Source organism: Callospermophilus lateralis, unplaced genomic scaffold (genome assembly GCF_048772815.1).
Source record: "Callospermophilus lateralis isolate mCalLat2 unplaced genomic scaffold, mCalLat2.hap1 Scaffold_312, whole genome shotgun sequence".
In the NCBI taxonomy this organism is placed as follows: Eukaryota; Metazoa; Chordata; class Mammalia; order Rodentia; family Sciuridae; genus Callospermophilus; species Callospermophilus lateralis.
This window is the reverse complement of record NW_027513736.1, coordinates 788,101-916,369: the sequence shown is the minus strand read 5'-3', so window position 1 is coordinate 916,369 and position 128,269 is coordinate 788,101. Positions and strand designations below refer to the sequence as shown.

Below are 128,269 nucleotides of genomic sequence, written 5' to 3'. Positions count from 1 at the left end.
GAAGGAGGAGGAACCGGCGGCGGCGGCCGGACCCCGGCGGCGGCGGCCGGACCCCGGCGGCGGCGGCCGGACCCCGGCGGCGGCCACCTGAGGAGGAGGAGGAACGAAGCGGCGGCAGGAACGAGGAAGGCGGCCGCCGGAGGAGGAGGAGGAACGAGGTGGCAGCCGCAGCCGCCGGAGGAGGACGAACGAGGCGGCGGCCGGAACCAGGCGGCGCCTACCTGAGAAGGAGGAGGAACGAGGCGGCGGCAGGAACCAGAACCAGGCGGCGGCCACCTGAGGAGGAGGAGGAACGAGGCGGCAGCAGAAACCAACCAGGCGGCGGCAGGAACGAGGCGACCACCTGAGGAGGAGGAAGGCGGCGGCGGCCGGAACCAGGCGGCGGCAGGAACCAACCAGGCGGCGGCAGGAACGAGGCGACTGTCTGAGGAGGAGGAACGCGGCAGCGGTGGCAGGAAGGCGGCGGCCTCCTGAGGAGGAGGAACCAGGCGTCGGCAGGAACCAAGCGGCGGCCACCTGAGGAGGAGGAGGAACGAGGTGGCGCCAGGAACCAACCAGGCGGACTTTGCCGGCGCCGACCCCCGCGCCCCCGTTGCCTTATCTCCTGGCAAGAAGGAAGCAGCCGCTTCCACCACCCACAGGAGCCCAGACCTGCTGCCTACCTCGAGGTGGAACGAAGCTGCTGCTGCCGCTGCCGACCTTGCAGATTCCAGCCTCCTGCCTGACCTCGCCGGGTGAGTAGTTTTGCTTGTGTATAACTACCCCACAATAGACTTTTGTCATTTAAGAGGGCTGCAGGAAATCTTTGCCTGTTATATTTAGGAATACAATGACAAGGAAAGTGTTACTTAGAATTTTTATTTTATGTTTATGAAAGTGTGCTTTTTTTCCATGTAAGTTTTTATTAAAATTTTATTAAAACATTTTTATTAAAAATAAAATCTTTAGGTAGCTCATTAAAGTTATTACCACACTTTGAGTTCATTTCACATTGTAACAGGGTATATCAGGACTAAAATATTATATAATAAATCTTAATAACAGAGTAGTAAGATGTTTTTTTAAAGTTTTGAATAGTTTCTCTTTAATTCCTGACTAAAACAATGGCTATATTATCTACATCAACATAGAAAAATAAAAAAAAAAATGATTCTAACTTTAACCCTTACTCTAATTTTTTTCTTGAGCTGAAACAAGAAATTACAAGACTTTCTCATACACCTAGTAGTGGAAGTCACTAAATTAGACACAGGTGATAAAATAAACAAACGTTCACACTTTTAACTTTGATAAAAGGGATTAACAAATGAAAATCTGAGAAGGTTTCACCTGTTGTAGAGCCATAATATTACTTTTATCAGCATCAAGCGGGGCATTTTTAAGTTTTTCCTTCAGATTATGTAACATTTGCTGATATTCAATTATTTCATCATCTTTAGAAGACAATATTAACTAGAAATAAACAAAATATCTGTGACACAAAAGACAAACTATTCCTCACTTACGGTTAACACCATTAGCACATTTAAAAAAACATAGGAAATACAAATCTTTGAACAAGAAAGTATGACCTTAATTCTCTTTAATGTGAAGTTGAAATAAAAAAGATTTAAAAATGCACACTGTAATTTTTACATTTTCAGAATTCAAATTTTAAAAACTCAACTCATAATTCCTTCCTAAATCAGAACTTATATGTTCTTCCACATTATTACATAAGTTTTATACAACTTATCTATGAAATTAGCATTAAAATGCCACTGAGAAGAATAAAGTATCATAAAAGTGGTTTTTTTTCTTAGAGGGATTGAATATCATAAAAATGTTTACGCTAAATCAATCTATACCTTTTATACATACCCAATAAAAAAGTAAGATTTTTTAAAAGAACTGAACAAGCTACTTCTAAATTTCTTGTAAAAGTTGCTCATAAAAGTCTAAAAACAAAAAAACAATGAGAACAGCATTTACTTATACATGAAATAATTAAACAATAATTTTAGATAACAGGTGAAATTAATTTCATAAAAGAGAGTCCAAACAAATCTAAAAGTCAACAGGAGTTTTTGTATGGTAAAAAATGGAACTATATTTCAGTATGAAATGAAATATTCAAAAAATGATGTTTCAGTAATAGGTCTGTGGAATCCATATTACAATCTTTATACCAAAATGAATTATATATGCTTCAAAGACTTAAATTCGAACAAGGAAACCAAAAGACACTAGGAAAAAAAAAAGAAAAGAAATTCGAAAACAAGTACTTAGAAGCCTTTCTAATTATGACACAAAGGTCAAAAACCATTAGAAAAATCATAAATTTAACTAATTAATATTCAAAGAAATACCATTTCATTGAATAATTGTCACCACCTCAATAACATACTTGAGTAGTCTGTATATTCTAATCTTGCACCAAAGAAAGTTTAGTAATAAATTATTTCTAAGTAATACCAGCACATTTTTTGAAAGAAGCTTCACATATTGTTGCATCCCATTTTTTTTTTACAAAAATAATTTGGCATAAAGTCTGTGAAAATATGCAGCAAAATATTGTACTTCATATTTAAAAAAATACTTAAGCCAATACATAAGCAACAAACTGGAGAAATATACCAGCAACAAATATCACAATTACATATGGCAATTTATTTTACCAACCATACATGTATATTTAAAAAATAAAATACATACAAGGATATTTATTAAAACACTGTTATTAACAGTAAAAATTGGAAACCACTTAAATGTTACACACAAAGGAATCAATTATAAATACACATATGACAAAGAAAATTTAAACAGCCATTAAAAACAACAAAGCAATACTATATATACTGAGATAAAATAATTATTTAAAGATGTAAGTCAAAAAATTATGTTACACATATTATCATATGATTTCCCCACCAAAAAATTTAATTTCATAAAAAAACAAACTAGTTTTTCCAAGAATTGGTCAATTATAGCTCACAGATAAAATCTGATATGCCACTTGTTTTTGTAAAAAAGGTTTCACTGGAAAACAGTCTTATTCATTGATTTGTGTCTTGTCTATGGTGGTTTTCACATGTTAACAGCAGTGTTCAGTTACAAACAGACTAGATGGACTTAAATATTTACTCTCTAGACCCTTACATAAAATTTAGTGACCCCTAATTGATTTTTCAGGCCTCACTTCCATTGCCACTGTTTTCATTTAAAATACTTAATTATATGAGTTTCCTAGATGATAACCAATTCCCATTGCCAACAACATTTACATGATCCCTATTAAAAGCAATGACTCAAGAAGAGAGTTTTTAAAATAAGAATTACTCATTCAGCCATCTCATGTTTTTCAAATATATAACTATCAAAAATCCAGCTTCTGACATGGAAAGGCTGCAGAATTGGTTGAGATTGAAGGGTGGTAAGGAGAAAGAGGTGAATTTTGAAAAGGCTTCCCAAGTGATTCTGATAGATCTCTTCTCCTACTCTTAATCCCACTGATTAACCCTGACTTGAAAGCACTCACTCAATAACAAATGAGCAAAGACTACAAAGCTTTTCTGAGACTTATAACACCATCAATTAAAAAATAAATAAGTAAAAAACTTGAAAATTTTATTAACTTATAAGTCCTTTATACAAAAATAAAACTTAAATTTAAAACCTAAAATAGAAAATGAAAATGCTATTATATAAGTTGAGAAAAGCACCTTCCATTCTTCTACTTTTGCATTGACAGCTACCATGATTGGATCATCTTCTTCATTTTTTTGCTTTCAGAAGATCTGTAAGTTCCTTCACCTAAAAGGTAATAATTATTTCAAGAAATGGTACTAATTGTTGTAACATAAATATATTTATTACATATGAATATTTACATATACTCAGATGTACCACATTACATAATCTATTACTAGAGTAGCCCGTAACATATGATGGTTTCTGTATCTTTATACAGGTTGAGCAATACTAATCCAAAATTCTGAAATTTAAAAGGCTCCAAAATTATACACTTTTTGGCAATGATGGAATGCCACAACTGGAAAATTCATGCTGAACCTCATGTGATATATGTCAATTGAAAGGCAAGTACACTAAAAATATTGCCTAACATTTTTGGGGTATGAAACATAAATAAACTTAATATTTATATGTGGATCTTGTCTCCAAGGTTTCTCTTTACACATATACATATATTTCAAAATCTGAAAAAATTCAAAATCTGAAACACTTCTGTTAACAACCATTTCAGATAAGGAATACTCAACCTATAGTTGCACAATTTTCTTTAATTACTAGAGAATTGTATTTTTTAAACATTATTCTACTTTTTTTAATAAGTTTATGCCCATATAAATAGTAAACAATGTATTGATTTCTAATACATTTATATATATTTATATTATATTCATTTTAAGATCTAAAGCTAAATGATATGACTTTCAAAAGTATCAAGGGAAAATTACCTATTAAGGTCTAAAATGCATAAACAGGACTTCCATCTATATGTTTATTAAAATGTCACTTACATATTCCTAGATGGCAAGAATTACAAGATGTTTGTGAGGGAAATTCAAAACACATATGGACAAGAATATCATGAGGACAACATATTACAATATTAAGAAGAGAGACAAAATTCACATCCTAGAAAGTTAAAGTGCTTCCAATAAACAGTAATGAAACAACATGAAGTTTTAAATAAACTATCTTGACAATAATTCTTACTTGAAGTCTATAATGATCATTTTCTTTTTTTAACTGGTCCATTATATTATCAGTCTGATGAACAATAGCTTTCATTCTGTTATATTCATCGGTCATCTTTTCCATTTCCTGTACAGACTCTTCTAGGTTTTTTCTCATTTCTTGATTCTGAACTTCAATTTTCTCATTAGCTTCTGTTAAAGTCTAAAAAAGTTTATGATTTTATTATGAGTTTATGATTATGATTTTATTTTTATTTTTTGGCAGTACTGGGGATCGAACCTAGGATCTTGCACATGCTGAGTAAGTGCTCTACCACTGAGCTAAACCCCCTGCCCTAAGAGACACTATAATTTTCAAAAAAGTTTTAAATAAAGTCAAACTTAATCTAAGTTAAAATTAAATGGAGACATTAATAACGCACTGCACAAAAGAAAATTCTTTATGTACCTTTAGGATAAATTGACATTAATCAATTAAATTACATTAAACATCAAGAATATTGTACACAGGATTTCAATTGTTCCCAAAATAGAAGATAGGCTTATACAAAAAGAATGAATGAAGAATTGGAACTTCAAAGATGCAATTTATTTCATGATTTATAAGTACATGATGGCCAATTTATAATGAAGAATTACATGGAGGGCTAAATACTAGATTTCATTATAGTGAAACTAAAGTTTATAAGAATAATTGCTTTAAATTGACTTTATTCATTTTACCTGAATTTCATCCAGATATTGGACAAGTTCATAGTTCTTTTTAGACAACTGTGATCGATAGTCACTGTCTTCTCCTCTTCTTGATAAAAGTGATTCTTTTTGTGAATCTATTTGTTTCTGGTAGTCAATAAAATCCTGACGAAGCTGTTCATTCTGAAGGTAGATCAAAAACAACAGTCCTTTAAGAAATTATCCGAAACAACAAAACTATATCCTCTAAATATTGCTCTCAGAACATATCTTTAAATTTCCAAGGTTTTACCACCCTTAAAGCCTCACCTTTTTCTTTAGACGTTTGTTCTCCAGAAAAGGACAGAAAAAAGGTAATTAGGAATGAGAAAGGCAATATATAATTAAAAATAATAGACAGAAATTAAAGAAAGCAAAAATAAAGAAACTTTAGGAGATTTGAGTACATTATTTTGGATAATCAAAGAAAGTAAGAATATTAACTATCAAATGAAATGAAATATTTTGATTATGCTACTACATTAAGAATAAGCAATATACAAACATTATTTGGCTCCGAAGAACCAAATAATAATTAGAATTTACAAAACTTTGTGAGAACAAAAATTATTAAAAAATGCTGAATAAAATAAGAGCAATAAGAACAGAAATCCACTCCTATATTCAATTAGCAAATTAGCAAAGAATGGATTATTGAATAGAAAGCAGGATTTTCAACACAGATCTAAGAGATGAAAGACCTGACATTTTGATTTATCTTCTAGTTCCTTGACACAAAATGGTATCATAAGATCAACCAATTTAAAAGCATAAGTTACTTGGAAGATTCCATTTCTGTTTACAATATAAATTTATGTAAACTTTTTTTTAACAAGTATCTTTATTGAACCATCACAACTAAAATTTTTTACCAACCTCTCTTCTTAATTTGCTGTTTTCATTTTCTGCCTCCTCATTTCGAAGAGCCAACTAAAATGGTAAAAAAAAATAAATATGATAAAATTCAACAGCAATTTAATACAAAAACAAGTTTTTTTGGTTTGTCAATCTAAATTCTAAATCCTTTCAAATAAAGTAAAAAAAACAATTAACTATAAGGACTTCAAATCAACCTAACACAAATAAGACAAAAATCTATTCAAACTAAGGATTAGAAAGGACAAGGAAGACTCAGGTTAAAAGATTTTTAAAAAACCCATGCAAACTTAAAAACTAACCAGAACAAACAAAAAAATATAAATTAGTAAATAAATTAAAAATTTTAAACAATTATTCTCCTTTTTTCTTCCCCATTCCCAAAAAATCTCTAATAAAATTAGTAGTTTTCTGCCAAAGATCATTATATTTTACTATTCTTCATGTCATTCATAGCTAGAAAACTCTTTGCTTCTAATTACTTAGAAATATATGTCAATGCATTAATAGTTAAATGAAGCAACCTGATATTAGACTGGCCTAGGCTAATATCTCTTGCCCATAGATTTCCAATAAAATGTACACAAGGCATTTAACCTCTTAAAATCAGTTTTTTTCATTTCATATGCTGACATAAAACTAAATAAGATAAAGTCCCTTAATATAATACTCAGTAAATAGAATTTTAAAATAATATGTATATATCTATAGAGTTTTCTTCTTCACATCCAAATGATTTTACTTTTGACTGTTTTGTTTTCTCAAATAAGCAAATATTATTATAATTGCCATGATAATTTTTATCACCTACTCTTCAATAAACAATCTGATACTTTACTTTTCTATTTTCTCCTTCTTGAGAAGACAGAATGATAACGTTGTACAACCACATTTGAAAATCTACAATAAATAATCAAATGCAGTGTGTGAAACTTAATGGAACCTTGGATACTGACAGGTAGGCGGGGGTGCTATGAGAGAGATATTATTGGTCAAAAGAGGAAATTTGATTATGTACTAAATTATAATACAGAATCAATATTAAATTTCCCAAGTATGATAATTATACTGTGGTTATGCAGAATATCCTTTTTAACAGAGACATGCTGAAATGTTTTAAGTGTGAAGTTTCTACAATTAACTCTCATATAGCTCAGTAGAAAAAAAAGGCAGTGAAAGAGAAGTATTTCTGTGTGTATAAAGACAATGAAAGAAAGATAAAGCTAATGTTCAGAGTTATCAACCGGTGAATCTATATGTGGGGACTATGGATGTTTATTGTTTTTCTTACAATCTTCATGAAGGTCTGACATTTTTCAAAATAAAAAATTTAAAGAAAGTTCATAATAAAATGCAAAGTACAATTCAGATCTTAGAAGTTTGCCTGTTATTATTATCCTTTTATTTTCATCTGAAAATTAAGAAATAAACTATTGTATTCTGAATTGGAAAATTTTAACAAGAGAGAAGTCAAGAACTTAATAATAAAGTATTAATGTTACTGATGTTTTTTCCCCCTCAGCCTCTCAAATGTCACACTCTTAATGGGATTTCCTTCAAAGTATCTATTCCTCTTTCATTGCTTTATTAGGCATTTCTGAAATCCATTCTATAATCACTTTTCTGGCTTTGTTAGTATCTGTACTGATGAAAATAAATCCTCATCATCTGCCAAATGTCTTTTATGAATTCCAGATCCACAAGTATCCTTTTTGAATATGAACTCAAACTTAATACATATAAAACTAAAATAATAATCTTGGCCAGGCAAGTGATGTACACTTGCAATCCCACAGAGGGATTACTTGAGAGGCTGAGGCAAGAGAATCAAATGTTACAGGTCAGCCTCAGTGACTTAGTGAGATACTGTCTGAAAACAAAAAAATAAAAAGGGTTTGGGATGTAGTTCATTGGAAAAGTATCCCTAGGGTCAATCTCCAGTAGAAAAAAAATCTCTAAACTCCTTTTGTGTCTCTTCTTAGTAAAAGGAACTATCTACCTACCTATCCAGTAGCCTAACACATAAAAACAGGCAGACTGTCCCATTTATCTGTCTTCTCCCACCATCATTCACCATGTGCAAATACATCTACTTCTCTCAAATATGTCTATGCATCTTAATCCCATCAGCCATTACCTTAATTAAGCCATAATTAGCATCTGCCTGAATTAACACAAATGTCTCCTTACTAGTTTTGGTAGTCTTCAATTTACTCTCCACAAAGCAGAGTAAACTTTAAAAATATAGACCTGATCTTGATATCGTGTTCAAAAATTTTCCTTCGAGTACTTTTAGAAAAGATAAACAAATTCCTTAGGAACTGGCCCTTACTTCTTCAGAGGACTCTTGAGTATTAAAATTAGGAAGGTCGGAAAATACAGTGGACAAAAGCACAGACACTTGAGTAGGACTGTCTAGATTCAAATCCTGGCTTTATCATTTATTGGCTCTGTAACCATGGGCAATTACTTAACCTTTATGTATCTCTTAATTTCTTTATTGGTAACGTGGTAGAAATGACATCATACGAGATAAATTTTCAAATGAAGAATAATGAATTAATGAATAATGCATAATATATATGAATTAACATAATAATTCATAATTAATGAATTGATGTATATAAAGTACATGGCACTGTTTTATCTATATTCAAGCAAAAATGAACAATAGTAGTTCCAGAACATACTACATACCTTATATCTAGATCTCAAAAAATGCTGTATTTTCTACCCCAGAATGCTTATTCCTGTTGCTACATTAATTCCTACTTCAGGTCTCATATCACTTCCCAAATCTCAACACTGAGTGACAAATCCCTCCAGAGAGTATCCCAGAGTATTTTTTTTAACTTTATATATTTCCCTATGGTATTTTTATTATTGATTGTGAAAATCTTTGAGAGTTAGATAATAGAAACTCACTGGACTCGAGTAATTAGCAGTCTTTGCTATGCTGTAAATACTTAATAAAACTGAATGAATGGTTAAGGGCAAAGTAGAAACTGCCAAAGAAACCCAGTGCCTATTAATTTTTCACACAAAACTTCAAGATCAAAGCATCCATTTCATAAATATAATTCTAATGTCCTCAGAAATATGTGCCTCCAAATATAAAGAATTAATCCTCAAAGTCACTAAAGTGCCTGGTGTGTATGTGTATGTATACATATACACACACTTTTTTTTTTTCTTTTGGTACTGGGGATTTAATCCAGGAGCACTTGACCACTGGGCTACATGACCAGACCTATTTATTTGTTTGTTTGTTTATTTATTTTTGAGCCAGTGTCTTGTTAAGTTGCTGAGGCTGGCCTCAAATTTACAGTTATCTTGCCTCGGCTTCTGAAGGCTCTTGGATAACAGGGATGTATTACTGCACCCAGCTTCCATTACATGTTAAAGATACAATGACAAAATGAATAATGATATAAAACCTTAGAGACAATATTATCAATATTTTTAAAAAGCAAAACCAGATGTTCTACAGACATCTTAACTTGAACAGTTAAGATTCATTGAAAAAAACATGCCTTACTTGTTCATTAACTTTCTTCTCTTTTTCCAATTCCTTTTCCATGTCCTCCAATTCCCTATCTTTTTGTTCCAATTGTTTTTCAAGTTGCCGAATTTCATCACGTAAAAATCGAGTGTCCCGTCTACCTGCAGACTGCTGAGCCATCTTAAAGTAATAAACCAAATGCTTAAATTAATTGCATTATATTTGGGTGTTCAAGTCCATCAACAAGGAAATAATTATCCTGATTTACAATTTCCATTATGCTTCAGTACCATACATTTAGAATAACATTACTTAAAGAATAATTTTTTATTGTATTTTTAAAAATTTTTTATTCTAATTTGTTATATATATGAGAGCAGAATGCATTGCAATTCATATTATATATATAGAGCACAATTTTTCATATCTCTGGTTGTATACAAAGTATATTCATACCATTCATGTCTTCATGCATGTACTTAGGGTAATGATATCCATCTCATGCCACCATCTCTTTTACCCCAATTCCCCCTCCTACCTCTTTGCCCTATCTAGAGTTCTTCTAATACTCTCATGCTCTTGCTCCCAACCCCATTGTAAATCAGCCTCCTTATATCAGAGAAAACATTTGGCATTTGTTTTTTTGGGGATTAGCTTACTTCACTTAGCATTATATTCTCCAACTCCATCCATTTACCTGAAAATGCCAGGATTTTATTCTCTTTTATTGCTGAGTAATATACCATTGTGTATATGTACCACATTTTCTTTATCCATTCATCTACTGAAGGGCATCTAGGTTGGTTCCACAGTTTAGTTATTGTGAATTATGCTGCTATAAACATTGATGTGGCTGTGTTCCTACAGTATGCTGTTTTTAAGTCCTTTGGGTATAGACTGAGGAGTGGGATAGCTGAGTCAAATGGCGGTTCCATTCCCAGCTTTCCAAGGAATCTCCATACTGCTTTCCATATTGGTTTTACCAATTTGCACTCCCACCAGCAATGTATGAGTGTGCCTTTTCCCCTTCATCCTCGCCAACACTTATTGTTGTTTAACTTCATAATAGCTGCCATTCTGACAGGAGTAAGATGAAATCTTAAGAGTAGTTTTGATTTGCATTTCTCTAATTGTTGGAGATATTGAACATTTTTTCATATATTTTTGATTGATTGTATATCTCCTTCTGAGAGGTGTCTGTTCAGTTCCTTAGCCCACTTACTGATTGGGCTATTTGTTTTTTTTTTTTTTGGTGTTAGCTTTTTGAGTTCTTTATATTCCCTAGAGATTAGTGCACTATCTGATATGTGAATGGTAAAAATTTGCTCCCAAGATGTAGGCTCTTTATTCACCTCACTGACTGTTTCTTTTGCTGAAAAAAAGTTTTTTATTCTGAATCCATCCCATTAATTCTTTTTTTTTAATCCCATTTATTCTTAATTTTAATTCTTGCTCTACAGGAGTCTTATTAAGAAAGTTGGGGCCTAATCCAACATGATGGCGATACGGGCCTACTTTTTTTTCTAATAGGCGCAGTGTCTCTTATTTAATTCCTAGGTCTTGAGGACCATTTTTTAAAGTCACTAACTTATTTACTCTGTGGTTCATGGGCAGACAACACTTTAAGCACATCCTGAACCACTAAGCCACTGAGAAAGGACTCTTAATTTAATTACTTAGAGTCTGTTACAGCTACTAAAGCACAGGCACCAGACTAAATTACAAAGGCATAGAACGTAGGCAATGAATTATCAAGACATCTTCTAAGCCTTAGAGGTCTGAAACCAGGCTCCGATCCTCCTGCACATCTTAGTGCTCCTGACTTGCCCCCTCTCTCATACCTGGAGTATTTAGATCAGAACTGTTATCTGCACTGTCTAGTTCAGCAGTCTCTACCTACATTTGGCTAGTGAGCATTTGAAATTCAGCTGTGCACAACTAAAGAAATGAATTTTTAATTTTAAGTTTAACAAACATAAATGTAAATACATACAAGTGCTATATCCTAACGTACTGGACAACCAGATTTAGGTTAGCTTTAAAAACCTGCAGTAAACCAAATCTAGTTTGACTGATATTTCTATTAATTTTAGGTCTTGGCCCAAAACATCAAAATCACTGGTTATCTAGCCTGTCCCATTTTTGCATCTTCAACATACACTTTTGCCATCTCTCTCCCATCACCAAATTTTCTTTCTTCCTCTCCCTCAAAAAGTTTTCCACTAAGGTTTCACTCAAGAAAAATTAATATTTTACATCTTCTGTTTCTTTACAGAATCCTCTTTTCCACCTTTTTATCTTCTGTGATTTGCTTCTCTTAGGATATTAATTTCGTTGGAACTCTTCTCACAGGAAGTTGCTCTTTCTTTCAAGAACAGATGTTGGTATTTTCCTAAATTTATTCTATCCTGCAACTAATTTCCATGTTATCATCCCTAACATTCCTCCACCATCCTGTAAAAACTCCAGCTGCTTTAGATGTCACAAGATACTATTCCATCTCTACATACTCACAATAGCAGCAAACCATCAAGTTCCCAGTTGATCCTTAAAATTCACTGGAATTTTATGTATGAGTTAACTCATACTCCCCATCAAAAGCTGACCTAAGCAATTTACATATTCACATAACTTCGACCAGTCTTTTCTTTTTTTTAAACTTGTTTCTTGAATTCAGTCTGCCATACCTACAACAAATCCTTGTCTAAGCAGGAACATTTTCTCAATTATCCCCAACAGACCTGTCCTTTGACCTCAAAGGACTCTATACTATAATCCCTTGAATTTACTTCCCCTTTCCTATCTCTTGTCTTCTCATCTACAATCTCATCTACAATCTCTCAACTTCTAAATAAACCTACAAACATAAGACCTTCTGTGTACATTCACTCTTCCTTCCCTCCTAATACAAAGGAAGAGGGTCTTCCTCCTTTCCAAGTCAGTCCTTTGTACCTTCTCAGAAACCTTAACATATTTAGTTCTTCAACAATATGTTCATATTTTAGCACTTAGCTTTGTCAAAAGTGACTTCTACCATATCCTTTTGTCACTGTTCCTCAAACCTTCACATCCTCCCCTTTATTTCAATTACTAGTAATCTTCTGGAGTATTCTATAAACTAGAAGCTCCATCTAGCTCTTAAGTATATTTATATTATCATAATTGGGTATTTAATTCACAACACATAAGTATTTATTACACTGAACAAACAACTGAGTACAATGTCAACTTCTTGATTTTTCTTAAGAAATAATAATCAAAAAATATTGAAATAATACAGTTAATGACAACTACTCCTTAGGAAATAAAAAAGGACTTACCTCCAGTTCATTTTCCAGTTTCATTACTTTCGTTTTTAATTGATTTTCTATTAAAAAAAAAAGGCAAATGGTTCAACTGGTTAGATTTACCTCAAAACAAATTTTGAAATGCATTTCAATAAAACAATAAGATTATTTAAAAATATTACATTATAACAAGATTATGTAAAAGTAACCATTATATACCATATCCACAAAATAGATCTAGAAATGTCTTCAAAACAAATTTAATTTATTTATTTCCTAGAATATATTAAATTTGATTTTCTACTATTCAACAAATAAATAGAATGGTTAACACAATAAAGTTTTTCTCAAGACACTTACCAAATTTTGCTTGTTCTTCTCCAGCTTTTTCAACTTCTTCCAAAGCTAACTCTACTTCTTGAGCTTTCATCTAAATATTAAAAAAAATAAAGTTACTTGAATATACTTTTATACTAAAATGTGTTAAAAATAAAAATTGTTTTATTTGCTGTTCTAATCCTTAGTGCCTGCAATGGCTGGCACATGGGAACAGTCAATAAATGTTATTTGAATGAATAAATGAATGATTTTCTATCCTAAGGTTATAATGCATAGAGCTGCAACAGTTTGAAGCGTTTTTGATTCTTCTTTTAACCTCAACTCTTAAATGCAAGATTGAAACTTCTTCCTTTGAGATATCTTCACAAATATTTTGTCTATTCAATTGTTTCTATTCTAGTTCACAAATTTATGTCTGAACTCCTTCAAGATGTTATAGCTGTTCAGTTCCAATTCCCTTCATTTTCTCCTATATAACAGCCAATTTTTTTCTTTTCTAAGGCATATTTTTGTATCTTGTCAATTATGATTTAAAAGCCTTCCTTGCCAGTAGCATACAGTACACCTTTAAGACCCTTAATAACCTATCGCAACCTGTCCATACAACATCTGCTTTCTCTACAACCTGCTACAAACTTCCTGCACTTGTTTCCTCAAATAAAAACATATTTCCTATTCTAATATTTACTTATAACCTCCAGCTTTAGAATCCTCTTAGCATCTTACCACTGCCTTTCACTTATCTAAAACTACTCCTCAGTCTTCATCATTTTACCAAATCTTCTGATACAATATAAATCACCATTCCTTCCAACAAATCCCTACAACACTCAATGTCTGCATTTCTCATTTGGACTTCAAGATGTATGTTCTTATGTTATTTTTAAACATTCCTATTCCATTTCCCTAACACATTCTTTTAGGAAATTTAGAGTAAAAAATTCTCTTTTATATAAAATTTTCAATTCACATTTGTTAACTTATTTTTGAGTGTTGCTCTAGACATTACTAAGTAATTTCATAGAGATTACCTTATGTAATAACAGACACTGAAATCTAAGAGTCAAAGTTACTATTAAAATATACTGCATACAAACCTTCATTAATGACTGAGTAATTCTGAAAAGATGGATCACATTTTCTTGATTTTCATTTTTTAGGTCACTTACTTCCACCTAAGCAAACAGAAAAGCAACTATTTTATAACCTTTAAGCAAAATATAAGAACTCTTCCAATTTTAGCATTCAATGATTTCAGAGGCAACTTAAATTTATCACAATTGTCTCTGTATCATTTATTTATTAACCACCTTGGATAAGGAAATCAATAAATTGTCTGCCAATTCTTCTTGACGAGGCAGGTCATCTGGGTCAATTTTTATTATTTCTTTCCAGTTTATATTAGGTGACATCTTGAATTCTTTTACTGTGCTCCACTACCTGTAACAAAACAGGTGCGAATTAGCATCTTCCAGGTAAAAGGCAATATTGTGTTTACGGTATAAATGTAACTCTACAATGCTTTAGCAAAAAGCTATAAGGCCCTTTCATCGTAAAACATACAAGTATGCAAAGCAGCCTTGACCAAAAAGATAGCTTTCCGCACCGGCTAAATGAAACATAACTTCTTTGATAAAGCTAATCTAGGTCAGAACAATCTGAGTCCTCTTCTCCACGACCCCAACACCGAAGCTTGTGAGCACCCGATGGTGTTTGGAAGGATGAAAATGATCCCTGATTCTGAGAAGCAGGAATCGAGGGTTTTAAAAGTGCTCAAATGCGCAAATAAACAACTGAAATGAGTGAAGCTGTGCCACAGAAACGAACTGAGGCAAGAAGGCTGGATTGCAAACCAGAGGATAGAAGGGGCAGGGTGGTGGCCAGGCTATTGCGTGGGATCTCAAGCTAAAGAAGTCGCTTGCAAAGAGACTACCGCTTAAGAGGCTCCACCCACCTAGACCAAGCTTGGCAACCAGGTATAGTTCCTCATCCACCGCACCCACCACGACGGGCCCCGCCGTGGCCCGTAATGGCTCCTTTTCGCCGTCCCACGACGACTTTAGGTCCCGCCAACTGGTCGCGAGCAAGATAATGCGGCGGCGGGGGCTAAGCGACACCAGTCCCCACCCACCCAAGGCCGGAACAAGGCCCCGGATGCCTGGAGAGCCTACATTTTACGATGGTGGATGATGCTTTACGCTTAGTCTTCACGCCCCGCTCCTGGACTCCGGGTTGAGGACGAGGAATTTGACCAGAGTGAGGACTCGAGCTTCCAGAGTGCAGGTCTACCTTGCGACAGTGCATGCTGGGAAGTGAAGTCACTGAGAGGAGAAGATAGGGAGTTCCCGGCGTGCAATGCGGAAGGCTGCGACGGTACTGGGGAGACGAGGGAAAGACCGGGAGGCGCGGTGGCTGAAGTGTGTCCTCGCCGGTGGCCTGAAGGAGATAGAACATGACTGTGTCTTCGATGGCGTCAATCGCTGGGCCGCTCTTCTTGAGATTTCCCTAAGCTGTGCCCTGGTGGATCCGCTCCCAGGTGAGGTCGGGTTGTGGGTCAGTGGCTAGGGAGGAGTTGAGGGCTGCAATCCCGGTTTAGAGAAGCCCCAACCCTTGGGGCTGAAGGGCCTGACCCGGTTCTGGAGAGGTGGGAAGGCACCACCTTCTTTTTAAGCACGTGCAAGGGGCGCTCAGGGTAGTGTCTCCTGTAGAAAACGGGTGGGAAAAGTTTTAGCTTCATTTAATATGGGATTTGCCGTGATGCGTTGAAGTAGGGGCTGCGCAGCGATCATGGTTTAGGGCGAGTGAAGAATTCAGAGGACGCTGCATCCTCGACTCCACCGGTCTTATCCCCCCAGAGTACCTTTGCCTTCAAGGATTGAGGGGCTTCACGGAATGAAGACTGAAAAGGTAGTACGAGTGAAGGTTCTAGAAAGGAAAGGCAGTACTTATTTGGGCCACTGTGGGAGCTGGAAAGAGAAAGGCCCCCAAGATTCACCAGTACTGCTGCTGTCTCTTGGTTTGGTTCTTGAGGATGATAGTGCCTTCTCAGGTGTTTAACAATCTTACTTGTCCAAATTTTGATCATCTTGCTGCTTTCAACTATCTGTAATATAATAAGTAGGCAACTTTTCTTAGGAAGCTGAAGGCATGAAATCTAAGTGGCATTTCTAACTGTGTCGACCAATGTTTTCCCTTTCCATGTTTTTTAAAGCACATTTTTATGCTATAAATGACAGTAAATATTCCTTTCAAAAGTGGATAATAGACTGTCTCTAAACCGCGTGTTTGGGTAAAACAAAAACAGCTCAGGAAAAAATAAAAACATACCAATTTTGTGAAATAAATTTTTAAAATATTTATCAGATTTGTAGGAATTATTATGTATTTACTTTTATGAAAGATTATGTCAAATATATCATTTATTCTTTGAACCAGTCCAGTAAAATTAATATTTACATTGTTCTCACTTTTCATTTAAATGAAGAAGTTGAAGCTTAGAAAGGTTGTTTCTCTGCTGTGACTTAAAAAATGTAATTAAGTACAGATCTTTCTGGCTAGAGGAATGACATACCGAGGCCTCCTCAGACATTCTGGAGAGCAATATTTGTGTACTTGCTCTTTAGACTTGCTGCTTTATTAAATATTACTCTCATTTTTTAACTTTCTTGCTCAAGAAATTGAATTGAATTCTTGAAACTTAAATAAGTATCTTTGTAATTTGGCAGAGATCAAAGTCAATATTTATCGATCACATGTAATGTCATGTATGTATTTACTACTGCATATTTCATATTAGGAATTTGTTATTTTTACAGCAGCACTTTGCTTTTATTTTCATTTATTTTCTTTTTACTCATGTATTAGATTTGTTTGTATTGGTCTTTTCTATCCTGCTTCCCTCACTTTCTCCTTAGTATTTATGTTCTCAACAATTCATATTGCCTGGTCTAATGGTAAGTTTTATTCTTATTTTTTTAGAAATGAGAATAGGTTCAGAGAAATTCAGTAATTTCCTAATAATGAATGAAGCTAAGATTGTAAATCTCAATGGCATTCAACTAAGAGCAAAGTCTTATCTTAAGTTTAATTCTTTAACTCATCCTAATATTTTTGAGTTCGTACACTGCACTACAGGGATACAGCAGTAATTAATTTTTCTGTGGTCTAGGTTCTTATGCTTTGTAATGTGTATCTAACTGTAAATGAGGAAATTTAACTCAGGGACAGTATAGGAAAAGGCTTAAAACTCTCCATTAATTTTCATCACTTTTTCTGCATCAGTTTTTGCCAACAGATATATTTATGTGACAATTTTGTAAATAGCCTTGTTACAGGAACACTTGCCTGGACCTGCCTCTTTTTCCTAGGCTTTTATGAATAGTTTTATCTAGCCAAAATCACTTGACAAGAAAGCCTTGCCTTTTATAATTGCTAACCCGATTCTGTGTTCTAAACAACTTATGTTCCTTAGATGTTACTTCCTTTTTGCTGACTTAACAAAAATATAAATGATCTTTAGAAATTTTGTATACTATTGTATATAGCAAAGGCTTTGTTTTACCTTGTTTTCAGGGAGAGGAATAAGTTTTCAACAAGAAGCTACTTGTCTTCCTTCGGCATGAGTAGACTAGAAAGATTAATAGGGTTCAGTGTGAATAGTCATGGCCCACAGCACATGCCAGAAGAGTTTTTCAAAGTTTAAGATAATAATAAAACACAGTAGACTACTCTTATTGTTAGTGATGGTATAATAATGAAATTTGGGAGAATAACTCAATTTCCAAAAAGAAAAAAATGAACTGGGAGGACTTAATCCTTTGTGTTAAGTATTGCCAAATTCATATAAAATTTTCCTATAGATTCATCTCCCCCCACTATACTATTAGATTTTGACAGAAAATTAGCACCAATATATTGTTGTTGGAAAAATTGTATTTTGAATTTTTTTTATGTATCTCATGAGTGATTATTAATTACAGTTGGATCTTACGACATTTCAGTTTTGTAAGTAATCTTAAATCAGTCATCCATTTAAACTACATGCACTTACAAGTGTTCTTATATGCTAGTTAAAAAACACAAACACAAATTCCTACAACTAAAAGCAGTGGTCAATTACATTGTTATAGTATGGCCTCCAATGAATCATGTACATCTCTCCTCTATCCCCTTTGTAACCTCTTGCCATCACCTCAACCTTTATTTTGCAGATGATTCTTAGGGACTATATTGACTTCACAACTGAGCACATAACATACACTAAGAGGACCACCTCTCTCCCTTTTTCTCCTGTTCCCTTGGGGAATGTTTAAAAACAAGTTACAATTTCTCCCACATTCATTTTGGATTCTTTCCCACTTTGCTTTGCAGTTGTCTTTATCTTTACATATTTACACCTGCCCTTTTTAAAAATATCTTCACTGTCATTTGAGTGTGGGGTCGGACAGGAGATAAGGCAAATGCTTTTTCAATCTCTCCACATTCTTCAAACAAAAGCATCATCAACTTTTTTGTGTGGATTAGTGGTGGTGTACAAGTCCATACCTTGAAACATAGTTAAGCACTTCTGGATTCAAGATGAACCCTATGTAATTTCTCTTTTAGTTGAAAACTGTACTTGCCCAAAGGATACAGCTGACTTCCCTTCTACTTTGTCAAAGAGGATTTTGCATTTTTTTTAAGTCTAGTACATTCTAAGTTCTTACTATCTGATCACAAAAATCCTTTAATTCCTTCTCATGTATTATACATTCTTTGTGTTTATGTATCCTTTTAAAGTTTACATCTGATTTTAAATCAGCACCTACTCTTCCTATACAGGTAGAACTTTTACTGCCGAATGAAGTTTTGATTTTATTTCATATTCTTCCTCTGACCTGGCCAGAACTCCAAAGATATATCTCAAATTTTAGATGGTTTGGCTCTGTGGATGGTGTATTTGTTTCCTATTGCTGCTGTAAAAAAAATTATCAAAAAATGTAAGAGATTATTAAAACTCATTTTATTATTTTGTATTTCTGGAGGTGAGATATTCAAAATGGGTCTCAGTAGACTAAGATTGTGGTATCAATAGGGTTGTTCTCCTTTTACAGGCTCTAATGAAGAATATGGGCTTTTTGTTGTTTCTTTGTTTGTTTTGACTTTTTCACTTTCTAGAACTGGACCGTTCATTGGTTTATGGCCCCTAACCAGAAATCATTTACTCTGAGCTCTGTTTTTTGACTTGTCCATCTCCCTCTTTGACTTGTTAAGGACTCTTGCCATTATATTGGGACCACTCAGATGGATGATCTTTTGAACTTAAAATCCTTAAGTGAGACTTTAACACCTGTAAAGTCTCTTTTGCCACCTAAAAGGTTCACAGGTTCAGAGGATTGGAACATGAATAATTTGGAGTGTCATTATTCTGCCTCCTTCAGGAAGTAACACTAAATTAATGGTAATGACACATCACAGGCCAGATAATCCTATTGTTGTTTGTTTTTTGAGAGTACTTTCCAACTTTATCTTGATTATGAAGCTGATTTTTCCCCAGGTATCATCCAGTTAATATAGTTCTTTCTTCTCTAAACTATTCCTTCGTTGAATCCTTTCTAAGCATTTTATTTTTATTAATCTTTTCTTGTATTTTATGTTCATTTTTAAAAAATTGTCATCTGTGAAACCTATTCGCCAGACTAAAAACTTTTGTTATAATGGGACAAAGAAAAAAGTGATAAAGATCTGTGTCATAATCTCATATGCCCAAAGGGCCAAGCAGATAATATAAGTAAATAAATCTGGGGAAAGACAGGAAGAAATAGTAGGACTGTAGTTAACCAACTACCATGTAACTGACTTAGAACATTCAGGACAAGTATTTTTACAAGATTTTTGCCCAACTAAACTAGGTTGCAGTACCTCTGATTTAGATTGGGTTTTAGATACAAAGTACTAAATTGAAAGTTTCATTGACACTTTGGAAAAACCAATTGCTCATTGTTTTTTCAAGTATTTGTTTTCCCACAAAAATTAGGCACATCTGGAAGATCCATTGCTAGTTGTTTATAATTACCTTACATATATCTGCTTTCCAGGTGTTTTGACCTATGACAATTGATAGAGTTCATTATCCAGTTAGCTAGAAACAGATCAAAGATTAAGTGGTATGATAAAGAACTATACTAGGGGTATGAAAGCACTCTTGAAGAAACATTTAATTTTGCCCTAGGTTAGAAATATAAAGAGATAATCAATTTATGCTTCTTAGAGGTGAAAGGCATTTGAGTTGAGCTTTTCTCTAGAAGGATTAACATGCTTTATTAACACTCCTTACATATTATCCATCTACCAAATTGTGCTTACTTAAAAAATAAAAAGTGTTGCCTGTTTTATTTAATTTTCCCTCTTGTTGTTGTTTCCAGTTTTTGCCCAAAAGTTCTTGTGGAAAAGATGGCTGATATTAATCTCAAAGAAGTAACCTTAATAGTAGGTGTGGTTACTGCATGCTATTGGAACAGCCTCTTCTGTGGTTTTGTTTTTGATGATGTTTCAGCAATATTGGATAATAAAGACCTGCATCCATCTACACCTTTAAAAACTTTATTTCAAAATGATTTCTGGGGAACTCCTATGTCTGAGGTAAGTAAATACTTATTATATGAGACATGATTTGTACTTGTATTAAATTGGGCAGGAAGTTGAAGATGTGATTACAGTGGTATTTGATTCTTTTCTTGGCTGTATACCTTCATTTACTTTTTAAAAATATAATATGTGTATGTGAAAACCAAATGTTTAAGGAGAACATTAAATACAAGTCTGTTTCTGGCTGAGTAGGTCTCTTTTTTTTCTGTCTTGTTAAGTCAGGCAGAAGAGATGATTTGTAATTGTGATATATTTAACCATTTTAAAATATAGTAACTTCAGTATAAATAGATTAGACTATAAGGGTAAAAATAATAAGTACATATGTTGCCGGTTTCACAAAATTATGTCATATCTCATATTTTGATTTTATATTCAGAACTTTAAAATTGTGTTCATTTTCCTGAAGATATTTTACTCTGCCTTTATTATGAAGGTCAGTGTTAGGCTATTCAGGATTAAACCCTTATCCGCTTGGGATCTTACAGATGATCTAATATTAGTTTTATTAAATACCTTGAGAAAAATAAATGAAATTATCTATCTAAAATGCGTATCATTTAGACTTTAAATAAATTGTTATTGAAACATATGTAATACTCTATTTGTTTCTTAGTCATTATTTGTAACCTCTTTTCTCATTCTCCAACTTTGAAAGCTTCTCAAAGGTGGGGCTGGGTACTTCATTACTTTAGTCATAAACATATAATAAATTTTTTATTACATAGGCTGACCTTATTTTCCTCCATCCTTCCTTAAAAATATTTTTGATATTAAGAGGAAAGTATGACCCTATTATGTCATAAATTATTTCTCGAGAATTTGTTTTCCTCTATCCATGCCCTTTATCCCCAAAGACTCTTAAAAATTTGTATCCATCTCCCCAACCTGTGCTGGTATATTTTATGATTTGAGTTGAGATTTTGTGGTTGAGATTTTGAACTGGAAGTTTAGCTGGCCAGATAAAGGAGTTCATAAAAAACTATCGTGTCATGGTGTTGATGCTGTTTTGTGGTTTTATTTTTTCAGCATTGCAAACTGAAAATTTGATTTTGTTCAGAGTGCCCAGAAGTAGGCAGACTATAAGAACTCATTAATATACTCAAACAGAATGATGAACAAACTAGAATAACAGTTTATTTATAATCAAGAATATAGTTTGAGGGCTGGGGATATGGCTCAGTGGTAGAGTGCTTGCTTTGTACGTATGAAACACTGGGTTCGATCCTCAGCACCACATAAAAGTAAATAAATAAAATAGATGTTTCTACAACTAAAAAAATATTTTAAAAAAGAATATAGTTTATTTTATTTATTCCTTTATTTTGATGGACATATTCTCTCCTATCCTGTAGGTAAATGTGACACTACAGAAAATTTTTTCTACAGATTATTGAGTTGTTATATGAGGTTTCACAGTAAGCCTGAAATTAGCACATCCAAATATCTAAAATGATTGATATTAAGTAATGATAGCTTGTAATGCCTGTGTACGTGTGTGTGTTCAGACTTAAAAAGAATTTTTTGCCAGGATACATTTAAAGACATATTTTGGGCTTAGGGCAATCTCTTGAGCCATATGAATACAACTACTACCTTATAAGGGACCTTTGGATCACTGTGGATTATCACTATGGAAGATCATTATGGTTCTTAATGATTGGATTATATCTTTAGTGGGTCCATTGTATGATTATGTAGTAGGATCCGTTTGATAATTCAGTGGATCACAACATTGTATCCTGGAATATGTTCAAAATATTTTAAAAATCATTACCAAGGCTATATGTAGTTACTTAGATATTTTTCAGATTTGGATGTGTACATATACATTGGTATTTTTTATCTTCTTTTGCTTGTACACATGTGTGATCTTTTGGTGATTGTTTTTGTATGGATTTGAGTAGTTTTTCAGTAAGTTATCCAGGATGTTCTATGGTATAGCTACAGCTTGGAACCACTGAGCTAATGAGCCACATACTCTTTTGGCATTTGATCAATAAAGTACCTTATATTAAGATAACTTTTATTATGGTAACCTCTGCAGAACTTTTTTGCCATTCTACGTTGAGGAACAGGGAGCTTATTCATTCATTATATTCATGCTTGTTTCTGCTGTCAACTAAATATCAAAAGTAATTCAGTTTTTCTTTAATATACCTAAATTTAATAATGACCTGATTTGTTCATAGTGGCCTTAGCTATTTTGCATTTTCACAAAACCTGATGTCTAATAAGAAGATTATTATTTGTGATAGTGGAATCTTTAGTAGATTTCTAATGAATTATTTAAATAATTAGTTATATCAATTATAAACCTTTTAGTTGATCATTACCTGTACATCTAATAGAACTAACCAAGCAATTATGTCTCCTGCAATTTAATTTATGTATATCTTTCTGCTTTCTGATTTCTTTCATGTGGCAAATAAGTTTTACATATTTGTCATACTAACACTATAGGTACTTAGAAGGTTTCTGTTGTCTTTTTCTGCTTTCTAGTAAAATTGTTAATTCAGCACAGTACCTTACAATTTTAGATGCCTCAGGTTAAGCTTGAAGTATGTACTGGAATAACTAAGCAACAAAGAATATTCTAAATCATAGAATATGTATGATGTTAAATACATCAATACAGCGATGTTAAAAATGTTCCTAATTTCAAAATAGAGAATGTTTGTTCTTTGTATCTACTGATATTCCTTAGTAAGGAAGCGTAAGGTTGAGTCTATACCTTTGTGACAGAGAAAACAGAATATCAGATGTAGAAAAGAAGCTAAGTGGGCCTAGGGTTGAAGCTCAGTGGTAGAGTGCTTGCCTAGCACATGTGAGGTACTGGGTTCAATCCTCTGCATCACATAAAAATAAATAAATAAAATAAAGGTATTATGTCTATCTACAAATGGAAAAAAAAACACCTTTAATTTAAAAAAAAATAAAAGAAGCTAAATGTAAATATCCTTTACGTAAAACTAAAACCAAGTAAGTAGATAATATATATTTTTGAACTGTGTATTTTATTCTTAAATCTACTTTGATTTTGTCTTTTGATAAAAAGTGGTTTTTGTTGAATGTAACTTCTACCTTATAGAGAAACTAATTACTTGATTTCTTTTCAACAAAAATTCACCACAAAAGTTTTTATTCTTCTATTCCCAAAAAAAACCAGTTTTGCTGTTAATGTTACTCCCTGCATAATATTTGGATAATTTTACTTTAATATGCTCATATCTATCCATTATGGAAGTTTTTCATAAAATAACTTAAGTATCTTTTTGAATTATCATTATTCAAACTTAACTGGTAAACATTCTGATCTTACATTTCCTTTTGAAGATCTGGCAAGCAGTTGTATAACCTTTTGCATTGGTAATAGAAATGCAGGCTTTACAAAGAATCCCATATGACTAATGCCACCATTGTTCTACCTTTTTAAAAAATTTATGTTTTTAACAATCCACAGTCTGATAATCAATATATGAAAGGGAGGAATTCACCTTGTTTTTTGGAGTAAGGACATAGAAAAACAGAATATAAAGCCGTCTTCTATATATGTTTTACAATTTCTCAGCCAAATATGAATATCCTTAATAGTACAAGCAATGATTAGGTTTTGTAACCTGAAGGATCAAAGAACTTTAATAATTAATGGTTGTTTTTCCTTTTAGGAAAGAAGCCACAAGTCTTACCGACCCTTAACCGTATTGACATTTCGCTTAAATTATCTATTCAGTGAACTAAAACTCATGTTGTATCATCTCTTAAATATGATTTTTCATGCTGTGGTCAGTGTGATATTCCTTAAAGTCTGCAAACTTTTTCTGGATAATCAGAGTAGCATGATTGCTGCTCTGCTTTTTGCAGTGCACCCAATACACACAGAAGCAGTAAGTAAAACTGTAAATTGATTTTATTTAACTGTAAATTGATTTTTAAAAATTATTTTATCCTACAAATCCCATATCATGATTATACTATCACATGTTTGCTGGGAGCCATTAGCCAAGTAGGTATGACAATTTCCTTGCCAGCATACCCCCATGTTTCTTTAGTGGAAGGACTCATGGAAATAGGACATTTTGCAGCGACATTGCATGTAAGGTGACCTTGCTCAAGGACCAGGGCGGATCAGTGTTTAGGGTGTTCCTGGGTTTAGGATAATCCGAGTTTAGGGCGTTCCCCATTTAGAATAGGGCGTATCCTGCTGCCTGAGTTCCCCTTGAGTTCTCAGGGGATTCAGAATATATTTGGGAGACAGAAGCCCAAGTGGTGTGGATTTGGGCAGAGAACGTGGATTTCCCCAGAGCGTGTTTGTAGACAGCCGGTGTGAGATCAGGAATAAAGAATTGCTATTTGAATCTACAAAGCTGTGAGTGGCTCGTGATTTGTGCCCAGCCAGACTGTGGCACATGTTCAAGAAAAAAAATTAATCAGGATTTTAATCCAAGTATTTATAGACTGTTAAATTAGTATAGGTCTTAACTCCCTCAAGTACAAAATCTGCAAACTGCATCAACTTTTTACATTTAGAATAGTTTTGGAGCTATAACATTTATTCATTCAAGAATATATGATATGTCTAATCTCTTAACTTGAGTAATGTAGAGGTATAGTTCTTTTTCTTTGCTAATGGTTTTCTATCGATATTGATTTTAAATACAATTTGTCAACTTGTCAATTTTGTATTTTAAAGGTTAGAAAATAGTAAGGCAAATTCAAGGGCTGAGAATACATCAAAGTAGCTGAACAGGCATCCTAACAAATGATGATACTCAGGAGCTTTATATTGCTGTTGCCATGTGTTTCAAAATCATGAGCCATCTTTGCTATTGCCAGTATTATCCATCAGTCCCTTCCTACCAAGAAACACACAAGCTATTATTTCATTTTTCTTGGTTGCTTTAAAATTCCACATTTGCCTCCCAGCAAGAGCTAAGAATATTATGTTCAGTTGCTTTGTTACAAGTTTTCCTTCGAAGCAAAAGTTAATTTGTGTTTTAAAGGAAGATCATGTCTCTCCCATATAACTTCTTAAACCACATGGTATCTAGCCAAATAATTTTTCCATATGTTTACAAAAGGGATAGATTTGTTTTAAAATTTTATAGTGAGTTCAGAATGCTCCAAAGGAAAAGCTTTGAGAGTTTTATATACATTTTTTTAAAGGTCTTTTGAAAATTTATTGTCCTTTTATTTTGCAGATTTATTGACATATGGCTTACTAAGTTTATGATACCTTTACTTTTAAAATGTTCATATTTTAAGTAAATATATAAAAAGTACTTAGCTTTTTTAGAGAATTTTTCTGAATGTTGTCCTTAAATTTGTAAGATATTATCAGTAAAAATATGCAGCATCTCTATACTAGTTTTACAACTTTCTGGGAATCTATAATTATTTCAAAGCAAGTTAAAATAATCATAAAAGAACTGTTAAAAAGGGTCACTGATTTCCATATATGGAAAATACATAAATTCACCATCTGAGGGCACTCAAAGAATGTTTACAAAACAGAAACATGCTTTTGAAGTGTTATGGGACTTTAGTTTCCAGCTTAAATGTTTGTTACTATTATATACAGTAAATTTTCAAGATATATTTCATTAATACAAACCCAACTCTTTCCCTTTTTAGGTAACTGGTGTCGTAGGAAGAGCAGAACTACTGTCATCTATCTTTTTTCTTGCAGCATTTTTGTCATATACCAAATCAAAAGGACCAGATAATACCATAGGTAAGTGCCTGACATTTGATTTTTATTTCTGTCACTATAAAACTGTATCAGATAAGTTTTATTTACTGCAAGTGCTTCTTCTAAAATATTATTGCCACATTGGGTTTATCCGTGTGTATTGTTCTGCCTTAGTACACATCGAAATACGAAGTATATAACATTGCAAATATTTTTTTTAATTTATGTATATTTTGTATTTTATCATGAGCCATTAGGTTCTATATTATCTAATATTGAAAACCAAATTATATCCTATAAAACTAGGATATAATTAGAATCAGGCCAAATTGTTTTGTTATTTGTTAAGAACAAAACAAAACAAAAAGGTACCAATGCTTCAGTTAGGCAACATTAAAAGCCTGCTAGAGTTTGACTTTTATGTGTGTTGATTATACTTCAGTTATTTATTGAGCCCCTACCATGTGTTCTTCTTTGGAATGTATTTTGTATATATTAGCTCAGTAGTCTTAATGATGCTTGGCATCATTAGAAAAAAAAGTTCAGGCAATAAAAATGATTTTTTTTTTTAAGAGCGCAGAAACTGAGGACACGAAAAGGACTTCATGTAGAGTTTTTTTTTTTTTAAGTTGTCAGTGGCCTTTATCTTATTTATTTATTTATTTATTTATTTATTTATATGTGGTGCTTAGAATTGAACACAGTGCTTCACACATGCCAAGCAAGCGCTCTGCCACTGAGCCACAACCCCAACCCCTTCATATAGTTGTCTTAACCTTTATTTGATTAAAGTTTTTTTCCTTAGTTCCTAGGGGATTTTCTCACTATTGTCCCAATATACTCATGATAAGCATCCTAATTTTGTGTGTTTGGAAAATAAGGTTAAAAAACAATTTAGCCAAACAACTTAGTAACTTTTAGATATGTGATATGAATAGATTTGCCTTTTACTGCTATGTATAATACCTTCTTGAAATAGCTTGAGTGACAGCATAGCATAGTGGTAAAAGTATGGACTTGAGAGTATGTTTTCAAATTCCAGTTTCACCATTTATTTACTAGCTCTATTTACTACCTTGGACAAATTACCTTTGTGCTTTAGTTTTCTCATTTGTAAAATGTGGTTAATAATAACTTTACCTATGCAGTCCATCATCCAGTAAGAGGTAGTTCAGCAATTAATATGGAATTATAAAACAGTTTTATTAAGTGCCTCTAAAACAAAGCATGAATGATAGAAAATATTCTGTGATCTTTAATACCATGATCAGGCTTTTGCCTACTTTTCTAACTATGTATCCTGCTGTTCTTTCTAATAATTTACTCAGTTCTTTTACTGATTTTTTTATTCTTCATAATTCTATTATTTTTTTCTAGTTATTTTGCCTTGTGAGTTCAAGCCCCGTGTTCTCCTAAAGTTATCAACCACTTGGCCTATAGAAAATGCCAAGACTGCTGTGTTTCTATCCTGTGATTTTTGAAAAGTTGACAGGAATTAAAACCCAGGATGGAGAGTTCCAGGTTCTCCATACCACTGTTGGTACATATTACTAACAGTTCTATCAAATATTCCCTAAAGTCTCTTAAAAAGAATTAGCACAGAAAAGGACTAGTCAACCATCCCTCTGAATTTAAGAGGAACTACATGGAAGTTACTACCTAAGGGTAATTGGTCACTTTGCCTCCCCACTTTTTTTTTGTGTACAAGTTGTATCCCTCATCTATCCTCAGTTTTACTTATTTTTATCTTTTTTTCCCCTCTTTAAATTTGTTTTTAACTGATGTATAATAAAAAATTCAAAATATTAATGGAATACCATGTGCTATTTCAGTACACATATATATTGGGTGATTAGGTTAAACATACCTATATTGGGAAATGTTTATCATGTCTTTGTGGCTGAGCCACAACCCCAGCCCTGTACTTTTCTTGTTAGACAAAAATCCTTTTGTCTAGCTTGTTTAGATATGTGATACACATTGTTATCTGTAGGCACCCTACTGTGCAGTTTAACACAGTAGAACTTCTTGGGTCTATCTAACTGCTACACCTCCCCTGAGTCTCCTCAGCCATTAGTAACCACCATTTCTACTCTCAATTTCCATGAGACCAACTTTTTTATATTCCAGATATGAGTGATACTATGCAAAACTTGTCTTTCTCTGCCTGACTTATTTCATTTAGCATGATGATCTCAACTTCCATCCATGTTGTCACAAAATACAGAATTTCATTCTGTGTATGGCTAAATAATTTCCATTTTTTTGCATATATGTACCATGTTTTATCCATTCCTTAGTTCATGGGCGCTTAGTTTATTTCTACTTCTTGGCTCTTGTGAATAAACAGGGGAGCACACGTGTTTCTTATACTTACTGATTTTATTTTCTTTGGATATATACCTAGTACTAGATTGCTGGATCATAAGGTAGTTCCTTTTTTTTTCCATTTTATTTTCTTTTGATAATGTTATTTTTAATTTTTGAGGAGCCATCCATACTATTTTCCATAATGACTGTACTAATTTACATTTTTACCAATAGAGTGTAAGGTTCCCTTTGCTCCACCTTCTTGCTGGCACTCATTATCTTTTGTGTTTTTCATAAAGGCCATTCTTCTTACTGGAGTGAGGTGATATTTCATTGTGATTTTTATTTGCATTTGTGTGACAATTAGTGATGAACATCTTTTCATATGCTTGTTATCCATTTGTATGTCTTCTGAGAAATGTTTATTTAAAATCTGTCTTAAATGTTTTTTAGTGGGGCCTTTTTATTTCTGACTAAATTTAGAAATTCCTTATATATTCAATATATTAATCCCTTGTCAAGTTTGCAATGTGTAGTTTGCAAATGTTTATCTATTTTGCTTTTGTTACCTGTGCTTTTGGGTCTTGTCCAAAAAATCCTTACCCATTCCAATATCTTAATGCATTTCCCCATGTCTTCTTTTGGTAGTTTCATAATTTCAAGTCTTACATGTAATCTATTTTGATTTAATTTGGCTTTTGTAACTGATGAAAGAGAGGAGTTTAGTTTCATTCTTTTGCTTGTGTATACCAGTTTTCCTAGCACTGTTCACCATGCTTTTTGAAGACTTTTCTTTCTCGACTGTGACGTCTTAGCACCTTTGCTGAAAATCAGTAAACTGATGTAGAAGTGACCCATGACTTCTGGGCTCTATTTCGCTGCTGCACTGTCCTATGTTTCTTTTTTAATGCCAATATCATGCTGCTTTGATGATTATAGCTTTGTAGTATAAAGCCTCCTGCTTTGTTTTTGTTTGTTGTTGTTGTTTTAATCTACTCCTTACCACCATCAAGATTTCTGAAGTACAATATAATGAAAAGGAAAGGTGAAAGTAAACAAACAGATCTGTTAACCTCCTTTTTAGTTCACATTTTAAAACAATCCTCAACAGCTGTTTACCCAATTTAAATTAAACCATTTAAATCACGTGAAATATAAAAAAATTATTTGGATCTATTTTTTCATGAGCGCTCATCATATATGATATATGGACATACGTACATTCAAACATATAACACAAAACACAAGTGTGCACACATAATATAATACATACAACATATAACATAATAGTAAAGGCCTTATAACTTTTTACAGGTGAAATCTCCATTGCAATGTTTAAAAACTCTATAGTCAAAAAAATATAACTGATCAGCAAAACATTAACCTAGGTCTGTATGAGCTCAAAAAACAAAATAGAACTTCATGACATGGGAAAGGGCAATAATAAAATAGATATTGAAAAAAGCATTCTGGTTCTGTCGCAGATGTAAGAATAACCAAACTGGAGTTCTGGATATCAGCTGTTATTTATTTGAGATTTTATCTCTGCAATTCCCACTAACCAATGTAGCTGCAGATTTCTGTAATGAAGAAGCAGATAATGATCCACTCCAAGGAGTAAGGAGAGACTTGGAGACAAATTTTTAAAAATTTCTCTTACATTCTACTTTAAATGCAGTCCCTAGTAATACCCATACAAGCATACATATTGAAGATAACCCCAAAGGCCTGAGAGTTTTATTTTTTAAATATGAAAACCACCTTTCCCTCTACTGAATCTTTTCCTGGGGTTGATGTGGGAGACCAACCTTAGACGTAATTGAGTCACACTCCCCGGCTGGGTGCTGAGATGCTCAGTCAGAAATGTGGCAGAGCTTTCCCCACCCTTCTTGGGTTCGAGGGTCGGTGTCTCATGCATAGGTGTGTCTTGCTACCGCCTCCCATGGGTGAAGCTATGCTCACCTGTTCCTTTGTAATATAATCCCTTGTCCTGTTCAGGATAGAATCTTCCGTGGAAGTGCCTTGTGTGTGTCTCCTTCTCTTACTGTGCCCTTGGGTGTGGCCTACCCAGGTGTCAGTCAACCTGCTGACAGTGGACATCATAAAGATAGACTCAGCCCCCTGAAACCTGACCCCTTACCTCATTTAAATGGCTTCTCAATAACCCATTTGACCAAAATGAAAACAAATTTGTGTTGCTTTCGATACCTTTGCCTTTCTTCCAGGTGGATGACACACACCTGTAATGCTAGCCACTTGGGAGGCTAAGACAGAAGGACTGAAGCCTGGGCAATTTAGAGAGACCCTGGCATAAAATTTTTAAAGATTTTAAAAGAGTTGGTGATGTACCTCAGATGTAGAGCATACCTGAATTCAGTCCCATTGCCAGAAAAAAAAATTATATTAAGAAAATAAATAAGCAAAATTAGTATTCCTCATAATACCCATTTCTAATCTAAAAACATGTACTTTTTAAAAAATTTAATATTCTTATTAATTGTTGATGAATCTTTTATCTATTTATTTATATGTGGTGCTGACAATTCAACCTAGTGCCTCAAACATGCTAGGCAGATGGTCTACCACTGAGCCACATCCCCAGCCCTGTACTTTTCTTGTTATTGTTTGTTCTCTAACTATACAATGGTAAACTACTCCTTCTGAGTATGTAACTTTTTCCCCCAATTTTTACTATTTTCTAGAATAATGGCTCCTCATATGCAGTAGATCTTCTGTACATATTTGTTAAATAAATGAGCAAGTAGATGAATTATTTCAGATTCTAATTGAAAGGATACTAAAGCCTTCTTTGGACCTCTACCCTTTCAACTCCTTAGTTGGTACTTAGTACTCTGCAGTAAATAATTTAACTTCTGAGGCCACAGAAAGCTTCATTACCATATTTGTATTATGCATTCTGTCTAGTATACATTAAACCTGTGTAAAGGTTTTCAATTTGTAGTAATTCAAATAACTTCAAATTCTAATTATTCATGTCCAACCCCTTTTTGTAAACACAAATCAGTCTCCGTGCCTTTGCATTTACTTTTCTTTTTTTCCTTTGCATTTACTTTTGAGGTTTTGGCTCAAATGTTTCATCAAACATTGTCAGTAGCATTACTCATCTTTTCCAGTCCTTTTTATTTCCCTTTACTGTTTTTTTCTCTTTACTTTCTTCTTTTCTCTGTAACAGTTTACTATATTGTTAATATGTGTGTTATGTATTATTCATGTCATTACTTTTGATTGTAATTTCTCTTACCTCATGCCCTGGAAATGTAATAGATATTTAAAATGAGTAATTTAATAGAGGATAGCTGAAGCTACGTATAAACTATTTAATATTTTTAAATACCTACTTTCAATGCCATTATTTTCCACAAATTTTTAATACATACATAGCCCTTCTGTCTTACCTGCTCTGCATCACTCATTGGCCAAGCTTATTCTTATTTCTACTCCTTTATTTATACATCCTCTTTACCAGTTTTTCTCTTTTATTTATATTCTTCAATATTCAACTTTACGTTCATCTTTTTTATGAAAAATCTTCTATTGATTTCTTTCCTTTATGAATTTTGAGTTGAATGTAACGCTATACTTTAGACCTTGATATAATCAGTAACATTGGTATTGATGATTTTGGCCTAATGAGAATATGAGTTTGTCTTGTATTATAAATATTATACTTAGTGTCTTCAGGGTTTGGTTTGGTTTGGGTTTGGTTTGGGGAGGAGGGTGCCAGGGATTGAGCTCAGGGGCACTGGACCAATAAGCCACATCCCCAGCTCTATTTTGCAGTTTATTTAGAGACAGGGTCTCCCTGAGCTTGCTTAGCACCTTGCTTTTGCTGAGAGCCTTGCTTTGAACTCTTGATCCTCCTGCCTCTGCCTCCCAAGCCACTGGGATTAGAGGCATGCCCAGCCAATATCTTCAGTTTTGGGGGTTTCATTTGGTTTTTTGTTGTTTTCCCTTTGAATAATTGTAGTCTGTAGAGTACATTCAAGCTTAAAACAATTTCACAAATAGATATATTTCTGAATTACGTTCTATACCAAAAGAAAATATATTAGATTCATGAATTATGTTCCTGTTCATACCTGGAGTTAATGTTTTTTATGGGTAAAAACTGAAGTTATACAATCATACTAACACTTTCAAACTGGAAAATAGTGGCATGTCATGTTTTCATATAAGAAGACTGAAGTTTAGAAAAGTTGTTCAAAAAGCAGTTAATAGTTGATACAGAATTAACCTTCATAGTTCATTGCTCTTTAATCACATTATTACTAAATAGCACATTCACTTAAAGATGAAGTATGTTTTCTATTTAAACAAAACATAGGTATATTCTATTGTATATTTTTAAAGAATGGTATGGATTTAAATGTTTATTAACCTGCTTCATTTACATTTTTATAATCCTTTTTTTGTGAGACTGACCTGACAGTTTTTAAAGTTTTTATTAGATATAAAAAAGTATATAGATACTTTATTGTAATTCCCAGGAATTTGTATGTTTTTTATTTTTATTTATTTATTTATTTTTGAATCACATCGGTTACAAATCCACGTTTTTACATATTGCCATACTAGTAACTGTTGTATTCTGCTATCTTTCCTATCCTCTACTATCTCTCCCCTCCCCTCCCGTCTTCTCTCTCTACCCCATCTGCTGTCCCTGTTTAATGTTAATCTTTTTCTCATGCTCTTCCTCCCTGCTCTGTTTTTAGTTGCTCTCCTTATATCAAAGAAGACATTTGGCATTTGTTTTTTAGGGATTGGCTAGCTTCACTTAGCATAATCTGCTCTACTGCCATCCATTTCCCTGCAAATTCCATGATTTTGTCATTTTTTAGTGCTGAGTAATACTCCATTGTGTATAAATGCCACGTTTTTTAATCCATTCATCTATTGAAGGGCATCTGGGTTGGTTCCACAGTCTAGCTATTGTGAATTGTGCTGCTATGAACATTGATGTAGCGGTATCCTTATAGTACACTCTTTTAAGATCTTCAGGGAATAGTCCGAGAAGGGCAATAGCTGGGTCAAATGGTGGTTCCATTCCCAGCTTTCCAAGGAATCTCCATACTGCTTTCCAAATTGGCTGCACCAATTTGCAGTCCCACCAGCAATGTACAAGTGTACACTTTTCCCCACATCCTTGCCAGCACTTGTTGTTGTTTGACTTCATAATGGCTGCCAATCTTACTGGAGTGAGATGGTATCTTAGGGTGGTTTTGATTTGCATTTGTCTGACTGCTAGAGATGGTGAGCATTTTTTTATGTACTTGTTGATTGATTGTATGTCCTCCTCTGAGAAATGTCTGTTCAGGTCCTTGGCCCATTTGTTGATTGGGTTATTTGTTATCTTATTCTCTAATTTTTTGAGTTCTTTGTATACTCTGGATATTAGGGCTCTATCTGAAGTGTGAGGAGTAAAGATTTGTTCCCAGGATGTAGGCTTTCTATTTACCTCTCTTATTGTTTCTCTTGCCGAGAAAAAACTTTTTAGTTTGATCAACTCCCATTTGTTGATTCTTGTTATTAACTCTTGTGCTAAGGGTGTCTTGTTAAGGAATTTGGAGCCCGACCCCACAATATGTAGATCAGAGCCAACTTTTTCTTCTATCAGACGCAGAATCTCTGATTTGATATCAAGCTCCTTGATCCATTTTAAGTTAACTTTTGTGCATGGTGAGAGAAAGGGATTCAGTTTCAGTTTGTTGCATATGGATTTCCAGTTTTCCCAGCACCATTTGTTTAAGATGCTATCCTTCCTCCATTGCATGCTTTTAGTCCCTTTATCGAATATAAGATAGTTGTAATTTTGTGGATTGGTTTCTGTGTCCTCTGTTCTGTACCATTGGTCCACCCGCCTGTTTTGGTACCAGTACCATGCTGTTTTTGTTACTATTGCTCTGTAGTACAGTTTGAAATCTGGTATCACTATACCTCCTGATTCACACTTCTGCTTAGAATTGCTTTTGCTATTCTGGGTCTTTTATTTTTCCATATGAATTTCATGATTGCTTTATCTATTTCTACAAGAAATGCTGTTGGGATTTTGATTGGCATTGCATTGAACCTATAGAGAATTTTGGTAATATCGCCATTTTGATGATGTTAGTTCTGCCTATCCATGAACAGGGTATATTTTTCCATCTTCTAAGATCTTCTTCTATTTCTTTCTTTAGGGTTCTGTAGTTTTCATTGTATAAATCTTTCACCTCTTTTGTTAGGTTGATTCCCAAGTATTTTATTTTATTTTATTTTTTTGAGGATATTGTGAATGGGGTGGTTTTCCTCATTTCCAGTTCAGAAGTTTTGTCGCTGATATACAGGAATGCCTTTGATTTATGCGTGTTGATTTTATATCCTGCCGCTTTGCTGAATTCATTTATTAGCTCTAGTAGTTTCTTTGTAGACCCTTTTGGACCTTCTAGGTATAGGATCATATCATCCGCAAATAGTGATAATTTAAGTTCTTCTTTTCCTATCTTAACGCCTTTAATTTCTTTTGTCTGTCTAATTGCTCTGGCCAGTATTTCGAGAACTATATTGAATAGAAGTGGTGAGAGAGGGCATCCCTGTCTTATTCTAGATTTTAGAGGCAATGCCTTCAGTTTTTCACCATTTAGAATGATGCTAGCCTGAGGCTTAGCATATATAGCTTTTACAGTATTGAGGTAAGTTCCTGTTATCCCTAGTTTTTCTAGCGTTTTGAACATAAAGGGATGCTGTACTTTGTCGAATGCTTTTTCTGCGTCTTTCGAGATGATCATATGGTTCTTATCTTTAAGTCTCTTAATGTGGTAAATAACGTTTATTGATTTCCGTATATTGAACCAGCCTTGCATCCCAGGGATGAATCCTACTTGATCATGGTGCACAATCTTTTTGATATGTTTTTGTATCCGAGTTGCCAGAATTTTATTGAGGATTTTTGCATCTAAATTCATTAGGGATATTGGTCTGTAGTTTTCTTTCTTTGAGGTGTCTTTATCTGGTTTGGGAATCAGGGTAGTATTGGCCTCATAGAATGAATTTGGAAGTTCTCCCTCTTTTTCTATCTCCTGAAATAGATTGTAGAGTAATAAAGGTATTAGTTCTTCTTTAAACTTCTTGTAAAACTCTGCTGTATATCCATCCAATGGGCTTTTCTTGGTTGATAGTCTTTTGATGGCTTCTTCTATTTCCTCACTTGATATTGGTCTGTTTTGGTTGTTTATGTCATCCTGACTCAATCTAGGTACTTCATATATCCTAAGGAATTTATCGATGCCTTCACTATCTTCTATTTTATTAGAGTATAGGGTTTCAAAATAATTTTTAATTATCTTCTGTATTTCTGAATTGTCTGTTGTGATATTGCCTTTTTCATCCCGTAAGCTAGTAATTTGGGTTCTGTCTCTTCTTCTCTTTGTTAGCGTGGCTAGTGGTCTATCAATGTTATTTATATTTTTTCAAAGAACTAACTTTTAGTTTTGTCAATTTTTTTGATTGTTTCTTTTGGTTCGATTTCATTGATTTCAGCTCTAATTTTAATTATTTCTTGCCTTCTACTGTATTTGCTGTTGATTTGTTCTTCTTTTTCTAAGGCTTCGAGGTGTAGTGTGAGGTCATTTATTTGTTGGCTTTTCCTTCTTTTAAAGAATGAACTCTATGAAATGAATTTTCCTCTTAGTACTGCTTTCATAGTGTCCCAAAGATTTCGATATGTTGTGTCTGAGTTTTCGTCTTGAGTTTTCTTTCTTCTAATTGCTCTGGCCACTGTTTCGAGAACTATGTTGAACAGAAGTGGTGAGAGAGGGCATCCCTGTCTTGTTCCAGATTTTAGAGGGAATGTGCCAAGGATGTTTTGAAGAACTGGTTGTCTAGCTGCAAATTCTTTTAACTTTTGTTTTTCGTGGAAGATTTTTGTTTTATCTTCAATCCTGAAGCTTAATTTTGCTGGATACATGATTCTTGGTTGGAACCCTTTTTCTTTCAGCGTTTGAAATATGTTGTTCCAGGATCTTCTAGCTTTCAGAGTCTGTGTTGAAAGATCAGCAGTTATCCTGATTGGTTTACCCCTAAATGTAATCTGCTTCCTCTCTCTTGTGGCTTTTAAGATTCTCTCCTTATTCTGTATGTAGGGCATCTTCATTATTATGTGTCTTGGTGTGGATCTCTTATGATTTTGTACATTCGGTGTCCTGTAGGCTTCTAGTATTTGGATTTCTTTTTCATTCTTTAAGTCTGGGAAGTTTTCTAGTATTATTTCATTGAATAGATTGCTCATTCCCTTGGTTTGGACCTCTATACCCTCTTGTATCCCAATCACTCTTAGGTTTGGTTTCTTTATGTTATCCCCTAAATCTTGGGATGTTCTGCTCATGATTTTTTTCACATTCTGGCTGAGGTGCCAATGTTCTTTTCAAGTTGAAAAACTTTGTCTTCGTTGTCTGAAGTTCTGTCTTCTAAGTGTTCTACTCTGCTGGTAATAGTCTCATTTGACTTTTTAATTTGGTTTATTGTTTCCTGCATTTCCAGGATTTCTGTTTGTTTTTTATATCCTGTATCTCCCTATAGAGTTGATCTTTTGCTTCTTGGATTTTTTTATGTAATTCATTGTCAAAGTGATTTTTCATTGTCTGAATTTGCTGTATAATGTCTTCCTTGAGACTTCAGATCATCTGAAGCATGTATATCCTGAACTCTTTGTCTGACATTCCATCAGCTGCAGATATTACCTCATCTAATGTCAAAATGACCTGTATTTTTTGTGGTCCTTTCTTTCCTTGTCTTTTCATACTGCTTATGATTCTTTCTAGCTTTGTTTAACTGTTGTGTTCATGTTTTTCCCCTTATATATTTGTATTGTTCTTGTATAGCTCCAAAATCCCTCTTTTGCGGAAAAAGAGAACTGTTAACAGTTCCCAATATCAACAGTGCATTATCTAAGCACAAGTTTTCATTATTAATACATTTATAGTTAGATTCTAAGTCTATAGATATTGGTTTTAATTATTACTTAAGAATATATTCATTAGTTTCATAAAAGGCATACCATATCTGGTGGCATATAGAAAACTTAATTTCAGACAAAGGATGTTATACTTAGAGGGAAAGGAGTGAGAGTATGAGGTTAAACTAACTTAGCACCTTTGGAGAACTCTAATCACTAGACTGGTAATTTGTGGAAAAATGTGTAGACTCAACCTTCTATCTGTATTTAGATAGTTACCCTATGTATAAGAGAGCAAAAGTTAGGAGATTGAAAGTGGGATAGAGAGAATACGAATTAAAAAAAGAAAAAAAATAACAAGGAAGAAAAGAGAAATAAGAGAGAAGGAAAAGGAAAGTAAGATAGAAATAAAGAAAAAAAAATGGGGGAAGGTGGTGTATATTCAATTCCTCTATATTATATTACTTTGGTAATTCGGTTGTTCATGCACAGTTCTTGGTTTCACATATGTTGAAGTTGTGGAAGAGAGAGAAGAAAAGCAAAGAGAGAAAGAAAGAGAAAAAAAAGTCTCTCAGAACACTATTTTCCTTGCTTCCAGTAGGTGGCGTTGTCTATTCCTAGCTTGAGCCTCTGTATTCAGGGTGGTGGGTATAGCCAGTGTGAAAGGAAATGAGCTTCCACCTGTATCTTCCCTACTGGAGTCTCTGAGGTAGAAACCAGGTGCCTGTACAGTTGTTGTTTTGCGTTGATAGCTACAACCCCCAAAAGCTTGTGGGAAATATTTTGAGTTATCGTAGCTAAGGGTTGAGGAGTTGGAAACCAGGTATCTGGGCAGTCGCAAAACTGTGCTGGTAGCCACACCCCCTTTGATGTGTTTTAAGGGTTGATGGGCTTCCTCCGGACTAGTACACGGGGCAGGGCCGAGCTTCCTCCTCCTGTCTGGCTTGGCGCTGGGCGGCTTCCTCCTCCAGTCTGGCTTGGCTGGCACCCTTGTCTGTTTTTTAGATTGATACATTTGTCTAAATTTATCATTCTCCTTTGTTTTAAAAATTAATACTTGATTGGCTTATTTTCATCTACACAGAAATTTTTAGTTAAAATTACATATCTTGATAAATCTTCAAAATTGCAAGATTTAAATACATTTTAAAATGTGAAGTATTAACCAATAGGAAATAACAAAAATGTTGATATGAAATCACAAGTAAAGTTTAAAGTATCTTTGTATGATATTATAAAATTATTTCATTTAGTTTTTTTTTATTTATTTATTGTTCTGTTCTTAAATTGCAGCTTGGACTCCAATTGCACTGACAGTGTTTTTAGTGGCTGTTGCAACACTGTGTAGAGAACAAGGAATAACAGTTGTGGGGATTTGTTGTGTGTATGAAGTATTTATTGCCCAGGGAGTAAGGAAAATAAACTTTCTTATTGCAATCTTTTATCCTAGTTGAATCAGATTTTTATAACCTTATTTTTTATATATATAATTACATAAATCAGTTTGCTTACCAATAATGATATCAAAAATTTGCAAAAGAAATTCTATAAAGAAATCAGTGGTAAAGTATAGTAATACTGTTATGGTATAATTTATAATTTATTATTGGATAAGAGTATTGGGCTCAATTTTGTTCATTATCAGTTCCACAAATTGTTCCATGTTGACTTTATATTTATACTTAATTTTTTATCTAATCTTGCATTTACAAAGTACTGTTATTTAAAACATAATATATTCTTATTATTTAAACTTTTTTTCTTTTTCACTATACTTTTCCATTATTATGTAGTACTGCTGGACAGTTTCTCCGTGGAAAGGGTAGCATTCCATTTTCTATGCTGCAGACACTAATAAAACTCATTGTCTTGATGTTCAGTACGTTATTGCTTGTTGTGATTAGAGTCCAGGTTATTCAGTCCCAACTTCCAGTGTTTACAAGGTATGAAATTCTGGTTCTTTTTTATTTTTAATCATTTTGCCTTTTTAACTTTGGACTTTAAGTGATCATAAATGTTTGGGAAAGTCTGATTTACACTGAATTTTTTTAGCAGTTTTATTGAGGTATAGTCTATATATTTTTAAAACTGCAGATCATGTTTAAAATATACAAATTCATTAGTTCTGTCATACTTGTACATCCAAGAAACCACCACATCAAGGATAATGACCCACAAATTAGTTAAGTATTAGGGTTAAAGTGGAGTCTTCTCTATCCTTAGTGATTTTTGTTTAACAGTTGTTGAGAGAAGAATATTGAGATCTCTACTATAATTGTAGATTTGTCTTATTGCAGTTTTTTTCAATTTTGTTTCATCTGTTTTTTAAGCTCTGTTTTTAAGCGCATAAATGCTTAGGATTTCCACATCATCTTGATGAGTTAATATCTTTATCATTATTAAATGAGCTTCATTGCTAGTAATAGTCTTTACCTAAACATTCACTCTGTCTTATATTAGTTTGTCACTCCAGCTGGGCACAAAGGCACACACCTGTAATTGCAGCAACCTGGGAGACTCAGGCAGGAGGATGACAAGTTTCAGGCCCGCCTTGGCAATTTAGTGAGAAACTATTTCAACATAAAAAAAAAAGTACTAAGGATGTATGTGGCTTAGTGGTAGAGCTACCTACTGAGGAAAAAAAATTGTCATGCCAGCTCTCCTTTATTAGTGTTATATAATACATATTTTTCCATCTTTTTTCTTTTTATCTATCTCCCCCTCCCCTCGTATACATATGTTTTATATCTACACATATTTTGTGTGTGTGTGTGTGTTTTGCTTTTTGGGGGGGTTTGGATGTTTGAACCCAGGGACACTTTATTGCAATCTACATCTTCTGCCCTTTTTATCATTTATTTTGAGACAGGGTCTCACTAAGTTACTTAGTGAGTTGCTAAGGTTGGACCCAAATTTGCAATTCTCCTGCCTTAGCCTTCTGAGTCAGGAATTGCAGGCTTGTGCCACCAATCCTGGCTGCTTTTATATTTTAAAATAATTTCTTGTAGGTTATATATAATTGGGTCTTAATCATTGTTTTTTGTTTGATTAGATAATCTGAGGTGTTTAAAATGAAATATTTGGTCCATTTATATTTAATATAATTATCGATACATTGGATGTAAATCTTCTACCTTAAGTGTTTTCTCTTTTTCTCATCTGTTTGTTTCCTTTTTACTTTCCCATCTTCCTTAGAACTTTCCCTTTGTGCTGTTTGTATATATTTCCCTTGAGCATACATTTTAATGCATTGTTGTTACATTTGCTTTAGATGCTTATCCTTAAGCATTTCAGTGGTAAAAGTCTTTTATATTAACTCATGAAATTATTTTTTCCCAGGGCTCTGCATTCTGTTAGTGACATTTTTCCTTATCATGAAAGACTTGCACATTTCTTAGTATGCAGCAATAATTCTGTTAGCTTTTATATCTAAAGATGTATTCATTTTACCTTTTTTAAAAAATCTTTTTATTTTTTTAGTTGTAGATGGACACAATACCTTTACTTTATTCATTAATTTTATGTGGTGCTGAGAATTGAAACTGGTGCCTCACACGTGCTAGGCAAGCACTCTACCACTAAGCTACAACCCCAGCCTGAGTGGAGAATACTACACTTGCTATTTCTCATTCAGTATTCTAAAAATATTGCCCTACATCTTTTGGCTTACATTTTCAGTAAGAAATCCTTTCTCATCCTGTATCTTTAGCCTTCTGTAACATTTATTATTATTATGTCATGTTAGTGGGGGGGGTACGGCTGGAAGGTACACATACACGCGTGTGTATGTGTGTGTGTGTGTATCTGTTGTTAATTTCATCTAGTTATTTTTCATCTTAGAAACTGTTTTCATCTCTAGAAGGAAGTCTTGATTCAAATTTTTTTAATGTCTTTCATATGTCTACATAATCTGTTTTGTTTTATTATCCTTCAATACTTTTTCTGTGATCCATGCCATTTTGATCAATTTGTATTGAATAAATTTTCTTCTCATTGTGACTTTTATTTTTTTGCTTCTTTGCATGTCTGGTAAATTTTGAATAGATGCCATATATTAATTGTATCTTCATGTATTTCCATATAAATATTTTTGAACTTTGTTCTGGGATACATGTAAGTTATAAAAAATGTTTTATCTTCTTGTCTTACTTTTAAACTCTTAGTGGGACCACAGCAGGCTTTAGAATCAGCTAAATTTGCACATTAACATCTTTCTAACTTATACCAATGACTGAATTACGAAGATTTCACATGGGTGCTGAGGGCATTTCTTCCTCTGTATAATTTTATGGGACTTTCATTTCTCATCCTGTTTCTTTATCCTTTTTCAAAATGTTCTTTCCCATTAGTTTTCCTAAGATCATTTTAACAGTCACAAAGTAAATGGCCTAAAACAATAGAAATGTATTCCCTCACAGTTCAGGAAGCCATACGTCCAAAATTAAGATGTTGGCACAATTGGTTTCTTGAGGAGGCACTGAGGAAGAATATATTTAATGCCTCTCTCCCACCTTCTGCTGATTGCTGACAAGCTTCAGCATTCCTTGATTTTGTAGCTGTATCACTCTAATCTATTCTGTCTTTACATGGCTTTCTTTCCCATGTATATCTATCCTCTCCTTTTTGTATAAGGTCATGGTCATTGGATTTAGGGCCTACTCTAATACGTCCTCATCTTAACTAATTACTTTGGCAAACTCCACACCCCAAAAAAAAGCCATAGTCTACAGTTTTAGATCGACATGCATTTGGGGGAGACATGATTCAGCGCACTAACCTTAGACACTTCTTCTCATCTATATTCAAGCAGGAACTCTTCAATACTGAAAGATAGTGGGGCCGCTCTGCAGTCTCTTAAGTTTTCTTATCATTTTTCTTCTCTCTGATATTCTACCCAACTAACTATAGACCCCTGAGCTCCTCAGGCTTCTGGTGTTTGAAGCTCCATCTTCTCAACTTCAGATATACCACTGGACTCAGCCTGAGTTCCATCATCTTCTTGCACCTACCTAGTGAAAATTTAATACCTAGATAGAGCTTTAAGTTGGTACAAGATGATGATTGAACTTAAGCTAAGTCCAGTGGTGTTCCAGCACATAGGCCAGGGTACTTTCCATGTCATTGCATTGTGGGCAGTGAATAGAATAAATTTTTTTCAGATAATTTTCTAAGTCCAAAACTTTATAGTGTTTTCACATAATTAATTGACCTCAGTATTATTTTTTATTTAAAGAAGAATGACTTCAACTTGCAGAATTTTTAACTCGAGTCAAGCCATATAAAACTGAACTCATTCAGGTATAACAGTATTGGAAATGGATTAAATTGTAGGTATATATTTTTATATATCCTTTAGCCCTTAGTTTCAATGTTTTTATTCTGATTATTACTCCATTTAGAGAATTTAAATGAACTGTTTTCTGTGTCTGTTTCTACAGTCTGAAATGTGGTTTATATTGTCTTTGTGGCTCTTTGTGTCTGGAACATGTACCATTAAATATATATTTTCTAAATATAAGCATTTAAAAATATGTACATGTGCATTTATATGAATTTGATTCTGTTACACTACCCTATGAAACTGATTTTAATGATTTGTTTTGCGTTGATTATAATATGATTTGATCTATTTTAAAGTTAACTTTTTTTTTCTATATCAGCTATCCTAAATATAGGAATAAATATAGGAAAAAAGCTTTGTATTCATTTATGCCAAATTTTTTGAAAGTTAAAGTACTAACAAAATTTATTATTCTTCATATGTATAGAGATTTCAAATATGAAAATTTAAAAAAAATTATTCAACATGTGCTTTTTCTCAGTTATTTAACATTTTAAGAAAATCAAGTCTAAGGGGTAAATGTTGTTTGTTTTTTTTTAATTATTTAAAAATGACATTGGGTTTTTATTGTTATATTTTAACATTGCCAAAAGAATTGGAAGATAGATAAAAACATACAAATCAAAAGTTTTTCATTTGTAATGTACTATTTTAAAGTAATTTAATTTACATCAAATAGTCTATGCTAATAAAATACATAATTAACATATGATGAAGGGGTTAGGGAAATAGCTTAGTTAAAAGAGTGCCTTGCCTCACATGCACATGGCTCTGGATTCAATCCTTAGCAGCACAGGAAAAAAAAATCCAAAAAAAAAAAAAGTGTCAACTTTCAGAGAAACTTTCAGAGAAATAAACTAATATATATTTTATTAATATACTAGGAAAAAAAGTTAGAACACAACTAGAATGTTACATAAACCTACACAATTACAACTCTCTACTAGAAATTTAGTTTTTAGTTTCCTAATAATCAAAGCAAGGATGGTTAAGTTAGGAGGTAATATAGTTTTCTCTGTCCATGAAAGAAAAAAAACAAATTTTGTGTAGAAAACTTAATTTTTTTTTAATAAAAATTAGCATTTAGCTTTACTAACTACTAGCAGTTCTCTCTAAAATAAATGTCTTATGTAGGGAAACATTTAATGAGATTTAGTGAAAATAATTCTACCAAATGTCATATTGTAGTATGAATTATTCTAATAATAACTAGAAAGAGATTACCTGCTTATTCTTCAAGTAATTCTTCATAAATATCACTTCTCCCAACTAGACATTTTATATAATTCAGATAGTTTGAATTTTAGTAATGATTTTATGCAATATTCAATATTTTATTTATATATGTTGTAGAATAAAATTTGTGTTTAAAAAGTGTTTTCTTATAAGTAGCTTTTATTTTTTTTAATTCTTTATACAGGTTTGATAACCCAGCTGCTGTAAGCCCAACTCCCACAAGGCAGCTAACTTTCAACTACCTCCTTCCTGTGAATGCTTGGCTTCTATTAAATCCTTCAGAGCTATGCTGTGATTGGACCATGGGAACAATACCACTTATAGAGTCATTTCTAGATATTCGAAATCTTGCTACTTTTGCTTTCTTTTGCTTTCTGGGGGCTTTGGGAATATTCAGTCTCCGATATCCTGGTGATTCCTCCAAGACGGTTTTAATGGTAAGAAAATTCTTTCACTTTTTCTGCAATGTTGCATCCAGTTGATTGACACTATCTTTAATTCATCAAAGACATCTTTTTAAAGCAGTGTCTTTCCTTGGTCAACAAATACGTTTAATTTATAAACTTATTTTAGTTTATCCTAAAATTATAAAGCAAGGCACGTAATTTTCCTAATTAGGTGGAAACTAAAATCAAGATGTGTCTTTTTTTTAAGTTCATTTTCCTCTCATAGAGAAGAGTGTCCTATGAAATATGCAGCTAGAGAAATATATGTTAAGTTCTCATTAGCAAAATATTCATTACTTCCTGAGATAGCTCTTGCTATCTTCAGAGAATCCTGTTTAGTTGGAAAGGTTTTGTTGTTGTCATTTTTCTGAACTGTTTATTTGTAATTTTCCCTCTCTGCCCTCAGTTCTTCCTCACTCTAGTTATTTTCCCTCTTCCTTTTAATTATTAAAGACAGTAATAATCTATAACATTTTCTTAGCATTTACTACAGATTAGAAAATATAGTGCTTCAAAAATATTTCATTTCTGGCTATAGCCACTAAATGCATACTAGGCAGCACTTTATACACAGAATATGATAATAAGAGGAAATATAAGGTCCCGTTTCCAGGGAGCTTGTCTTCTAGAGAAATTTGAAGCCAGTGGCTGAGAGAATATAAGATTTGGGAGAGATCGTGTTTACATCATCCTTGGACATGTTGAATGTGAGGGTTATTTAAAGCATCCTAGTATAGATTTTGAACAGTACTTCATGTCAAAAAGAGTTGCCAAAGTTTAAAATAAAATTTTTATTCATTAGCATAGTGGTAATTAATTGAAACCAGAATGTAGGTAGGATTGCATTTAGAGAGATTATAGAGCAACCTTTGTCAACAAGGATTTTTTCAGTTCAAGAACAGTTGCTAGCTGGTAACATTGTAGATGCGTACAACAAAAGTTAATTCATGTTCATTATAGATGCCTTAAAGTATCTGATCTCATTTCACCCCTAGAATAGTTAAGGTGACTGAGTAGAGTGAAAAGAGAAGCCTACAACTAGATCTTAAGCAACTCCCATATTCAGATTTTGAATAGGAGACAGACCAAGGGAACAGAAAAGTAGGAAAGTATATTAGAAAAGACAGAATGTTTAACTCTTAACAGACACTGTTGAATAGAAAAGTGAGCTCTGTTTGAAAAGTGATGTCTCTTGGATTTGACCTCTTATAGATCCATTAGTTAATTAAATGAAATTTATTTCTGTGGAGTGACTTGATTTGGAAATACAAAAGTAAAAATAATAATGGTGAAAAACTTGATTGGTTGATACTTAGAAACATTTTCATTTGAGTACTCAGCTATCTTTTAGAAGTTAGGAGATATCACTAATGAGTTGGCTTAAAAATAAAGTTGAAATGTTGATTAAATCAGTTTATACTAGCTACATGTTACTGTGGCTCCAAAGGTGGAGCTTAAAAGATATATTGTCACTGAGAAAATTTTTAAGGTTGGATAAGAAAGAGCATGTTTAAATTTTGCTACAGAGGATATAGGTGATTAGAAAAGGTTGAAACAAATGGTAGAAGGGAAAAGCAGGGAAATACCAAGCAAAAGTTTGACCTGAAATAGAAGGAGGAAACTCACAGGAAAAAGGGAAATGGGAATGAATATGGATGTTAGTAGGTTTAATAGCAAGAAATTAAAGGAACTTTTCTCTTATGGCTTTACCCCTCTCTGTAAATTAGTATGGTTGCCTGCTGAAAGTAAAATGGGTCAAAAGATTGAGAAGAGCAATCAAGATTCAAACATTCAGAGAGAATAGAATAACACCTGTCAGAAACCTAGAAATTCTAAGCAGTCTTAAGAATCAATTTGAGGCTGGGCCTGGTAGCACACCCTATAATCTCAGTGACTCAGTAGGCTGAGGCAGAAGGATCCGGCCTCAGCAACTTAGCAATTTAGAAAGACCCTGTCTCAAAAAATAAAAAGGCCTGGGGATGTAGCTCAGTGGTTAAGGGCCCTGGGTTCAATCCCTGATACCGAAAAAAAAAAAAAAAAATCAATTTGAAGTTGGTGGTCATGAATTTATGAGGATGTTAATCTAGTCAGCTTTGGGACTTACTCAAGCTGCTCAAATACAAACAGCATAGATAAATGTCAGAATTATTCAAAATTGGGGTTCTGATAAAAGAAAGATTGAAACAAAAAGGAGAGATTGAATTAAAGCTTGACAAATAAAATGATGGTATATGTAATATATGCTATTTTTTTTAAAAAGAGAATAATGCCAATGAAATAGATTTATCTAAATTATATATTATGTACATTTAAAAAGAACAGTTGTGACCTTAAGTATAACTGCTTTAAATGTGCTATTTTTTAAATGGTATTTTCTGAAAATCTCTACAAAGGAACAATAGAGCAAAGATATAATTTCAACAACAGATACCATGTTAACTCTTATTAAATAAGATATCATGTGTGTCACAACAATTTAAGTAGTTAGTCTTTTTTCACTTATGAAAAAATAGTCTCAAGGTGATAGAGTAGTTTACTTTCTATTACATAAGAAATAAGTGATAGGTTGATTTCAAACTCGTAGCTCTTTCTGTTGTCCTTCCTTTTCAAGACAGTGTATGTTATTAGAAGAAAATTAAAAATTATTCATAATTAACTAGATTGGCATACATTAGAAAAGAGCATTAAATAGAACTTGATAGAACTTATAAGTTTAGTCATTAGACTAACATTTACACATTTCTTATCCTAGAACCAATAAACTTTTCCTGAGAGATTTTTTTTTTGTAACTTATAAATCAGTCTAAGATGCATCTCTGAATGAATTTAACACTTTTAATTCCTACAAATGAAATTGCTTTAGAACAACCATGAATTAATGGGAAATTATTTTTGTCAAGCATATCTAGGAAGTGAAAAATTATGTGCACTCTAAATACTTTATGTTTTTATTTTAATAATACTGAAATTTCAGACATAAATTAGTGTGATACATAGCAGCTTGAGAATGGTACTTTTCCTCAGATTCAATATTACGTGAAGTCATAATATATGAAAGAATATTCATGCAGAAAGTATTCTTTTCTAAGTATATGCATCTCTACATCTATATTTTACTAATAAAGTTTGATAAGGAAGAGACAGTTCTTTGCATTAGAAAAGATGCAAACTTCTGAAGCTGGAGATTAACTTATTATTTATTTAGGTACTGTGAAACAAATCAGGGAAATAACATAGAAACAGATGCCCATAGAAAGATGTCCTGATGACAAACTTAAATCCTTTCACAAGTTTGCTAATTAATTTTTCACAATTGTACAAATTTTTGTGGCTTTATAATTAAAAAAAAAACACATTTCATTCCATATTCACAAGGGCGATAAATCTGAGCATTTTTATGACATTTTATCTCAGTATATGTATTATAATTTTAGAAATTCTTGCATAGAATAAAAAGTCTTCAGTTTCCAGTATTATGTGGTTTCTTAGAGTAATAAAGTTACAAAAACATGTATGTTATCAACTTGTGTAATTTTGTTGAAAATTTTTTAACATATTTTCCTATCAGTTTATTTTGGCCATATGTAAAACAAGTTAGATGTGTAAACTTTTTTTTAATTTTTAAAAAGTTTTTTATTCTGGTAAATTAAATTAAATTTTGTGTTCTGCACCATTTCCTCTTCCCCCAGCAATTATCATTCTACTCTCTTCTGACTGTGAGATTTTTTTAGATCTCATGTATAAGTGAAAGCATTTGTCTTTCTGTGCCTGTCTTTATTTCATTTAATATAATCTCCTCCAGGCTGGTGTATGTTGAAATAACAAGATTTCCTTCTTTTTAAGGCTGAATAATATTCCCATTATACATAAGTACTCTGATTTTTAAAATCTGTTTATCCATTCAATTCATTTGATTGAATGTGATTCCATTTCTTGCATATTGTAAATAATACCACAGTGAATATGGGAGTGTATATGTCTCTTCAACATAATAATTTCATTTCATCTAGATATATACCCAGTAAAGGGATTGCTGGATCATATGATATTTCCATTTTAAATGTTTTGAATAATCTCTGTACTCTTTTTCATAATGACTATGTTATATTTTACATGCCCACCATCAGTATGCAAAGTTTCCCTTCCCATCCCTACCTGTGTGTATTTTCTTTTTTTTATAACAATCATTCTAACTAGGCTGAGGTGATATCTCATTGTGATTTTAATCTGCATTTCTTATTTTGAGTATTTTTTCATATATCTCTGACCATATGAATATTTGCTTTTGAAAAATATATTCAACTCCTTTGCCCATTTTTTAATTGGTTTATTTGTTTTCTTACTATGAGTTGAATATGTCATTTTAGAAATATTTTCAAAAAAGTTTTTTTTTAAAGAGAGAGTGGAGAGAGTGAGAGAGAATTTTTTAATATTTATTTTTTCAGTTTTTCGGCAGGCACAACATCTTTGTATGTGGTGCTGAGGATCGAACCAGGGCTGCACGCATGCCAGGCGAGTGCGCTACCGCTTGAGCCACATCCCCAGCCCCCAAAAAAGTTTTTTTTATTAACAGGATACACCTAGTTATTCAGTTTTCACATAAAGATGTAAATATTTACCATTGATCATTTTTTTTTTATATATTTCACTAGGCAAGTATATTTCTCATAGAAAAAAGACAGTGAAAAAACAGTGTAGCTAAATATACTTTTCAAATTTAAAATGCTATTAAAGGTTCAGGTTTTAATTTCAAGAAAATAATCATTCCTAAACAATATACCTAGGAATATTATTTTCAAAGATATCCTCCAGTTATAAGTTCCAGAATTTAAGACTTCCATTGCATCTTGCTTACATACATCCTGATGTTTATACCACCCCTAAATTGTCTTCGTACTGTTTAAATTAGTATTCTTCATATTATCATTTTTAAATGGTCCACAAATGCATTCATCCAAATGAATGATAAAATTTTGGATTTAGGTATTGAGTGTTTAGTTTTTTAATTTAATAAAATTAAACTATCTTTTTCTTTCTAGGCACTTTGTTTAATGGCATTGCCATTTATTCCAGCATCAAACCTTTTTTTTCCTGTTGGATTTGTTGTTGCTGAGCGTGTACTGTATGTTCCTAGCATGGGATTCTGTATTTTGGTAGCCCATGGGTGGCAGAAAATTTTAAACAAAAGGTAAATTAAAATGTTTGTTCATTTAATGCTTGCTAAATATAGAATTAAATGTGACATTAAAGTATTTTAAATCTGTATTTTGTTCAGTTTTGTAAATTATACTTTTTTAACCTTTTGGGTTTTTTCATCTTACTGTTTTCTTCTCATTGTCTATGATTCAAGTTAGGAAAGCTCCACAGTACCTACTCACTCTGTCTTCTTCCCAATATTTATGTAATTTTATTTTACAGCCTGAGGCAGAACAAACTTGAGTCAGACCCAATTGAAAACAAGGATATTATTGAAACTGAAGTCACAAATGACCATTTCCACTTCCATATGCAATGAACATATAGTCATCCTTCTTAAGTGAGTCTTATTGAGTTCTCAATATATATAAACTGCATATAATAGGCAATTCATAATTTCTTGCTATCACTATCTTCATCATAAGCTTAGTTTCCTAGTTGCCTTAAACTATTAAGGAACAGTATACTTAGAAATGATTATTGTAATAAGTTTTAACCCATTGTCTATATGTATCACTAAAATTGTCAAAACAAGCAAATTGTTAATGGTTAAAAACACTAATGTTAACAATATTAAATTTAGATCTGCAACTTGAAATAGAAATGCTTACTTCTCTCACTTTCATTTTCTAGTCACCTAACCCAAAAAATTCTGATTTCTCTTTTCATTATTTTTCTAGCAAATTATCTCCAAGTACTTACATCCAGTCAACATTTTTATTTTAAAAATTTTCCCTGGTTTCTCTAAAAGGTCTTCTGATTATCTTCACTATCCATTCACTTCTATCCAGTTACTCCTTGCTGTATGTGCTCTTTGAATATTTATATTTTTCAGAGTGATAGCCACTTTCATTTTACTGCACATCCTTCATAGGTAATTTCACCCGTATCTACAGTTTTCACCACCATCTTTCAAACCTTTTCTCTTACTTTCTACCCATATATCCAAGTATACTCATTACTGATTTTTGATTACCTACCATCTTCCAAGAGTCTACCCTTTAGATTTATTTTCTCATTTAATCTTAGTACTTCCTAACTTTATTTTACAGAAGTGCAAATTGAAGCTTATATAAGTTACTTGAATTATCCAAGATCACATAGCTAGTAAACAACAGTCTTGGTTCAGATTTACATCTTACTGCTTCCAATGACCATTTTCTAAATGATTCATACTTTTTAACTCTGGTTAAGTGAATCTTTCAAAATACAAGAAATTGAACCATGGTATGGGAACAAAAACACAAACTCAGATAACATTAATACTAAATGGAATCATAGAGATTAATGATGTATAACCATCTTTGTATAAATGAGGAATTGAGTCTCAAATAGCCTGAAGTTGTATATTGTATAAATAATTTGTATCTATTTTATTAGGAGTTAATTTTACTATGCCCTTTAATAGACAGTTCAGATTTTAAAGTATAAAATTATTCTAAGAATGTTGTAATGGCCTATGGTATAATTTTTAAGCAAAACATACTTTAAATATAGCCAGGAGGTAAGATTGACCCTTTATAAACACAGCCAGTATTCAAGTTGTAGGTAATGGTACCAAGGATGCTAAATATATAAAGTCACAATTAAAACTAGATTTATCAATTTACTGTCATTCTGAAAAAAGCTTTTGAAAGAGTTAAATGTCAGTATGAAGTTGGTCCTCTATATCTCTAGGTTTTTCATTTTCAGATTCAACAAACCACAGATTTAATATATTTCAAAATAAAAGTCACATCATTATTGACATGTGGGGACTTTTTTCTTGACTCTTTATGTAGCATTTACCTTGTATAGGGTATTATAAGTAATCTAGTGATGATTTAAAGTACAAGGTAAGTATAGGTTATATTCAAGTACTACAACATTTTATATAAAAGACTTGAATGCCTCTGGAAAGCTGGGTAGGTAGAACTATTCCTGCACAGGAACAACTGTGTCATGTAATTTAACACTGAATTTCATATTCATAATACTTTTTTTTGTGTTGGTTCTCTACAAAGTTGGGTGAATGTTAGAATTATCTTTAGGAACATTATCTTTAGGAACATTTAGCATATGTTTACCTTTCCTATAAAGTTAAATGCTTTTGATGATATGATTTTTTTTTTGGTCTCTTAAACAGTGTATTTAAAAAACTGTCCTGGGTGTGTCTATCCATGGTATTACTTACTCATGCCTTAAAAACACTCCACAGAAATTGGGATTGGGAGTCTGAATATACATTGTTCATGTCAGCCTTAAAGGTAAAGTATGGTTCAGAATCACAGGAAAGTATGTCATCAGTGATATATATAGAGAGAGGTTTTTTGTTTGTTTGTTTGTTTGTTTTTTAGCCATTTCTTAGCTGTTTTTATTTTAATCAGACATTAACTGTCAATATTAAGTCATTTACCAAAAAGTTATTGAAAATAATTTGTTCTTTATATTATTTATGGCATAAACAAATTATCTACATAGTACATGGCTGTATATTCAAAGAGTATGTTAATATTTCTTTCAGTGCTACATACATGTTGGAGTTCCACATGATAAGTAGTACTGAATTTCATTGGTTCTAAGGGTACACATTTTTTCCTAACCTGAATACCAGGAACAAGCATAAATCTTACGTTGAAAGTTATCTCTAAATTAATTATTGACTTTTTTTTCTTAATGGTTCATTAAATAGTGGTGAGTTCTATAGTTGATGTGCCTTAGACTCAATGAAATAAAATAACACAACAAACAAAAATAGAATCCTGCTATCTAAAAGATAATCAATGGTTACTAATATGGAAAAGATCAGAACTGATAGAAAGTAGTGGTAAAGCATTTCTTATAGAATGGACAATAAATATCTTTAAAAAGTTCTTTTAAAACCACAAATTTGTTTTCTAAAAAAAGTTCTTTTAAAACCACAAATTTGTTTTCTATAAAGGTTATCAGCAAAGAATTATTTTAGCTCTTCCTTATCAATGCCCATCTTCAAATCTCATAATTCTTACTTTATTTTGTCTATTTCTTTATTCTCTTTTGCCTAGCTTTATGGAATTGCTGACTGTACATAACAGATGACTGTCCTCTGGACCACAATAGTAGTTCCAGTAATTCCACCTTCTCCCTGAGCTCTGCAGACAAGTGAACCTTGAGCCCATATTTTTTGAAAATTTCTTTATTCTCACTCTCAGAACAATGGTTAAAACCTATAGTCATGGTTATAGATCAGTGGTAGAGCACTTGTCTAGCATGTGTGACACACTGGGTTCGATATTCAGCACCACATTTAAAAAGTAAATAAAATAAAGGTATTGTGTCAATCTACAACTAAAAAAAAATTAAAAAAAAATAAAACCTATAGTCATAATTGATAATTCCTTGGTTGGGTATCATCCTTTGCCTGCAAGAATACCTTGCACATCTGAGAACTCTAAAAGCACACATTGACTCAGAACTTAGGGTTCCTTTTACCATAATAGAGTACTTAAATAGCTTTAAACATGTTAAGAATAAAAATAGTCATCAATACAATGTTTTAAGAACATTCTCATATTCTAATACCTTCTTTCTTGAAGGAATATGAATAGAGTAGAAATTTTCACACAGCACTATGTTTTGATTATGTAAAATTATAAGTACAATTCTAATAACATAAAATAGGTGAAATTAGACTTTTGTGGTTTTAGTATATCATTAGGGGAAGAAGAGTAAATATGGTGAAGCAGTCTTCATTTGACTTCATCTCCAGGAACATCTCTATGAAACAATCCATTCCTAATAATACACCACTCAAATATCTGTGTGATTTGGAGTCATTTTTTAATATGTAATTTACTTCATTTTAATTGTATTTAAGGTAAATAAAAATAATGCCAAATTATGGAATAATGTGGGTCATGCTCTGGAAAATGAAAAGAACTTTGAGAGAGCTTTGAAATACTTTCTACAGGTGACTCATGTTCAGCCAGGTAAGCATTATTAGTAAACTGATGAATGGTTTTTGTTTTTTTGGGTTTTTTTAGAAGGAAAACAACATTTTGGGGGAAAAACATTTATATTAGATATTTGAGAATTTTTTCTTTGTTAACATAGTTGTTGGATGACAGTGAAATGTGCTTTTTGATGGAGTGCAGGATGCACAAGCTTGGTAGAAGTGATTTTAAGAGAGTAGAAGAAGAATTAGAGAGAATTCGGAAATGGAAGAAAAAAAGTACCTTTGGGGCTAATCCAGTACAGTTGGGGAAAGTATTAATGCCACGTGGAAAGACAAATAACTAGATGATGATATTGAATAGATGAGAGGAAGGAGCAATAGGGACCCAGTATCCAGATAGGATCTGGTGCTAAAGATGAGGAATTTATTCAAATTGGTACTGATAGTAAATGTGGTAACAGAAAGCACAGTATATGGATGTGGAAAGAGGCTAGAGAGTAGATGACAAGGAGGAAGTTTCTGGAGTTTTCTTTTGTTTGTTTCGGTTTTCTCGGTGAAATAGAAGGTAAAATCATTAGTAGAGAATAAAAAGGAAGAAGTGTTTGGGATTTAAGAACAGGAAAAGATATGAAATAGTGATCCAAGAATTTGCTTCATAAACTTAATGTATGTATGAATCAGAGAGTTTGTTATAAAGTATATTCTGATGAAGAGTTAGATAGAGCCTAAAATTCTGCATTTCTCATAAGTTCCCATTGATGTTAGTCTACAAATCACACTTAGAAACAAAGATCAAGGAAACTAGGAAAATAGTTTCCTATTACGTAGATTAGGAAAATAGAGTATAATTACCAGGCAACTCTGACACCCTACTTTAGATTAGTATTAATTTAAAATTAAACCAGTTGGTGTAGTTACATGTTTTTCTCCTACTACTTTTTAGCTACAGTGGTAATGAAGAATTCGATTCAAAAGAGTTAAAATTTTGTCAGACATATATAACTAAGCAAAAAAAAAAAAGAATAATGGAATGATTATAATGATGTGTTGCAGAATTTAGATTGGTTTAGAGTAGATGAGAAAGTTGGTAAGTGGTAGTGAAATAGTTACAGGATCAGCAGATTACAGTTCTGAAGAATGGATGGTCTAAGTATCAGAGTGTAGCTACAGCAGCAATATTTTCAATAGGGACATGTTCAACAGTGTAGAACTTTATTATAGTATATGTACCAAATGTGATCCGTACCCACCAATGCCATTACTTTCAATTCAGAGTAACAACCAAAAATAACCCACCACCTTAAGTGTCCTCACAGAAGTACAGAGTGCTGGGTACTGCCCCCAGTTTTTTCTAGGAGGTATGATTGTGTCTGTTGGAGCAACCTAAACTGGTAGAAAGAGGTGAAAATCATGGAAAGAAAGGCATCAAGGCCACAATATTAAATCTGTATAGATTTTGAAATGGCTAAGAATTTTGACTGTCATGATGTTGGAGGGAGCAAGAGGAACCCAGTATCTAGTATGTACACTATAATATGCACACAGGGACTAGTGACTGCAACTCTGAGGGATAATGTACAATAGAGTTCAATAGCCTGATGTTTAGACAAGAGTGATTTTTAAAAGGAGTGATAATTGTCTGCAAGTGGCATCAGGGATCAAGGAGAACATCTAATCTTCTTCCAGGCCCAGTGTTACAAAGGATAAGAAAAAGAACTCAGTCAACACTTGGAATAGGTAAAAGCAAGGTAACCTTGTCTCCAAGACAAAGCCAAGTTTCAATTAGAGAAAAATTAACACAAGATTATAGAAATGGAACAATTGGTCTTTCCCTCCAGTTTTATCTCCTATAACTCATCAAGATTAGTTTTTCTTGAAATATAGGGTACACATACTGTTCTTCTACTTTGGCTCTGTTTATATTCTTCTTATTTTTTTATTTTATATATGACTGTGGAATGCATTACAATTCATATTACACATATAGAGCACAATTTTTCATGTCTCTGCTTGTATACAAAGTATATTCACACCAATTTGTGTCTTCATACGTGTACTTTGGGTAATGATCTGTTTAGATTCTTCTTGAACCTTCTCTCCTTTCTCCCTTTCCTCCCATTTACTTTCCAGCATATCCCTGCTAGACATGAGTACTAATGATCTTTTATAACCCATTTTTTATAACCCTACAAAAAAATAGGCTCTTATTCTAAATTACCTTCCCATCTTTCCACCTAAAGAAAGTATTTCTCATTTAAAATCCCTTACAACTACTCTTTTTTTAAATATATTCTCTGTAGTGCCATATTTTATTATTGAAATGTTAATTTGCTCAAAATATTTATTAAATTGCATGTAAAACATTGGATTTATCTTTTTAACTCCTACATTATCTTGTAGCATCCTATACACAATCAAGAATCACTAAATGTGGTTGTTTTAATTCATTACTTTTGAAGTCTTTTAGATTCATTCTAGGAGTTTTTAGAGAAAATTTTGATGTCAGGTTACACAGACTTTGAGACTCTTATTTAGACCCCTTCAGCCAAAGTTTTTCTCATTTTTAAATTGGAATAATAATTTTTGTCTCAGCATTGTTCTGAAGACTAAATGTGTATGTTGATAAATGTGCATAAGTGCAGTTTAATCTAGTAAACAGTGTATTTAATCACAGAATGTTGCAAGTATGGGCACTTAGTTTTAAATAATTTTCTCCATCATTATCAGTTGTCACCTTTATAGTTTTTTTAGATATACTTGCTGAACCTCTCTATGTATGACATTAGTATCACACTTTCACAATTACTGTTTTAATAAGTCATAGACTTGGGAGGACAGGTAATCAAGTTTATTAGAAATATTTATGAATAAAAAAGCTTATAATATAAGTTGAAAGTGATATTCAGAGGCTTCTTATTCTTTGTGTGGTTTGGTTTGTTTTTTGCTATGTTCATAGAAATTTTGACAGATGAAGTGACATTATTTCACTGTATTATGAATAGTTATTGGAGTTTGGGAGAATGTAACCAAGATAGAGCTAAAAAGAATGACTCAGATTTTGTCCCAAATGACTGAATAGTAACAAGTATAGAGATGATCATTTAAGCCCTGAAATAGCATTAAGTCACACAGAGTAGGAATTCATAACATCCTAAGGCTCTTTCAATTAAAAAAAATGTGAAAGCTTTTGTTGCATACAATGGGAATAAATTACATGATAGTCTTTGATCAGACCACATGCATGTCATGTTAGATAACCAATTTATTTTTCTTGTTTTGGTAATTGCAAGTGTATTTTTAACAATCCCAGTTCACAGTTTTGTAAATAAAGTTACAGTTACTTGTAAATCCTTTTAAAAGTCAAGAATAATCTACCCTTAAGATACATCAGAATCCTCCAATTTTTTTTGTTTTGTTTTGTATTGTTTTGCCGAGAGAGCATTGATTTCATTTTTATCTAAGTAAAAATCTTTGAAACTGTTTAATCAGAAAAGATAGTGGACCTGTTCCTTAACTTTGATATCATCAGGATGGGAATAATTTTAAAAGAGTTTTAGGAGTTTCCATCTGCTTATAAATTTTATTTTTAATTGACAATTTTGTGGACAGGGAATACTGGGAAGCAAAATAGTTTGGACATCAGTGTGAGAATTCTTGATTGCATTCTTTTGGCTAAAGCATTAGCAGGCATACACAGTTGCCTGATAATTTGCCTTCTACATCACATGTAGACAGGATGACTGAGATCACATGCAAGCCCATGGTGCTTCTAATAACTTGTCATTTAAGAGGAATGGTAAATGAAAATTAAATTTCACAGTATCTACAATTGTAATGTCATATAAAAAATCTGTGGTTTCTAAATGACAAAGTCAAGGAATTGTTACTACTTATTAGGATTTGCCTATGTTTCAAATTGAAGGAAATTCTAATTTACTCATACATGTTAATGAAAATTAAAATGTAATTACATTCTCTTCCAAGTTCTTGGATGTCCTGAATTCTATCCATGAGTCACTTGGAAATGAAGAAGTACAAATAATTATACAAACAACTCTTTCAAAGAGATTTACTATATAAAAGAACAGAGATTTTAGCAGTATAAAGATAGTATGAGCAGAGTCACATGGAGAAAATGAACATGATTCAGTGTGTAAGTAGATTGGTTGGTCTTAGATCAGAGAGGAGGTATAGAAGGGAAAACTGAGTATGTATATTCACACAGATTGGTTGAGAGCATCGATAATGGGATGAGTCATAAATTCCTCTCTGTTCTCATTTCCCTGATGAAAATAAGTTATTAGAAATTTGAGGAGAAAGAAGGAATGAAATACTACCCAACTAGGGTTCTGAAAAAAATGAGTTTATTAGAAAAACAGTTATTGACAGACTGAGAGTATATTTAAGATTTATAATGTCCTCATTTACATTGAATTAAAAGCAGACTAACTTATGCTATGCTTGATTTGAATAATTTACTCAGATAAACAAATTTGTACTTTGACTTCTCTATAGCTCCTTAGTTATTTAAATATCTTTGATTTTTTTCATCTTCTTGCCTTTTTTTGAATTTAAATTTACTTTAGAAATAATACTATTCCCAAAATCCTTTGGGATGTTTTAACTTTATAACTTATAAAATCTTCTCACAAATTATGTCATTTTTTAAGTCTTATTAAGTAGCCATTTTATTGCTAAAGGATATCTAATTGCTATCTTTTGTTCTTTGAGAAAATGGAGCTACTTTATTATAATATCTGAAGTCTGCATTGATGGCAATAACTTCTTAGTATTCCACCTAATTCCGGTGGGTTATAATTTGTTTTATTTTTTTATCTTAAGTAAATAACCTCTTTCTTTTCTAAACCTGGTTGAGACTTATTTTAGTACAAGTACTCTGCTGACCTCATTATTTACATTTTTCTTTTTATACATTTCCCATTTAACTTTTTGTTAGATTAAATTCATTACTGTATAACTTTTTCACGTTCTATATATCCTTCGTTTTTACTATACATGTTTCTTTATAACAAAAACTGTGGATTTAATTGATGTTAAAATTAAAAAACAAATCAGTTCTATAAAAGCAAAGATTACCTACTGTGTATTTTTATACACACTTGATAATTAGATAATTTTTCACGCCTGGCTCTAAAGCAGAATTCCCTTTGAAACTTTTTAAAAACAGGTATTCTAGTTTGCAAGTAGGATTGCAATGACTAGTCTGAAGTTTTTTTGTTTTGTTTTTGCTTTCTTAACCCTACTGACTCCATAAGACTGGGCAGTACATCTAAAATGAAAAACTCCCTTACCTCCAACTTTATCCCCCGGTTCTCAAACCAAATTTATACTACATCTGCCATTTTTTATACAGTACACACAGTTGCCAACCTGAAGCATAATGTAGCAAGATCTTAGGACTGTTGCTCTCCTCCTAGGGGAATACCCAAAATAGATATGCCTTGGCCCCTATGTGTCCTGGGAGTTGCAGTCAGAGAATTATTCCACAATTGCAAAATCGTCGGTGTCACAGGCAAGTAGTATTCACCAATTGAAACCTTGTCATGTCTGTTAGATATTCTTGTTGAATAAAAATTGTCTAATTTAAGATCTCTCTTCCTTTTATCTTTGTTCCAAACCTTTGAAGTATTTACTGGGAAGTGTATCTTTTTAAAACTAATATGCATTGAGTCCTCATATTTTTCTTTTCCTGAAAAAAAAAATTGATTTTATTTTTCCATTTTGAAAAATGAGGCATAATTTCCTGGCATTCCAAAGTTAACATAATCTTTTTGTAAGTTTTTAATGAATTATATAGTGTTGTATCATCATTTAAGAGAGAAGGGCCACAGCATCTTATGTAATACTGTTTTCCTGTGTTCCATTATTCTGTCATTACAGTCATATTCACACAAATTTTTAAAAAGCTTATCACAAAATCCTTTTAGTCTCTAACTTTTATACATATTTGTTAGCTATAACACTTGAGCTAATTCTAGGACTCATGATGATCCTTTTCACTTGCAGAATTGAACCATATGTTTTTATTGAATTCCAAAACTATGAGATTAAGGAAATAGAAATAAGCTTTAGTATAAGATAGTAAAATATAGTGAACAATGTAGTAAGGTAATGTCATCATGACCTATGTTGTCCTAACCCTTTAGAGAGTGATTGAAATAGATTTTTCATGTTAAATACATTTTCTGCATTCACATTGCTATACATGATTTTTTAGTATACCATTCATCATAAGTTATACCAAGTTATGTTAAAAGAAGTTCATAGAACCAGGCATGGTAGCATCCTCTGCCTATAATCCCAGCTACTCAGGAGGCTGAGGCAAGAGGATCATAAGTGTGAGCCAGCCTCAGCAACTTAGTGAGGCCCTAAGCAATTTAGCAAGCCCCATGTCTCAAAAGTAAAAATAAAAAGGGCTGAGGATATGGCTCAGTGTTAGTGCCCCTGGGTTAAATCCCTACTACCAAAAAAAAGAAAAAGAAAAAAGTTCAGAGCAGAGAAAAAGCAAGATCTGTTTCCCTCTTTTGTATTTTTTACCTAATTTATTTCTAGAAGCATGTCTTCTCAGTAACCTTGAATACTATTATACCTCTCAATGAATGATTTTTTTCTTTTTAGATGATATTGGAGCCCACATGAATGTTGGAAGAACTTACAAAAATTTAAATAGAACTAGAGAAGCTGAAGAATCTTACATGATGGCTAAATCACTAATGCCTCAAGTAAGTTGTCATAATTTAATCTATTGTTTCATGTCTCCTCTGTGTCCATGTTGAATAGTATTATTTGGATGGGAAATCTTTTTCTTCAGTTTGTTCATATGAAATGTAAGGTGTCTTACAGAATTTTCTATTTCTATAGAAAGTGTTATAAATGATTACATTTACTTTTCTAGCTAACTTGATGTTTAATTATTTTTATAGTCTATTTATAGTCTTTTATAATCTATATGAGGAGGATTTTGTATACTTTAAGCAATAAATTCAACATTTTTCCTTTCCAAAAAATGAAAATGTGATAAAATAGAATGTCTCTGTTGCTAAATTGTTTTAATCACTTGTTAGAATGATACAAGCAGAAAATTCATCAGATATAACAATATAGTATCAAAGATGAAAGATCTGTTTAGAAAACAATTTGTGCTGCAGATTTCTCATTAAATAGCAATATTAATGATTGGATACTTTAATAAGTTTTCTAAAAATAAAGTTGGACCACATATCCTGAGGATTATTTCAATTCTGAAATGATTATGTTAAATTTATACTTATAGGTTTTTTAATCAGATAATTTATTGTGTTCGTTAAAAAATTGGATCCATCTATATTATATGTAATGACCTTTATTTAACCTGAATAATCAACTGACTAGAACATGTATTTATCAAACAAGTTAGTTTTTAGTATAACTCTGAAATAAAATGAACTGTCCTCGGGAAATATTTTGCTGACAAAAAAAAATGACAAAGTGTACAGTTGGACTGAGAGACAGGAGATCTGGGTTTTTTCCTGTTCTGATGCCAGTTTTTTAAGAAATCTTTGTCCTCTAAAATATCTGATTTATCTGACTTTAGAAAAAGTAGATATGAATAAAAAGCTATCAATGGTTGCATTTAGCTGGCATGAATGAAAAATTGTCCTTTAATGCCACAAAATTTTACATTTTATGAATATTACACATGTTCACTTTCACATTTTTATATTTAATTTGATACATTAGTAAAACTGGCAGCATAATGTTACTGTTTTCTGTATTACTTTAAATAAGCCCCTAGGAAAACTTACTTTTTATCTTTATTTGGTACTGAAATATCAAATAATGAAAATGCCTTTTCTTCTAAACAGATTATTCCTGGTAAAAAGTATGCAGCTAGAATTGCTCCTAACCACATAATTGTTTATATCAATCTGGCCAACCTTATCTGAGCAAATGAGTCCCGGTTAGAAGAAGCAGATCAACTTTATCGACAAGCAATAAGTATGAGACCAGACTTCAAACAGGCCTACATTAGCAGGTATCATAGTTCACTTTAGAGCCATCAATGTAGAAGATTGAAGCTGTATCTGCATGTACATCTTGACTAAATTTGGCATGTTTTTCTTTTAGTTACTTGACTCCAAATACATAGAGAGATTATAGCTTATTTGAGAATGACAATCAAATTTGATTAATTTGAAATTGACAAGGGAATCCCTTGTTTTGAAATAGCTAACTTAAGTTTTATATGAAGGAAAGGGTAGAAAAAGCTTCTTCTGTTTCATTTTCTTATCATCACTGAAATCTTTTTCTTTTTTTCCCATCTAAAATATCTAGAACTTATATTTTCTATTAGCACCTTCTGTTATTCAACTCTCAGAAACTTTCTTAAGTAAATTTTGAGATTTAACTGGTTATTGATTTCTTTAACCACAAAGAAACCTTGGTAGTTTTCTAACATCACATGTTCAGTCTTATGTACTTTCTCATGTAGGTGTTATCATTTGTATACTTTGGGGAAAATGACTGTTAAACTCTGTTTTGCAGCCAGACTAGGAAAACTAACCACTGTTTTTATAGAAAAAGTGCATTCAGAATTTAACTTTTTGAGATATAATTTATTTTTAAATTGGAGGTTCTCTTTTTCAGCCTTATTCAGTATTCATTGTCATGTGTTCATCCATAAAGAATTATTCAATAATCTCTGCATTTAAAAAATAACATTTTAGATTAATTCTTAGAAGTTGTTTCAGTGAAAATATTAGTAAAAATATTTTTGAGCAAAACTAAATTTAAGTTCTCTAGCAGTAAATAAAACTAGATTAGAAAATTGATGCAATGATTTTCTAACTGATCCCCAATTCTAGATGTGTTTCTTAGTTATCTGCAGGTGGCACTATTTCCCTTCTACCCTACAAGATCAACTTTTTTGAAATTCCTTTTTTCTTTTAATGTTCATTTTATAGTGTACTTTTAAGGATAGTAAGTTAATATAAGGAGTTACAAATTTCAAATGCTCTGTTCATTTGTATAGTGAGATTTGTATCATAGATTTGAAAACTGTATTATTTTTTTCTACAATCACATTTATTTTTCTTTTTCAAATGCTTTCTTCATTATCTGAAAAATTTACTGATCTCCCACACTTGATTATTATTACTTGATTAGACTCATTTTTCTAATGTAGTCAAGTCTGTTTCATTTTAAGATATATTCAAAGAATAGATTTTCTCTGTTCCCCTTTTTTGAGTGCCTCTCCACATCTAACCTAAAGTCAAGCATATGTTTTCTTTCTGTAATAATATTTGAAAATATATCCAGCCTAATTTGCCGAACTATGGAGTTCAGACTTGAGAGCAGCTTCAAAATGTTATTTTTGTTTTTGAAGAGAACTTTTAAGAGACTAAATTAAAAGAAGTAATGAAAGCTGTATGTGGAAAGGCTTCAAACTTGTAATAAATGGTGTCTACTAACTGACATATAATGTTTTACATAAACCTCATGTTTGATTTTTTTACATAGGGGAGAATTACTTTTAAAAATGAATAAACCTCTCAAAGCAAAGGAAGCATATCTTAAAGCACTAGAACTGGACAGAAATAATGTAGATCTTTGGTACAACCTGGCAATTGTATATATTGAACTTAAAGAACCAAATGAAGCCCTAAGAAACTTTAATCATGCTTTAGAACTAAATCCAAAGCACAAATTAGCATTATTCAATTCTGCTATACTAATGCAAGAATCAGGTATGTTTTCTCAATATTTCTATAATTATAATTTGATATACAGTAAAACATTAACTTAAACTTTATTACCCATAATAAACATTTTGTAGAGGTAGTTTATAACAAAATTGTATATAAATGGCATAGTAAGAATATTTAAAATACTTGAATTTTACTTTAGACTCTTTTTCAAGTAAAATGCACTGACATGAGAATACTAATTATTCATTTTCCAGTATGTGTTAAGACTAATTTTTAGGCAGTGTGTTAAACAATATCTAATTAATGTGTTTGTTAATTTATTCATGTAAGCATAATATAATGCCGCAGTCCGGCTGCAGCAAAATAACCAGGGGGTGAGGAGCAACTTGTGTGCATTGTTACAGCAGGAGTGTAGCCATTTATTGTAGGACAGGAGGGGTATATATACATTACACACAGCTTATCTAAATTAACATAAACTAGATACGGCGGTCAACCAATAAGGAATCTCCACACTTAATGGCTCGCTGGCATTACTTCACATTACTTCCCTCTGGCAAAATGCCAGGCGCCATCTTGACTTGTTTACAGATCCTAACAATATAACCTCTTTAACATAAATAACATTAGAGTTTACTTTGATTTACAAGATAAAATACTTATATTTTATATATCTAGTTTTGCTATTTTTGAGGTATTATTATAATTTCCTATATTTCCTACAATCCTGCAAAACTAAATTATTAATCACAATAATTTTCTATCTTTTACCCATATGTTGTATAGAAATGTTTGTTGTCCCTCTCAAGGCAGAATATATGATTATAATCTCTTTAAACTTTATGTTGGAAAGATCTTTTTATTTGTAATTGCTGTTTATTTCTTAAATGTTTTTCTTAAAACATTTACAAAAAGGAAAGAATCATAAAATTATAATATTTTTAATATGCTCACTTTGACCAACAGATTCTATTTACTAAGTTATAAATAAAGCTACTCCCAACTTCATATAGCTATATTAGTAACTGAAATCTAGTGATTTATTTTCAAATTTTCCATATTCATCAATGTATAATTTTTAGTAAAACTAATGGTTTGTAAAATAATGATCATGAAGGCTGCTCATTATACAATATAAGATTGCACCCTAAAGTGTATAGTTGTAGAACTGAAAAAAATCTTATTTGCAATAGAAATTATCTCAGTAAGTATTTGTTTTTCAGATCCTAATTTTAAAGCCTAATAGATATTGTTTATTTTTGCCCTTGAAATTTCCTAAAAATTTTGAAATAATATGCCAGAAAACTGAGTTAATAATTCTGAAACATTTTTAACAATAAGTTACTTTTTGCTGGGCATTTTTACATATATATCATAGTAATTCTTGTAAAATTCAGTAAGTTAACCCAGAGACGTTAAGTAACTTGTTCAGTATATAAAATCATAATTTAAGAAAATCAAGATTGATGTCTTTTTTTGGGAATTCATACACCTTTGTCCTCTTAATTCTGTATTCTTCCTTTGATATTTCCTTGTAGATTCTTAACTTTGAAAGGATTTTTTTCCCTTTTGGCTTCTGAAGCACTCTTACTACTTTAAAGGAAAGGAAATGATCTACCATTAAATATGTCAGTGTTTCAAGCATATTTATCTTTCCAATGAAGAGAGAGATTTTTTGCTTTTAGTTTTTTATTTAAGGTATAGAAATTAGTTGCTTTGGTGCTATCTTTTTTAATCTAATTAAATATTTGAAAATGACTGTGTTCTTTAGATGCAATTCATTTGATGATGATATTTTATTATCTTTTTTAAAAAAAATGATTCCTAGGTGAAGTTAAACTCAGACCTGAAGCTAGAAAAAGACTTTTAAACTACGTAAATGAAGAGCCACAAGATGCTAATGGCTATTTCAATTTGGTAATGCTTGCCATGGATGACAAAAAGGACACTGAGGCAGAGATTTGGATGAAGAAAGCTATAAAATTACAAGCTGATTTCAGAAGTGCTTTGTTTAATCTGGCTCTCCTGTATTCTCAGACTGCAAAAGAATTAAAGGCTTTGCCAATTTTAGAAGAGTTACTGAGATACTACCCTGATCATATCAAGGGTCTCATTTTAAAAGGAGACATTCTGATGAATCAAAAGAAAGATATACTTGGAGCAAAAAAAATGTTTTGAAAAGATTTTGGAGATGGATCCAAGCAATGTGCAAGGAAAACACAATCTTTGTGTTGTTTATTTTGAAGAGAAGGATTTATTAAAAGCTGAAAAATGCTTGGTTGAAACATTGGCATTAGCACCACATGAAGAATATATTCAACGCCATTTGAGTATAGTTAGGGATAAAATTTCCTCATCTGGTTTTGTAGAACGGCCAGTATTCCCAGCTGATAAGACTTCAGGTGAAGAAGGAGACAAACTTCCAGCTGAAAATATAAAAGAAATCAGAAGTGAATCCAGACCAACACAGATAATGAAAACAATTGAATCTAGATCCAAAAAACAATTAGCAAAAAATGCAGACAAAGAGACCCCCCAAAAAACAACAAAAGACATCAAAGAAATTGAGAAGAAGAGAGTTGCTACTTTAAAAAGACTAGAAGAAATTGAACGTATTTTAAATGGACAATAGCATTATTCTTTATAATGTGACATTGGTATCAAAAACATCAATCTATATCATGTGATTGCTTGTACTGGGAGCTTTGAAAAATATCAAGAATATGTAACAGTCCATCATGGGCTGCCTCTACATTGGATCAAAATAAGATTTTTCATTAAAGACCTGTCTTACCCTAAGATATGTGTCATATATGATATGGCAGAAGTTTTTAGTTTTGGTTAACAAATCAAAAATTTCAAATTATAGCTGATCAATTTGTGACTTTGATTATAGAAGGAAAATTTTTCTGGCAGAATAATCTTTACTACTCTGACTTAAAAATAGTTTGAGGCCTGAATGATTATGATTCTTCGAGGATAAGTTCATTCTATGAATTCCCATTTATTAGCCACTTCATTTTTCCTTTACCTGTTGAAAACTGGCATTGGGTTAAAAACATTTTTTGAACACATTTTTTTTCTTCAATAATTCTTTTAAATCAAGAGATTTTTGCACTACGAAAGAACACTGGGTCTTTATGTTGTATTATTTGGTTGACTTTTAGAAAGAATGCTGGGTAAAACATTTTAGATGAATTATGACATGTTAGTTTAAGAATAGTTTTTCTTAATTTCATACTTGTTCTTCATTATACAATGCAGTTTTGAAGCAGCTGAAGTTACACACACACACACACTCTCTCTCTCTCTCTCTCTCTCTCTCTCTCTCTCTCTCTCTCTCTCTCTCCTGATGGTGCTCACATATACTGTATTTTTTTCCACATTGAGCCACTAAATCATGACTATTCTGCAGCTTTTAATCCCCAAACTGTTATGTTTCTTAACATTAATCATTAATCATATTGAAAAGGTCCGATAATTCTTAACTTTAGACTTCTGAGTAATAGTAGACTTCTCTTTCATCTTATTGTTAGCTCTCTAGTTTTATTGAATTTAATTTTCTGTTTTCAAAGTTACACCTTGATTATTCTTACTTTAAGCCACTAAATTCAGTTCCTTTTAACTGAAAACAATGTGACAAAGTTTATTTTTAAGCACTAAATTCTTGATATCTTGTGGTATATATATTATTAAATATTTATTTTAACTACTGAGTTTCATAAAAATGTTTTAAGCTGTCTTAATTCTATCAAATATGGAAAACAAATTGTTTTCAAAACAAAGCAATTTGTTTTCTAGTGTATTTGCATATATGAGCATTTATTATGGTTTAACTAAAATTGCATCATTTGGGCCAGTTGTCAATTACAAAATTATCCTACTAAATAATTAATAAATTTATCACCTTGGTTTTAGCAAATTTAAACCTGAAAAATGTGTTACATTAAAAGTAGGTACAAATTAAAAGTTAATATATATTAATTGAAATCTAATCTTTTTTTAATTAAAATACATTTTAAATGAGTTTTATAAAGTAAGTTATAATTTGAAATGTTAAAGCTCAAGAAGGCTGTCATTCTGGGATAGTAACTAATTTCTAATTATGTAGTATTTCAAAAACTATTTTTTAGTTCCTTTGAGAAAACTAATTTCTAATTATATATGTCTCAAAAATCATATTCCTGTAATGTTTTTAAGAAATGTTTTATAAATAGGTCACAAGAAACATAATCTGCATTAAAGACCCAGTCTTATTAGGTTCCCAGAGGATCTGGCATAGATTTTTCTAGGCAATTTAAAGCAAGCATGGATGCCAGTGGGTATTAATTCTTGACCCAGGAGATTCTATTAAACATTAAAGCGATATCTTATTTCAGTTTATAGATTATGATTTTGTGACTTCAAATAGAAGGTAGAGAATAACTCATGTAGTATGATTTGAAAAATGAAATTAAGTTATTACATTCTGTCCATTATATCTTGAGAATGTTTCTGAGGTGATCTCTTCAATGATAATTTTAAGTGGAGGACATTTCAGGAAAATAAAAGGAAATCTTTTGTGACAACAAAACAATTATATTAGCATTCAGAGCAAATGTCTGTCACACAGGAAATACTCATGTATTTGAATTTTAAATTATTTAAACAAAATCCATCCTGAGTAATTAATAATTATCAATTATTCCAAATCTGGTTTCAATATGGACCCCACCCCTTGTGACGGAGTCATGCTTCAGTTTTTTCAAAACTCCATTTGGTTCTAATTTGTAATTAGAGTTAAGGACTACTGTTCTTAATTAGTTCTGGAAAATCTTTTTGCCTCTCCTGTGTTAACTTTTTAATTTAGTTAACACTAAGGAATATGTTCTGATAAATAATTTGTTTTCTTTGAAAATTAAATCTTAAGTTTTATCATACTTGCTTATGTGTAAGATTATTATTTCTTACATATAAATTCAAAATAAAAATTCAAACTGTTCAGGTGAGAAAACATAATGGATTGTTCTTCCTCTAGAGCTTCCTTTTTGAAGAGTTGAGGGTGGGGACATTTAAGACCAGTTCACTAACCTGTGATTCAGAGTTGTGGACATTTGTTTGGAAGGGAAAGCTTATCACAAGCTGGTGTGCTGGTAAGTGGATGGAGTTTTAGTTCTACTATTTTATAAAATAATCTACACCCCAGGAGTTCTAGCAAAGCTTTGACAATCCCCAGAAGCAATACTGTGTTACTCCACTAATTTTCAGAAGATAAAATTCAGTTTCCCAAATTGCTCTTCTATGAGTTTCCTTATTAACATTTGGAATTGGGAATTTTGTAATGATTCCAGTGAAGTAGTTTTCTGAAGTTGATGATGTGGAGAAAAAGAATGATGTAATTTTGTTTTACAATTTTGTGTTTACTGTTCTGTAAGTATGTGAGTTACACAATTCTAATAAAACCTCATGCCTTTTCATTACATCTAAATTGAACTGTTTCATGTTATAGAATGCTTCTTTAATGAAAATATTAAGAAAATATATAGATTTGTATGTCAATTTATACTTCAGAAATCCATATATTGTCATATTTATTTTTTTAAAAAATCTAATTGCATGAATATATGTATTTTAAATAAACACACACCCCCCAAAAAATCTGATAACATGGTCCAAAGTTATATGTCTGGGAAGCTGTCAGCCATCCATGCTAAGGGTTCAAATGAATGCAGTTTAAAATTGTATGTATTTTGTATTACTATTGTGTCTCTGTGTACCTTATTTCTAAATATAAGTATTAAATTGGTACTTTTTAAAACCTTAATCTGACTTGCATTTCAGTTTTGAAAAAAAATAGAATATTGTGTATAGAGGTTTTTGCCCTGATGAAGAAAGAAGAGTTGATATTAATTTACTACCAGTGATATGAGAAAACCACATGAAATTAGTTTCTTCCATAGTTAATTCTCATTCAAAGGGGACAGAAAGCAATCAAGAAAATGAAACAGTTAAACTTGGAATTTTGTACAAGTTTAAGTTCTGTGTCTGCACGGGTTCAAATTCTGCTATCACAATTTGGGGGAAGTTGTTTAACATGTATACACTCAACTTCCTCATCTGCAAGTTTGGAAAAACACTTCCCTTATAAAGTTAGTAAAGGGATTTATATAATTTATAAATTAATATATTCAGGAAACTTAGAACAGCTCCTGGTACCTAATTACTAGTATGAACACATGGCATAAATGTTCACATTTGATAATTTTTGAATTGATCAGTGCTAAAAGGAAATATCAAAAACACCAAGATACCAGGGATGGTCATGATCCCAAAAAGAGATTTAAAGATCTATTGCTTGTACATACATAGCCTAAAATAAATGTGGGATTAAGTTTAAGTGAATAAATGAGAACTAAGATACTTGAAATGTTGCTACCTTGCTCTTCTGCTCTTCACTGCCATCAGGGTACATAAGAGAATATTCAAGAAAACTACGTTTGGATTTCAGACAAATTCACATTCTTTGGAACCTAACTTTTTTCATCAATAGCATTTATCAGGCTGTCAAAGCAAAACATTTCCCATAAATAGCATTTACGTTGTAAAAGAATCTTGCATCATTCTGCTTAGAGTAAACTAGCCTTCAAAAATGATCCTAGTTTGCCCTTTCTAAAAGATTTTATTAATCAGAATGTATTTATTCCTGCCCTCTTTGTGGCTTTAGTCTCAGAACGAGAAAGTAGACATGTTAAATGAATCCATGCTGAAGTGTGAGTGATAGTTAGATCTTATTTGCCATTTCATAGACTATTTCAAGTAAACTTTATTTTGAACAGTTGCAGGCTGGAGAGTGGGAACTATTTTAATGATAGGGAGTTTCTCTGCCATTCTTTATTTCTAACCAAAGAATCAGGCTCAAAAAGTTTTCTAACTGTAACAAGACCACTTCTGACCAGTCTTGTTTTGAATGGACCCTGATAGGCCTGGTAACTTATCTTTGAGAGTGGAATCAAAGTAACTCGACCATCAGCAGAGTCATTATATATAGTAATATGTATTTATTATATCCAATACAGATATCTGTAAATTCCTGGCATGTACATATATAATATGTGATCTCTTTATGACCATCTGTCTGTGAACCTAAAGTTTTTATAGGTTGGCTTCTTTTTCCTGCCTACCACTAATGTTTTCTCTCACCATTTTCCTCCCCCCCACCTTCTTTTTCTTCACAGAATAATAGGGGCAGCTATATATATTCCAAATGTTTAGCCCCAATTTTCTCCAAGCCCTAAAACCATGAATCCAATGGTCTACTGATCACATCCACAGTTATCTATTCCCTCCTTCCTCTTCCAGACCCACAGCCAGTGAACAAGTCTAAGAAAGAAGGAAAGAAACAGAAAATATATACAACATAAAGCAGAAAGGGGGATTAAGGGAGAGAAAGACCAAAGGGATCAGAAAGCTTGCTAATAATGTATCCACTCAAAACAAACTAAGTTAAACACATCATTGGAGTAAATAAACATGATTATGTGGCTTAGGTTTAAAAATACTACCAAAAAAATCAAAGAATATAGCTTTTAAACCATTAGAGGAAAACTATTTGGTGGCCTCACTAGTAGGGAGAAAGGCAAAAAAATACTACAGTAGATGTTAGACAATTGCTAATACAGCAGCAATCACAAAGAACCTAAGTGGGTTAAAACTTCTTGGAAATGATTATATTTACATTATATTTAAACTATGATTAATATAATTATAAATGCAAGGTCCAACAATATGTATAAAACACACTTGAAAAGTATACAGAAGTTAATAAAAAATGTGACCACAAAGTATACCAGAAAAATATAAACCTAAAGCAAGCTAGGGCAGCAATTTTAATATATGAAGAATGAAATTTAAGGGATAAATGAAAAAATGATGTGTATTGGTGGAATAATAGAACAACAAAATTATGCCCATCTAAACATGCATGCCATCTACTAATACAACCTAAAAATAAAACAATGATAAATAATACTACAAGGAAATAGATAAACCAGAAAATGTTTAGATATTTTAACCAAATTAATGGATCAAGAAGAGGAGAAAAAAAAGCCACAAGCTGATATACTAAAGACTAAAACATAGTTAAATCATTATTAAATACATTTGAACCATAAATGTACAGAATTCCACATTTGACACAAAAGATGTATTCTTTCCTAATACATATGGAATATTTACAGAAATAAACTATGTATCAGTCACAAAGAAAACTTTAGCAAATTCATAGGAGTACTAATTTCTTTGACCATAAGCATCAACATTAGAAGTCAAAAAGAATGGATCAAGACTTGTACTTCAAAGTGGGATGTAGTAGGTGCTGGCAGGCCAACATACTCACTGCTGTGACCAGTGCAATGACTATTTTAAAACAGGAACAAAAAATTTAAAAAGATAAGTTTAAAGGCATATTTACAATATCTTGGAGAGCTGTGAATGAAAGTAATGATAATAAGAATCACAAAAATTAAAAGCCAACTGACGGAAGAGTCCTTTCTAGAAGAGGTATATCCAAGTACTTTCTTCCCTTGGAGCATTTGTAAATTCTGGATTAGAATGAAATCTTCACTAACTCATTACATAGGGAATCAACTCTGGGAAAGAGAAACTCAAAACCATCTAATCACATGGGAATAGAATTGTGTGTTGAAAACTAGAACAAGCCAGCACCATGGAGCACGCCTATAATCCCAGCAACTTGGGAGGCTGAGACAGGAGGATCAGTTGTGATCCTCAGCAACTTAGTGAGATCCTGTCTCAAAATAAAAAAGGGCTGGGATGTGTTTCTATGGTTAAATGCCCCTGCATTCAATCCCCAGTACTAAAATAACAACAACAAATCCCTAATACCAAAAAATAAAAATTAAAACAAACAAAAAAGAAAACTAGAAGAAACCAAACACAGGGCTGCTGCTTCAATTAGATACATGCCAAGTTCTGCAATGACATGGGAGATTGGTGGACTTGGCTAAAATGATAGAGTAAAATCTCTCATTTTAGCTTTGTTTAGATTATAAAATCCTATAGACAGAGAGCATCAAAAAAGTAGACTAATAAAAATACAAAAAAAATTGTATATTAGCAATGAAATACTAGAAAATGAAGTTTAAATGCCATTTAAAATAAAACCAAATACCAAGGAATACATCTAACAAAAGATAAGTCAAGATAATTATTACCTTAGGAATAGAAATGGGTGGGATATTTATTGGGAAAAGGAATGACGTGGGGGCAGTCAGTGTTCTGGTATTGTTTCATTTCTTGATCTAGATAATGTTTGAAAAGTAAATTTATTGGTTTTGGAAATTCATTCAAGATATGTGCTTTTTTTTCTGGGTATATGAAAACTTCAAATTGTTTTAACAATTATAAAATGTATTCTTAAGGAAATGAAAAAAACACAATAAAAGAATTCTATCTTAGATTTTTAGTAAATAAATAAGTAGCAAATAATATAGACTTAAAATAATGTACAACAAAATATTAATTTTTAAAATACCTTGAGATATCATTTGAATAAAATGACCTGATTTTGTTTAAAATATTAAATCATAACATACCTAAATCTATAAAACAATTGTTGAAAATTTTGCATCAAATGTATCTATTATCCATCCCCCCAAAAAACTCCTCTTGCTCTTTAGAATCCCTCCATCTGACCACACTCTTCCTCAAATCACTGATCTACTTTCTTTTTCTGTGGGCATTAACTACATTTTACATTCATTTACATTTTCTGCAGTTTTATATAATGGGATGATTATTTTTTTTTTGTCTTTCTTACCATCTGTTATGGACCCAATATTTGTTTTCCCTCCCCCAAATTTATATATTGAAACCCTCAACCTAAGTGTGGTGGCATTTGATGGTAGAGTCTTTGGGAAAAAACTAGGTTTATATGAAATCTCAAGGGTGGAACCCTCATGATGGAAATAGTGATATTTTTAAAAACAGTGAGACCAGAGCATCCCCTTTTTCTCTAGTATAAGGCCAAAGTTAGAGAGCAACCATCAGTAAACTACAAGAAGGCCTTTACCAGAAACTAAATCTGCCAGCATCTTGATCATGGACTTTCCTGTCACCAGAACTGTACCAGAACTGTGAGCAATAAAAGTCTGTTGCTTAAGACACCCAATCTGTAGTATTTTGCTTTATTAACCTGAGCTGACTAAGATAGAAATTGAGATCAAAAAGTGGAATACTGTTAGTGCAAATACCTAAAAACGTAGAAGCAACTTGGGAAATAAGTAATAAGTAGGGGCTGGAAGAGTTCTGAAGTGTAAGGTAGAAAGAAAAATGGATGCTAAGGGTGATTTTGGAGAGGGTTTTTAGGAAGAACAGTGGAGAGCTGGAGAGAAAGCCTACATCCTAAGTGCAGAATTTTGGTAGAAATATGGAGAGTAAAGACCATTCTGGTAAGGTCTTAGAAATTAGGAACATGTTATTTGACAATGGATAAAAGATGGCTTGTTACACTGTGGCAAAAAAAAGACTGAATTATATTAGTATCCTAATGTTCTAGTGTTTTTTGAATAGGAACAACTTACTAGAACTTACTAGTGACCAAATTAAATATTTAGCTGAGGAAAATTCTAAAAGTGTTGAAAGAGTAGTTGGTTCCTCTTGATTATAATATATCTGGTGATATAGTCTTTAGGTATAGTCTTAACTGGATTGAATCTGATTAGAAACTTTTGATCTGACCTTCCTGTATTTGCATATTTAACATTTCTCCAGGCTTGGAAGATTTTCTGCTACTATTTCTTTCTCTTCTTTTTAAACTTTTATGACTCAAACATTTGCTCTTTTCATACTGTTCCATAAGCCTTGTAAATTTTCATAATTTCTTTTTATTCTTTTTCCCCCTCAGTCTTCAAGATCATAAATTCTTTTTTTCTGCTTGACCAGTCCTGCTGTTGACACTCTCTATTGAGTCTTTTATTTCATTGAATATATTTTTCAACTCCAATTTTTTTCTAATTTATCATCATTATCATTTGACTCTATTCAATTTCTCTTTCTGGTCAACTACTGTTTTTCTCAATTCATTGTATTTGTTCTCTGTCATTTCTTGAAGATTGCTTTGCTTCCTTAAAAGTTATATTTAAATTTTCATTAGGCAGCTCTTTCATTTTTCTTTCTTTGGTATCAGTCACTGGCACTTTTTATCCAGTTGGTGGTATCTTCTTCCCCTGATCTCAATCCTTGAAGTAGTGCATCAATGTATGTGCATTTGAAGTTAAATTATTCTATTCTTCATGATCTGGCTCTATCTGAGAAAGCTATGCAGGCTTTATGGCACTATATGACCAATTTCTAGAAGACAAAAATCTAAGAATGATTTCTAGGTATAAATACTCGGATTCTCAATTATATCCCTTCTGTATAGATAAAGTAAATGGAAATAGATAAAAACTATGTCGAGAATTTGAATAAATCGTGCTGCTAGAGAAATCCAAAATCTTACAAAAAAAGATGTTAAGATAGCTCAAATCTTGAAATACTTCTCAAACTCCAGAACCTGGAGTTAAAAGAAGTACACTGATAAACATTATAGGATGTATAACAGATATGATCATGAAAAACAACTGTGTTAACTTAATAGACTGAAGGGTCGAAGCAGTGCCACCTAAACCATAGATATTACCTGACATCAACCTTAACTAATAATTCAAAGGATAGAAACAAAGAACTGGTACAGGCAAAGTCCAGATTTTAAAGTTTCCTTACAACAAGAACAATTGATCCAAAATATTCCACTATAGCACTTTGCAGGTACAGAATCTCTGTATACAAGGAGATCTGCCAGAAGTCATTCATGCCCTCTCTTATCCCCACCAAGGAAAAAGTGGTCTACTAATCTGCCTTTAACCATTTTCTTATCAATAAAAAAAGAAATATTCTCTGAAATATATTTTACTTCTAAGTCAAGTTTTTTTTCTACCTGTCATATAAAATATGGCAGTTGTTTTTGTACTAGCAACAATTTTATCTTGTCTTCCCCAAATGACAGCTTAGGAAAAAAATATGCATTGAATGAGATTTGGGGATTGATTAATTGTGCTATGTAGTATTTGTTCTGTGGGCCCAGAGGAATTAGACATAAGTCTGATTGAGAGGACTGTACATTTAACAGATATCTTTGATTTAGAGTTGTGAATAAAAAAGGTTCATGTTTTTGTTTTGTGTTGGGGATTGAACCCAAGGCCTTGTACATGCTGGGCAAGTGTTCAACCACTGAGCTACATACAACCCTTTTCTTGGGTATAGAAAATGAGTAAGACCTTGAATGCTATTTCTTTGAGAGAGGAGAAAAGGCATGAATCTGTGGAGCATGACACATGTATATAATGTAGACAGAGACACTTTTGAAAGGTATATGGGTGGGAAGATGGGGTAGCCAAATGAATGGATATTTCCTGAGTTGTTTATTCTCTGTTATCAATTTATTCTACTTCCAGTACCACTTGGAGAGTCCTTCAGTAACCTACACTGGATGGAGGCATATAATTCATGCTGGAAATAAGTATATTACATTTTTAGCTATTGTCATTTATAAATAATCCCATAAATTTCTTTGTGACATGATTAAAATTAGTAAGAGGCTGAGACTTCCCAGAGTCCCTTGGTCTTCTCCCGTTGGATTTGATTGAGAGGCAATCTAAGTCTGTAGTAAGGGCAGCCATCTCCACAGAGGGAAGGCATAAAATCTAATAGTAGAGCAGCATGATGGATGAACAGAAAGAGAAGGTCCAAGTGAAATCGTTTAGTTCCCAATTAAACTGTAGTAGAAGCCAAAATCTGGATTTTAGAGTTAGAAAAGACAATTACATATCTTTCCTCCTTAAACTCTTTGTATTGGGTTTATTGTCCTATGAAAGTGAATAAAACCTACTAACACATAATTTTTTTAAAAAATTTAAATACATTTCCATAGCTTTATGATTCAAGAAAAACTTCTTTCAAAGCAACATGTTGTTTTTCTGGTGTCTGACATTAAGCAAAGACAGATTGGAGACAGATAAGACTGCACAACAGGAGGGAGAATCCAGACCTTTTTTTCCCCATATTTTCTAGGTTTTATATAGTGTTATAAAAATACACACTAAAAAATGTCTGATTAATGCGCTTTAAGGTCCTCAGTGATCTTTCTCCTGTCTTTTCTCCTCCTTTCTTCTCCTTATCCACTTCAATCAGTCACTTCCCTTTTTTTCTGCCTAGAATGCCATCCTCACAGGAATCCACATATGTCCCTAAGCTTTATTTCTTAAGGAAAATCAAGTACTATATACAATATAAAATTTTTTTTAAAGAAACCATAAGGATAAAGGCAATGAAAGAGCTAATAAGTGACTGTCGGACAGAACATAATAGCAGATGGGTAATCAATTCTTTATAAAGAATTATAAAAATTAAAAAGGGAAATAAACTAATTATCATGGAAGTAATTTATTCATGTCCTTTGGTTAGGGCACTTCTGCTGGGAGCCATCAGCCAAGTAGGTATGACAATTTCCTTGCCAGCGTACCCCCATGTTTCTTTAGTGGAAGGACTCATGGAAATAGGACATTTTGCAGGACATTGCATGTAAGGTGACCTTGCTCAAGGACCAGGGCGGATCCGTGTTTAGGGTGTTCCCCCTTTAGAATAGGGCGGTTTAGCATAATAGGAGATTAGGGTGTTCCCCCTTTAGAATAGGGCGTATCCTGCTGCTGAGTTCCTCTTGAGTTCTTAGGGTCAGACAGTATATTTGGGGAGACAGAAGCCCAGTAGTGGATTTGGGCAGAGTGTGGATTTGGGCAGAATGTGGATTTGGGCAGAGAACGTGGATTTCCCCAGAACGTGTTTGTAGACGGCCGGTGTGAGTTCGGGAATAAAGAATTGCTGTTTGAATCTACAAGCTGTGTGGAGACTCGTGATTTGTGCCCAGCCAGAGACTGCGGCACACTTCCTTACTCCCATTGATGTTCCTGGTATCAGCACCTAGGAGGGCAATTATGACAGATTTTGGAGATTTTAGAGAGTAAAGGGATTATAATACATAAAATGAGTTTTTTTAAAATTTTTTATTTGTTTTAATTAGTTACACATGACAGCACAATGACCTTGACATATTATACATTTGAATCAGATGGGAAATAATTTCCTCTTTTCACAAATCTATCAGCAAACACATTTGCTTTGTATTATATAAAGTGATATGACTCAAGTGTTTTTAAATTACTATCTTATATATCCAACCAAAGGACAGGATTCCAATCTTATAAGGTATACTCAAGAATATTATCCAAAGTATATGGAAAAATTCCCACTTGAGACTGAAATTAATGAACTAAACATTAACAATGAATGAAACTAGCCATCAGTAAATGTAAACTAGACTCAATGAAAGATGCTAAACATATGTTGCTATTAGAGCAAAGTGTCTTCAAAACCAAGTGAAAAGCTAATGATGTTTTTAAATGTTCTTGATAAATGTTAAGATGATTGTAGGCTTAATTGATTAGGTACTGAGTTGCTCAATCACATACCTGTAGATACTAGCCATTTCAGGCATGTAGAAGGCACCCAACAAATATTTTCAAGTGATTGAATAAAAATCTTCTATTAGATATTTTAAAGAACTTAAAACTACAAGACAATTAAAACTATCGGTATAGGAGTGAGGGCTCCGGAGCTTCCTAGCTGTATTTGCAGTGAAGGCAGAGCTGGACCATGCCAGAAAACCTCAGAAGACTCATAATGAAGCTGGGCTGCCTCCATTCAGACCCAGCGGCTGCACATGGTTACAGCTCACATGCTCACGGAGCACATGTGCTGCCTGGATGTTGACTCACGGTCCAGAACATTGGCATCATTGTACCATCATCCCAGCTTCCCAAACAGTGGAGATGAAAGGAAATGATTAAGTCTGGAATGAATGTGGGTTGTCTGACTAGTCCCTTGGACTTATGAGTGCCATGCAGAGATGATCACGAATGTGTGCTCATCCACAGAGAGCTTTGTTTTTTGACCCCATTCTCCATCAACCAATTGCTGTGGCTTTGGACATTAAAGGACCTGAAATCCCAACTGAGCTCATTAAGGGCAGTGACATCATGAAAATGGATCTGAAGAGAGCTGCTCTCAAGATCACTCTGGATAATGCCTACATGGGAAGTATGACCAGAACATTCTGTGGCTAGACAAGAAGTGGACAGCAAGGTCTATTTGGATGAGGGACCTATTTCTAGTAAGATGGAGAAAAGTGCTGTCTTCCTGGTGACAAGGTGGAGAATGGTGGCTTCTTGGGCAGTAAGAAGGGTGTGAGCCTTCCCAGGTGTCCTATGTTTCTGCCTGCTGTGAAGAATACTGAGACTTCCTGAATTTAGAAATGGAGCAGAGGATGGAGGAGAGAGAAAAGATAAGAGGGGTTTATTTTAACTGATAGTTTCAGGCTAAACCAACAAAGAAACAAACAAACCAGAAATCCCTGTTCCACCTTCCTTTTATGCATGTTGAAAACTAGCCATCAAGACTCACTGTGCTCTGTTTGCAAAACTAACCAACCAACAAGCAGCAAGCACTTCTCCTGGTAGGTTATCCTCCTATCCCCACACTGTGCCCACTTCACGTTGTCCTGCCTTCACATCCACGGCCAATGTATGTTCAGTGTAAGTAGTTTATGCTTTCTTTTCCTCAAGGTTTTATTATATTATACTCACTTCTAAGATCCATTGAAGATTTTTTCCAAGTGCTATTTGGTCATGCTGCTAGTGGCTTAGGGAATGGGCCGTAGGACTGATCTTTTATTTGGGCTAGGATCTGAAACAGTTTTAATAAAGCCCTGTTATTTCTTGTTGTGTCTAAATTTGTTTTAACATGCTTAGAAAAGATTATCCAGGATCTGAATTTTGGGATAGGGCAGGATACAGATGTGGGGTAGGGAAGGATATAGAGGCCCCCACTTTTGATTGAGAAGCTCTACCTTGTGGTGCCCATTACTAGCAGTCCCACAGATGATACCACCACGGAGACTTCCTTCAAGTGATGCAGTGGGGTTCTGATCATCCTCATCAAGTTTGGCAGGTTCACTTACTAGGTAGTCAAATACCACCCATATGCGCCCATCATTGCTGTGATATGGAATCACCAGTCAGCTCACCAGGCCTACTTGTACCACAGCACCTTCCCTGTGATGTGTAAGGACCAATTCCAGGAGACCTGGGATGCAGGTGTGGCCCTCTGGGTGAATGCTATCTTGAATTTTGGTAAGGCCAGGGGCTTTTTCAAGAAGTAAGATGTGGATGTTGTGCTGATGGGGAGATGCCCTGGATTTGCCTTCACCAACACCTTTTGTGCAGTGCCTGTGCTGTGACAGACCTGAGCCCTCGTCTAGCTTCTGTCCCATATCCTCACTCCAGTCATCCACTAGGCCAGCAATATCTGCGGTGGGTTAAGACACCAAAGAAGATTAACACTACTGTGACTCATGTCAGTTTTAGCTCTTCTTCATAAGGTATTGGTCCACTTTCTGTTGTTAGTAATAAAATACCACAGACTGAGTAAGTTATAATGAAGAGATGGTTTATTTGGCTCATGGTTCTGGGCTAGGGTGGAGTAGCCAGATCCAGTGATGGCTTTTTTGGTTGGTGAGGTCCCCAAGTAGCAGAAGGTATCACATAAGAAACAAGGGAGAATAAACAAGTGCCCTAATGAACCTAATTTTTAGTAATCCATTAATAATCCATAATCCATCAACCTACTAACCTATTAATTATGTGAATTAATGAGTCTCTTCATGAGCACAGAACTCTGATCACCTCTTAAAGGTCCCACCTGGTCTCTCCACTTAATGTCTCATAATGGGAATTACATTTCAAGTGAGTTTTAGAGGGAACAAGTCATATTCAAATTATAGCATATAGTTCAGCCCAGACTTTAGGGAGCTCATTGTTATGATTTGGATATAAGGTGTCCCCCAAAGGCTCCTGTGTCATGTAAGAACATTCATAGTTAAAAACACTGGATTGTGAGAGCTATCACGTAACCCGTCTATCCTAGTTTGAAAGGACTACTGTGTAACTCTTGGGCAATATGGTGGAGAGGCAGGTGGGTCACTGGGGCCATGACCTGAAAAGGTTCATCTTCCCTACCCCCAACCACTCCTTCCCAGCATCATGAGCAGAGCCCCATTGTTCCACCATGCCCTTCTGTCACATCACTCCGTCTCATCTGGGACCCAGAACAATGGAGTTAGCTGACCATGGACTGAGACCTCTGAAATTGTAAGCCAAAGTAAACTTTCCCTCCTCTAAGTCTTTCTTTTTGGGTATTTTGGTCATAGTGATGAGAAGCTCACTAACATACTCATCATGTGGCTCCATCCAGGCAAGGGCCAGTGGAGGAATATAGGAGTTAAGGCTCCTAGAACTTTCTGTGAGAGCATGATAGCTTTCTTTCCTTTGTGTGCTCTGTTCAATTCCTGCAGAAAATGTATACTCAGAGAACTCCCAACACGGGCCTGGGTCAGGACATTGCCAACTACAGTAAAGGACTGAGGGCATGGGTAAGTAGTTTCAGTTTAATCAATTCCAGTTCACTTAACTCTGGCCTTGACCCTTGCTTACTTCTCCAGCCCCTCAGTCTCTTGCATTCCCACCTGTGTTCTCCTGCTCTGGCACTGCACTCAAACATCACTCAAAACAGACTCCACCATCCACCTTCCATTTTATTCACTGTTAAACCCACCTCCTGCCCTGTTGCCATAGTGTACGTGTATGTTAATAAACAACAGCTAAGGAAAAAACAAAAAACAAAAAAACAAACAAACAAAAAAAACCCAGCAGCAACAACAAAAACTATGACATGCGTGCAAAAATGGATTATACTACTTTATGAAAGTAATAAACAACCCAGAGCCACGCCCTCACATAAAAATAGCAATGCTGTCATCTATTGATTATTGTGAACCAAACATTGAGCAAATACTTTAATTGCATTATCTTATTTAAGACAATAATCTAGCACTGTTTTCATCTTTTCCCTTAAGTAAAGCTAAGAACTGAACAGGTCAAAGTGGTGAAAACTGATTTTCTTAGATACTAAATCCAGTGGATTTACCCATTCTGGTATACTGACTTTAGTCATTTAAAATGTGATAAAGGTCACTTTCCTTTTTTCATAAGGAAAGACTGATTTCCAAGAAATGATGTAAGGATGATTGCTCAAAGTGCTTTGTCATATCACTCATCAAAATTTTCATCATTATAAACAGAATCACTAAGTTAAAAACACTTTGATGGATTTTACTACCTAAAAATTAAATGTTGTACTTAACATCATAAAGAAGAATGAAACTTGGAAGAACACTTGAAATATATATTGCCTCTGAAAGTTTACTCCTCTAATTTTAAAAACATTCTTGCAGCTAGAAAAGGAAAGAATACTGAAATAAAAAGGAAGTGATAAATAAACTCCTCAAAGATTTAAAACAAATGACTGAGAAATATAAAAACCTTTAGCCTCAGGAGTAATCAAAATGTACAAAATAAAATTACAATGAGATCTTGAAATAGTTAAGGATTTAATGATAATAACACCAAATACCACAGACATTGGAGGAATATACATGCCCATAAATGTTAATAAGGATGCAAAAGGATGAAGCATTAAGAAATAGAAAATGGGATCATTTTAGTTAAAAATATGGAAACTCCCAAATCCATTGATTCTATTTCTGTGAATTCATCCTAAATATGTAAATATGTAAAAATGATACTAAAAAAAATTTAAAATGTTCTGAATTTACTGGGAAGACATTTGTAGTATATTGTCAGATTACAACATGAATAATGTGATTACTTGAAAAGCATAGTTACAAATGCAATACACACATAATGGATATATTTATACTTATTCCAATTCTTGAAAAAAGTACCTTTTGTTAGCCATCAAAATGTGTTTATCCCTCAGAAGACAAAACTGCAGATGATTTTTATTTTCCTTATCATTTATCTATATAGTATCATTCAAAGATAAATAAATAATTTCTGATAATCAAAGAAAAAGTAAGAAAAAGTAAAATTGACAAAGAGAGTAAGTTTACACTCACCCCACTCCAAATCTGATCATGTATCCAATGCCTGGCTTCTGAAACCTCTACTGACTCATTTTTACCTATATATAAAAACTCAAACACTTATTTTGGCTTCCAAAGTCATTTCACATCTGGTCTTACATAAAACCTTGACTTCATTAACAACCTCCTCATCCCATGGGCCTTTTAAATACTGTGGGAAAATACCCCCCCCCCTTTTTTTTTCTCCTTAGCTGAAGAACCTTCAGTCTTATTCCTCTAGAAAACATCTCTTCCATGAAGGCTTGGTCCCCTAAAAAAATTGGTGCTTTCTGAACTTTGCTTTCACTGCATACTTTTTAAAAAAAAAATTTTAAAATTTATTTTAATCAGTTATACATGACAGTAGATTGCACTTTGATACATCACATATAATGGAGACCCACCAGTTGTATAGTTATATGTGTACATAGGGTAATAATGTTTGGTTCATGCTACTATCCTTCTTACCACTCCCCTCTTTTAATTCCCCTCTACTTAAAGTACCTCTATTCTTCTCTAACCCTCACCCCCATTGTGAATTAGCATATACATATCAGAAAAAACATTTGGCCTTTGTTTTTTGGGGGGATTGGCTTATTTTGCTTAGCATGATATTCTTCAGTTTCATCCACTTACCAGCAAATGCCATACTTTTAAGTTACTTGCTAATCATCTTCCTACATCCTGTCACATGCTTGCGGACCACATGACCGCTCTGTTCTGCTTTCCCTTTCAGGAGTCAGAGGAGCCAGCCTTAGACAAAGCTACAGGTTAGATGGATTAAAGGACAAATTGGCAAATGACTGCAAGAGAGGTGATATACTGTCATCACAGGTGTAATTAGGTATCCTTTATAGAGTTTACTCATTATGATTAATAATTTGAGTGAAATCCAAAATGACAATTTAAAGCCCTTTCTAAAGCAACATCTCCTAAGAGCCTGTACTAAGGAAAAATTTAACAAAAAACAATGAATGAGGGAACAGTTGAATAGATAGATCAATTGGTAGATATAGATGGTAGATACCAATAGGTCATAGTGTGTCATTCTTCATAATTATGGACTTATAGAACTATGGTTATCTACTATTCTGAAATAACAATAGTCTCATTTGAATTCCTTTTCTGAACAAATTTAAATGTGTTGGGTTTGGAAAGACATTTTCAAATAACATGGTAACTGGGATCAATTGGTAGTGGCTACTTAGGTTCCTATAATGGCTCATCCTTATTCAAGAGAAAGGATGTTCATAACAGTTGGCAGCTGGCAAGGGATAAAAGGGAATAGCAGTAGATGTCATCCTTTAGTGTATTGACCTCTGAAACACTTAGATAAGGGGAATTTAAGAGTTGCAGGACTGTATAAACTTTCTTCTGCTGCTTCTTAATTCCTTGATTTCTGTCTCTTCATATAGGCTCTGTGTTCTTGGACAGCATCCCAAAATGATGTTTTTCTTCAAGTCAAGTTCTATATAAACTCATGTTGATAAATTTAAACACCTTTAGCCTTTAGCTACTTCCACATAAATAAAAAGATTGGGTTAGTGTGGTTCATTTTAATGAGTAAGGAGGCAAAAATCACTTAAAGCAACTTCAGTTTGTTCTAGTGACTGGATAGCAATGTTTCTCGGCTAATGCTATAACTTGGCTATCAGCTTATACTTATGAACCATTTTAAGAATAAGAAATTTGGGAAGTTATTTGGCTCAGGGTATGAAAAACAAGATGTCACGCAAGGGCTTGTTAAAAGTTTCACCATGGCAAATTCAAACATATATAATATTATTAACTGTGTCTTGGCAGCTCATTTTCTTCTTATAAACAGTCAAAAAAGCAGCTCTGGTTTATTTAATTCCCAGAAAAGAAAAATTGGAACCATTTAGCCTGCTTAATATCAAAACCTACCTGACCCACAAAAGAATCAAGAGGAATTTAGCAGAACACTTCATTTGAGTTACATCATCGCATACACAGACCCTTTGACCACAAATAGAACTTTTAAAAAATCTCTAATACAAATTTCATAGTGTTCATGTCTTTTATTATTTCTCCCTCTAATACTCTTTCTCTGGTTTCTTTTTTTTACACCACCCTTCAGGATTTTCCAGGAATTAATTTCTTGTTCCTTTCTCCTTTCTCTTAACATTGATCTTCTTCAGAAGTTTGCCCAATCTTACAATATGAATCAACTTCATATTGACCCATGGCTAAATGTCCATCTTAAGTTTCAAAATCTGTATTTGTCTATTGTTCAATCATACTCTATCAAAAATATGAACTCTTATTTTTCTTCCCAGCTTTTGTAATTTTGTAGTGAAATGAGACATGAGAGAGGAGAGGAAGGAGTGGATTATAACTCCATGTTAGCATTAGATAATGGTTTTCTCGGTTACCTCTTCCAGGAAACAATCATATTTCAAATGGCCAAAAAACAAATGAAAAAAACTTAGAAAGGAAGATGCTTATATTGTCACCCATGTAATTTGGTGACAAATATTTTCTACCTAAACAAATAGTTCATGGTTAGATTAATGGTGAAGGTTTAAGTCATCTTAGAGGACTGGTAAGGGACACATCTGTCTCCTCCAGTATCTTTTCAGCACATCTCTATTTGTATCACACACCTGGCAATCTAATTTATTTTAGGGAAGAGCTACCCACCTCTTGTCCTTTTGGATTAATCATATGTTACTCCTCTCTTTCTTCCATGTCATTTTAGTTTGCAGTTCTGGAATGTTGTCATGTGGTAATTCTGTCATTTCACTTGCACTTTTCTTGACTCCTCTAAGAGTCTTTAAACTCTTCAATGACAAAGAACACGTTTTCTGCATTGTCTTACAATTAATAAATGCTCTGCACAGTACAGATCTATAGACGTTTTGTGTTTCATTCCTGAACTCAATCTAGGTAACATGGATTCATCTCTGTGTAATAGGCCTGCTTCTGAAAAACAAAATGAGGAGCTCCAAAAGCAGAACGATACTTTCAGAATACCATGTTATGTTTCTAAATAGATAGACAGATAGATATACATAAATCAAAAATCTGAAAACGGTCTGGAAGTGTACATTTCAATAACTTACAATGTCAGTAGTGTGGGATTAATAGCAGATCAAGAAGACTGTATCTGCATGCGAAATGGTTCAATTTTTGAAAGAGTTTTTTAAATGAAAATGGACCAAAAATTGAAAGGGTTACAGTAAGTGTTGAGGAGTGACTTGGCAAAAGGAGCACAGAGGTGAGAAAGAATTAAGTAGAGTTCAATAGAACCAGGTATAATTTCTGTACACATGACTCCATGAACAGGAGCAAAGGGGACACTTAAAGAAATCATAGGACTAAGGAGAGATCAGGATTAGGAGGGTTTGTACTAGTCTAGAAATGCTGACCTGAAAACCAACTAAAGTTTTCAACTCCTTCTTTTGAGGAACATTAGCTGTGCCGTGCTTTTCAAAAATGACTTGTCATAACTGATTTATGCCCACGTTAGCAACTCTTCTGAAATTACTTTGAAAGTAGACTAATGTGAGAGTTTCTCTTTAGAGATAATTCAAATTACTTGCATAGGAAGTGGCAGCAGGTCTGGGGATGTTGTAGCTCAGTGGCAGTGACCTTGCCTAGCTTGGGGCTGGCCTGCCATGGACTTTCACCCCAAACACTTGCAAGAAAAGAAAAGGGAGGGAAGGGAGAGAGAAAGTTGGAAGGGAGGAAGGCAAAGTTGGAGGGATGGAGGGAGGTAGAAAAGAAGGAAGAAGAAAAGGAGAAAAACCAGGAAGGGAGGAAGGAAGCAAGGAAGGTAGGAAATAGGGAGAGCAAAAGGGCAGGGAAAGGACTGAGTCACTCAAACAAAAGGCAAGGGACACAAAGACCAATAGAGGCCATAAAAGTTGTTTGAACAGTTTAGTCAGCTTTAGAATTTGAGTGACAACAAACTGAATGTTATGATGACTGGATGGAATCTTCCCACTAACCCCGCCTTGGCCTGGCCTAAACCAAATCAAGGGGTGGGTGGCATGGAGAGGAATTCTCTCTGGCTGGAGTGGGAGGGACCTAAACCTGTGGCACTTGAGGATGCACTGGGTAGGGAAGGGGACAAGACTCCCCTGATGGGCAGTTGAGCACAACAAGGCTCCTGGGAGCCTTTGATCATGGCTCCCACCGCCATACGCCCACCACCCACCATACGCTCAGCCCCTGAAGGGGATCACAGTGGTCTGCTCCGTTGCCTGGTGCAGGTTTTAGTTCCTGACCAAACACCTGAGTGTCCACAGCCTGTGTTGGCCTGCCTGGGCAGGCTGTGGTTGTGGTGGCAAGAGCCAAAGCTGTCTTGGAGTGATGGAGGAGCCAAGGGCTGCCTCTCAGCCATACTAGTGGGTGGTTCTAGAAGAAGCACCCAGGGTTGTGGCAGCATTGTCCGAAGACATGAAGCCAGGCCATCTTCCTTATGGCTAACTACAGTAACAAAGCGGATGCCAAGTGGCCAAACTTGGGAGGGCGACAGCCTGAGTTTTGAGTGACAGCCCGAAGGGGTAGGCTGTGTGGACAGTACAGCAGGAACGGAGAAGGTCTTGAAGTGGGAACCCATGAGGAAGGGGTGACTGGTAGGAGAAGTGGGAAAGTAGTTGAAGATTCACCCAGAGGGTGGGTGATGAAGAATCAGGTTAGATCACCCAGTAAAATGGGAAGTTTCCTCAGAGCGAGAGCTGTGAAGCAACATCCTGTGACATTTTTTAAAAGAGGGAAAAGGTCACTCCAGTTTCTGTGCCAAAACGGATCATAGGTGAGGAGGGTGGGAATGGAGAGGCCATTATGGTGATTGAGAGTTGAGAGATGTGGTGGTTTGCAAGGTGACTTTGGTGGTTTTGAAGATGTTGTTGATGAGTTCTAGGGACAGGTCTTTTGTGGGGACTGCAATAGAGCATGGTGCCAGCACAGCAAGTCTGGGGAGAGCCCAGGTTGAGTGTCTGTGTGCTAGAGATAAAGCAACAGGGAGAGGCTTCTGGTTACAGGAGTTCAGAAGAGAGTTATGTTTTCTGAAAACTTAACATTGTGGGAAACCTCCTGCTTGTTGTTGATGGCTGCTGTGCAGGGAGCAGAATAACCCTGTGGTCTCTCTGAGGAGGCCCACAAGTGGCTATGTGGACAAGAAGCCAACCCCCTGCTGGTTTTTCACTGGCTTACTGACTCCTGCCTTCTCAGTAGGCATAAAGGCAGTGCCTCTGAGCACAAGGACCAGCTCTCTCGGCTGAAGGAAAAAGATCCAGAATTCTACAAGTTCTTGTAAGACAATGAGCAGAGCCTGCTAAACTTTAGTGACTCAGACATCTCTGAGGAGGAAGAGGAGCAGTTTCACTCCTTGCCAGGTGCACTGGAGGTGAGGATAGCACAGACCTGTCCAGCAGGGCACCTGTGGCTTCTACACCCTCCCCCAGCATGACTCTTCTGTATCTGGTGTAGGAAGCAAGCGAAGAAGAAGACGGAGGAGAGGATGGGGACAGAGTCCCTGGAGGACCTCAGCAGAAGAAGAATGAGTCTGTTCCTGTGACCCTAGCCATGGTGGAGAAATGGAAGCAGTCTGCAAAGGTGAGAAGAAGGAGTGTGGTCTGAGCAGCTGGACCCCACCACAGGCCGGAGTCTCTCCCTTGTCTCATTGAGGTGCTCATGGCTGTACAGGTGGGAAGAGCCCTTCTCTGAACAGCACACAATGTCCAGTCCACATGTGTAGAGTGCTAGGAAGCCCTGGTTGGGATTCTTCAGTCATAGTTCAGCTTTTCTCTCAGGGGCTCTGCTCCCTGAAGTAAAGCCATTGTGGGTGTATCTGTTAGGTGTGTCTTGGTGTAGTTTCTCTTGCTTTATAGTGGGATGCCAACAGATAGTTCGTAAAGAAAAGATATTTAGTCCTAGGAATGTAGCTCAGTAATAGAGTGCCTGCCTAGCATGTATGGACTCTGGGCTCAATCCCCCAGCACTAGGAAAATAAGAAAGAAAGAGCAAGGGGAGGGAAGGGAAGGAGGGAGGGAGAGAGGAAGAAAGGAAATAAAAGAAAGAAAAGGTGTTTACTTGGCTCACAGTTCTGGAGGTGGGAAGTACAACAGCATGGTGCAGCATCATCACATGGCTGGTGAGATAGCAAGCTTGCTCCTCCAACTCAGGACTTTCAGCCTTTTCCCCTGGGGCTCCTGAGCTGGGCTCATTCCCTTTCCAGGAGGATTATAGACTTGTCTCTATTTTAGTTGCCAGAACACGGCTTAGTGGTGCCGCCCCTACCTCTGCCCTATTTCTGAGGTTGTGGGGAAGGATCTCTTTTCTCTCAGGAGCAGGTTCTTGGAGTCAGTTATCTCTTGCTCTGCCTTGTGCAACCTCCTGCTCACCCAGAGTTATTGATCTCTTGCTCCTTCAGCACCTCACTCCCAAGCTGTTTCATGAAGTGGTGCAGGCATTCAGAGCAGCTGTTGCTACCATCCAAGGAGACCAGGAAGGTGTTGAGGCCTGCAGGTTTCAGGTTACAGACAGCACTGGTGAGCAGGGTCTACAGGGCAGGTCAGGCTGGCTTACGTGCTCTCCTGTGAGTGACATCTGTGTCCCTTCCTCACAGTGTTCAACGCTCTTGTCACCTTCTGCATCAGAGATCTCTTTGGATACCTACCTAAGCTGCTATTTGGAAAGGCCCCAAAGGATACCAGCAGGTGAGAGAAATAGGGTGATCAGAGCTCTGCTCTGCAAGAGAGGACACTGTCCCCAGGGCCTTGGCCCACCTAGGACAGAGGCATGGCAGACTTTGGGGGCTCCTGAGAAGGAAGAGCAAAAGAGGCCTTTGGGGGATGTACTCTTGCCAGTGGGGGTGGCCCCACTCCTTGCCTTTTTCTTCCAGAAAAGAAATTCTATGCTGAGAATTTCTTGAGAGCATGGTGTGTGCTTGTTTTTTTTTTTTTTTTTTTTTTTTTGGTATTGGGTGTTGAACTCGGGTGCTTAACCACTGAGCCACATCCCCAGCCTTATTTTTATATTTAGAGACAGGGTCTCACTGAGTTGCCTAACGCCTTACTATTTCTCAGGTTGGCTTTGAACTTATGATCCTCCTGCCTTCACCTTCTGAGACGCTGGGATTACAGGCATGCACCACTGTGCCCAGCGTGTGCTTGGTTTTAATCTTAAATTTTCCCAGGGTTTGGAAATCCAACTTCTGTCAGGACAGCTTTGAAAGAAAGCAGAAAGGCTCCACTGGGCTGTCAGCATCATGAGGGGTTGTAGGAATACCTTCACTAGAGCATGAGAGTGTTCATGTGTGTGTAGGCAGTGTAGACTGAAGGGGTCAGGCGAGGAGGGTGGAGGACAAAGCAGTGAGATGAGCAGGCAACAAGACAAGTGGTCCATGCAACTGGACCTTGGGGAGCAGCAATAGGGGATCCACAGCTGATGCTGACTGAAATGCCAAAAGGGAGCTGAATGGAAAACTCTCAGGGCCCTGCCTTTGGTCCTTGGTGTGTTTAGCCAATTTCTGTGAACATCAAGAAACTTACAGGAACCCGGCTTTTGTTGTCAGATGTTCAGTCCAGAAGATTTAAGGGTCCAGAGTTTTAGGGAAAAATGTGAATGTGCATGGTTGGGTCTTCTTCCCAGTGCATAGGGGCCAGAGCCACCAGTCTGCACCAGTGAGTGGTGCCTGGTTAGGTCCAAAGGTCCTGAGTGCTGCTGAGGGTTGTGGTGTGACGGGGCCAAGGGAACCCAGAGGAGGCTGGTGTATGAGGGATGCAACTGGGGCTGGGCCCTTCTGGGAAGAATAGGACTCAGTATATCAGAGGGCAGTTGCTCTGCTTTGGCTGGGTGGGTGGTCTTTGGGAAGGGCTGGTGTTGCTTTACTGGGGGGTGGGCAGCTGTGTCTGTCAGCTGCACAAAGCCCCTCAGCATTTTGTGGAGAGAGGTGGGAAGTCTTCTCAGGGCAAGGTATGGTCTGAGACTCACTGAGGCAGCCTTGAGTCTAAGCTGCAGGAATGGGGATGTGTTTGGTTTCTGCAGGATGCTGCAGCCGTCCAGCAGTGCACTCTGGGGGAGACTCCGTGTGGACATCAAGGCATACCTAAGTGCAGTCATGCAGGTGCTGTTCCTGAGGGGAAGGAGCATGGAAGCCCAGATCACAGTCGGGGCCCTTGCCATATTGGGTGGTCCAGTGTTTTTTGTGCCTCAGACTCAGTAAGATAGTGTCTCACAGCCCCCTTCTGCTTCCCTAGCTGGTGACCTCTCTGGCAGAAGCTACTGTGTCAGCGGCTGTCCTGCAGCACATCAGCAGCCTTGTGCCTTACTACCTAACCTTCCCCAAGCAGTGTTGCATGTTGCTCAAGGTGAGCAGGCTCATCACGCTCTGTTGGTGTGGCTGGTGGTGCACACAGCCACCCCACAAATACATCCCATTCCTGTTCAGGGCAGAAGTGTCACCTGCACCTACACTGGCTTCTGGCCAGCTCCTTTCCAGCCCTCCTCCACCTGGGTACCTCATCTAGGGCATCCCCTGACCCAGGCAGGCCAGCATAACTCGGTGATGTGAGAACAGGTTGCACTCAGGCATCTGTGTCCTAACAAGTTTTGAGAGCTGGATTCATTATACATTCTCATGCACACCTAATGGTAAAGGCAAGTTGTCACGGTCTTGCCTCTACAGGGCATGACATACTGTGTTCTGTGTTTTGGTGCCTCTTACTATTTTGCTACCAGCTTCTCCTGATGTGTTTTGGGAAGGGCTGTCTTCAAGCAGTAACACAGGAGCCTCTGGCTTGGCTTAGGGAGGGGAGGCATGTGCTGGGTCTAGGGGTTCCTGGGTGAGAAGGCTGGGGCAGACAGTGACATATTCCCTTTTCAGAAAATGGTGGTCCTATGGAGCACGGGTGAGGAGTCTTTGCGGGTGCTGGCTTTCCTGGTCCTCATTAGAATCTGCCAGCACAAGAAGGACATCTTCTTGAGCCCTGTCCTGAAGATAGTGTGGGCCCTGAATCTGTCTTGGGAATCAGCCTGAGGGCCTAACAGGCTGCCTTTTTGGTCAGTGCCCTTAGCTGGGCCCTGGCATCATAGCTCAGGGCAGACTAAGGTCCCTAGATCCCATTCCTCACCAAGAATGTAGGAGTGCTGACAGACACAGGAACCCTCAGCCTTCTGGGCTCTACCTTGACTTTGCTTCAGATAACCGTCCCCAAGGGGGAACATCTTGTTAGTGGTTGAGAACTTCCTACAGGAAGAATAGAGTAGGTCTGAGGTCACAGCCAGCATCCAAACCCTGCTGTCCAACTCCAGACCTAGGGGGGCCCATCTGTGTGCAGGGACCCTCTGAAACCCTCATACTGGCCCAGCGTGCAGCAGGACTTAACTCACTCCCTACCCCTCACCACATACCTTCCCTGCAGGGTCCCTCTGCATACCTTAGACTGTGTAAGTCTGACAAGCATATGCTTGGGCATATGCATGGGGCTGAGCAGCATCAGAATCCTGAGGAGTTGGGGGTCTGTGCAAGGGGGTCTGCAGCCATTGGCTTGGCTGTAGTTCCTGCTTGAGGCAGCAGTTCCAGGAGAAATGTCTAGGTGTTGGCAGATGGCTTGGAGCCAGGTAGTGGGTTTTCGGGTGCTTCTGACTGGAGTCTCTCTGGCAGCAAATGTATATCACATATGTGAGGAACTGCAAGTTCACCTCTCCAGGCACTCTGCCCCTCATCAACTTCATGCAACGGACATTGACTGAGCTGCTTGCCCTGGATCCCAGCATCTCCTACCAGTACGCCTTCCTCTATATCCACCAGCTCACCATCCACCTGCGCAGTGCCATGACTATGGGCAAAAAGTTGCACACAGCCATCCCTCCAGACTTGGGAGTCTGATCAGCAGAGGGCCTGGGGGCCTCCTTGAATTCAGGCCTAGCACCTTGGTGGATGTGATGGGTGGGCACACTGGGGAGGAGGCACACTTGGCTACTGTCCTGGGTGCTGACACTCAGGCAAACTCTGCTCTGACCAGGACACGTACCAGTCAGTGTACAACTGGCAGTATGTCCACTGCCTCTACTTGTGGTGCCGTGTCTTGAGTACCCTTGGCTCCAGCGAAGCCCTTCAGCCTCTGCTCTATCCCCTCTTGCAGGTGGTCATTGGCTGCATCAAGTGAGTTCATCGGGCAAGTTTTTGGCCAGTAATGTTGTGTCCAGGGTCTTTGGGCCTTGGCAATCCCTGTTGGGCTTGCAGTCAAGTTCGCTGCAGAGTACTCTGTGCTCTGAGGGCAACAGTGTGAAGGCCTTTTTGGTTTCTTGTGAGGTGCTTTGTGCCAGTCTGACCAGGAGGGGGCATCTTTGTCCTGAAAAGCATCCTTCTGAGCTTTGGCGATTAGACTAGGAGGGAAGGTGGAGGTCCAGGGGAGGGAGCCCTGAAAGCAGGGAATGGGGAAGAAAGGGAGCCAGGAATGAACAGCCCCCACCCGTGTTAAAGTGTAGTGAATATGAAAGCTGCATGGGTGTTCCTCTGATCCCATCGCTGAGCAAGGAAGCAGATGCTTAGACCAGTACCAAGTTCAAAGTGTTTTGTGGTAGGTACCCTGTTCTGTTTGGGGGAGTGTGATGCTACTTTCTGTGGGCATTGTGACTCCTCACCTGGCTGGAGTGACAGGAAGGCCCTCCTGGGGGTTCAGAGGCAGTGGGTAGCCAAAACTGGTGTTGAGTGATGACTTAACCAGCCTCTGCCCCTTCCCGCCTTGCCCCTCCCAGGCTGGTCCCTACTGCCCGCTTCTACCCCCTGCGCATGCACTGTGTGCGTGCCTTAACACTGCTGTCAGAGAGCACTGGCACCTTCATCCCAGTGCTGCCTTTTATCCTTGAGGTGAGTGGGTTCTGCAATCTTGGTTCAGGGTGCTTCAGTTCTCCTGCCTGCCCCTGAGTCTGCTGTGAGGTCCACATCACTTCCCTGAGCTTTGCATGGGTTCAAGGAGCACATTACTCTGCTCAGCACTTTACCTCCTAAGCTGGTTGTGAGTGTCAGTCACTTAGGCTCTGAGGGTTGAGCCTGAGGACCCTGGGTTTGCAGTCAGGGAACAGACTCTGGCCACAAAGATATTTGCTCAGGACTTCAGCGGGCAGGAGAGCTGGGCTTCAAACCCAGGTTTGTGGTTTCAGAGCTTTCAAGGCCCTGCCTAGACCACTATGTGCACTTGAGCACCAGTGCTGCTCTGAGGGAGGCAGGTTAGTGTCAGGTTAGGCCTTAGCCCACAGGATGTTCAAACACTTGCTGTCTCCAGGTCACAAGAAAAGGGAACCCATGCCTGTTCCCATTCCCTTCCACTGAGGCAGGTTGCTGTTTGTGCTTTGTGAAGCTGTTGTGGAAGCCACATCTGTTTCCCTGTGACAGCCAGGTGTGATTCCTAACTTCCCCTGCTGTGACCTCTCTACCTTGGCACCCCACTGAGGGCCTCCTACCCTGACAACTGGCTCTAGGTGCCTCCCCAGTCTCTTCCACTGCTGTGGCATGGTTTCTTTTTCTCCTTCATCCTGGACAGTGCTCGAACACTGACCCTGCCTTGGTTTATTGTAGCTGCAACTTGTGGGGCCTCCCATGCCCAGATGTAGGTTGAGAAGGCAGATCACAGAGGCTGAAGTGAGCAGGGCATCTGGACCTTCCTGGTTCCCTGGGTTGGAGACCAATGGATTCATAGTTTCATCCCCCATGAGCCTGAGTGTGGCTGGGAGGCTGTGGACACTTCCTTGTGGCCCCCACATTGGACCTGGAGCAGACTCATCAGCCTGAGTTGGAGGACTCTGAGCATCTGAGCCCCATCCCCTGATGAGCTTGGTCCTTCCCTGCCACCTCAGGATGGCCTAGTGGAGCAGCTGTATGACCTCATGCTGGAGTACCTGCAGGGCCAGGCCCACAGTATTGCCTTCCCTGAATTGGCACTGCCTGCTGTCTTACAGGTGTGTACCCAATGGTTGGCTCCCTCCCCAAATCCCCTGGGGGCCTGCTTTATGATGGACTTTGATTATCTTTTAATGGACACAGTGCCCTTTGTACACAGGGACTGAAAGGAGGTGTCTTTGTCCCAGCTTCACAGGGCTAGTAGCAGAGCCTGATCCTTTATGGTCTCCACACAGGCACCGCCTTGCAGCTGGACCCCTTGGACCATAATGTGTGGTACTGGTCATGGGGGTGTAGGAGATTATCAGTCACTCAGGAGGTTGGGACAGGTCTGGATGGCTCACCAAGGATCCTAGCAACATGTTGGTCCACTGAAACACTGTCTAAGCCTTCCAGGGACCAGACCAGCTGCCTGCAGAAGTCTTTACACTGGGGTGGGCTGGTCCCTGACTGATTTCCTGTGTGGTCCTGGGGCTGGGGTGGGGGTTTCTCTCTGCTTCTCCCATGAGAGTATGGCTCTCTGCCTGCTGTTCCCTGACTCAGGCCTGCACCTCTCATGGGGGAGGGTCAGTGCTGCTGCTCACAACTGAGCTGCATCTGAGGCCCATCCAGACAGGTTGTGTGTGTGTGTGTATGTGTGTGTGTGTGTGTGTGTGTGTGTGTGTGCAAGGCTGCACATGCATAGTCACTTGCTGTCGTTTGGCACTTGGCTGTGGCCTGGGTCCCAGATAGGAGTGCCTGGCAGTCAGGAAGCTTCTGCTGCTGGATTCAAAGGTCTCAGGGATAGGGGACTAGAGTAGGGGTAAACAGATATTTTCAATAAGTGTTCTTGGATTTATGGTTGCATGGTTTCTCAGTCTGGCTACTGGCCTTTGGCCACAGTACAAAAGCAGCCACAGAAAGCCCATTGCATGTGAGGGAATGAGTGCAGCTGTTGCCAGAAGAGCTGTATTTACAGAGATGGGCAGGCTGGAGAGCAGCCTGATTTCATCTGTGGCCCACTGTCCACTTGTGTGCAGTTGGGCTCTGGACCTCCCTGGAGTCGCCATGACGTTTTGATGGGCCCTGGACTTCCTTTGGGGTGCAGGGTATCCTGTCTGCCTGCTGGGTTGATTGCCCCCCCCCCCCGCCACTTCTGCAGCTCAAGTCCTTCCTCCGGGAGTGCAAGGTGGACAACTACTGGCGGCAGATGCGCCAGTTGTTGGAAAAGGTGCAGGAGAATGCAGAGCACATCCACAATCACCGCCAGAGGGTCTCTTTTGGTGTCTCTGACCAGCTTGCAGTGGTCAGTAGGGAACTGGTATCTGGAGTGGGGGTGGTGCTGCTTGAGGGCACTCATCAGGGAATGGCTGGGTTTGAGGTTTGCCCATAGTGGGACATGATTCTGAACTGCCCCACTCCTAGGATGCTTGGGAGAAGCAGGCCCTAGAAGAGGGGACCCCACTCACCAGGTACTATAGCCACTGGTGGAAGCTGAGGGACCGCGAGATACAGCTGGAGATCAGTGGTAAAGAGCGGGTACATCTGGGGTGCCAAGGGAGTGGGTGGGTCAGCTAGATTCAGATCTTGCACATTGGCATGACTTTTAGGACCAGGCAGAGATTTGATTGGGATGACTTTGGTGGTGGTGTGGGTGGGGCATGGGAGGACTATGGCTGTTTGAGGAGGTGGTGATCCTATGGGGTAGTGTCAGGAGTTGTCACAACCAGGCATCTCCCAAGGGTAGGGGCCTTGGGGGGAATGGCGTGGCTTCACATATTTGTCACACAGGCCAGCCTGTGGACCCCAGGAAGGCAGGTAGAAGGGCTTTAGCTTTTGACTGTGGGCATGGCTGTGACTACGAGTTGGGGTGACTTGAGAGACTGCTTCTTGAAGTAGCATGCCACCAAGGTGCTGGCTCTCCTGGGAGGGATGCTACGGATGTGGGAGCAGAAAGGTTGCCAAGTAGCAAGTGGCCAAGCAGGGTGCTCCTGAGGGCTGCTGGAGGCTTATGAGGGAAATAGTGTTGGCCTCTCTGAACCCCCTGCCCATGCCTACCTACTCCTCTGGTTCTGATTATTCCAGATAGAAGATCTGAACTTCCCAGAGATCAAACAGCGGAAGATAGAGGACAGGAAGGATGAGGACAGGAAGGAATTTAAAGACCTCTTTGACCTGGACAGTACTGAGGATGAGGAGACCACAGACTTTTGGGAGAGAGGTGGGGGCTGCCCCTGCTGTAGCATGTGCTCCTGGAGATGGGGAGGGTGTGGATGGCTATGGGACCTCACAGCCAGAGGGGTCCCCGCCTCAGTGTTTTCTGTGCTGATTGCTAAGCATCCCTACTCCTAACTACACTGTTTGATCTTCCACCTGCAAGTGGAGAGACGGGTGGTCCTCTTGCTTGTGCCTTACCCTGCTGTGGACCTCTGCTGGTGGTCACTGGGTGGGGGGCTCATCATGGACTCTTCTCGGTTCACAGAAACACCTGGGTCCCTGAGAACTCGGCAGGGGCTCAAAGTGGAAGAAGATGATAAGTACTACCAGGAAGAGGAGGATAGCAGCAACTCAGAAGGTGAGTGGTTCTTGGGGCAAGGGATCTGATCCTTAATCCCATCTGGCAACAGAGCCATGGGAGGGCAGCCCCAAGCCCTGCCCACTCCTCCCTGGGGTGCTCAGCCAGCTGCTCTGTTCTCATGGGCTCTAGCAGCCAGCTTATAATGCACCAATAAATTAATTAATTAATGCTGTGATTAATTAGTGATGATTAACCTCCAAGACTGGCTTCCTCCCGATAAGCAGAATTTATGTGGCCTTTTCTGTCCTTGCAGATGGAGGCCCAGATGCAGAGGCGGGGCTGGACCCTGGTGAGCTGTGGCAGCTGGCCCAGGGGCCCCAGGATGAGCTAGAGGATCTGCAGCTTTCGGAGGAGGACTAAGGGTCTCCTGCAGTGCCCCAAAGGCCCTGAGGCCAGTGTCTGTGCAGCAGGAGGGCAGTAGACAGTGGACAGGGCTTTATTGTCACAGCACGACAGACCAGATGAACCAAGAGCTGTGCTGACCTGGGCAGCAAGAGCCAGCCCTATGCAGGAGGCTGGTCCTGCTGCCAGGTCACAGCAGCCTGCTCCAGAGAGGTGGCTCCCTGGTTCCTCTACTCCTTTGTCTTTGGTTTGTCTATGGACCTCTGCATTCACTCCCAGAAAGTCTTCAAAAACTCATTCAGTCCTTTTAAGTCACATTTTTTCCTTTTAAAAATTCTGAACAGACACAGGGAGGGTGGCTGTCCCTAGGCAGAGCTGCTGTGGCCCTGGCAGCCCCATCATCGCCCTCAGGACCCATGGGCCTCCTCACCTGTGGGTCCCAAGCCAACCTCCACACTGCCTCTCTGGAATTCACAGCGGCTCTGGTGCTCAGGCATAACGAGGTGGCAGCTTCGGTGCACACTGGATATGAGTGTGGGAAGGTCACTGTCCTGGCTGCAGCAGAGCAAGACAGAGGATGAAGCCATGAGCCTTGGCAGTGCGACCTGAAGAGCATGAGTACAAGGGCGCTTGGGGCTGAGGACAGCGTGCACTGAGCGTGGTGATGTGTGTGCATACCTCTGTGGGCTTGGGATGCCACACCTATGCACACTCACCAGGCAGGCCAAGAGAAAGCAGAGACATGGCACCTAGACCCCACTACAGCACCCAGCTGGTCTGTGCAGAGCCAGAGCAGCCCCTCCCACCTTCCTCTCTCCAGAGAGGCAGCTGTGCTCAGCTCCCTGCCTTAGAGGGAGGACAGGACGGCCTGCTGTCTCACAGGACAGGCACATAGAGGGCACACTGCCACCCATGTGCTGCCAGCTCTGAAGCAAGCACCTGGCACGTGCCACTTTGGTTAAAACTTGCAACACCCTCTCGGGGCCCTCATTTCTCCAAATAAGGAAACTGAGGTTCAGACCAAAGTCCTGTAGCTAAAAAGACTCTGCCCTGGAATGGTACCTGTGGCCCCAGGAGATGCACTGGCTGGCTCAGGACACCTGTGATCCCCAGGGTGCACCCAGGCCTGGCCTTGGAATCACCCTGCATGTGATTCTTTGTCCCTTCTCCCTCCTGATGAGCCCTCACCCACAGCCCCAGAGAGAAGAGGGAGGAGAAAGTGGGGCACCCCTGGGGTTATGTGAGCAACCCCATCATCAACAGAGAAGGAGGGGACAGGAAGTCAAGGCCAGCCAGAGCAGGGGCAGGGAAGCCCAGTGCCCCAGCAATGCCCTCCCGGCCCACCTGTGGTGGAGCAGCCTCTTCAGCAGCACTGACACTAGCAGAGCCTCCTCACAGTGACCTAGGATCCAACCCTGAACCTTATTAAATAGCCCCCAGCCCGGGCTGGCAGGACCCAGGCTAATCCTGGCCAGGCCCTAAGCAGATCAGTTTCAGCACCAGATACCCCGGGGCAGCCCCAGAGCCCCTAGGAGACCCATATGTAGATTCTCCCCTACCCCCGTGAAGGTGGGAGGCAGGTGGGGGAGTAAGTACTTTATGGGATTAATCTCCCGAGGCTCATCCCCCATCATCCTCACTGATGTGGGGTGTTGGACAGAACTGCTGTCCTCAGCATGGGGAAAGGGCCTGGGCTGGCCGGGTACAGGGCTGCAGCTGCCATGGAGCTTCTCCCCACAGTGCACTGGACACTTCCTGCTTCCAGGGACTGGAGAGGTGAGCACAGTAATTTCCTGTGAGCCCTGGCCTGGACCCCCAGCAGCACCTGCATCTGGGACCAGCCTCAATGACAGCTATCGGCTCTGTCTCACTTGGGGGTTACCCGGGCTCTCGAGGTGCAGGCCCATCGGGGCAACCCTTGGCTAGACAGGACCTGCCCTTGCATTCCACACTCAAGTCCCTGCCTTGGGGGTTCATTCCTCAGGTCCCAAGATGGGCCAGTCCTGAAAACCTGTTCTGGTCACTCAGTTACTCACTGAACAAATTATGCTGGGTTCATTAAAAAAAAAAGCCAAGAGACTCACACACAGGCTGGAGAGTTGAGAGCACCTGTCTTCACAGTTTGGGGCCACTACACACAGGCAAGGCCTCAGCAGGCTGCTGTGGCACGTGGGGAGACTGAGGCAGGGTCAGGAAGACTGCAGGGAGGGTTGTGAGGAGGCCAGGAGAAGGGCGAGACCGACTCCCTCCTGAGGGCCTCCCCACCCCAACTCTCTCATGTAGCCTTCACCAGCTGGGGGGCCTAGAAGGTCAGGGACCTAGCAGGCCCTCTGGCAAGCAATGCTGCAGGGGCATCACAGGGCAGAGGGGCCCTGGGCCTCTACCTGCAGCCAGCAGCAGGCATCCCCAGCAGGATTGGTCAGAAGGACGAAGAGGACAGACAGATGCAAGAGGCAGACAGACCAGTGAAGAGTGACAGATGAATGGGGATGGACAGACAGTTGGGATGGGAGAAAGACAGTTGGTGACCCAGTGTGAGGCAGCTGGCGGTCCACAGCCCTCCTTGTCCAGACACTGGGGGCTGCTAGCAGACGGGATATGATGGGCTGTTAGTCCTCTGGGGTGTGCTCTTCTCCAGAACCGTGACCTTCCCTTTAATGAAATCCAGAAAGTCATCCTTGCCCCTCTGGATCCTCTGTGGGACCAGGGTCTCCACTAATGCAAGGCCCAGGCTGCAGCAGCCAGTACTGGTGAGAGCTCAGCATGGGACTCCTGGGGCCTCCCCGCACCCCAAGGCCAGGTGTACCCCAAGGAGATGCAGGTCTGGAGGGGAGGCACAGCCATTGGGTTTCCTTGCAGGCCTTGCTGGCAAATTTATCCTGTAGCGTCCAGAGTAAAAGGCTCATAAAATGTCATAAATGTTCATGATGGTTCATAAAAATGATCAGTTGAGCTGGCAACTCCAAAATGAGGTGGAAATAAGTTTAAAGATGTTTTTATTGTAATTCGGCTCCAGGATCCAGACGTTCTTGAAGACATAAATAATGACACCTCTGGCAGAGATTCAGGACAAGCTGCCATCCTGCAGCTGGGCTGGGGAGGCCAGGCACCCACAGCTGGAGTCACAGAGGCTTTTCCTGCCCTTGGTGCCCACTGCTCCCCATCAGGCCCTTCCTGTGGTGCTCCCCTTGAAGCCCCGGGGAAAAACTTGGCCCCAATAACCAGAAACCAGCCCCTGCCCCTTGGGAGCAGGAACTGTGTCCCTGACACCTGACCTCCTCCTCAGCGGCTTCTTTTTTATCCTTTATGTCTTGGGTTCACAGGCCCCAGCCTGTTTCCATAACCCAAATCCATGTGAGGAAACCACAATCTGCCAGGGTCCCCAGAAGGATCTTTCCAAAACACAGACCTGGTCACTCCCTGCTCAGGAACTTTCTGTGGCTTGCTCAGCTTGGAGAACAAAGCCCAACTGGTCCAGCGGCTAAGGTGCAGACCTTTTAGCATCCCATTGAGCCAGACCTGCAGAGTTCCCATTCTCCTCCCTTCCATCCCATCCTTCATCCCTCCACAGCTTTGCAGACCACCTTTTCCCAGTGAACTTCTATGCATCCTTCAAGAACCTGCTCACACATCACCACTCTCACCTCCTGGTGGGTCTCTGGGAGGGTGAGAGGTGAAAATTACAGCCTCATCTTAGAGCTGTTGGGCTCCAATGGACAGTCCAGTGGTGAGGGTCATAGCATGCTTTGTCTCCAGGCTGCCTAGAACCCTGCCCATGCTGTTGAGGCCTGGCACAAGTCTGCACTTGGCTGAGATGGGCCTCCTGATCTCAGTTGGGCACCATGCCACCTACCTTCCAGGCCAGGTAAGGACCCACATCAAAACCAGCCAGGCAACCGCATGGCCCCCACTGGCTCACACTGACTGGGACAGAGGACAAGATAAAAGACCATGGGCAGAGGAGGGAGGCAGGGTGGGTGGGACCAAGGAGTAATGGCAACAGCTGCCCCTGCCCAAGCCAGGCTCCTACCTGCAAGATGTCTCTCGGAAGGAGATGTTCACATCCCAGTGGGTGTGGACTCTACCGGGAGAGAAAAGAGGGTTAGTGGCTCCATTACTGGCATAGAGACAGCAGCGGGGTGTGGGCCTGACTCTTAACATCCCACCAGCCAGAAGCCAGGGCAGTAATGAGGGTGGCACCTCATGCCCAGTTCAACCTGGTGGCAGCTTCCACTGAACAAACCCAAGGGCTTGAGATGCTCTGGCCTCCCAGAGATGAGGAGGAGCATCTGAACAGCCCTGTGCATCACCAGGCACCACAGCCCCCACCATCTGATTCACAGACGCCCAACCCCTAGGTGCTGGCAGGACGAGGCCCATATCAGGAAACAAGCCTCTGGGAGGTTGTGGGTGTCAGCCCAGGTGGGTACCGGACCTTGGGTCTCTCTGCTTGCCAACCTCTACCCAGAAGTGACCATGGCATGGCTGAGGCAGAACAAGGTGCCAGGGAGCCAGTTCAGGAGAGAGGACAGCTTCTGCCTGTACCCCCGCCCCACAGCAGCCTTCCAGAAGACCCCTGGTCTTGGCGCCCCCTTCCACAGGAGCCTGAGCCTCCTGGCCCAGCTCTGGAATAAGTACCTTCTCTTCATGATCTGGACATGCGGATCATCCTCCTGCTTCAAGCCTGGCTGCCGTCCACAGGCTGGGCCACCTCCATCACTGTCACCATTACTGGCAGAAAAGCTGGGGTTCCATTCCTTTCTCAGGGAGCGTGCAGGGGGCAGGGGCACTGTCCTTTTGTCTGCCAGCTGCCCCTGGTTTTGGGCAGGAGGAGGAGAATGTTAAGGCTAGGCTAGACATCAGCCTCCTGGGCCTGGGCCAAGGCCCAGGGGCCTCATTGCTGCAGGCACAGCCTGTGAGGACAGGAGAGTGTGGGCTGTTCTGTATGCCCAGCCTGAGTGTGGGTGCCCACACTGTGGCAGGGAGCCCTGGGGATGCTTGAGCTATGACCCGCAGATTTTTCCCTGGGTCCCCAGAGTCTTCTGGGATTGTGCATACAGCCTGGGGCAGGGATCATGGGGCTGGTCCTGGTGGGTGTGCAGTCAGGGAGCAGGTCCCTCTAAACGTGTCTGGCTGACATCCCATCTCCTCTGTCAGTCCTGAAAACTGACAGCAATATCAACAAGCAAAGTCACTTTTCTTTTTCTTTTGCAGTGCTGGTGAAACTAGGACCTCACAAAACACTCTGCCACTGAGTGGCAGCCCCAGCCCCTCTTTGCTATTTTGTTAGCACCGTGAAGAGCCCAGCTCAGGGGAAATCTGTCTGAGACTGTTGGTTCCTTGCAAAATGCTGGTCTGGGAGCCACAGGCCGCCTGAGAGCACTAACAGCCCCAACCCTTTGTTCCCCAGCCCTGATGGCTCATTTCTCTCCTCAGCGGCCCCCTGCACCATGTGTAAGTGTGTGGCGCTGTGTATGCTCAAGCTTGGAGCTCTGCACCCAGCTCACACATTTCTGCACAGAGCGGTGGATATGAGTGTGTGGCCCCAGTCCTGGCATTTCTCAACACTTCCTGGCTCCAGGTCCTGCTGCCCCAGGGAAAAGAAAAAAGTAATTGATCATTTTCCAGTGTACAGAGGTTTTTTCTTACTTGGTTAAGAGGCTGCTGGCTCAGAGGCTGCATGGGCTTTCAGAGTATCTACTTTCCTCTCCTGTTCAGTCCTCCCATTGCCAGAAAGAGCTGATCCTCACCACACCCATGAGCTTAGTGAGGAAGGGGTCAAGGAGGCTCCCTGCCCCAGGTCATCCAGGATCCTGAGGTGGGCTGCTGCATGGAGTCCTGTCTTTGCAAGGACGCTTCTCTTCAGATTCAGCACCACATCATCTTCGGATGCCTGGCTCTGCCCAGCTCAGTGCTCCCTCCCCCCGCTCTGGGAGCCACAGTATCCCCCACACCTGCCCTCACACATCTGCTGGGGTCTGCCCAGGATACCCTCTGTTTCCCTCTGTAACATGGTGAATGAAATAGACCCAGCAATATAAGAGCACGGTGGCATGGGGCCAATGGGTTTTCAGGGCCAGCCCACAGGATGACAGGGTCCAATGACAGCAGAGCACAGGGAGACGGCAGTGGTGAGTGCCCACCTATGCCTGGGTGTCTGTCAATCCATAGGTTTGGTATCATTTTCAACACCCCTTGGCCCATGGCTCTGCCTTGTCCAGCCTGCCAAAGCCCAGTGCCAGGCATCTGGAGATGAGCTCTGCCCTTCTCCTCAGTCACCTTTCAGCCTTAGGTGAAATACTCTCTTGAAAAGAAAAGGAGTATTTTCTCAAAGCCACCTGCTTCCCCTCTTTTGTGGCAGAAATACTCCCATTCAAACACAAAGTAGAACCCAGACTAGGAGTAAACATCTCTCTGCCTCTCATCTGTGGAAGAGAAGAGGGGGACACAGAGTCTATAAGACTGCTACTTGGAAGGGGACCAGGACTGGCTGGCTGGGAAGGAGCCCAGGCTATATGCCAGTCTTAGCCCCATGAGGCACAGAGCTGGGCACAGGAACTTCCAGTGTCTGGTATGCCCTGAAAGCACCCTGGAAGGATAGGTCTGGGGTGGCTCTTGGGGGTAACTCTATGGGGGAGCATGCTGAGAACCCAGATGGCCACTCTAACCCTGCCCAAGGATGGGGAACACATGCCCCCCCACCCCGATACATCAGAGACTTAGCTCCCCACTGCTCAACAAATTTGAGAACCTGGCTCCTAACCAATAATTGACCCCTTCTGAAATGGTGAGAGTGGGTTCCAGCATGCACAGTCACATGCACACCTTATTCTACCCCTGGAGTATCTGTGACCATGAAGTGCACACACCTTTGAAACTGGCCACAAGGGTAGGTGGAGACAGTCTCTGTGCACCAACAGATTGGGGCTAGAAAGGGGATCCATGGAGATACCTCCAAGGAAGCGACCAGGCACAGAGAGGCAGGCAGGCCCAGGTCTGAAGCGCCCTTCATTCAGGGCAGGTACCAGGGAGCTTCAGAAGGGCAGCAGCTCCATCCCTCTCTGAGCTTCAGATTGCCACTTGAGGTGATGGCAGATGTTGAGCTCAGGCCACCCTCTTCCCCTCTCTTGTGGTAGGCCTCAGGGGTGGCAGGTTGGAAACTGTGGGGCACTCCCATCCAAACAGAAAACAGAACCCAGACTAGTCTGAGGTGGGCACCCAGAGGATCCTGTCCAGTTCCAGCTGCCTGAAGGGGTGCAATGATGGAGAGGGACTTCAATCTTTTGCCCAGTAGGTATGTGACAGTAAGCAAAAGGTGTTTCTACACACCTGCTTGGGGAGCTCTTTTACAGGTGCCCTGTGCTCCTGTAGACTCAAGTGTGTATGGCGGGCGGCTTGAGGCTGTGACCATGGCAGACCATGTGTGGGCTGGGCCTGTGGCTCTCCTTCCCCAGCCAGCATCCATGTGTCCAAGATTTCCCAGCCTGCTCAGCGTGCACCCTGCAGAGCCCACGAGGAAGCCAGGATACCCTACCACCAGGTCAAAGGGAATAAACCCAAGGTGGCAGCCTGGGCCCTCTCAGGACCACTGGTACCTCCACCCCTCCTGCTCCTTCCTATAAGAGGGGACTGCTGGGTGGATCTAGGAACAGCAGCCTCCACCCCCCATGTCCCTAGAGGTACCCCACAGGGGGAGCTTCCTCTCTAGAAGCAATTTCCTTTTCAGATCAACCCTCTACTCCTCACTGCCTGGAGTGTCATACCTGCTCCCCAGGCCAGTGGGGAGGCCATAGATTGTCTACCCTGGGTGGGGCTCTTGCTCTCTGGACACCTACAGGCGAAGACCCTGCCCCACCCAGGCTCCATGTCATGGACCCTCCGAGGTCCAGACCCTTGCAGGGCAGCACTTCAACATTAGGAGCACCAGATGTGCAACCTGGCCAGCCAACACTGTTACACCTCAAAAGAGTCCTGCCCCAGCACCTAGTACCTCTCTCTGCTGAGCCAGACGGCTTGGTGATCTCCAGTCCTGGGACAGGGAAGTCCCCAGGCCCAATGAATGACAATAACAGTGGGAAGACCCTGGAACCTGAAAGGCTGGAGAAGTAGCTCCAAGACACCCAGGAGGGAGGCTGCTCAAGAACAGGCAGGACCCGCCCTTCATCCAAACAGGAGAGGATCCTGTGACCCCGGATTCCCACTCATTCCCAGGAACTGTCTGGAACAGCACAAAGCAACCCCACCCACCCCATCTGCCCTGGGAGGATTCCCTCCAGCCTGTCCAGAGGGCTGAAGTTAGGACTCCCGATCTCAGAGATCACCAGGCTCTCAGGGGAGTCCAGACGTCGTCCCAACCCAGCTCCTTCCCAGGTCTCACCACAGGCGAGGATATTCGACAGCCCGGGCAGTCGCAGATTGGAGGATGCACCTGCAGAATTCCCTTGGACATAAGAGTCTTCAGATTTTTCCCTGTGAGGAGAGCCGAGCACAGCTGGTGAGGGGCAGTCAGGGCATAGATGGAGCCTCTGGGGCGCAGTCACCGGCAAAGCCAGTCCCCACTCCCGGAAGGTGTATGAAATGCACAACAATCTTCCAAACCCACTGTCGTCCAACTTCGGAGCCTGCTGCCCGCCCCACCCTCGAGGACGAGAAGGGGATCTGCTGGGCTCTGAAACTCAAATCCTGGGCGAGGCCCTCCCCTGGTGGAGGGCGCCTTCCTCTCAGCCCTGGCGCCCCTCCTCCTGCCCCACCCTCTCTTAGCCGGTCCCGCCCGAACTGTGGCCAGGCAGTGGAAGGTTGAGCTAGGGAACTGGTGAGCGGCGGCGCGGTCGCGACCCAGGCCTGCGTCAGTCCCCAATGCAGGAAAGGGCAGCCACTGCGGAGCCTGAACTGCTAAAAAACCAAACGCTACCGGGTCCCAAACTTCCCAAGACCCTCACCGCGCCAGATGGTCCCCGCGCTTATCAGGTGCCCCCGACCTGGCTCCCAAAGGTGTATTGTCGCACCTTTGGAGTCACCATCCAAACAGGCTGCTCCAGGTCTGGCTGACACTGTTCCAGCTCTGCGCGCCCACGCCCCGCCCCACTCCCGTGGCCCCACCTACCCGCGCAGCCCCAGCCAGTGTGCACTCGCACCCAGGCCGCATGGGCACCTCTCCACTCGAGCAGAACCAGTGGCTCCGAGCCTGGGGAGGGAAGGCGTCCCTCCCAACCCGTCTCCCGACTTCCTGTAAACTTCCTCTGGGCCTGAAGGCCCAGGGGCTTCACAAAGACCTGCCGGGCTGAGGGAGCGCCCGCTCCTGCGTAGCTCGGGACCCCAGCACTCTGTGGCCCGAACTGGGAGGACAGTGGAGGCCGAGGGCGCTCTGCGGTGTCCACTGAAGCAACCGTGCGGGGGCAGGCGGGGTGTGTGGGTCCCTGAAGCAGCTCTGGAGCTGCAGCGCCCTCTCTGGGCCAAAACCAAGTCTCCCCAGTGGCAGAGCGAAGGGCTCCATCCCGCGGGTCCGAGTAGCGAAGAAGGAGAGGGATGGCGGCTTGCGCCCCCATGGCGGCCACACGTTTGCGGCGGATGCTGCGCTTCCAGTCCTTGGCCATCTCGCAGCCGCTGACGAACTGGAACTCTTGGGCGTGAGCCACTCGCCGCGGTGGCGGATGGACGGGCCTTTGCTGGCCTGGCAGAGTTTCCGTACCTAGAGCAGAGCACGGTTGGCGCCGCACTCCACCTCGATCCACGGCTCACTGTTGTCCAGCAGCGGCTGGAAGTCCGCGGCCGAGTGGAGCTCGAGGGCTAGCGGGTCTCGGGGCAGGTGGAGGTGCGGCGTGGCCTCGTGCAGGCTAAGGTAGGCGCGCGGGGGCCGGAGTGGTGGAGCCAACAGTGCTTCATAGCCTGCAGCAGAGGCCGGCAGCGAGGAGGCCGGGAGCAGAGCTGCAGCGGCGGGCAGCGGGGTCAAGTAGCCCGGCAGCGGAGGCAGAGGCAGCGCGGCCAGGGTCGGGTGGAAGGTGGCGAGGGCCAGGGCCAGGTCCTCGCGGCCGGGAGCTCCTTTTTGACCGCCGGCATGGCGCGCAGGTGGCCTAGCAGCCGGCTCTCGGTCGCCGGCGCAACTTATTTTGGCCCTGGCTGGACTTGCATCTCCGCCCGCCCTGAAGGCGCCTGGCCGCGCTTCCACCCCGCCCGCTACTGCGCCCTGGCACCCGAAGCCGCCGCCGCCGCAGCAGCGCAGCCGGCCGGGCCGCCCGCGGCTGCTACCCGGCCTGCTGGAGGGGTCTCCGCGGACCCAGACATGGCGTTGCCGGAGCTGCTATTGATCACAGACCGACTCGCCCTGTGCCGCAGTGCCCCGTGCTGGCGCTCAGTGGGGCGTCGGGAGTCCACTGGAGCCGGTGCCCTGGGGCAGTCCTGCTGCCCGCTGTGCAGGGCAGTGAGAAGTCGCGGAGTCGCCAGGCCCGCTCCCCGCCCTTCCCGGGGGTCCCAAGCTCCCGCCCCGGCCCGCCCTGCTGCCCAGCCGCGCACCCGCGTCCACTTGCGCGCGCCAGCCTGGCGGGGACTTGGGAGACTCCCGCAACTTGGCCCATTTAAACAGCCCCGGTGCGGCGGGCAGGCGCGGGCTCCAGCAGGGGGTGCGTGACGGTCGACTGAGTTTGTGAAGCAGGACAGGGCTGCACCCCCCCCCCACCTCGGGTCAGAGCAAAGAAGGGAGGGAGACCCTGGGGAATGCACGCGAGCCAGATGGGGCACCAGGTCACTGTTGGGTCTCAGGCTTGAGTTTGGGACCCCCTGTGGGGCAGCTTGGTTGGTGGCTTTTCCCAGGGTGGATGATCCAGCTTCCCTGGCCCCTCCAGTGTGTGAGCCTGTGGCTATGAGTAGGAGTGTTTGCAGGGTGCTCCTCTTCGTGTACACAGTGTGAGGTTGTGGATTTGTGGAGAGTTTGAGTTCTGTGCATAAGGATAGAAACTTCCTGTAGTGCACTTATTCACTCTTGAGGTTTTTGTTTTGTTTTGTTTTGTTTTTAATCATCCCCATTTTATAGATTGGGAACCTGAATCAGAGAAGCCAAGGAAGCTCCTGATGACACACAGCTGTTTTAAATCTAGGATGTCTGCTTTCAGGACAGTATCAGCCATGGTGTGGGGCAGGAGTAGTTGACTGAATCAGAGTGGGGATGAGGAAGGTGGACAGCTGGCAGAATGAGTGTGCACACCACTACATTCTGTCCCCACTAGAAGGGGGGTCTGAGAAAGAGGCTTCTGATAGTCCATGCCCACTTAGGCGTTCTGGGGGCAGGTCAGTCTGGTGATCGACCTTCTGGTTAGTTCCCCCCCACCACCATTCTGCATGAACTTGGAGTTTCTTTTTAGGAAAAGAAACTGAGAACTGCCCTGGAGCTTGGAGCTGGTTAGAATGACTTGTCTTTGGTGTGTCATATTAGATGCACCAGAAAGTGGTCTCACATCCCAACACAGAATCCCAGCCCTGTCCCTGACCCCCTGAGACACTCCAGCAGGGCATCCCTGGGAGCCTCAGGTGGACCACAGGCCAAAGCAATATTATCTCAGGAGGGTTTTATAACAATAGGAATTGATCAGTTGAACTCACACTTAAATGATTTAGTTCATACTTTGTACACTGTAGAAATAAAAGATATGATTTTAATTTTTTTCTGTTTCTATTAGCTTGAATATTCCAAAAATCAGTTTGGAACTTTTCATTTTCTACCTTTAAAGCAAGAAATATATTTATTTTAATATTTGATTCTTGCCACTTAAAAGACATAGGGTGCAGTGAAATCTTTGTAATGAAAAGATATAATATGCATATTTTAAATTTAGTCCACACAGTCCCAGGAAGAATTTAAACTGGAGGATCTGAAGAAGAACCAAGAAGCTAGAACCAAGTAAGTTTTGTTTTATATTTTTTAGTGATATTCCTTTAGGAAGAGTTTTATCTGTTGTGAATATTAAGATTGTTTAGCACAGAAAGTGATTGGATTTATTTCTCTTACTTTTTGGTGCTTTTAAAATTCCTACAATATTTGCATTTTTAATTAACATTTGGATTTAATCTTGCAGTATGGGCAAAGGCACAGTGTGAATAACTGAATGAATGTAAGTTAATGTAGCCTTTTTTAAATTTTTTTTTAGTTGTAGACAGATACAATACCTTTATTTTATTTTTTTGTTTTTATGTGGTGTTGAGGATCGAATCCAGTGCCTCACACATGCAAGGCAAATGCTCTACCAACAGAACTATAACCCAGCTCCTGTACTCTTTTTTTATTGAGATAAGATTGCACATCTAAGTGCATTTATGTGACTAGGGAATAGTAGATTTTATTTATCCAACTAAGTAAGATTTTTAAGTAGGGAATCATAAAATCAAAGCATTTTCAAACAGAAAGGAGTCTCAGACTTGTGGTCACATTATCTATTGAGGAAAGACATGAAATGATTTGTTTGCCCTGTTTCATTTAAATCCCCAGTAACTGAGCAGGGTCTAAATCTCAGAACATTTGTCAGTCTATCTCAGTTCACACTAGTGCAATCCTTTTAATGTAAACATGCTTTGAGTAAGAGGTAAAAAATTAAGAACTAAAGAGGGCCTTGCACAGTGGCGCATGCCTGTAATCCCAGCCGCTCGGGAGGTTGAGGCAGAAGGATATCAAATTCAAAGCCAGCCCTAGCAAAGCAAGGCACTAAGCAACTTAGTGAGACCCTGTCTCTAAATAAAATATGAAATAGGGCTGGGGATGTGGCTCAGTGGTCAAGTGCCCCTGAGTTCAGTCCCAGTATCCCCTGCCAAAAAAGAACTAAATAGAATGTTCCTATAAATTCCACAAACTGCCAATATCTAATTCATTCATAGCAATTCTAACAAAGACATATATTATTGAGATAGCTGAAATGTGATTGTATTGCAAATCCAGGGTAGAAAAAGGATTCTCAGAGTATACTGAAGGGGATCTGATTTTCTGTTGTTTGGGTTGGAAAAGAGAAGTTAACAACAACAGACAACAACAAAGGAATGCGTAATAGATTTGTTGTGATTCTGGTGGCTTTTCCACAGTTTTAGATGATCATATTTCATTTCTTCAGAACACCATCCTTCTGAATATGGCAAGAATTCTGATGAACTCTGTCATTTTAATAGTTTTGGTTACTTTATGTAATCCAGATCATAAAGTTCTTTTTTTTTTTCTTGTTGTTCTGGGGATCAAACCCATGACCTCACACATGCTAGGCAAGCGTTTTACCACTGAGCTACATCTCCAGCCATAGATCATAAGAGTTGGAGATGTTATAAGAGACACACTTATATTCAAAAATAGTTCTTATGCCTATATCCAATGTATATAAGGATACTAATCAATGTAATATTTCTCACAAATTTTTGTTTTTTTTGTACCTAAAACTTTATTTTTCAAAAGCATTAAATACTTTGTATATGATTGAGATATAATTTATATAAAGCACAGTTCACCAATTTAACATATCATATTCAATTTTTTTAGTAAATTGGAAGAGTTATGCAGACATCACCACAATCAATTTTAGGACATTTTCATCACCACAAGAAGAAACCCTATTCCCATGAGCAGTCATTCACTTCTTGCCATCCCCCTAAAATCCCTTCCAATTCCCAGCCCTAGGAAACCATTAGTTTGATTTCTGTCTATAAATTGTCCTATTGAAGACATTTTATTTAAATGGACTCATATGATATATGATCTTTTATGACTGGCTAAATATAAGATTATTTTGAGAAAAACACATTGATGGCTTTAAATAAAAGGTTGCAACAGTTGTTTATACAGTGGTTCTACTGAAAATTATGTTTGTGTGTGAGTGTGTGTGTGTGTGTGTGTGTGTGTGTGTGAGAGAGAGAGAGAGAGAGAGAGAGAGAGAGAGAGAGAGATGATGGTGGGGATTGAACCAAGGGCTTTGGGCATGTTAGACAAGGGCTTTACCAGTAAACTACGTCACCAGCCCTCAGTTTTTTATGATAAAAATAATTAGGATTTTGGCTTTTTATTCAGTCACTATTTCCTATTAGTTGTTTTGTTTCCAAACAAAATTTAAGAATCTTATAGATACACAGAGTGGCTGTAAAGACTATGGATGTTTATCTCATATATTTATTATCTCTTCCTCTGAGCATGCTCAAGTACTTCTATTGCCTCACAAGATCTTTCATTAATTGCCCCTTTTTTTTAGAATAGCATCTATATGCTAAGCACTCGAATCCTCTCAGTTTCATTTTGCTGAGGACAACACCGACATTAGCTTGTAAATCCCAGGAATGAGTTTTAGGGTCACCTGGACCGGTTCTTTCACTATTATTAATACCTGTAGTGGTGCTGTAGTACATCATTCCTAAGTACAGCTCTCCAGTTCAAATTCCTAAGAAATTATTGATCCATGTATTAGTCGAAGATCAGGTAAAAATCTATTACTTTTTCGGATTTTTTAAAAAGATTTGGAGTAGAAATGGAAAGAGTATTTTGGAGATTCACTTTATTATACTTTTTATAATGTTTTTCATTTGTACTTTTCCCTTCTTGATAGTTATCCTTTTAGATGATTTTAATTTGCTGTTGCTTCTCAAAGAAACATAAACGAGTATTTCAGTAGGGTAGACTCTGTGATTTGGAATTTATCCAAGCAGGGCACTTGTTGTGAGTTAATTATTGAGTTGGAATTAAATATTTTCTACAAATTGGTATTTAGTAATATTTCAGATTAAGTATACTTATTCAAGCTTGCTTTTTAAAAAATTAAGCCTCTTCTAAGGAAAAATAGTGAATTCTAACTTTTAATATGTTGAACTTAGCTGGTTTCCTTTCTTTTAAAAAAAAGTTTTTTTTAAAATTTAATTTTGTGCGTGTGTGTGGTGCTGGGGATCAAACCCAGGGCATTGCCCATATAAGGCGAATGCTCTGCCACTGAGCTACATCCCTGGCTCTTGGCTGGTTTATTAGGCTGATGTATTCTTTACTTCAACATTTTGAAATCTTTTAAATTCTGTCTGAAAATACTAAAACTATGATTGTGAAAGTCTGAGCCATTTTTTCTTATGTTAATTGCAGTAATGTACTGCTGCTTACTCAAGCATATCTCCCCACCACCACCCTGCAAAATTCCCTTCTATTAAGCCACCCTTCAAGGCTTCACAGAATCCCACCTCTCCCTGAAAGCTTTCTCTGCTGTCTCTATAGAGGCATAATTAAACTCTGCCTCCTCTCCTGTATAGGATCATTTTAACTATCCATTGTCAGACTCTCACATGTGTTATTTTTCACTTGTATTTGTTTCAGTCCTCAAAGAGATTATGAATGGACTCTTCCCCCACCCCAGAGCCTATTGAATGCTTTAAGTGCAGTATGAACTTGGCAAGATTGTGTTGAGTTAAATAAATTTGAATGTTTTGAAGGAATCTTTTCCTATAATTTTAAAAAAATAACCTTTCAAAATTGAGGCAGCTGCCCATTTTTCCTACCACAAAAATGAAACACATCAGTCACAAAAGCAGAATGCATTTTGATATTTGCCTGTGTGTCATCTTTTGAGGGTTAGCTACAGGAGGTTGGTAGGTCCGTGCTCCAAGAGAAAGGCTGGGAGTGATGAGTTTTCCATGGTGGAGTAGCATCAGATGTCTGCCATGTAGTGATCCAAAGTGTGTAAGTCCTACCAAATCAGCCCATGAATCTCCAACCCATGACATGCTTCATACTTATGATAATATCTTTTGTAAAATTCAAGCTCCTCTTCAGATCCTCCTAAGACATCATTGCTAGAATTGGTAGAAAGAAAACTCTATGTAAAGTTTAAGCTATTTTAAAAGAACAATAGAAGCTGTTATTCCATAGTTGTTGAAAATGTAAACCTATACTACAGTTATAGAAAGTAAAACATAATTTGTTTTTTTAGTTCTAAAGCTATTCACATAAATTAAATGTTTGATGATACTTTAACTTGTAAAAATAATATAACAAAGCTATTATTCTAAAGCAAATACTTCCTCTTCAGAGCTTTGATACTAAAGAAAAGAAAATACTATTTAATTATTCTGTTACAATACAAATGCAGGATAAACACTGAGCCACATCCCCAGCCCTATTTTGTATTTTATTTAGAGACAGGGTCTCACTGAGTTGCTTATGCCTCACTTTTGCTGAGGCTGGCTTTGAATTCTTAATCCTCCTAAGCCTCTGGGATTACAGGTGTGCACTACCACACTCAGCCAAGATATTCTTAATAACCAAGATATTTTTCAACTTTTTTGTTTGTTTTTGATGTACTGGGGATTGAACCCAGGGGTGCTCTACCACTGAGCTATATTTCCAGTCCTTTTTATTTTTTTAAACTTTTTTAGTTGTAGATGGACACAATACCTTTATTTTCTTTATTCATTTCATGTAGTGCTAAGGATCGAACCCAGTGCCACATGTGCAAGGCAAGCACTCTACCACTTAACTACAACCCCAGCTCTTTTATTGTTTTATTTTTATTTTGAGATAGGGTCTCCCTACATTGCTTAGGCAGATGAACTTCTAGTCCTCCTGACTCAGGCTTTTGGTACCTAGGATTACAGACACATGCCACCATAACAGGATCAACTTTTAAAAATTATTGTTATATAAATTTTTAATGGTTGATTTTTTTGCCCATTTTATTAAACTCTTATTACAATATGATCATTTCTGTGTTTTTGTTTCTGATACGAGTGAGACATGATCTTTTTGTTACCTGCTCCCCATTCTTGGGTATCTATTCCATTGTTGTGTAAGTGATCAATATTTATTAATATTACTTATTAATATTGAGTTGATTTAATAGTTTAGTAACAATGATCATGCAGAAGTATAGAAAAGATGTTCTTGTATTAAAAAATAAACAGTACTTCTTAGTAAGATAAGAAATATTAGGATTCTATTCAACTAGATCAAAAAGGTCATGGAGAGAGTGAATGTCCATTTTAGATTTTCCCTTGCAATTTTGTATACATTTATTTAGGCTGTAATTCTCTCAATAGCCTGTAAAGGAAGTAGCATTCTCATTTTAGAACTGGGGAGATTAGAGTATTTATGTAAATGTTCAAGTTATTGTTGTAATTGTAGGGCTAGGTTTTGATTTAAACCTTCTACTTTGATCTCCTGCTGCTTCCCCTTTGCTTGTCAGACTTAAGTTCTCACAGTCCTTTCTATGCCTTGAATAAGGCAAACTGTTTCCTACTTGGAACCTTTGTTGTTGCTCCATCCTGTTCTCTAATACCTGGGAAGCCCTTATGCTAGAGCCACTTGTGGATGATTCCTCTCATCTCAGGTCTTGGCTCAAATGTCTTCTTACAGTTTAGTTTCGAAAGGCACCCTGTCTACCTTAGCTACTCTACCAAGTTCTCTCTGCTTTTAGACAGCATCCTGTTTGTATCCTTCATACCACTAAACACATCTTACATTATCTAGTTTATTTATTGGCATATTTATTGTCTACTTTTCCTTAGTAAAGTCTAAGGTCCAAATATGAGTTCTTGATTACCGTGTATCTTTAACACCTAAAGCAGTGATTGGAACATTGTGAGTATTCGGTATGCATTTGTTGAGAAGAAGAAAGAGATAAAGGATGAGGAAGAGCTAAAGGGAGAGAGAATTAAGAGTGAGTAATGAGAATCTAGGTACAAGTTTACAACTTCTTTCTCACTTGATGATTGACTCCTATCGGAATAAGTTATGTAATTACAACCTGTTCTTTTTGAATTTCCTTATTTAGGAATCCAATATGCCATACTCCTTTTAACTCAAATCTGCAAGACTCCAAAATTAAAGTCTGAGTAATTAGAGTAAAAATCATGGGTTGCCCAATTAATAATGCTAAATATTCACTTTGAAATAATTGCAGGTAGTCACTAGGAACCCATAAATTGGGAAATGAAACAATGAATTTCTTTTTTTTTTTAAAGAGAGTGAGAGGGGAGAGAGAGAGAGAGAGAGAGAGAGAGAGAGAGAGAGAGAGAGAATTTTTTAATATTTATTTTTTACTTATCATCAGACACAACATCTTTGTACGTGGTGCTGAGAATCGAACCCGGGCCGCACGCATGCCAGGCGAGTGCGCTACCACTTGAGCCACATCCCCAGCCCGAAACAATAAATTTCATAAAATACTTTTCCAGATACAGATAGAATTGTATAGCATCTGTCTGTAGGCTTACATGCCAGAAAGTAATCAACCAGGACACAAGAGGTGATAGCATTATGTTGTTTGATGACTTCCCTGAGGAGAGAGTCTGCTGTGTGTGTGTGTGTGTATGTGTGTGTACACATGTGTAAATATATATATATATACACACACACACATATATATGCATGTATATATGTGTGTACACATATATAATAAATTTCATCATAAAAGGAATATTAGAATTATAACGTTGCTGCTACAAACCTTACCAGTGTGATAAGTATTGAGGGAAATCTACTTAGGATAAAGAATAAGATGTGATTATCTATTTCTCTTTAATTAGTCATCTTCAGTATCAATCTTTTAATTAAAATACTTCAGGAGAAGAGGTATTCTCTTTCACCCCATATCACCTAGGACCTTGTACATTGGAGAACTATTTTATGGTTCATTTTCTATGAGGGCTCTGAGACTTTCCTTGGAGATCTTACAGTACTCTGAAAATACTGGTACCTGCAGTCCACTATGGACATTTTTATTTTGCTAAGACACTCAGTAGTCAATTGCATAGTCTTGAAATGATAGTGAAGCTCGGAATTTAAAATACATATATTAATGTGTGGTTAATACACTATAAAATATGATTAAAAGTATCAATTTAAGATATAACATATAAGACTAACTAATATATAAGACTTACATAACATGTAGGACTAAGATATAAGATATAAGACTAATGTTTGTCTATGTCTTTATTCTAGTCCTAAAGAATATTCTCACATATAATAAAGAATTTCCATTTGGTGTTCAGCCTGTCCCATTAAGGTAAATAAATAAGCATCCATATTTTGTCTTCTGATTTTATTATCTATTTTATGCCTGTTTTTTAAATATTTCTGGATTTTTTTCCCTATCAAATTTGGTATTGGTGATATGACTGATACCATTGGTAGCAATGAAATGATTGACATTGACATTTATATCAACATTAACCTAATAATCAGCATCTTATCTGGGAAGTTAGTGGCTTTGAGGGTTAGCTGGTGTATTAAGTGGAGTAGCTCACTAATTTTTCTGTCCTTTTTTATATGGGAGAATTTTAGCCCCTGGTGAGGAAGAGCATTTAGAATTTGAAGAAGATGAAGAAGAAGGTGGTGCTGGAGCAGGGTCTCCTGATTCTTTTCCTGCTAGAGTGCCTGGTGGGTACAAAAATGTACATTATATAATTCAAGGTCAGGTGTTTGGAACTTACTTTTGTACTTGTTAGTGGCAGGTAAAACATCTCCAAGTTTGCCAATCTTCAGCAAATTATCACGGCCATTCTGGTAGCGGTAGATATTGGTTTATTGTGAAAGTATCTTACTATTTGTGTCAGGGATCCTCAAAACATCCCATGTTTAGTGATTGGCTAGGAAGACCCACAGGACTCAGCATATAGCTGTACTCACAGTTGTATTCTGAGTCATTACAACAAGAAAACACAAGAACAAAATCAGCAAAGGGTAAAGGCACACAGGCAAATTCCAGAGGAAACCAAACTTCTAAGAGTCCTCTCCCAGCAGAGTCAAATATGTACTTGATTCTCTCAACATTCTTTCACACCTGTGAAATGAAAAATATTGTCTATTGGGGAAGCACTGTAGAGATTCAGTGCACAAGACACTTATTGGGGTTAGCATGAACCAAAACTACAGACTCCAGGAAGAAAGCAAGTGTTCAGCACAAACCATATTGTTTGCATGGACCGTTTAGGCACAGTGATCTTCTTAACAGGGCACGATGGGAATCCTGCTGAAATCCAGGTTCCCAGATGCTAGCCATGGACCAACATTGTAAGTAGGCTTTCTAGAGTAACTGTTTGCTATGTTATTTATTTTCTTTATATATCTAGCTGTTCTTTAAATAATCATATATGATTGTGAAACCTGGACCTGGAGGAACAGATACTAAACAGTTGCCCTTAACAGGGAAATAAAGAATACATAGCAAGTCCTTTTTATTTATGAAGATCTTGACAAGGTTGTAAAATACCCTAGTTAAGCACCCTGAGTAAATTTTTTGACTCTTCCACTTCTATACTTTCTTCTGTTCTTATACAGTGCACAGTTTTTACTTCTGATGAACTAGTTCATTTTTGGAAGTGTAGAAATAACACTGTACTATTGTGATGCATTTTTTTAAAAGACTCTATGCTTTATGATATAATTAAATATAATATACTTATCATCCAGAAAACTTTATAATTAAAGTCAGATTCCAGTAATTTAAATACTCTTTGGTAGAAGACGTTTGAAATATAAACAGTATAGGCTTAGACAAACAAGATACCTGCACTTTTGAGTCTAACATCTGCCAATCAGTAGCTAAGTGACTGTACTTAATTCTTTATAAAAGGAGATGTTGACAATGCCTAATTTGTAGGGTTACAGTGAAAATTAAGGCACCACATACAAAGCATTTGGCATGATACTTTTCATTTGCTGGTGTAGTGGTGGCTACTGTATTTTCATTATCACCTCTAAATGGTGCTAACGTCCTACACCATAGGATTATTGGAAAAATTACAGTCACTATAAAATGTTATTGTTAGTGTTTCTTTGGTACAAGGTAAGTATTTCCAATCTGCTTATCCTTATGAAGAAAGAGCTATATTTTACTTGTCATATTTGTAGGAAATTTCAAGATTGCTGAGATGATGAGGTAAATAAATTTGCTAAAATTTTTCTGTATTTTTTATTTTCTTTTCAAACCACATACTATAATTGAAATAGATTACAGTTCTATAAATTTCTGGTTATTTTTTCACTAGCTATACTTCTGTAGCAAACAAGATCCTTGAAGCAGATGATGTAAGTCATGAAATGGACAGATTAAGGTCTTTATGGGGTTCAAGTTGCTGAGTTGAAAAGAAACTCTGTAAATTAAGTCTATTTGCTATGAAAGATTAAGCCCAAAATAATCAGATTTTTGTATTCTGATATAGCATTTTGGTATTTTATTTCAGAGATACAGAAAGCTCACTAAACCCTTCTATTCCCTGAATTATTTTCCTCAAAGTAAGAAAGAGTACATATAGTTCAATTGGCTATATTTGATTTGCGATGATATTTTCCAGGGCCTGTGTCATTATAAAATTGAAAATGTCATTGAAGGACAATTTAACCTTTAACTTAATTGTAGAATGGGAAAAAAATTGTTATACTGTGGACATCCAAGATTTCAGTCGTGATAAGGCTGTTGTGTCTACATTATCATGGCATGGTGCTTCTAAGAATTATAACATTTTTATTACGTTTATTTTATGTAATTTATATAATTGTAAGTTTGTTGTACTTTTTTTTTTGCTACTGAGGATTTAACACAGGGTTACTTTACCAGTGAACCACATCCTCAGCCCTTTTTATTTTTTTATTTTGAGACAGGATTTCACTTAGTTGCTGAGGGCCTCACTGAGTTGCTGAGATTAGTCTTAAACTTGGGATCCTCCTGCCTCAGCCTCCCAAGTCACCTGGATTCCAGGCTTGTGCCATAGCATCTAGCTTATTGTGATCATTTTAAAAAAGATTTATTAAGGTGTCCCTTACATATATAAAAGGCATCTTTTCTAGTGTGCAGCTTTATGAGTTTTGACAAACACACATGCTAAACACTACTACTGTTAAGCTAATGAGATGAAGTATAATGTATAAATATGGTATGACCAAAAGTAGTTTATTCCCTTTTAAAATCAAAAATGGATTTTTATCCAACGTTTCTTGAAAAGAATAAAAATTGTTAAACCTTTCTTTGACATTAATATCATTTTCAAAGCCTTCAATTCCCCTAAGACAAACAGTAACTTTTGTGTACTGCTTTAAACACTAACTGGCTTAAGTCCAAATAGTAGTTTAATTTTCTTAAGGTATTCTCAGTAGATTTCATTTAAATAGAGGATATAAATTTATGACTTATCATTTGTTACCTGAAAATTTATTTATCATGTTGAATATTAAAGATTCTAAATGATAAACCAAAGTAATACAAATTAAAAAAAAATAGCTGACCAGGATTACATGCTTATAATCCTAGCTACTTGAGAAATTGAGGCAGGAGGATTGCAAGTTTGAGACCAGTGGGGACAACTTAGAGAGAATTTGTCTCAAAATAGAAAGAACTATGGATGTAGCTCAGTGGTAGGGTGCTTGCCTCACCTGTGTGAAGCCCTACACTTGTTTCCTAGTACCACATGCACAAATTGCCATGACACAATTTTAGACAAAATTTTAAAAAACATTTCTGAGTGACCTAAACATAAGCCTAGCAATCTCAACATTATTCTAGATTTGTATTGGTTATTCATCTTTTATATAGTCTTAGATATGTACAAAAAATGTTTTTTTGAAACTCAAAATGAAGAGTGAATCTTACTTCTTTAATATCAAACCTGTACTTGTTTCTTTCCTGCATAAATATTCCATTCTGAGTTGAACTTGAGAGTTAAGCAAATATGGATTTCATTTTCAGCTGAAGTGCAGTTTTTTCTTACCCATGCATATAGGAAGTTGAACACTGCAATAAAATATTCATTGCTTTTCCATGAATATTAAGGCATCCTTATTTCACAGAATTTCAGAATATATCTAGGGTTAATCAGTAAATACCACCAAAGTGTGCAGTTAAACTCTGGCTCTCCGAGCACTTCCTTCCTCTCAAAGTCTCAAATTCTCAGACTGAGCCAAACAGTCAGAGCCAGAGTCCCTCATCCAGTCATGTACTTATGTTGAAAGGAAAGGAAAATACTATTCAATGTTATCTGGTAGTTCTCCTAGCTGTTTTTCAATAGTTTAAAGGCTTGTTAATATTCTATTACTCTCAAGCAGTTTTGGAAACATTTTAAGATTTCTTTTTTATTATTTGTTTCTTGTTTGTTTGTAGTACTGGGGATTGAAGTCGGGGGTACTCTACCACCTAGCTACATCCCCAGCTCTTTGATTTATTTTTTTAGTTTGAAACCAGGATTTTGCTAAATTGCCCAGCTGGCCTCTCCTGCCTTAACTTGCCAAGTTGCTGGGATTACAGGCATGCACCACTATGTCTGGCTCAGTTTTTTTTTAATCCATGAATCTTGTCACTTGAAGTCAAAAAAGGTTTTCTCCAGAGCTTTGCAGAAATTGGTTCATAGGAAATGTCTATTGAGTAGGCTCTTCATCAAGGCTCTAAGCAACATCTGGCCTGCTTTTTCTTGAAAGTGCTCTGGCCACTCAAATTTTTAACCCAGCACCTGTAGTAACTCTTCCTTGCATGCTAAATAGCATCTGTGTATGAAACATATACCCACTGATTCATCGTAGGTTTTGTGAGAATATTTATTATTTTTTTTCCAGATATGATGGTGACACTTAAGAATTCAGTCATTATACAAATCACGTATTTCTGAACACAGAAAAATACATATTTCTAGTACCAGTCAATAAAGAAAATAAAAACAAGAACATACTCATATAACCTATATACAAACAACTTTAATCAGGTATAATTTTTGACAGACTTAGAAATATTATTATTTGAAGCTAATGACCCCTAAGATTTTTATCAAACTTTTAATGTAATTTCAAAGTGAACAAACTTCTTATGATTTTACTCTTTATTTTGAAAGGTTGGAGCAGTTCCTCAACTACTAATCAGTTACCACCCAAAAGAAATTGTGCATGTGTTTTCATATTTTCACACAATTTTTATGTGTGTACAAATTGCAGATGTGCAGTACAAATTGCAAAATTTTTCTCTTGCTAGATTTTTAAGACCCATTTCATGTTTTGTGCCATCTACAAAATGTTATGACCAAATAATGATTTGATAATACCATTATTTTAAATTATGTTAAAATTATCCCAAAATATTAGAAAATATTATTTTTATATATCCTTTCTATTGCATTTTAAAATTACAAAGAAATGTGCACTTAAAAAAAGTGTGTGACAGACTTTGAATTGGTAGTATCAGACATCTGAATTTAATTACAAGTATGATAAATCTAAAACAAAGAAGACATATATAATCACATACATATGAATGCTTAGTTTACATTTTAGATATCAGGTACATCTCTGTCCTAAAAGTATGGACAAAAATTTTGTACTTCTTATTCATGACATTTAATTCACCAAGCACCAAGTTAAAATGAACACTGACTCACCTCTTATTGAAGTAAATGCCTGTGACAAACATTTGTACAATATTATGTAAAAAGCCAAGCAAATGAAATTACTCAATAAGCAAACTCAAATCTGTGTTTTAAAAAAAATATAATCTTTGGTAATTTTTCTCTTTTAATGTTCTGACCTAGACAATAATGTACTATTTTGGACAAAGACTGTCATGCCATTTTCAATTTTGGACTAGAAATTGTCCTTATGGTATGATATGAGATATAAACAATAGCAATTTTTAAAAAGCAAAAATAAAAAGTTGAAAGAAAAAAATGACTTCCCCTTCTGCATGTGAGGACAGGGTCTTAAGAATCCCACTGACCTTCATATCCATGTCACTCCAGATTCATCTTCAGTCTGGTGGTCCTTTCATTGTCTGATTCTCCATTATCTCTATGGCTACAGAAAGACTATTGAATGTGAGGCCATCCTACTTGATACTCAGACCTTCATTTTTCTCAGCATTCTCTTGGAACAAAGAAGTTGTGGTCGGGGAATGGGGGGTTTCAGATGCTCTCCCATTGTTTTTCTGTACCTGTTGCAGGTAGAGTGGTGCTTCATTGCTTGGTCTGTGTCAGTGCTGTGGGGTGCCCAGCAGAGGCAGAGGCCTTACTTGCACAATTCCCTTTCCTCTCCACAGTGGAAGTGGCTGTAACATTCTTGGCTAGGTCAGACGTTTTTAAAACATTCTTGAGCGAACTCGTCTGTGTTTAACAAACAGCCATTTGGGGGATCCATAGCTACCTTCATAAATTGTTTTCCACAGATGAAGCACAATGAAATAGAGCAACTTGAGTTTTTACCCAAGTACTACCTGTTAATAGTTTCCATCAACAAAATGGACTTTTTGGTGTCCCCTATTACAGTAATGTGGTGAAATGGTTCCAAACCTTCTAATTCATTGTCATTACTTTATCAGAGTTGTCTTTAGATTTAGGCTTAGAATCTTCCTCTCGCAGAAAATCACACTGAATTGAGTAATTCCTTCCAACTCTTTTTGACACCAGTGAGAGCATGCTTGCTCTGGTTGGTGCATAAGAGGTGGTTGGGGCAGATAAGTCAGAAAAAGACGTGCTTTCTGTGTTCAGTACAACTTGGGGCTCACCAGCTACCAATGGCTTCCTTTGTCTTGCAGTAAAAACTGAAAGTGGAATTAACCAAATGAACACAGTCCTGCTGCTCACTGCTATTTGAGTGTTAAAGACCTATCATATTGCTATCTGGGCTACTCAGTCTCTGTCCATTCCTGTGAATGTGCATTGCCCAGTGTACAAAGTTCAAATGTTACTCTTTTTTAATCACTCCCTTAATTGGAGTTCTTAGTGACAGCTCAATAACATTCCTGGGATGTTATTGAAAACTTGGTTTGGACAGCTGTAGCCATTTATAGTTTTCCATATTTAAAAGTATAAGGCATAAATAGTGGCCTCACAAAAATGTCTATATTCTAATCCTGGGAACCTGTGACTGTTATGTTACATGGCAAAAGGAACTTTGCAGAAGCTTGAGATGGGGAGGTTCTCCTGCAGTTCCTTTTAAGGCTTTAGGGACAATTAAAATAAAGATGTTAAAATGGGACATGATGGTTAAAAGCATGGACTCTGTAGCCAAACTACTGTGTGATTATGGATAATTTGTTTTTCTATGCCTCACTTTTCACCTCTGAAAAATAGAACTAAACTATTGTTGTGAGGATTAGATGAGAGGATTAGGACAGTACGTGGCACATCACAAATACTCACAAGTGTTAGCTATTTCTTATTTACATAGCAATTCCATGTGGAAGAACATTTCTTCTGATCTCTGCTCTAGATCTGAGAGCAGATGATTTAGCTGGAATAGCACAGTTTACACTGGATTGTGTGTAGTGATTTCTTTCTTATCCTTGTTAGTCTTCAGATTTTATGAATGTACTTGACTTGTTCTCAAATTACACTATGAAATTGGATATGTTAATTCTTCACTTATAAATCTTCCTTTTAATGCATTGGCTCAATTTACAACTATCATGGTTTTATCTTTGATGCAAAAACATGCACCCTTTTTCATCTAACCTGGGAGCTATAGATGGTATGGTATTATTTTAGTATTTGATCTTCTTTTATGTTTATTATTTCTTCACTCATTGATATAGATTCTCTAGCCATTTGTTTACTAGAGCATGATAACCTCTAGAACTGGAAATTCAGTCATTCATTCAGTAAAATATTTCTTCAACAAAGATCTGTTTATTCCTTGTGCATACTACAAAAGGAACAGTTCCCACACCTTTCAGGATGCTTATTGTGTAGTCAGCAAGACAGAGCCAAAAGCACATGATTATGATTAGAGATGTGCACCAATGTCATAGGTTGGAAAAAAGAAGGGCTGAGGGAGTTCAATAAATCTAGCCAGATTTAGGACTCACTGAGTATGTAGGAGTTGACCATGCATAGAGAGAGCACATCATAGACCATTCTGAAACACCTTAAATAGGCACCTTTCTATGTAATCTATGATCTTAATTACAGTCAGCTTCCTTCATCATGGAGCACAATGTTTGACATTCTACCTTGAATTAAACAAGAAATTCAGACTTGCAATCACTGCCTCCATATTAAATTATCCGAAGCATAATGATTACATTAAACTTACTGTGTAATCTCAGGCAAAAAGATTGTTGGTAAGGAATGTAGCATCAGCCCTACCATTTCAACTGAAAGATCTAGATGATGACAGGTTATAAAATTGACTCACCCCAAAGTAACAACAAGTTTAATATCAACTTGGAAAAAAAATAATCTTAACATCAAAAAGACTTTGAAAGTTGTAAAGCAATCGTCTTTTGACTGTCAAAAAAAGGGTAGTAAAGAGGTAAGACATAAAAGAGGTAACATTCATGGGGGTTTTGGGGGGTGGGGTAGGGTGGGTTCTTTTTTTTTGTCTTTTTTGGAACTAGGGGTCGAATCCAGGATTTTGCAAATGCAAGGCAGACACTTTGCCACTGAGATACATCCCAACCCAACATTCTTAATATATAAAGAAAAATTTTAATTGTAATAACCAAAGCAGAATACATGAGAGGAACAGACAACATGAGCGAGTGTGCGCACGTGAGCACACACACACACACACACACACACACACACACACATACACACACACACACATTTAAAAATACCCGTTAAACATATAAAAAGATACTCAACTTTATTTTTAATAAAAAACCTAAATTAAAGCTACTGTTGGTGAGTCTTAGGGGAAATAGGTACTTATTAATCACTGGTGGGAATAGAAAAATGGTACAGTTCCTTTGGAGGGAAATTGAGCATTCTCTAACAACATATAAGTACATATTTTTGCCTTAGCAATCCCATTCCTGAGAATTTACTCTGAAAGTGCACCCGCAAAATACAGGAAAAAGAGGGGGAAACACTTGCATATATACCAGATTCTCTGTTGAGGTGTTTTTTATAATGATAAAAAGTTAGAAATAATGTAACTGCCATATGAAGATTGACTGAATAAACTATGATACATAGGATGCTGTAGAAAATAATTCAGAAAATCTCCATGAACTAATGAGTGATTTTTCAAAATATATTATTAGCAGAATTTATCAAGGTAGTTCACATTAGCAGATTAAGGGGAAAGAATTCATAATGTTGTCAACAATGCAGAAAAAGTTCTCAGTTAAGTTTGAAATACAGCCTTGATTTTAAACAATTCTTGGCAAAGAACAGAAAAACATCCTTAACTTGACAAAACATGGCTACATGACATTTACAGCCCAAAATCATTTAATGATGAATTTGAAGAAAACAAGAGTGTCTATTACTTCTTTTCATCAGCATTGTTTTGGAAGCCCTAGCTACTGCACTAGGATAAGAAAAATGAAATATAAAAGGGGGGATGTTCTTTATTTGCATATTTATGAATATATAGAGAATATGCAAAAAAACCTATTCATAACTCATTAATAAGATAATGCGGTTTCTGGATGTAAAATCTGTACAGACAAATCAATTCTATCTCAAACAAGTAATAGTTGCTTAGAAAATGAACTATTATAATATTTATAGTAGTATTAAATAATATCAAGGACCTTATTATAAATTCAACAAAAGAAATATAAGAATTTTATGTAGAAAACAAACCTTTGTTGAAAGAAAGAAAAGCATATCAAAAGGAAAAGGAAACTAGAGTAATCTTGAAATTAGGGAAAATATGGAAAAGTGACTTAATAATTGTTATGGTTGGTGAGATGTTGAATTGTACGTTCTCTTTTACTTTTTTCATTTCTCTTGATTGAATTGTTTATGAGAACGCTATTTATAAAAACAGTGAAGTCATTATTCTTTTTTTCATTTGTTCATAATAGTTATTCTTGACATTAGATTCATTTGGACTAATTATAAATGCATGGAATATAATTTGCTCCAATTCAGTCCCTTCACCCTCCCCATCCTCCCTCCCACTGTTCCCTTTGATCCACTTTACTGATCTATTTATTTACATTTTTTAAATTTAGTATCTTATAGATATTCAAAGCGATGAGTTTCATTATAGTTTATTCACATATGTGCATTGGAAAGTTAGTTTGGGTTCATTCCACAGTTTTTCCCTACCCACTCCCCATTCCCTTCTTTTTCTTTTATTGATTTTATTTTTTTTTTAAATACAGGACAATGGAGTCTATTACAATTCTTATTACACATATAGAGCACAATTTTTTATATCTTTGTATAAAGCATATTCACGCCAATTCACGTTATACATGTACTTGTTTTTTTTTTTTGCATTACAATTCTTATTACACATATATACCACAATTTTTCATATCTCTGTTTGTATATAAAGTAGGTTGACAGCCAATTTGTGTCTTCAGACATGTACTTTGGATAATGTTGTCCACCACATTCATTCCACATTCATTAGGAGGCTAATCCCCTGCCTCCTCCCTTTCCCTCACTCCCCTCTTCCCTATCTAGAATCCAACTATTCATCCCATGTTCCTCCTCCCTACCCTATTATGAGTCAGCCTCCTTATATCAGAGAAAACATTCAGCATTTGTTTTTTGGGTATTGGCTAACTTCACTTAGCATTATCTTCTCCAATGCCATCCATTTACCTGCAAATGCCATGATTTTATTCTCTTTTTAAAAAGTTCATTGTGTATATATGCCACATTTTTAAAAATCCATTCATCCACTGAAGGGCATGTAGGTTGGCTCCACAGTTTAGCTATTGTGAATTGTGCTGCTATAAACATTGATGTGGCTGTGTCCCTGTAGTATGTTGTTTTTAAGTCCTTTGAGTATAGTCCAAGGAGAGCAATAGCTCGGTCAAATGGTGGTTCCATTCCCAGATTTCCAAAGAATCTCCATACTGCTTTCCAGATTGGCTACACCAATTTGCAGTCCCACCAGCAATGTATGAGTGTACCTTTTTCCCCACATTCTTGCCAACACTTATTGTTGTTTGTCTTCATAATAGCTGCCATTCTGATTAGAGTTGTATCTTAGGTTTGATTTGCATTTCTCTGATTGCTAGAGATGTTGAAAATTTTTTCATATATTTTTTGATTGATTGTATATCCTCTTCTGAGAAGTGTTTGTTCAAGTCCTTGGCCCATTTTTTGATTGGGTTACTTGTTTTTTCAGTGCTTAGCTTTTTGAGTTCTTTATATACCCTAGAGATTAGTGCTCTATCTGATGTGTGAGGGGTAAAGATTTTCTCCCAGGATGTAGGCTCTCTGTTCACCTCACGGATTGTTTCTTTTGCTGAGAAAAAACTTTTTAGTTTGAATCCATCCCATTTATTGATTCCTGGTTTTAATTCTTGTGCCATAGGAGTCTTATTAAGGAAGTTGGGGCCTAACCCATATGATGAAGATTAGGGCCTACCTTATTCTTCTGTTAGACACAGAGTCTCTGGCTTAATTCCTAGGTCCTTGATCCATTTTAAGTTAAGTTTTGTGCATGGTGAGAGTTATGAGTTTAATTTCATTTTGTTGCATGTGGATTTCCAGTTTTCCCAGCACCATTTGTTGAAAACGCTATCTTTTCTCCAGTGCATGTTTTTGGCACCTTTTTCTAAAATAAGCTGATTGTAATTTTGTGGGTTAGTCTCTGTGTCCTCTATTCTGTACCATTGGTCTACCAGTCTGTTTTAG

At 37.2% G+C, this 128,269-nt stretch overlaps 1 protein-coding gene and 2 pseudogenes across 1 annotated transcript; all 3 read left to right on the top strand.

The window, feature by feature from the left end:
- Positions 1-15,844: 15,844 nt before the first annotated feature.
- LOC143640492 (protein O-mannosyl-transferase TMTC3-like) lies at positions 15,845-66,485 on the top strand (annotated as a pseudogene).
- A 7,794-nt stretch (positions 66,486-74,279) lies between these two features.
- On the top strand, positions 74,280-79,251 carry LOC143389215 (pyruvate kinase PKM pseudogene; annotated as a pseudogene).
- Positions 79,252-81,359: 2,108 nt separating this feature from the next.
- Positions 81,360-97,774, top strand: LOC143389214 (nucleolar complex protein 2 homolog). Its single transcript, XM_077108263.1, is given in 18 exon segments — positions 81,360-81,434; positions 88,108-88,359; positions 88,443-88,568; positions 89,303-89,305; positions 89,386-89,503; positions 89,581-89,671; positions 91,002-91,080; positions 91,214-91,324; positions 91,840-91,956; positions 92,620-92,817; positions 92,981-93,120; positions 93,717-93,828; positions 94,815-94,916; positions 95,999-96,142; positions 96,262-96,375; positions 96,922-97,057; positions 97,319-97,411; positions 97,668-97,774. Coding segments are annotated over 18 exon segments (2,118 nt in total).
- Positions 97,775-128,269: the final 30,495 nt, after the last annotated feature.